Source organism: Primulina tabacum, chromosome 9, assembly GCF_025594145.1.
Source record: "Primulina tabacum isolate GXHZ01 chromosome 9, ASM2559414v2, whole genome shotgun sequence".
Taxonomy (NCBI): domain Eukaryota; kingdom Viridiplantae; phylum Streptophyta; class Magnoliopsida; order Lamiales; family Gesneriaceae; genus Primulina; species Primulina tabacum.
In genome coordinates this window covers 2,119,021-2,263,199 of record NC_134558.1, presented here as the reverse complement: position 1 = coordinate 2,263,199, position 144,179 = coordinate 2,119,021, and the positions used below count along the sequence as shown (strand labels likewise).

The following is a 144,179-nucleotide window of genomic DNA, read 5'->3' as shown; positions in this document are numbered from 1 at the left end:
ATTTATATTACTGTTTCTGTTTAAAATGATTTTGAAAACTGGGAGTTATTTCCGCCTCCGCTTACTGAATGACAACCATATCACTCACCCACCAAACCCATCTCAGATAAGAACGAGGGAGAATTGTTAGAAGAAGAAGAGCAGCATCAGTTTTTGGGCTAATGAAGAAGGTTGTTGTTTTTCACTTATGTTTCTGCTGTATCTGTTAAGATATTGTTATGTCTGGTTTTACATTTCGCTGTAAAATATTAGTATTTGAGTTTGTATCAGACAATGAATTATTTAGTATTATGAATAAAAAGACTAGTTTCTGAATTTTGTATTTCTGAGGCTTGTTGTTTTCGAATGTAAATTTGAGAGCAATGCCGGTGTCGACTAACCCCGTCCCTGGGGCGCGTGACATTTTTTTAGCCCGTTCAAATTGGTTTGAAATACGTACATGAACCTCGAGAAATCGCAGCAAACACTATGTTATTCTTTTTAATGCTAGCTGCTTAAACTGCTCGAGGCCACACAACCAAGTTCTCAATTAATATGGTTGACCATGTATTAATGTATATATATATTTCATGTGCCGATACTGCTTTTGAATATTGAAGATCGAGCTAGCTACGTTATGTACTTAAGTAGGACTAAAATTTAAATATATAAAAGCTGATTTATTTAATTTTATGAAACAAAATTTAAATAGTTAGAATTTAGTTATATATTCATTTTGAAAATTAAAATAAAAAATTATTATTTCATTTCTCAATCTGTGTAATTTATTAACCTGTACAACATTCCACGCAAATAAATAAATATACTACAAAAAAACCATGTTGGAGTTGAATACATTAAAATAAAGATTAATGAAAAAGTGGGCATGGGTTTTAATTAGAACAAAGAAAGTACTCTTCTAAATAAGTTATACTACAAAAATTTGTCATTTGTCAAAATATTCAACGTAAAAAAATAAAGTTATGTCATGGCCATGCAGCCTCATTTCTTATCAGCTTCAACACCTGATTGCATCATTTTCCTTGAAAATCTTTCGTTTTCGGGTAACGGTTGCGGCGGAGTTGTGCGGCTGCCGATGAAGTGCCGCTCATCGATCGCAGAGAGCTTGCATGGGGGGCCGCCGGTGTCCGGAATCCACGTGCAGCCATTCGGAGACGGAGGGTTTACGACTAGAAGGCCGCGGAGCTGCACCGATGGAGCCCGCCATAGTTCTTCTTCTCCGCCGAGAATTCGAGCAGCGTCGGTCGGTTTCGTGATTATCAGGAGGAAATTTACTGCTAATAAGGCGGTTAAGATCAAATTCTGAGCAGTTTTCTTCATGATGAATGATGATTTCGCAATATTTTTGTGATTGAATATCAAGAAATCTGAAAAGAAAAATCGAAAATTGGATATGATTTGAATGCAGAAGATGGAGGGATGGTGTGTATTGATATATACTGCCGCTGCATGAAATTACTTATTACATGGTAATGTGTGACTTTGAATTTTGGCATATAATATAAAATTTGACTCGACTTGAATTGGTCGTGAGGTGAGAATATAAGGTTTGATTTAATTTTAAAATTGCTTGAAAAATAGAAACAATTAACAATATATACATAAATACTACAAAAACTACTTACAAAATTAAAATTGAAATTGATATTATTATTATAAAATAATTATTGTATTTTTAAATTTTTATTGTTGGAAAGAACTGATTAATCAAGTTAAATTTTAAAATAAATTGAATAGTTAGTAAATTATAATAATATATAAAGGCGAATTAATTCATATATACTCTGAATAACTTATTAAGCATAATTCCTTGTGATTTATATTATTTTTGGGTGTATAAAATTACCATTATCAAAATACAAAACATAATTCATTACCTTTAAAACAACAAAAAAACAAATATTAAAAACATCAAGAATTAAATATAATTTATTTAAAAAATTAAGTAATAACACAAAAACTACGTACCCAATCAAATTGAATAAGAATAAAATTTTATTTAAAAATATATTCATTTTACATAATATTATTAAATAAAAAAATATAATTTATATGCACGCCATACGTTAATAAAATACAATTTTTTAAAAAAAACAGTTTGGTATAACTTATTAATTACATATATATCTTGTTCATTTTTACATAATCAATTATTGTTTTTAACGAAAAAAATATACCAAGATTGAGTTTTACAATTAATAAATGATATTATGATCTAATTTTCAAATCAAGATCGATTGTGCCTCATGATTTTAAGGGTGACTTTGAATTTATGAAACACGTACAAAGGCCTATGCAAGAGAATTATAAATTGACTTCATTTTTTGTCAATTTATTGTTTAAATTACTTTGTCCCTATTCTATTTAGTTTCATGTTTTGGGAAAACAAATTAAAATATTATAAAATTAGGAAATAAGAAAATTCAACAAACCCAACTATATATGTAAGTTATACGTACAATTTAAAATTTATATATAATATACACTAAATAAAAAAACAAAATAAATAGTGATTTTGAGCAAGTTATTATCAAATATGTTATGATACTTAAGTTTCATATCTTTTAATCAAAATAGTTTACAATTAATGTGTGATACCTTTGTCTCATATCTTAAAAATTAAAAATTAAAAATGAGTTTATAATGGGTCTACAATGAACTTCTATAGTGACTTGTGTTAATCATTTTTCTAAAAGCAAAGACGAATACGAAGTTGTTGCTATAAGGGCCCATTGTGCATTCACGCAGGCGCGGGCTCGGGGAGTGACAGAATGGTATCAGAGCCGGTCACCAGCAAGGAACACTGGGAAATAAGTGCTATGCGGGGCAAAGTGCTACGTGCATGAGAGCCACCTCTTGAACCTGCGGGGCAAAAGTGCTACATGACGGGAGCCACCTCTTGAACATGTAGGAGCTACCTCTAAATTATCGGTGCTGGTGGATCGAGTGGTTAGGCCGCGACGAGAACGTCGCATTCTGAAATAGGGGTGATTGTAATATCCTTGTCCCACATCTTAAAAATTAAATATTTAAAATGAGTTTATAATGGGTTTACAATTAACTTTTATAGCAACTTGAGTTAATCATTTTCGTAAAAACGAGGACGAATACGAAGTAATTGCTATAGAGACACATTGTGCAGTCATGCAGACGCGGGCCCGGACACGGGACGTGACATAATGACTACTCCTTAGATAACTTGTCTAACCATTTACATCGAGGGAAATCAAATACAAACTAAGTAGTTGCTATAGTTCGTACGACTTTAGATCATAACGAGTAAATTTGATTATACGTGTATGATACAACAATCATTTTCTTTCTCGTTACTCAAACCTAAAATTAATTAATTTTTAGTCCATTATGCTTTAATTTTGTACTTGTTTCTACGACACGTTTGGGTTGAACAGCTGCAACAAATTAAATACTAGTACATTTACATTTGACTGGACCATATATAACAGATACAAATTTCTCGCCCAAGAAATGACCACGTCACATACATTTTTTACTTAATTAATTAATTAATAATAATTAAAAAAATGACTGAAATATATTCGGAATAGTGCTTTTACTGCTTAGCAAAAACTTATGTGACACGGTATCACGGGTCGTATTTTGTGAGACGGATCTCTTATTTGGTCATCCATGAAAAAAATATTATTTTTTATGCTAAAAATATTACTTTTGTTGTAAATATTGGTAGAGCTGACCCGTCTCACAGATAAAGATTTCTTGAGACCGTTTCACAAGACTTAGTCATACTGCTTTATCACATATTGTGAATCTATACGGTATTGTTTTACTAGAATTGTTAACATTAAGACTTTGGACTTAATCAATTAATATATGAATTATTGATAACTTACATTAATTGATTTTGAGTACAATCTTTTTTTTAAGAAAAATTAATAACAATAATTTAACCATTTTAGCAAGCAAAATTGCTAAGTAGTATTTGAATCATTCAAGAAATAGCAAAGTATACTAACAAGCAACTACTCCATCACAGAGTCGATGGTGCGTTAAGACTGCATCGGGTCGCCGGAAGGACGGGTGGTTCGACCATAGCTCGTGTTGATCACAACCGACGTGATCAGCTGCATTTGTAGGGCTATGGCTGCAACTTGAGCATGAGTCATATTTATCTTATTCGTGTGTTTTTCATTATATACTTAAAATCATATTATATATCTTATTCGACAAATGAAATGAACTACCATTGAGGCTATATTGTCGTTACAGGTTTCTTGAGAAATCTTGATCTTAATTTTGAGCAATCTAATGAGCCATAGAATGGATTCTGAATAATAACAAATGGCCAGGGTATTCACTGATCAAGCTCTAATTGTAGACAGTCCTTCGAGCTCCGCTCGACTATACTTGTATCGACTATCTACACATAATGGTAAGTAAGATCAAAGAAGGAACTAGTTCACACCTGGATATGTGCCCCATATGGACCACTACAAGGCATTCTTCATTTTTAAGAACTTGAAGGCCATGGCATGGTGGATTCCAATCCAATGATTGAATTTTGCCTGAGTTGCCCTCATCGGGAAGTTGTGTTACAAGAATTATAGTTCGAGATCTAGACTGAATTCTCATTACAGGATAAGCAATTCCCCTAATCTTCTTTCTGATGGTAAGATGTAAGAATGTGTCACATTTTTAATGTTGTGATTGCTTGAAATGAGCTTCTCCATGTTGGAAGAACTCGAGTAAACCAGCAAAATTGTGCAAATACAGAAACATCAGATTCACTAGTACATTTGATAAGCAAATTACTGAGCACATAAACATTGAAATTTAACAATACATAAGCTCAAGGATAAGAGTTGTTCCACTGTCAAGAATATAACTCAGCTAAATAAATTTCAAATACTGGGAATTTCCATAGATCTTATCCATGATCTTTAGGTTTCTGGCAGAAGCCCTTTCTGCTCCAAACCATTCCCCTACAATTTAAAAGGCGGCTTATTCAGTCCTAGCATGCAGTTGGATGGAGATATTCTTCAATGTTACTGGCCATTCATCTCCGCATCAATCATTCAAAAAAGGTCGTCCGAGAGGCTGTTCGAAGCTCTGATGATCGATTGGCATACTCCTGAACCAATGCTCCAAAGAGCGAAGGCCTTTCAAGCAAGTGAGACGGCTTGTCGAATTCTTTCACCCTTCCTGTTTGATAGTGAAGAAAGAATCATACTTCAGATGTACATTGAACAGTTGCATTCATTTTAATGTGTCAGATTTGTCAAGTTATTTAACGAAGGCAGGAAAATAGACAAGGAACTCACCTGCATCTATTACCAGGACCCTGTCACAGTCCATTACTGTCGGTATTCTGTGTGCAATGCTGATGATGGTGCAGGATATGAAGTCCTCCCGGATTATTTTCTGAATCACTCCATCTGTATATGAATCAACTGATGCAGTTGCTTCGTCCATGAACAGAAGCCGGTTTCTTTTTAGCATCACCCTTCCTAAGCAAAGAAGCTGCTTTTGCCCCACGCTCCAGTTTTCACCATTTTCGACAACTGCAAAACACAGACGAATAGTTAAGCTAATGCTTGACTACCATTCCAAAGAGCCAAGAATTCCATTGTCCATTTGTCCTGCTGTGAAAAATAAATGGTAAAGCATGTAGATGGTATAAATTACCAACTGAATCAAGTTTCTCTGGCTTTTCAGCAACCACATCCTTGAGTTGACACCGCTCTAAGCTCTTCAAAACCAGTCCACGGACCACATAATAAGCATCCAACAAGCAAAAGAAAACAGAGGTAAGAAGAAGAGCGCAACCCTTTATTTTCCCTTTTTAAAAACAGTTGAATTACAGTTCATAACATTTCAGACTGAAGAATTTGGCATCATTTTAACTAGCATTAAGAAACAACCTTACTTAAGCAATCCACATATTACCTTCCATATTTCATCATCCGAATACAACCCAGTGGGGTCGATGTTTCTTCTCACAGTTCCTTCAAAAAGAACAGGCTCTTGTGGTATGATGCCGAATCGAAACCTAAGATCATGAAGCCCCAATGCTGAAATGTCAATGTCATCAATAATTATTCTTCCACCCGATGGCTCCACCAATCTGAATAAAACCTGGATCAGCGTTGATTTCCCACAGCCTGTACGGCCAACAACACCTATCTTCTCACCTCCTCTAATGCCTAGTGTAATTCCTTTAAGAACTAACGGAGTATCTGGGCGATATCTGACCTGTTTATCAACAATTGTAACCAAAAACATGTTAGATACATCTAGTTTGATGAGTTCATGTTTGTTCCAATTTCTTGTGGCATGCTGAAATGTCGACAGAGATCATAAATAGTATAAAAATAAGTCATCAGTTTTTTCACCTGCAAGTTTTTCAGCTCGATATTGCCAAGGAACGGCCAATTCGGTGGAAGGAAAATGTCATTTTTCTTCCATTCTGCTTCCGACGGTATGACTGTAAACTGTTTTATCCTCTCAACTGAAACCATCTTGTTTTCCAGAAAGCAACTCAAGTACACAGCCCAATAGAGCACAGAATTAAGCGATAACCCATACGAAAGGGATAAACCGACATTGCCTGCAAAATCATGTCATTGAATAATGCGTCAACATATCTCCTTTTTTTGACTTTCCAAGCATGATTAGTTATCTGACATCATGCTGCATTGTCATGAAATTTGAGGTATGCAACATACCTGGATCAATTATATTGCTAGGTAAAATTATCATAAACAGCACAGACACGCAGAGAATGAAACATCCGATAAGTTCTAAACGAAATCCCAGCCACTCATTGGATCCATTATTGTGGAAGTCCATGCGCAGATTTGAATCTACGCGATTGATATTATCCTGAATTAATCTTTCCTGCTTACTGAAACAACGAATAGTCATCACTCCTGAAATACTCTCTGAGAAATCATGAATGACAGGAGCCTTTGTTATAGAGTCCAGTCGAGTCAATTCCCGAGAAGTAGAAAGGTAATACCCCTGGAAACGAAAGCCCATCAGAGAAAAGTTCACTCGTATGCAAATGAATTGAGATTATAAAATGTGATTGGATGAGCTTGAACAAATAAGAAGATGAAGAACAATTTCGAGCATAGGGATAAAAACTTACCATGTACCATATATTTAGCCAAGCAAGTGGAAACAAAAGGATTGTAGTTGGCCAAGCATATTGACAAGTTATGATGATGATAGTAAGAAGTGAAGTATACCCCGAAACCGCAAGACTTAGAAAGAAAGGGATTATAATATCGACGTTGGTCTGATCAGTTGAAGCCTGCACGTATGGAAAACCATTTAGGGATCATATTTTGATACAAAAATCTTTAGATATTTAAAATTTTTACAATGAAAATCTGTCACATGAAGATCTACCCGAGTTAGAATTCGTCCAGAAGGTGTAGTATCAAAGAACGACATTGGAGCATGCAAGATGCTGTGAAGAATTTGTTTGAAGAAATTTTGAGCAGTCTTTAAACCCATTACTGCAAACAAAGTTCCTCTTATCGCAACCAGTATAAAGGAAAGGGAAGCTATTCCCGCATATATTTCAATGAACAGAATAGGGTCGAACGATGCTGAACGTTTTTCTGAAGTTTCATATGCCAACCAGTAGTCATTTGACATTAAAGCTCCTTGCCATGCAAGATTAAAGACCAATGCAGCAACCACTCCTATCCATCCAAAAGACTCGGTGCAATATAACTTATAAACCTGCAAACTTATTTTCCCAGTTGCTCGCTCTTCGTCCTTGACAAGTCTTGAACTTCCCCCATTCAACTCAGACCTTTCTTGAGAATTAGCTTCACCATTTTCTTCTCCAAACTTAGACGATCTATGACTAGATAATTTTAGGGAAGCTATGTTCTCTGAGGTTGTCTCCACCTCTACAAGTTCCATTGATGCCTCATGGGCTGTTACTAAAGCTTTGAAATCCATGCCCATTTTCAGGAGGTCATTGTATTTTCCAGATTGAACAATCATCCCGTCTCTCATGACCTGGATTGAAGATGCCACCGTTCAGTACCCTTTATGTCCAATTTAAAGCTCGAAAATTGATGCCATTAAGATTTCGGAAATCAAAGGGTTTCATACATACCAAAATTTGATCAACATTATTCAAGAAGTCCACCTGGTGGGTGATAAGTATAATGGTCTTACCTCTGAGGGTTCCTCTCACACATTCCTGCGAAAGAACAATCAAATGTTTCGATTCCTTGTCATAAAAAACACATTTCGATACATCATTCATTTGTGAAAGAAATTCCCAAAATATAGAAGAACAATAATCTGAAAATTGCATGACATTAAAAAATATGTGAATGAGTATAGTTGATTCTTCTTGATAAGATAAGAAATCTGCACCTTGAATATGTCTGATCCAGTGTGAGCATCAACAGCACTAAACACATCATCAAGTAAATAAATATCACAATCCTGATACACAGCTCTTGCAAGTTGAATTCGTTGTTTCTGGCCACCACTTAAATTGATACCACGTTCTCCGATTTCAGTTTGGTCGCCAAACTCCATCATTTCCAAGTCTTTCTCCAAGCAGCACACCCTGATAGTTTCCTTGTATCTCTTTCCATTCATAGGTAAGCCAAATAATATGTTTTTTTGTACTGTCCCACTTTGGATCCATGACATTTGGGCGACATAGGCTGTGGAACCACATACTCTGATCTGTGATGCAGAAAAACCAGTTAGAGTTCATAAGAGTCTGATACATTCGATGAAATTGAGGTATAAGTTGAAAAATAGGATCCTCAAAAGATTGAAAATGGCATCCACTAAACATAACATTTGAACATTGCACCTTTCCTGATAGTTTGTTCATCTCGCCAAGAATTGCCGCCAGAAGGGAAGACTTCCCTGATCCCACAGTACCAACAATTGCAGCAAGCTCCCCTTTTTTTATCTCAAAATTTAAGTTCTTAACTATCTCTTTCTCACTGTTATCGTCCCAATTAAACGACCCGTTTTCGACCTCCACAGCAATCTCTCCTCGACAATCTTGAACCTTCTCAACTGATTTATCGTCCAACTCCTTGCTGGTCAAGAACTTATCCAGTCGTTCAAAAGAGATTATTGCCTGTGAAATGGCAATCATCGATTGCGGGAAAGACCTCATCGGCTCTTGCAACATCTTTAAGAGCGAGGTTGTTGTAAAGACTGTGCCTACAGTAAGTGGAACCCCGGAAAGAATAGAACATCCAAATGCAATTGTGCCAAGAAAAGCCGGCGCACTCCATAGCACGATGCTATTGGCAGTTAAGCAATACATAAATTTCGACAGCCATTCATATTCTTTTTCACGAAATGACTGGATTTTCTTGTCAAAGTATTCTTCCCATGCCTGGAACTTTATCACTCTCATGTAGTTGAGTACCTCATTTGTTGCCTTCATTCTCGAATCACGGTGCATCATAATATTAAATTGGAATTTATTGTTTTTTCGGGTACCATACAACACAAACATGATTAATAAGGCAATTCCACCTAGTACGGCAAATGTTGAGGCGCCCAAGTACTGATAAATGATAACTAAGGCCACGATGATTTGCAATGACATAAGCCACAAGTTGTTTAGGTGCAACATCATATCCGAGAGCTGTTGAGCATCCACCACCACGTAGTTAACGATTTGTCCAACTCCATGATCTTGTCTAGCTGAGCCCGAAAGTCTCAACCCCTTCTCGTATAAAGCAGTAATAAGCGTGGATCGAATAAGCATCCCCAGTTTTTGAGTATTGAAGTTGAACTGGTGTGAGCTCAAAACTTCCACAAATTTCGCGATCAATAGAATCAATACAAGGTAGTATCCATAGGGAGAACTTCTATCTCCAGATGTAAAATCAACAAACTGCTGTATAAGTGTTGGCCCAACATACATTACACCGAGCCTTAAGATTGCAAGAAATGAAACGGAGGCGATTTGTTTCCAAAAGCATCTCACCAGTGTTTTCACAACAGGATGCTTCGAGTTCTCTTCAGGCTTAGGCCAATTTTGTTTGAAATGCTCGGCTAATGCGTCAGCTCGGTGCTCTGGTGAAAGTGCTGGCACATCATCTATCTCGAGGGCTGATTTGTAACCTTTCTTCAGGAGGGGATTCAACCAAATCCAAAAGGCTTTTGACACAATAGAGGCCGAAGCGTACCCAGTCACATGAGATTTGTTCAAAAGGGGTTCGTCTGGTTTGCTATCTGAATCCATAATTGGTTCACAGTCCCTAAGCACTCCAATCCCAGTGGACCCTTTAGTTCCAGCAACAAGAAGAACAACTGGCAAAGAAAAACAATATCATTAAATTTTGAAAAAAAAATAATAATCTTTTTATTGAAAAAAAGATCAAATGTGCGAGGCCTGAAGTAAAGAACAAAGCTACAACAAGAAATTCTACAATCCATTATATTCGAATTAGTGTCAGGCCAGTGAGTGAGTAAGAGCTAGAGATTCTTCTCATGAACAATCAGTACAGCAATTGAAACAACCAGTATAAACCAACAACTATATATCTCCCATTGAAGTTCGGAATTTTTACCACAAAGGCAATAGTGAGTGAAATAGTTGAAGATCAAGAAGCTGCTTTTGGACTGCAAACACAAACATGACAACCAAGAACAACATGTCCCCAGGAGATAAAAACGTGTCCTTTGTGGTAAGCATGAAAGAAAAATGAACCTTAGACAGTGAACAACAGAAAGAAAGTGAAATAATCTGATGCCTGAACCGCAGAACCGGAATAAGAAAGTGTGATAAGCCAATACAAAGATGTCATTTTTGCTCAAAACTTCAAAATCAAGAGAAGAAATGAAGTGGGATTTTCCTCTTTGAACCTGCTTTGGAACACCAGTCTATATCCCCCAGATTTTGGAGAAAGAAACACCAGCTCGTTCACCGCCGCAAATAGTTGCCGCCCCAGAAAAAAGTTGGGCCTAATTAATTCCGGCGACAGATTGCAGAATCTCTGAAACGAAATGAATATATTAGTTAAAAATTTGTTCCATTAAAACGATCAAAGAAACCATATCAATAAAACCACTGTCGTCTGATAGAAAACGAAATCAAGATCAGTAAAGGCGACACCTTCTCGATAAACTTAAAGGTGGAATAAATGCATGACGTCAAAATTCAACCCACTGAAGCAAAAAAATTCATTGAATTAATACAAAAACAGAGAGTAATGAAGAAGATGAACATGGAGGAGGACCACTTCCACATGGAAAACAATAGATTCAGGTGGAAGATGAAGGAGTAGAAACACGAGTAAGCGCTAGTAGTAAGAAGCAGAACTCTAGCATGGCGTCTATGGAGTTCACGACGATTTATAGACAATATTAAAGGGAAAAAAAAAAACAATTTTATGAACATCGTCAACAAATTATTATTCTAGTAAAACGTGTTGTTCACCATGATTTATTGTTTTTATTTTTTTAAAAAATAAAAACTATTCTACAACATTGTTAACAAATTATTCTTTTTATTTGTGTACCTTGATTTATTGATAATACTATTTTAAAAGGAAAAAAAATACCATTTTTATTGTACTTTTATATTAAGAATAGACAATTTGGAGAATGGATTCGAAGTGTAATTATTTTTAACCTTAAAATATTTTTTTATAGCAGATATAAGTTGACTTGATCCATATTGTGAATGAAAAATAATATTTTTAGCAAAAAATATAATATTTTTTTACAGATTGAATCGGGTCAAATAGAATATCAATCTAATAAAATTAACTCATGATACGATCTCATAAATTTTTTTATTGCATAAAACCACCACATTTAAGTGAAGTTACATAAATATTAAATACCTTCTTTCATGGCTTCAAATCCATGAAAAAAAAAAAAAAAAAAGGCTTACCCATGGCCCATCCCACCCGATGTTGTATAATTTTTTTTTAGTAATATAAAATTTTATTCAGAAATTGACAATCATATTAGAAGAAAATTATAATTAAAAACATCATATCATTATTTTAGGAAAATATAGAAAATAATATTCTATATCACACCCCAAATAATCTATATGACACCCGCATTTCTTATTGATTATATTTTAGACATACAAAAAATAATAAATGGGACGATTTTTTTTTTTACATCATAAAAAATGATCGTACAAAGTTTTACGTGCAGATCGCTTGTGAGACGGTCTCACGAATCTTTATCTGTGAGACAGGTCAACCCTACCGATATTCACAATAAAAAGTAATACTTTTAGCATAAAAAGTAATATTTTTAACATAAAAAGTAATATTTTTTCATGCATGACCCAAATAAGATATTCGTCTCACAAAATACGACCCGTTAGACTGTCTCACACAAGTTTTTGTCAAGTTTTAGATCGATATTTAACATATTTTCATTCAAGATTACTGGGTACATTAAAAAATATAATAAAATTTCCCTTTATGAATTCAATATTTTGAATATCAGTAAATATATAAATTAATAGCAAGAATGGCTTAATTTATTTAAAATATTTTTAAAAATAAAAATCCTATATCCTCCATTTCACCCACCTTAGAAATTATATTATAATATTGAAAATATATAAATTTGTGAAAAATATTATATTAAATGGTTTTAATTCAATGCATGCATGTCTTGTCCTCTAGTTGATCCATCGGCGAGAAATTACTTATAATAATTTTGTTGGAACTCTAAATTAAGACGTCGAATAGTTCCGAGGACCATATTAATTGTGTAAAATAAGTCGGCCATAAAATCGTATTTTTTACTATGAATTTTGTTGAAAATGTGAAAAATATTTGTGTTAAAAATTATAATGTTGAATGTCGAAAATTAAGTAAAATTAGGGGTTGAATATTGAAAATTAGTGTGTGATGATGTATGTAATGATTAATTTATTTTTTGGATTATTTGTAAAGAAATTCTATAAATAGGCTCACCATTTTTTAAGAAATTCAAAATTGAGTTGAGAAAAAAAATATTATAAAGTGTGTAGTTTGATAATTTTGAGAGTTTGAGATTTTTACCATAAATTTTTACTTTTTCACAACACGTTATCAGCACGAAGCTCTAAAAGTCATCCATATTTTCCAAGCTCCAAAACAGAAGAAAAAAGTACCACCATGAAAAACTTGACAAAGCTCGAATTCATTGCTCTTGATATTACGGGGAAAAATTATATGTCATGGACCCTTGATGTAGAAATGCATCTTGAGTCATTGGGTCCAAGCGAGACCATTGAAGAAAATGGTATATCTTCATCACAAGAAAAAGCAAAAGCTATAATATTTTTGCGTCGACATCTTGATGAAGGTTTAAAATGTGAATATCTCATCGAAAAAGATCTCATGGCTCTGTGGAAAGGATTAAAAGAAAGATTTGAACATATAAGGGAAGTTATACTTCCGACCGCCCGTGATGAATGAAATATGTTAAGATTCCAAGATTTTAAGAAAGTCAGTTATTACAATTCAGCGATGTATCGAATAATCTCGCAACTAAAATTTTGTGGACATGAGGTTACAGAATCGGAAATGCTTGAAAAAACATTTTTCACGTTTCACGCATCAAATATAACTCTACAACAACAATATAGAGTGCGTGGATTTGCGAGATATTTTGAACTCATCACCTGTCTTCTTGTGGCGGAAAAGAACAACGAGCTGCTAATGAGAAATCATCAGTCACGACCCACTGGATCAACAGCATTTCTAGAAGTAAATGCTGTAAGTAAAAATGAATTTAAACCTGGAAACCAAAATCAAATTCAAAGACAAGGTTTTGGTCGAGGTCAAGGTCGTGGACGTGGAATTGGTTGTGGTCGTGGTCGAGGCCTTGGTTTTGAAAACAATCGAGATAGTTATTTTTATAACTCATCTCAAAAGGACGTCACGAACCACCCACTGAAAAGGCATCATGAGAACATGAGTGTTAATGAAAATCACTCGAAAAGATTTGAAAGTTCTTGTTTCAGATGCGGCACTCCAGGACATTGGTCTCGTATTTGTCGAGCCCCCGAGCACCTTTGCAAGCTCTATAAAGAATCGATAAAGGGGAAAGAAAAAGAGACCAACTTCACAGAACGCAGTAACCGTTTGAGTTATTCAACTTATTTGGATGCTGCTGATTTTCTGAATGATTTCTCTGGAAATGATCAATATGTTGGTGGGATAGAAATGAAAAATATTGATGCTGCAGATTTTCTCAATGATTTCTCAAAAAATGATCAATATATTGGTGGAATATAAATGTACAATAATTTATTTTTCATGTATTCATATGATAATGTTTTACAATTATGATATGTGTTATATTTACATATGTATTGTCAGTAATTTTTTTTCATTGCATATTTTTGAAGTTCAAATATGGAAAATGCCATGAACAAAGCTAAACAAGGAACTAATCCATGGAAGTTTGCATACCTGATAGTGGTACAACGCACACTATTCTTCGAGATAAAAGATATTTCTTGGAACTAAAACCAACAAAAACAATGGTGAATACAATATCAGGTGATGTAGACTTGATTAAAGGATGCGGTAAAGCACAATTTTTGTTACCTAATGGTACAAAATTTTTGATCAATGATGCTTTGTATTCACCACAATCGAAAAAAATTTGTTGAGTTTTAATGATATATATTCTCATGGGTATGATACATAAAAAATGAATGAAGGGAATGAAAAATATATGTGTCTTACCACATATAAATCAGGAAAGAAATATGTGCTTGAAAAACTACCAATGCTCCCTACTGGATTGCATTATACACATATAAGTCTCATTGAATCAAACATGGTAGTTGATAATTTTCAATATTAACCAATTGGCATGATCGATTAGGACATCCTGGTTCAACAATGATGCGAAAAATTATAAAAAATACACATGGTCATCCGCTGAAAGACCAGAAGATCTTTCAGAATAATACGTTTCAATGTAAAGCATGTTCTCTTGGAAAACTTATTATAAGATCATCACCAGCCAACATACAAACTGAATCACCAATGTTTCTTGAACGTATTCAGGGTGATATTTAGTGGACCAATCCATCCACCATGTGGACCATTCAGATACTTTATGGTATTAATTAATGCCTCCAGCAGATGGTCACATGTATGTTTATTGTCAACTCGAAATGTTGCATTTGCAAGATTACTTGCTCAAATAATAAAATTGAGGAATCAATTTCCCGATTATACAATCAAGAAAATTAGACTTGATAATGCTGGTGAATTTACTTCCCAGACTTTCAATGATTATTGTATGTCTATCGGAATCATTGTTGAGCATCATGTTTCTCATGTACATACGCAGAATGGATTGGCTGAATCATTGATTAAACGTCTGCAAATGATTGCTAGACCAATGATTATGAAAACAAAGCTCCCTATTTCTATATGGTGACATGCAATTTTACATACTGCTTCATTAATTCGCATCAGACCAAGTGCATATCATAAATACTCCCCACTGCAGCTTGCATTTGGTAAAGAACCAGACATTTCTCATCTGAGAATTTTTAGATGTATGGTGTATGTGCCTATTGCACCACCGCAACGAAAGAAATTGGGACCTCAAAGAAAGGTTGGAATTTATATCGGTTATGATAGTCCATCAATCATTCGATATCTTGAACATCAGACAGGCGACATGTTCACAGCACGTTTTGCTGATTGTCATTTTAATGAGGAAATCTTCCCAATGTTAGGGGGAGAACAAAAACATACCGAAAAGAAAATTACATGGTATGTATCATCATTGTTACATCTGGATCCAAGAACAAAACAATGTGAAAAAGATGTACAGAAAATTGTGCACATGCAAAGAATAGCAAATCAAATACCAGATGCATTTGCATACACAATAGGGGTAACTAAATCATATATACATGCTGCAAATGCCCCTGCTTGAATTGAAATTCCGAAAAAACAAATTGAAGATACTCATGATGTCATTAAACGCCTGAAGCATGGAAGGCCAGTCGGTTCCAAGGATAAAAATCCTCGAAAAAGAAAATTCATAGAGAAACACGATGATCACAAAATAGATAATGATGTTCCTGAAGAAACATATGATGATCACAAAATAGATGTCATGAAGAAACACATGATAATGAAAATGTTATGTCAGAACCACAAACTGACGAGAATCATGAAATCTCTATCAATTATATTAATACTGGAAAAATATGGAACCGAAAAGATATAGAAGAAATTGATGATATATTTTCTTATAATGTGGCAATCGACATCATAAATGATAATGAAGATCATGAACCAAAATCTTTTGGTGAATGTAAAAATCGGTATGATTGGATAAAATGGAAAGATGCCATCTAGGTTGAATTAGATTCGCTAAATAAATGTAATGTTTTTGGACCTATAGTCCTTACACCTGAAGGTGTAAAACCTGTTGGATACAAATAGGTTTTTATTCGAAAGCGAAATGAGAAAAATGAAAAGTAAGATATAAAGCTCGACTTGTTGCACAAGGTTTTTCTCAAAGACCTGGAATTGATTATGAAGAAACGTATTCTCCCGTGATGGATGCAATTACGTTTCGGTATTTGATTAGCTTGGCGGTATCTGAAAATTTAGAAATGCGTCTTATGGATGTTGTTACAGTTTACTTATATGGATCACTTGATAGTAATATATATATGAAAATCCCTGAAGAATTTAAGATGCCTGAAGCACAAAGTTCAAAACCCAGAGAATTTTATTCTTTGAAATTACAAAGATCATTATATAGGTTAAAGCAATCCGGCCGAATGTGGTATAATCGGCTAAGTGATCACTTGATGAAAAAAGGATATGTAAATAATTCAATATGCCCTTGTGTTTTCATTAAGAAAACAACATTCAGATGCATAATTATTGCTGTATATGTTGATGATTTAAACATTATTGGAACAAATAAGGAAATTCAAGAAGTTGTGTCATACTTGAAGGAAGAATTTGAAATGAAGGATCTTGAAAAAACAAAGTATTGTCTGGGTTTACAAATTGAACAAAAAGAGTGTGGAATATTTGTTCACCAGAAAAATTATACAGAAAAGATCCTTAAACGTTTTAATATGGATAAATCAAATCCTTTAAGTACTCCAATGGTTGTTAGATCATTAAACATAGAAAAGGATCCATTCCTTCCATGTGAAGATGATGAAGATATTCTTGGTCCAGAAGTACCATATCTAAGTGCTATCGGTGCCCTTATGTATCTTACAAATTTTACAAGGCCTGATATATCTTTTGTCGTAAATTTATTGGCAAGATTTAGCACATATCCAACAAAGAGACACTGGAACGGAATTAAACATATATTCCTTTATTTACGAGGAACAACAGACTTGGGACTTTTGTATTCAAAAGATGCTAATCCATGTATAATTGGTTATGCCGATGCTGGATACTTATCTGATCCACAGAAGGCGCGTTCCCAAACTGGATATGTATTTACTCGTGGAGGCACTGCAATTTCTTGGCGTTCACAGAAACAAACGCTCGTAACAACTTCATCATATCATGCCGAGATTATTACACTACATGAAACAAGCCTGTGAATGTGTGTGGTTAAAATCAATGACCCAATATATCCAAATCTCATGTGGATTATCATTCGACGAGAAGCCTGTGATATTATATGAAGATAATGTTGCATGTGTTGCTCAAATGAAAGAAGGATACATAAAAAGCCACAGAACTAAACATATTCCTCCTAAGTTCTTCGCATTCACCAAGGAGCTTGAGAAGAATAAATATATTGATGTTCGTCACATTCAATCAAGTAAAAACTCATCAGATCTCTTCACAAAGGCACTTCCTACGACAATATTCAGAAATCACATATATAATATTGGGATGCGCACTCTACGAAATTTGTGAAGAATTGTTCGTGTCAACATGAGGGGGAGTTTACGTGACTGCACTCTTTTTTCCTTACTATGGTTTTTATCCCAATGGTTTTTCCTAGTAAGATTTTTAACGAAGCAGTATAAAAACACGCAATGAAGACAATCATTGTATTATGATCATCATCATAAGGGGAGTGTTGAAAATGTGAAAAATATTTGTGTTAAAAATTATAATGTTGAATGTTGAAAATTAGGTAAAATTAGGTGTTGAATATTGAAAATTAGTGTGTGATGATGTATGTAATGATTAATTTATTTTTTGGATTATTTGTAAAAAAATTCTATAAATAGGCTCACCATTTGTGAAGAAATTCACAATTGAGTTAAGAGAAAAAATATTATAAAGTGTGTAGTTTGATAATTTTGAGAGTTTGAGAATTTTACTTTTTACCATAAATTTTTACTTTTTCACAACAAATTTATCATTTTTGTATTATTTTATTTTTTAAGAATATATTTATATAATATAAAATTTAATTTGTTTAGTATAAATGTGTACAAGTGTTGTACTCTAAAAACCAAAGTCTTTTAATGATACCTTCTGGAAACAGAAGAATGGGAGACGTAATCTTCGAACTTCCATAAACGACCATTGTCTACTGCCTACTGTTTTATCATTTCTCGCCCTTAAACCATCAGATCGTTTTCGCACTATATTGTGGTCTGCTGGTTATACAGTTGAACAAGATTTGCTCTAATCTCTAACAGGATACTAGCACCCCTTTGCAAAAACGACCGTCAAAGGAATAGAGTTTATTCACCCCCATCTAAACTCCATATCGATCCCCAACAAGTGGTATCAGAGCAGATTTTTCGTGTTCTCTATTTACAACAGATATGACACACTTCAACAAGGTTCCTATGTTCTCTAAAGAAGACTTTGATGATTGGAAAGATCCGGATGCAAGCTCATCTTGCAGCCCAAGACGATGACATGTGGTATGTCATCACAAATGGTCCTTTGATAATATTAAAATCTAACACTGCTGTTGCTATTACTGAGGGAGCGCCTCAAATGGTTGAAAAGCACAGAAGTGAATGGACTGGCGAAGATAAGAAGAAAGCCAATCTTGATAATGTTGCGAAGGATATTCTTTACAAAACCCTCGACAAACATACCTTCAGCAAGATCAAAATGTGTTCTACTGCTAAAGAGATTTGGGAGAATCTCATCCAAATCTGTGAAAGAAATGAGCAGACGAAGGAGAATAAACTATCTGTAGCAATGCAGAAATTCGAGAATCTCAAAATGAAAGCTGGAGAAACTCTGAATGAGTTTTATGAATGGTTCAGTAGCCTGGTTAATGAACTAGCAGCTCTTGGGAAAGAGTATGGCAACAGAGAAATAGCACTCAAGGTGATGAGAGCTTTACTCAGGGAATGGGACGTTAAAACAATGGCTATGAGAGTCTCTGAAGATCTAAACAAGTTGGAGCTACATGACTTGTTCGCTGACTTAAAAGCCTATGAGTTCGAACTGGAAGTAAGAAGCGGAGAAGAGCCCTCAACAAATCTACCAACCAAGGCTCTTGCTGCTACTGCTGCTACTACTTCTACTGTTGCTGCTACTGTAGTTGTTCCACAAGTAGTACCTGCTACCATCATTGAGAGCACCTCTGAAAAGACTGCTGAAAAGATCAGCAATTATGCTCTGTCTCTCTTTGTGAAGAAATTCTCCAGATTCATGAAAAAGAATCACTGAGCTTACCAAAGCCTTAATCGGAACTTCAAGAAGGATTCACCACATGGTGACATGGCGTGCTTTAACTGTGGAAAGATCGGTCACTTTATTGCTGATTGTCCAAAGCCCAAGAAGGATGACCAGAAGAAAAAGGAATACAAGAGGAATGACAAGAAATTCAGAAGAAACCGCAAAGCAATGATTGATGAGGAAAGTAAATCTAAATGAGCGGACTCTAGCTCTGAGTCTTCTGATTCAGAAAGTCATTCCAGCGAAAGTGATGCAGAAGAGATCAAATGTTTCATATTGAACCAACCTCGACATCTGGAGAGGTACTTGACTTTGACTCTGACTAATTTACACGAACTGATTTAATTAAAGCACTGCATGACATGGTGGAAAAGTACTCGAGAATTTCTCAGTCATTCGAGGAAGTTAATACTGAAAATCAAAACTTAAAGAATCAAGTCAGCAAGTTCACTTGTTTGCAAGAGAATAGCTGCAATGATTTAAAAGTTAAGATGAGTAAGTTAAGAACTGAGAATGACATGGTTAATGCAGATTACCAGACGATGAAGTCTGAGAATCAGAAGTTATCTATTCTGGTAAATGCAAGGAACAAGTCTTCTGTTTCTTTGGAGAAGATGCAAGAATTGCAGAAGCAATCCGGTGACAGGAGTGGTCTCGGATTCAGCAATAATGAAAGCACTTCTGAAACTAGTACTAAGCCAGACCTGGATAAAGGCAAAGAAAAATTCATTCACTTTGTTAAATCCAGTGTGATATATGAACATGAAGTAACAATTTTTCGAGTTGAAAGAACTGTAAATCAGACGAACAGAAGGAAGCATTATGGTCTGGGTTATGTTGAACATAAGAAAAGAGTTCACCAGAGTTCTGGATCCAACAGAGGATTCAACTCAGGAGGACAACTTCCTATGAAGGTTAAAAACTACCAGCACTATAATTCTAGACCTGTTCAGAAGAGATACAGACCAGACAACAAAAACAGAAGGGAAGAACAACATTCTAAGATGCATTCTATTAGAAATAGCAGACCTTCTGTTGCACACACCGCTTTGGATACCCGAAGTACAAGGTCACCTAGAATTGTACAAATGTGGGTTCCTAAAGTACTGATAAGGATTGGAACCAAATAGATTGGGTACCAGATACTAAAATTTGTGTTTGCAGGAACATGAGAGGAAAGCCAAAATCAGCAGCTCCACATGGTATCTGGACAGTTGATGTTCCAGACACATGACTAGACAAAAAAATCTACTATCAGAAGTAATGAGTTGTACTGGACCAAAGATAACATTTGGGGATAACTCAAAAGGTAAAACCGTGGGTAAGGGTAATATTATCAATGGTAACATTACTATCAATGATGTACTATTAGTTGAAAATCTTTGCTACAACTTGATTATCATTAGTCAACTGTGTGATAATGGTTATTCTGTGGCTTTTTAGAAGCACGCATGCACAGGTTAAAAATGCTGATGAGTCTACTGTATTAACTGGAAAAAGAGAAGGCAATACTTACAAATTTTCTTGGAATATAGATCCTATTAATGTTCCTACGTGTTTAGTTGCTTCTCTTAGTGATAAACATTGGCTATGGCACAAGAGATTGAATCACCTAAATTTCAAGTCAATCAATAATCTCAAGAAGCAGAACATAGTTGATGGTTTGCCTGATATTAACTTTGTTAAGAATCATGTTTGTTCTGCATGTCAACTTGGCAAGCACGTGAGATCTAGCTTCAAGAACAAAGGCAGTAAATCAACTTCAAGGTGTTTGGAATTATTGCATATGGACTTGTTTGGTCCAATCCCTATCATGAGCTTAGGGGGAATAAAATATACACTTTTTGTTGTTGATGACTTTTCCAGATTTACTCGGGTGATATTTCTTGCTGGAAAAGATCAAACTAGTAGTCTCCTGATCAAGCTTCTGAAAAAGATTCAAAATGAAAAATCAGTTTCTGTCATTAAAATCAAAAGTGATCGGGGTACTGAGTTTACTAACATGATTCTTGAGTTATATTTGGATGAACAGGGCATTCACCATGAATATTCAGCTGCTAGAACGCCTCAACAGAATGGAGTGGCTGAGAGGAGAAACAGAACTCTTAAAGAAGCTGCTAGAACAATGCTAGCAGATGCAGACATCTCTCAACGCTTCTAGGCAGAAGCAATCAACACAGCTTGCTACACACAAAACAGAACCATGATCAACAAAAGGCACAATCAGACTCCATATGAGATATGGAAAGGGAAGCCTAACGTATCTTATTTTCATGTATTTGGTTGCAGATATTTTGTGCACAACAATGGTAAAATTTATTTATCTGAATTTGTTTCAAAATCAGATGCTGGACTATTTCTTGGTTATTAAGCAGTAAGCAAAGCTTTTAGAATTTTCAACAATAGAACTCTTAATGTTGAAGAATCTATTCATGTTGTCTTTGATGAAGATAGCAGTTCTCCTGGAACTTCTATCGTGTCAAATCTAAGTAACAGGTTAGACAGGATTCATCTGGAACTGGATAGTGAAGATGATGCAGAACATAGTGTTAAAGATGCTCAAAATCCAGAACCAGACATTCCGCTGGTAGAACCAATTGTTCAAACACAGGATTTACCAGAACCAGAAGTGAACATTCCAGAACCTACTACTGCTTTGGCTGAGCCTGATTCGAATCCATCAAACCAGGAAGAAATTTCTTTAAACCATTTTGTCTGTAGGAAATCCCATTCTCCATCTTTGGTTATTGGTAATCCTGCAGCTCCATTAAGAACCAGAAGGCAAATGATTAATGAATATATGCATGATGACTTATCTCTCAGGATGAACCAAAGAAAATTGGAGAAGCTATTCTGGATCCCAGTTGGATCGAAGCTATGCAAGAAGAGCTGAATCAATTTAAGAGAAATGAAGTTTGGTTTCTTGTACCCAGACCATATCATCAAGCCGTTATTGGAACCTGATGGTTATTTAGAAACAAACTAAATGAAGAAGGCACTGTGGTCAGAAATAAAGCAAGACTGGTAGCTCAAGGTTTCAGACAAGAAGAAGGAATAGACTATGATGAAACATATGCACCAGTAACAAGGCTTGAAGCAATCAGAATATTTTTAGCCTTTGCTGCTTTAAAAAGTATCAAAGTTTATCAGATGGACGTGAAAAGCGCATTTCTAAATGGTCTACTGCAAGAAGAGATCTAAGTTGAACAACCTCCAGGTTTTATCGACCATTTCTTACCTCATCATGTATTTAAATTACACAAAGCCCTGTATGGTTTAAAATAGGCACCTAGAGCATGGTATGACACTCTATCACAATTTCTTGTCAACCATAATTTTACAATCGGCACGATAGATAAGACTCTATTTACCCTAGTTAAGAATAAGCACATTTTGTTAGTACAAATTTATGTTGATGAAATTATTTTTGGGTCAACTAGCTCCAAATTATGTGCAAAGTTTGCTAAATTGATGCATGATCAGTTTGAAATGAGCATGATGGGAGAATTAGCATTCTTCCTAGGACTGCAGATCAAGCAAATTGACACTGAAATTTTCATAAATCAAGCTAAGTACACCAAGGAGCTACTGAAAAAGTTTGGCATGGAAGCATGCTCTGCTACTTCCACTAAACTTGATAAGGATGATGGTGGAATTCCAGTAGAGGTAACTCAGTATCGTGGTCTTATTGGTTCTCTGTTATATCTTACTGCCAGTAGACCTGATATTATGTTTGCTGTTTGCATTTGTGCAAGATTTCAATCTAACCTTAAGCAGTCACATTATATTGCTGTTAAACGTATTCTGAAGTACTTAAAGGGAACTCAAAATGTCGACTTATGGTATCCTAATGATTCATCTTTTAATCTTATTGGATATTCAGATGCTGATTATGCAGGTTGCAAACTAGACAGAAAAAGCACTAGTGGTTTTTGTCAATTTCTTGGTGATAGGCTGATCTTCCTGGTTTAGTAAAAAACAGACTTCCATAGCTACGTCCACTGCAGAAGCATAATACCTCGCTGCTGGAAGCTGCTGTTCTCAAATATTGTGGATGCAACAACAGCTTAAAGATTATGGAGCTCATGCTTCTGAATCACCCATATTCTATGACAATACCAGTGCTACAGCAATCACATAAAATCCAGTACTTCATTCCAAAACAAAGCACATAGATATCAAACACCACTTCATTAGAGATCATGTGAAGAAGAAGGACATTCGTCTGGAATACGTTTCTACTGATCAATAAGCAGCAGACATCTTTACAAAGCCTCTGCCTGAGAATAAGTTTTCTTATTTTCGAAATGTTCTTGGTTTAATTGATTTAACTTGAATATATTGTTGTTATCAGTCTGTTAAACACTTGTCAGTTATTTGTTTCTCATTTAATGTTAATAAGTTCATATGAAAAGGAAACAATTTGTGGTAACTACTGTTATTTTATTAAGAATGGAATCGACGCCTTACAACTTGATTCAAAGTTCTTTCTACAGCATATTGCCACATTCCAAACCAGTTGTTTAAATCATGACTTCTGATATTCCGTAAGTTTTCAGAATTGATGAAAAGGTCAAGCCACTCCCACTCTCTTGATAGCAGCAAATGGTTCAGGACATCATCTTTAACCAGATCGGATATGGGATCAACTCGAGCAAGCCTCTTGAATCTTCTTGCAAGTGACCTCTGTTTAGCAGAAGCAGGAAAATCTCCAGTATTGACTGTCTGGAGGTCATGAACAATAGTCCAAATGGACACAACCTCGTCAAAAATGAAGTCTTCTGCACCTTGTTTTAATTCTTGCAGAAGTTGAGGTGTCCATGAAGGATGAGGGACGTGAGTGCTGGCTTTCACAATCCATTGGAATACAATTCTATTGTCATTAAGCAGAAGTCTTCTGTCTTTTATAGATAAGATTTGAGGAAGACGAGGAGTCATCGAGCATTAAATTATCTCAGACTAAGTTCTTCTCACTCTTTCTTCTGTTTATTTCTTGTTACTTGTTTATTCGCTTATTTGCATTAAGTTAAAGTAGTAGATAAACTCAAAAATATGACAAAATGAAATATTTCATTCATAAAACCAGATGCTTTACATTGTTCTATATATTACATTGTGTTGATATCAGCAGTTTGAAGTACTGCAAAGTACTTCAGCAGGAACCTAACTAAGCTCTGCTGGAATCCCCTCTTTTCACGTGTTCATGGTTTGTGAAAGGGATGATTCCGCAGCTTAGTCCTTTTAACAAAAACGAACAATCTAACTGATTATTCATATTACATGCCAAGGAATTTCTTCCAAGACTTCATAACTTGAAAAAAGATGTCTTCTGACATCATATTACGAGAAGCTAGAAATGGTCCTTGGAACTCCTCTGCTGAATCAGTCCCTGGAGAAGCCTCTGAGAGCATACTTGCATCATCCATTTGTGTTTTGTTATTATTTGAGTACTTATTTTAACTTGTGAGATTGCAGGTATTTATATAGAGTCTTGGAGAAGCTAAAGAGACGTCCCTACCGGTGACATCTTGCACGAATATCAAGAGTCATCTATCACTCTCTCTGATATCGTATCTTTTGCATTTATTACTTGCATTAATTGAGGGGGAATATCTATTTATTCTGTCTTTTCCTTTTCCGTGCTTTATCAGAAGCAGAAAACGGTTTGTCTTTTCGATAAAACAGCGTGTCTACTTGTTTTTATTCAGATGCTGCAAATATTTCAGCACTTCATAACTTCCAGTAGATATTATCATAAGACGACAAACTTTCTTCTGATTTTTTAGTAACCGCTTTGGACAGCTGGCCTTTTATTTTTACTTTTCAAAATTTTGGCGTATCTGACACTCTCTGCTTAACTTTTCAAATTCAACCGTAAACATATTGACATGTGTCCTTATGTTTCACTGACAGATGTACATGTTTGAATATTAACCGCCTCTTTCATCTCATTTCACTTTTACGCTTTCAGACTTTTGATCTCTAGCTACTGTTTTCTCTTGCTTTCATCTCTTCTATAGATTCTACTTTATTTTCATCCTGATTGCAGATATGGTCGGAGCATATGCACTGAACGCTTATCAAGTTAACTTCGCATCAGTCTTAACAATCAACGACGAAAATCTCGTAAAGATGTTTCAAGCTCTTGAGAAAACTGGCCCTAAGAAAATTCTTGGAGGCACCTGCTGTTATTTACAAAACCGCTCTCCTGGATTTCTATGTGAAAGCTAAGGTTGTCAATGGGAAAATCGTTTATTCCCAAGAGATGTATCTATTACAATTGATGTTGCTCTTCTGGGATCAACCTTCTTCCTCCCATGCTCAGGGACTTCAGATTTTTCTAATACATCTAAGGAGGAGATGTCAGCTGCCCTCGTTACGTACTTAGCTTCTGGAGAGGTACTCTCTCCTTCCTGTTTCAAGAAGCAACTCAAGATGGAGTACCAGATGCTTGCTGATATTGCTGCTAAAGCACTATTGGTCAAAGCCGGTACTTTTGACAAGCTGACCAAGGAGAAAGTCCAAGTGATGCTGGCCATCACCTCTGAATTCAAAGTGGATTGGAGTTCTTTCTTGTTTCGAATCATGAAGGATATGGTGGTAAGGAAGAGTTCTGGGTTTGCTGTGCAAATCAAAAGATGCTGGTTTTCTTTTTACTACTGATCAGGACGTTTCTTACGTCACTATGGCTGATGCTGACAATGTGCTCGTCTTGAGGCCAAAGCCATCTGTTACTGAGTTCATTGCCTTGAAGAAGGAAGTGGGAGATGCTCAAACTGAGGCTCAAGGACCTTAGAAGAAGATAAAGAGAAAAAGAGTGATTATCTCCACTGATTCTGACAAAACAGTATCTGAGGAGTCTGCTGCTCCTACCAAGGCATCTCTACCAGCAACTCCTAGCAAGAAGAAAGCTCGCACTGTTGTTCGCATCCAGAAAACAGTTGCCATCACTGATTTAGACACTTGTCCCCTTGAGACAAGTGTTTCCAGAAGCCACATCTTATTTGCCAGAATCAGTCCCTGCCTCTAGACCAGCAGCTACTTCTACTGCAACCACTTTCTCTACTGCTCCGTTCTTCAGACCGACTTCTGGAGTTGTCATTCGAGAATCCTCCGCTGGGTCTTCTACATTTAGATCAGTGTTGCCTATATCATCCTCTGATAAAGGCAAAGGAAAACTTACTGAAGAATCACAATCTCTTGGCACCAAATCATCTGTTTTCACTGGTGTTGATCTTCACATAAAATAAATTGAGAGAACTGCCAATGAAGGCATGAAGTTCTTCGAAGAATGGCATGGCATAAGGTTCGGGTTTTTCATTCTCTCTCATATTTCAGGACAAAAGGTACCTTTGGAAGAATAGTTAAGTATGAGGAAAAAGTTTTTGAACTTGCCAAATCTAGAGATTTTCTCTGCTGAACATCGAGTGGCAATGGAAGCTATTTTGAATGATCCATCTATATCCATTCCAGCCACTGAACAAATGGAAGCCTTGGAAGCTGCAGAACCACAAGGAATTGCAGCACCTGAATCATCTACTGCTGCTGCAGGAACCTCTTCCGAACAATTCATTGCAATTGCTACTGCTCCTACAGAACTTGTCCCTTCTACTGCACTGATTGTCCATTCTGAAGAATCCCCAACTCGTATTGCTCACGTTGCTCATCTTGCTGAAATCAAGCAATGTTTTCTGGCCAAAAGCCCGTCTCCAGAAGAAGAGCAATTCAATCTTGAGTTTGAGATTGATACACAAAGGCGATCTATTGATAGAATTTCCGAAATCATCAAGCAGTTATCCTTTGATCGTGCTGGTGATATAATGCCCGATAATTTTGTTATTGTAATCTGAAATGATTATTGATAATTGATGTGAATTTAGATGGAACGGATCAGACCGAGAAAGGAAAAATAAGATTGAATTATGTGCGAGGACTGAGCCCCTCGCGCAAATGCGCGACCAAGACCCGCGCATATGCGCGAGTATGGCAGAGAACCTCGCGCATATGCACCGGAAAGAGACACGCATATGCGCGAGCTGAAGATAAGAGAAATGCCGAGACCTACTGGTCTCGCGCATATGCGCCGAGGAAGGTCGCGCATATGCACGAGACGTGCAGCAAGAATATGAAGCCACTTGCCCCTTTACCATGCAAATATATATATATCAATCCTTATAATTCAGACTTTCAATAGCAAAAAGAAACGAGAAAGGTCAGGAGATTTCAAGTTTCCTTCGAAGGCTAGAATTCTGATTTTACAAAATCCGTCCGTCCGATTTTCAATCCAACTTCGGTACCGTGTTTCTATCGACGAGAGCTTCAACTGGACGTAAGTTTTATTATGTTTTGATATGACTTAAAAATATGATATGGAAGAAATCTTGATATGACTGATATTATGTGTTTATAAGATTGTGGTTATTGTATAATCGAAATCAGATCAAAGAACGGATATCATATGGAATTGTTATCATTTTCAGATTGAATTTGATTGCGATTATACAGATTTGATATCAGATTGTGTTGTTGATTGATTATGAGTTGAGATTGGTATCTGTTGATATCTGTATTGCTGTGTATATTGAGATTGTGCAGTTATGCCGTTGAAACAGAATTTGATTTAGTTCTGATTATATCCAGTATTGATTGAGTTATATATTGATATTGTACTCCTCGATATTGTCATTTCCAGATTGAGTATTGACAGATTCGAATTCAAGACTTTGACTTCGTCAGATTGACAAGAGAAAGGTATAAATCAATGTCGAACCGGGAAGATACGACTCGAGTTAGATCGAACTTGAGTTTCCCAAAACCACATACTATACTTTATTGCATTGATATTTTCAATTCATGAGATTGATATGCTTAGTCTTTTGATTTATAGCAAAGCATGTATTGAGTCATGGGCGGATGTGCCTAGTCATTGGCGGAGGTGCCAAGTTTTTGGCGGATGTGCCAAGACACTGGATGTTGGTTTATATCGATGTTTGCTTAGGAACGGATCGGCATCTATCGCTGAGATTCGGTATATTGTGCCAATGTCCAGGAACTGGGATCCCTAGATTAGAGATGAGCCGAGTCTGAGATGACGAATCCAGAGTTTATTTACAGCTTTATATCGATTCATGTCTTTCAGATTATGATACATGTGATTGATATCTGTTCCATGCTTTTATATCTGTTTATATGATTGCATGTATACATTATTTATACTGGGATGTATTTCTCACCGGAGTTATCCGGTTGTTGTTGTATTTGTATGTGTGCATGACAATAGGTGGGACAGGAGCAGGGTCACGAAGAGGATGAGAGATTCAAGATTAGCGTGGAGATCCGGACTTAGAATAGATGGATTTTCAGTACTTGATGTAGTGACTGAACATTAGTTTAAATAAATGTACTTTGTACAGGACTTGTAACTTACTGTTGATATTTATATCAGACTGATTTCATTATGTTCCGCACTTATGTATTTGAAAAAAAAAATTAGATCCAGATTATTAATTGATCCTAATGATGATTAAGAAATCGAATTAGGTTCGGGTTCCCACAGGTGAGGTCAGCGCCACCGACTTTTTTCGCAAATGCATAATGGATTATGTTCTTAAAACGACAGAATCATTTTCAAAGCTTGAAGTAGGATCTGATCTCTTCCGGAAAAATGTCTTGACCAGTCATACTAACCTCGTGCTCGGTCAAACTGATGTTCTTCGTACTATCTCTGCTCATGACTCGTCTCTTCAATCCATCTCAACTCAACTTGCGGCTACTGACTCCAAAATCGAAACTATCAACGACAAGATTGAGTCACAATCTCAATCAATTCAAGCTCTGAATGAAATGTTTCGAATCAAACGCCAATTCTGGAGATACTGCAAAATGGCCTTATTATTCTTACTGAACGAGTGGATTTCTTACTTACTCGAGTTCAAGGGTTTGATGCCAAAAAGGGGGAAACAGAAGATAGACCAGAAGCAGAAGGAAGAATAACAGAAGGAGGACATCACGCAGAATCATCCTTAAGAAACCTAGATCCTCGGGATGAGGATACCGTGTTCCGAGATATTGGAACATATGATATAAAACTTCTTAACGCTTTTTTGAACTATGATTTACTGTTTATTTTCTTACCAATTGCTTTTTAAGGCTATCTACTTTTATATTCGTAAGTACTAACTTCTAGGTTTTGGCATCACCGCAAAGGAGGAAATTGATAGGCTTAATTTAATTGTGGTGATGATAGTTAAAACCAGTAGATCGCGTGAATAATAACCTGAAGATAGTTTAAAGCAGTACTTATTATAAAACCAGTAGCTCCCCTATCGGTTTTACAAAAGCAGTACTCTTCGAGTACCTATCCGCTTAGACAAACAGAAGCAGAACTTGACTTTTACTGAATCAGAACCAATTGATCTTATATTAAATGTTACCGTTACTTTATCAAGTACGAGTATTAAATGCTTCATTAATGCTGAACAAAGTTATTTAATACGTCTTACCTATTTTGGTATAAAACAAGACTGATTGTTTCAAAGCCTTTTTGCAGGAACTCTTTTAGGCAATAAAGGTGATTTTATCAGAAGTCAAAGAAGCCGTTTTTATTTATAGACATTGAATTCAAGACTTCTATAAATACACGAGATCAACGACGTTTACAAGTGACCAAAAACTACGAGCTTATTCTCTAACATACGAACGTCGATTTGAGCACTCAGACTTTCTTATCATCTTTAAAGCTCAACATACAGAAAAGCAGCACACGCTTCACTTAAGTTATCTGATCTTTTGAGATCATATTGTGCTGAATGTTTCTTATTCTCTCTACAATCATTATCGCGTTATTACATATTTTGAGAAGAGTTTGTATACTGAAAAAGAGTCTTTTCCAGGACCTTGTTGTATCATTTTTTATTGTGTTGAGAAACTAAGAGTTTCAGTAGGCGAAGGATAAGTCCTACTGAAGTGGGTGTGTACAAATGTTGTACTGTAAAAACCAAAGTCTTTTAGTGATAGCTTCTGGAAACAGAAGAAGGGGAGACGTAAAAGATTTCATCTTCGAACTTCCATAAACAACCATTGTCTACTGCCTACTGTTTTATCATTTCTCACCCTTAAACCATCATATCGTTTCCGCACTATATTGTGGTCTACTGGTTATACACTTGAACAAGATTTGCTATAATCTCTAACAGGATTCTAGCACTCCTTTGCAAAAACGACTGTCAAAGGAATAGAGTTTATTCACCTCCCCCTCTAAAATCCATATCGATCCCCAACACGTAATCTATACCATAATATATTATTATAAATAAAATTAATATTTCATTCCGAAGTATAAAATTACTCCAATTTCATTTAATAAAAACTATCGTTAAAAATCTATTTTAGCAAATTTTATTCACACTAGCCGATAATTTCCTTATTTCATAAAGTTTATTATTTGATTGAGTGATTACGTTGCCATCTGTTTTATTATATAGAAAAATAAGTTTTTATAAATCGGAAATATATCATAATCAGAAACATTTTAAACATAAGAGCGTGCGTAAAAAAAAACTTTTCTAAATTTGATGCTTCGATTTTATTTTATTGTAAGTTTGTCTAAATTATATTTCTATAATAAATATTACAATACTATTGTATTTATGTCGATGAAATATTCCATCAGCGGATGCAAGGAGGATTGTCCTAGATTGCGTGTTGCCAAAAATCGATGGCCAGATTAAGGCAACTTTATGTGGGCCTTTCTCAGCTCTTGAAGTCCGGAAGACACTTTTTGACATGCACCCAGACAAAGCCCCAGGCCCAAATGGAATGTCGGTCTTCTTCTTTCAAAAATTTTGGGATGTGATAGAAGGCGAGGTAACGGCATCTGTCCTTAATGTTCTAAACGAAGGGGGTTGCATTGAGGATTGGAATGATACTATTGTTACACTTATTCCGAAAATAAAACCCTTTGACTTTGAAAGATTTCCGGCCTATCAGTCTTTGTAATGTCTGCTACAAAATAATTTCCAGAGCTTTGACAAATAGACTCAGTCCTATTCTTCAACAGACCGTGAATGAGTTCCAAAGTGCGTTCATACCAGGACGCCTCATCTCTGATAACATTATTCTGAGTTTCGAGGCTTTGCACTGGATCAAAAATCGTAAAAAAGGGCAGAAAGGTATGGAGCGTTAAAGCTTGACATGAGTAAAGCTTATGATCGAGTTGAATGGTGCTTTCTTGAAGAAATGATGATTCGGCTGGGATTTGCTCCTGCTTGGGTTGAGAAGAAGATTATGCAGTGTGTGTCCTCTGTTAGATATTCTTTCTCTTTAAACGGAGAACTGGTTGGGAATATTTCTCCTAGTAGAGGGTTGAGACAAGGAGACCCGCTATCTCCTTACCTTTTTGTCTTATGTGCTCACGGCCTGTCCTCGGCTCTCATATCTCTAGAAAACCGTCGACTCTTATCTGAGGTGCGGATTGCTTCATCTTGCCCGCCTATCTCCCATTTGTTTTTTGCTGATGATAGACTTATGTTCTTCAGGGCGACATTGGAGGACTGCATGGTGGTTCGTAATTGTCTTGAGTTATATGAAAGGGCCTCGGGTCAACTTATCAATTTTGAGAAATCATCATTGTCATTCAGTCCTAACACTAATGAGCAGGTTTGTGATCAAATAAAATCTGCTCTTGCTATTCCAGTAGTGCAGGGACATAATGTGTATTTAGGCCTTCCTGTCGCCTCATGTAGAAGCAAAAAGATACAATTTCGTTATTTGGTTGCAAGGGTTGTGCATAGAATTCAAGGATGGGGAAATAAGTTCTTTTATGTAGGAGGCAAGGAAACCCTGATTAAATCTGTTCTTCAGGCCATCCCCACATATGCTATGTCATGTTTTCGAATCCCGAAATCCATTTGCGAGGAGATTGAGCGAGAATGTGCTAACTTCTGGTGGGGTAAGGAGGAAAGGAGGAGGCGCATGCACTGGAAAAATGGAAAGATCTTTACAAGACGAAGTGCCAGGGCGGGTTGGGCTTTAGACATCTTGAGACATTCAACAGAGCATTGATGGCTAAGCAGGTTTGGCGCATTTTTACTAAGCCAGGTTCTTTGGTTGCACGAGTCTTGAAAGCAAGGTATTTTCGTCACCAAGATATTATGAATGCCTCCCTTGGAAGTAATCCTTCTTACATTTGGAGATCGATATTATGGAATAGGCCACTTCTGGAAAAGGGGTTGTTTTTGGAGAGCGCTGGATTCCAGGGACACGAGATTGTGTGTCCCCTCCTCCTGAGTCTAAACATTTTGCTACAGTTAGTACCCTCCTCGATGGGAAGTCTTGGAATGAACCTCTCATTCACAATCTTTTCCCTCCCCAACTTGTCAAGGACATTTTGGCTATCCCCCTCTCCCAATCTCAAAAGGAAGATTTCCGATTTTGGGCATACGATCCGAAGGGTAAATATTCAGTTCGTGACGGTTATAAAGTGGCGATTGGATTCTTTGATTCTCCTCCCTCATGCTCGGGTAATCATTCCATTGAATGGTGGCGATTTATTTGGTCTCTTAGTATTCCTCCGAAGGTTTGTATTTTTTGGTGGCGGGTTATGCATAACATTATTCCGACGGAGCAGAATTTAAGGGCACATCATGTCCCTGTTCTTGGAGAGTGTCCATTATGTCGACAACTTTGTGATTCTACTGTCCATGCTCTCTTCACTTGCACGATTATTAAGCGCTGCTGGAAAGGAACGTATTATTGGCCGATTCTAAAGGTATCATGTCATCTGGATGTAATAGATATTTCCCTTTGGATGAAAGAAAAGCTGAGTTTTCATGAATTTGAGACATTTGTGATGCGTGCTTGGGCGATTTGGAGTGAGCGACTTCGGATCACTCACAACCACAGAGATTGTCATTCTGATATCAATATAGAGTGGTGTGAGAGTCTTCTTCAAGACTTCCAGGAAGCTCGTCGAGCTTTGAGGATTTCTCTTGCCCGTAACCCAGTGCGTGCTCCGACAGCCTGGATGGCCCCGCCTATGCACTCTTTCCGGATGGATGTGGACGCATGTTATAATGAGCACACTCATAGATATTCAATTGGCGGTGTAATCCGTAATCATGAGGGACAACCGGTACTAGTTTTTGGAAACAAAATTGAGAAGCCCTCATCTGTCTTGTATGCTGAGCTTTTCGCTATATTAAAAGGGCTCAACATGTCCAGTACACATAATCTCCGGCTTCGTCATATCTCATCGGACTCTCTTCTCGCAGTGCAAGCAGTCTTGGGAGAAGAAGAGAACCTCAGCTATGTCGGGGCCCTAGCAATAGATATCAGACGAATTCTGGCTCTTCAGGGAAGCCCCTCTCTTAGTCATGTTTGGCGTTCTGCGGATTGTGTTGCTCACGCCATTGCCTCTTTTGCTTCTTCGTCTCATTCCCCTTTTGTTTGGGATTGTGATTCTTATCATTTTTGGTTGATTAATCTTGTAATTAAAGACATTTTCAGTTTTCAATAAATTACAAGAGTTCTCACCGTAAAAAAAAAAGTAATAATTGAGCTTGCGTAATGTCGGTGCCTCGTGCTATCAAAATAGCTGCTGGAATTAACGTGATCTAACAATGTTGTACATAGAGATTAAGACAGTGTTTGTAAGTAATTTTGCAAAACTTTGAAAATAAAAATTCATAATTGTTTTTTTAAGTGTTTGTAAACATTACTCAAGTTAGTCCAAAGTTTAAAAAGTTAGTCGTTTATTATAGCAAAACGAGGTAATATACATACATACATGCATACATATACATACATATACATAATATTTGAAAAACTAGTTAAGAGCGATAACTATGATTAGGGAGTCGAGATTTTCAAGAGAACACAAAAAAATATTTGTTTCGTATTTAAAATTATTAAATTTGAGTCAAACTCCAATTTTTTTCGAAGTCAAACTCGAATCTTTATTATTTTATTTGATAGTTCGCAAATTGCATTCCATGCGAGCTTTATTTATTCCAAATATTTATTTTCAGCAAAAATGCGAGTAACTTACAATCATATTCGAAAATTTCACGCCTATCTCAAACTCAAGCAATTTTTTTAACTATTCGAGCTCCAATATATATTGAATAATCAAACTTTTTGCCTCTTTTCCAAAATTGTAGTCTGCGACAACGATGTGAATCGAAAATTTTAAATTGTATGGGGCAACATGCACAAGCATCATTTTGATTTCTTTCATAGTATGGACAATTATTGTGTCCCAAAAATCTATATCGTAATAATTGCACTCTTTGGAATAAGTGATATGAGCTTTGATACCAATTGTTAGGATCAAATGTTTATCATCTTACTTCCAAAAACTATATTTTTTGATAATAATATAATGCAAATCTTTTAATCTGTATAATAATATAAAAATATCATGTTTTGATTAAAGATCATTATTGCACCATGACATATCTAATTTGAACCATAAAATTTTTATTTTATTCGATTTGGTTCATTCATACCCTTAATTAATTATGAAAATGAAAGAAAACGGAAATGTGTAATGTTTAGTTATAAATTTTTAAGAAACACGATAATGGAACTACATTAAACATGTTAATAATTTGTATAAATAATGTGTTTAAAATTTGAAAATTAGATGATACAAAATTGACTCGTGAAACAGACCTTACCAAATACAAAACTTATATTACAGAAGAATAATTTTCTTTGGCAGCTTTCGGTCACTTAAATGTAGTACGTAGAAAGGTTGTGACTTAAGTACGAGAGAAAATCATATACAACATTTCTTCGACATTCTCTGTTACATCAATAATTAATGGTTATCGCATATCAAAATTCAACTTATTTTTTAACTTCGTTGTAATTATAAATTTGTCACATCAATAAAAAATTTACACTTCACAATATTTCGTGGGGGAACATTCAACTGATTTTTTAACTTCATCATAATTATAAATTAATAATTTCTTCCTAAGTTAATCGTTCAATAATTTTGTGAAAAAAAATTTGACGAGAATTTTAAATATAATTGAGAAAATATTATTTTCATGAAAGATTGATTTAATTCAGTGATCTTATGTATAATCATGTAAAATTTTAGAATAAAATCATGTTGTAATAAAGTTTATTGATTATTCGAAGTATTCTCTTTTTACCATAAAATGTATTTTAACATATTTTTCAATCATATTAATTTCGACATATTAAAGAATATTTTTAGTACTATCAAATGATGTTTACTATCTACATCAGACTTGGTTGGGAAAAAATATCGAATTTTCGATATACTGAGATTGTCGTACCGAAAAAATAACGAATATTCGGTATACGGAAGATTTTTATACGGTAACAATACCAAATTTTTTGGTACGATAACGATATGCAATTTGAAAATTTCGGTATATATCGGAATACCGAAAAAATATATAAAATTTTTAAAATATATAATATTTTAAAACAATAAATTTATAAAATTTTAAAAATATAAGGTTTTTTCTGTATAAAACAGTATATATTGATATCATACCGAAATTTTCGGTGTACCGTACAATTTCGGTATATTCGGTATATTAGTGATACGTACAGAAAATTTCGGTACGGTATCGATATGAAATTTCTCATACCGTAACTTTCGATATGGTATACGGTATATAATTTTTGATATGAGATGATACGGTATGATATACCATCTCTGTATCAGACAATATAAATTTTTAGAAATAGAAAATATAGCCAATAAATCGAAACCAAACCCCATCACTTTTGTTTTGGTATGGACCAAAAAGTACAAGGTATCATCGCTTTCATCGACTTCCCGAATTAGAACAACGTTGCACATTTCCATTTTCATTCAATTTCTTGGATTGCCTGTAAAATGAATGGTGGATATAATTACTGTGTCTCTCATATCATGAGAAAGTTGATTCTAATTCAAAAAAATTATATTAATTTAACGTTAAAAGTATTTAAAAAATTAAAATTATTGGCTCAAAATAAATTATCTAGATAGATCGATATTTACACATTAAACTAATTGTACACCCAATAACATGTGAATAAACTAAAGGTTCACTTAGAAAGATGGAATTGATAATGACACTATTATTGGGTGAATTTGAAATCCATTCTAATTTACATGAATATTATATAAAACACGTGAGAAGTGAATTTTAATTTTATGGTTTTACTTCTCTGAAGAACAAAAATTCATTTGAAATACATCGATTTAGATACAATTTAGAGTAGATATCTTCTGAGACGGTCTCACGAATCTTTATCTGTGAGACGTGTCAACTCTACCGATATTCACAATAAAAAGTAATACTCTTAGCATAAAAAAGTAATACTTTTTCATGAATGACCCAAATAAATTATCTGTCTCACAAAATACGATACGTGAGACCGTCTCACACAAATTTTTATTACAATTTAAGGAATAATTGTTTGTTGCTTAGTATTTATTTAACAATTGACTTGCTTTATAAAACAACAGGAAATTCACAAAACGTCTTTCCCAAATTATCATCATAAAAAGTTCGCCAAAAGTACACACATTTCACATATGGAGTAAAGATTGATATACAAAGAAATTACTTGTGAATTATCAAACGGTAAATTTCCCAAAAATACATCTGTCAATGTTTTCATTAAAATTCAGTACCTAGCCATAATTTTCTAGAAATCAGTACTGACAATTCTATACATTTAGTTTTAACTACCCATTAAGCAAACTTTACACTTTTACCCTTTATTATTTAAATAAATATATTATTTTATCCACCAAAATTATATCATTTTTCTCCATTTAAAATATAATTTTATCAAAATATTGTTTCTCAATTATCATGGAATAAAAGTAAATACTTATTTTGATATACAAAGTACCTATTATGGGGTTTTAGATACTTGATTTTGCTATTTGAATACTCCAAATATATAAGAAAATACTATATTTTCGAGCATTCACCGTAAATTCAGTCATTGTTGGTATTTTCATTAAAATTCCTTAGGATGACTTATTCATGTCATTTTATTTTTTATAAAAAACATAGGTCATCACTCATCATGAAATAAGATTAAGTATTTATTTTGACCAACAAAATACCTATTTTGAAGTTCCAAATGCTTGATTTTACTCTTTGAATACTTCAAATGTGTAAGAAAATACTGGATCTTCGAGCTATCACAATAAATTCAATAAAGTTGGTATTTTAATTGAAAATGCATTAAGATGACTTATTCATGTCATCTAATTTTTGAAAAAACACAGTTTCTCACTCATTGTTGAATTAGAAAAATTACTTATTTTGATCAATAAAATATCTATTTCCGGGTTCCAAATATTTGATTTGGCTATTTGAATACTTCAAATGTGTAAGAAAATACTTAAGTTTCAAGTAATATTAAGTGACTTTTGATTGTGTCATTTGTGAAGTTAAAATGTGATACTTAAATTGGTACAAAGAGTATCTAATTAGAGTATATAAATACATTATTTTACCCCGTAAATACTCATATCCAATTATTTGAGGATGCCAAAATATAATTTGAAATTAATATTAAGTGACACCGATGATGATATTCGTGAAACAAAAATGTGATACCTAAATTAATACAAATAATACATAATTCGAGTTCACAAACACTTGATTTTACCTTTTAAATACCCAAATTCGATTGAGTATGTCAAAATATATAATTTGAAGATAATATTGAATATTTTTTTATGATGAGATTTGTGAATAAAAAACGTGCTACCTAAAATTGGTACAAATAGTACTTATTTTGATTTCACATATACTTGATTTTACCATTTTAAGACTCAATTTTGATTATTTCGGGATATAAAAAAATATAGTTAGTAATATTGAGTGACTTTTGATGTGTCATTTGTGAAGTTAAAATGTGATATCTAAATTAGTACAAAAAATATTTAATTCGAGTCTACCAATACTTTATTTTACTTCCTAAATGAGAAGTATTTTAATTTGAGTTTGCAAATACTTGATTTCGTAAATGAGATACTCACAATATGTATTAAAATACTGGATATTCGAATAAGCAACGTAAGTTCATCAAGTGTTGGTATTTTTATGGAAGATATATTTGGATGACATATTCATCTCATTTAATAATTAAAAAAAACAAATTCTCAACTAAGCATGAAAATTTTAAAGTACTTAGTTTTACTTGAGAAGTACCTAACTTGAGTTTGCAAATACTTGATTTCGTAAATGAGATACTCACAATATGTATTAAAATACTATATATTCGAATAGGCAACGTAAGTTTACCAAGTATTGATATTTCCATGGAATAAGCATTTGGATGACATATTCATATCATTTAATATTTTTTCTGTAAAAAAAAAAAAAACAAATTCCCAACTAAGCATAAAAATTTTAAAGTATTTGTTTTTATTTGAGAAGTACCTAATTTGAGATTGCAAATATTTAATTTGGTACATGAGATACTCATAATATGTAATAGAATACTGGATATTCGAATATGCAACGTAAGCTCACGGAGTGTTTATCTTTCCTTGGAATATGCATTTGGATGACATATTCATCTCATTTAAAGAAAAAAAATACTAATAAATATAATGAATAATTACCAATAAGTATTATGTCAAATAAGTATAATTGTCAAATAAGTCATTCAATGAATATCAAAAAGTATTGTCAATTAATATTTATGAGTATTTTATAAATCATTGATCCAAAAATCGATAGATATGCTTAAAGTGCAAACTTCAAGCTCATTTACGAACTATGTTCATAATGCATCTCTCAATTAGTCGATGATGAATAATGAACTATGCTTATTTATTTAAATGATATGAATAAGTATACTAATGAATTTTCCATGGAAATATTGCATATTCGAATATCCAGTATTTTAATGCATATTATGAGTATCTCATTTACGAAATCAAGTATTTACAAACTCAAATTAGGTACTTCTCAAGTAAAACTAAGTACTTTAAAATTTTCATGCTTATTTGAGAATTTTTTTACCAAAAAAATATTAAATAAGATGAATATGTAATCCATGATTAGTGATCGAGCAAAACTTTCATTGTAAAATTCTTAGTAAAAATTAATAATATTCAAGCTCGAAATAATCGCAAGTGCACGATGTCAAGTAATAATATAGTCATTCACTTTCAATAATCGCAAGTGCTTGATGTCAAAATGTTCCATGCTTAGTGATTGAGCAAAACTTTCATTGTCTAAGGACTGTATTTCTCAATTATTATTCTCAGTTATTCAATTTTTAGCAGCGATACTTCAGATGATTGTTTACTACTACGATTATTAAATAAAAACTCAATGAAATGGTTCAAGGATTAAATGATGAAATAAATAAGCTAGAATGATTGATTAAAGTTCAATGAGAAATGAATTTGTTGAGAATCTCGGTTCACCTACCCCTCGCTAATCTACTTAATTCGTTCGACAATGATCTATGCTTTCGACGAGATTTCATATCCAACTGAACACGCCCTCTCAAGCTATGCCAAACTAATTCAACTCAGTGACGTAATTAAATCTCTTTAATTATTTATCAATGGTGAATTGCATGTCGTTTTATTAAATCTCATAGCTTTCGACCTACTGAATTATGACTATCGACGTGTATCTGACTTCACATTTCTCTGTAAATTGTAAATCCACGGATTATGCTACTCGTTCCTATCACGGACTATTCTCTCGAAGAACATTGTCCGGAAATCTTCAAATCTTCGCTCTAAGCCTTTTTTTCTCCTTCAAAGCTTTGTGGCTGTTGAAATGTCCTTGAACATGTCATCCAAATACATCTTGGATGGAAACGCGAGCACTTGATAAACTTACGTTACATATTCGAATATCGAGTATTTTAATACTCATTTTGAGTATCTCATTTACCAAATCAAATATTTTAAAACTGAAATTAGATATTTCGCAAATAAAACTAAGTACTTGAAAAAGTTCAATACTTAGTTGCGAATTTGTTTTTTTTAACAATTAAAAAAACTATTAAATGAAATGAACATGTCATCCAAATGTATCTTGGATGGAAATGCGAACACTTGGTGAACTTACATTGCATATTCGAATATCCAGTATTTTAAGACTCATTCTGAGTATCTCATTTACCCAATCAAGTATATTAAAATTGAAATTAAGTATTTCGCAAGTAAACTAAGTATTTGAAAAAGTTCAATACTTAGTTACGAATTTGTTTTTTTAACAATAAAAAAAATAATTAAATGAAATGAACATGTCATCCAAATGCATCTTGGATAGAAATGTGAGCACTTGGTGAACTTACGTTGCATATTCGAATATCCAGTATTTTAATACCCATTCTGAGTATCTCATTTACCAAATCAAAAATTTTAAAATTGAAATTAAGTATTTCGCAAGTAAAACTAAGTACTTGAAAAAGTTCAATGATTAGTTACAAATTTGTTTTTTTAAACAATAAAAAAATAATTAAATGAAATGAACATGTCATCCAAATGCATCTTGGATGGAAATGTGAGCATTTGGTGAACTTACGATGCATATTCTAATATCCAGTATTTTAATACTCATTCTGAGTATTTCATTTACCAAATCAAGTATTTTAAAATTGAAATTAGGTATTTCGCATGTAAAACTAAGTACTTCAAAAGGTTCGATGCTTAGTTGCGAATTTGTTTTTTTTAAACAATAAAAAAATAATTAAATGAAATGAACATGTCATCCAAATATATCTTGGATGAAAATGCGTGCACTTGGTGAACTTACGTTGCAAATTCGAATATCCAGTATTTTAATACTCATTCTGAGTATCTCATTTACCAAATCAAGTATTTTAAAATTGAAATTAGGTATTTCGCAATTAAAACTAAGTATTTGAAAAAGTTAAATGCTTAGTTCCAAATTTGTTTTTCTTTTAAAAATGAAAAAATATTTAAATGAAATGTACATGTCATCTAAATGCATCTTGGTTAGAAATAGCGAGCACTTGGTGAACTTACATTGCCTACTAGAATATCCAGTATTTTATTAATTTTTATGAGTATCTCAATTATCAAATGAAGTATTTAAAATTGAAATTAGTTATTTCGTAAATATAAGTAAGTACTTCAAAATGTTCAATGCTTAGTTGCGAATTTTTTTTAAAAAATAATTAAATGAAATGAACATGTCATCCAAATGCATCTTGGATGGAAATGTGAGCATTTGGTGAACTTACGATGCATATTCTAATATCCAGTATTTTAATACCCATTCTGAGTATCTCATTTACCAAATCAAGTATTTTAAAATTGAAATTAGGTATTTCGCAAGTAAAACTAAATACTTGAAAAAGTTCAATGCTTAGTTGCGAATTTGTTTTTTTAACAATAAAAAAATAATTAAATGAAATGAAAATGTCATCCAAATGGATCTTGGATGGAAATGCGAGCATTTGGTGAACTTGCGTTGCATATTCGATTATTCAGTATTTTAATACACATTCTGAGTATTTTATTTACTAAATCAAGCATTTTAAAATTGAAATTAAGTATTTCGCAATTAAAACTAAGTATTTCAAAAAGTTCAATTAGTTGCGAATTTGTTTTTTTTAAAATTTAAATTCAATTTACATGTCATCCAAATGCATTGGGAATGATGAATGGAAAGAGAAGATGACCAATAAAATATGTATTTATATCATTTTTTATTAATTAAAAGGGTAAAAAGGTAAAAATGCATAAAACATGTATTAAAAACTAAATTGATCTTTTGTCAGGTATTAAAATACAAAAAAAAACTCCTGGGTACTGAATCTTAAATAAATCATAGACAGATATATTTTTCTCCAAATTGCCCATTATCAAATTATTATTATGACGATTTAATTAAATATCGTATGAACATGTACGGAACTATAAATTTCGTAAGAGTTTGTTAGAAAATACATAAAATATGTAGAGATTATTAACAGGAAATATTTGATATTTATATTATATATAAACTTTGAGACTCTTAAAAAGTGTTTGGAGGAGTTTTTACTTATTTTGAAGCGATTCTTTTAGATATTATAAAGAAGTGGGTGTAAAGTAAAAGTTTGGAATGTTTGAAAAAAAATTTCAAAATAAATAAACAATAAAGTTTGAGTATTTAGAGAAAAATTATTTTCAAACTTTTTTTTTTTACAGCTGAAATCTTGTAATTTATTAAGAAGAAGATAGGTCCATAATTACAAGTTTAATCAACCACAAAGGAAAAGATCCATGCTCCCAAACAAAATGAGAGGATGATGAAAAAGCAAAAGCAGCAACCGAGTGAGCCGTCCTGGTTAGCCGATCTCCTGACATGAAAAAGATGAGGGCTCTCGAGTGCCTCCATAAGTATGCTAATATCCGTAGCAATAGAACCCACATAACTAAGATCCTCTTCTGTCCTTGTGACTGCTTGCATTGCAAGAATAGAGTCCGAGGTAATTTGATGAATCTGAATGTTGTGCTGCCTAGCGACTTTCAAGCCAAAATCTCGTACCGTATATATACCTTTCTGGTCATATTTCCAAAAATCTCGTATCCTTTCTACTTGTCAGAGTGATGGGAATAGAAGTGATTTTATGAGCAATAAGTGGAAGAAATTCTTTTGGATCAGAGGCATGTTCCATCTACCATCCACCATGAGAGACTTCACTTTAGAAAATGAGGCATAGTGTGGAATCGGTGCTAGGCAGGTTCTAGGACCCGGAAGCCAAATATCCTCAAACGTATTAATACGAGCCCCATCTCCCACCTTCCAACACAAACCTTCAGCAAGTAAAGGCCTGCTCCACATCAACGCTCTCCAGATGGAAGAAGGATTGCTGCCCATATCGGCTTCCATAATATCCTGATGGCGAAAATACCGGCCTTTCAAGACTCTGGCAACCAAAGATTCAGGTTCCGAGATAATGCGCCAAATCTGTTTAGCTAGTAAGGCCTGATTGAAAGTCTCCAGCTGTCTGAACCCCAAACCACCCATGCATTTCGGCTTACACAAGGCTGGCCATGATTTCCAGTGCATTCTCTTTTTCCCTGCGTCTACTCCCCACCAAAAATTAGAGAATTCACGCTCTATTTCTTCACACACCGATTTGGGAATACGAAAACATGACATAGCAAAAGTGGGGATGGACTGGAGCACCGATTTGATCAATGTTTCCTTACCCCCTACCGAAAAAGTTTTGCTTCCCCATCCTTGAATTCTCTTCGCTACTCTCTCCACTAGGTATCTGAATTGCAGTTTCTTACTTCGCAAAGAGACGGCCGGGAGGCCCAAATACACTGAATGGGCGTGAACCACTGGGATAGCTAACACAGACTTAATATTCTCAGCCAGTTGCTCATTTGTATTCGGGTTGAAGGAGAGGGAGGACTTTTCGAAATTAATAAGCTGTCATGAAGCCTTCGCATATGATAACAGACAATTGTGCACCGCCAAACAGTTCGCCATTGTAGCTCTGAAGAACATGAGACTGTCATCAGCAAAGAACATATGAGTAATAGATGGGCAGGAAGAAGCTAGCTGAACCCCAGAAATCAGACGTTGTTGTTCAAGTGAGACGAGAGCAGATGATAATCCGCGAGCGCATAAGACAAATAAGTAGGGAGAAAGAGGGTCTCCCTGTCTCAGTCCTCTACTCGGAACGACGTTCCCAACCAGATCACCATTCAGCGAGAAAGAGTACCTAACGGTTCTGACACATCGCATAACCTTCTCCAACCAACATCATGAGAATCCAAGTCTGATCATAATGTATTCAAGAAAAGACCACTCAACTCTGTCATAAGCCTTACTCATATCAAGTTTTAAAGTAGCATAGCCTTTTTGTCCCTGTTTTCTGTTTCTAATCAAGTGCAGAGTTTCAAAACTCAGTATAATATTGTCAGAGATCAGTCTGCCTGGGATAAAAGCACTCTGAAACTCATTCACAGTATGTTTGAGAATGGGACGCAATCTATTCGTGAGAGCGCGAGCAACAATTTTATAGCAGACGTTGCACAAACTGATAGGCCGATAGTCCTTCATAGTCATTGGAGACTGTTACCTTAGGTATCAAAGTAACAGTAGTGGCATTCCAGTCCTCAAGAGGGGCCTCTCCATTCAAAATATTTAAACACTCCATCGTGACCTCCTCCCCAATCACTTCCCAGAACTTCTGAAAAAAGAACACCGACATACCATCCGGCCCTTGCGCTTTATCTGGATGCATATCAAACAGAGCCTTCCTAACTTCGTCTCCCGTAAAAGGGGCACAAAGAACAGAGTTTAACCGATCATCAATCATAGGGCAAACTTGATTCAGTATCTGTAGTCTGTCTTCCTCCGAAGGGTTACTAGAGGAATACAAGTCGGAGAAATAATTTTGAACGATCTCCGCCATACTCCCAGTGTCAGTGCACCAATCCCCGTGAGAAGAGACAATCCCTCTAATATGGTTCTTAGCTCGACGTGCTGACGCACACGCGTGGAGATATTTGGAGTTTCTGTCACCATGTGCAAGCCAATTCACCCGACTGCGCTGCTTCAAGTATAACTCTTCCTTAGTTGTTAGCATCTCCACCTCTCGTTCCAACTGCCCAATTCGATTCCCAGCTAATGCTCATTGGTCATGGGTCCGTAAAGCATTCAGTTGCCTGCGTTTGTTTCTGATCTGTAATGGTAAATTTCGAAACTTGTCCCCTGACCAAGTCCTGAGGAGCTCCAAACACTTGGCCAGCCTATTTGGGAGTGACAAGGAAGTATTCTGCTTATTCCATCCCCTCTTAGTAACATCGGAACAGTCTGCTTCTATTGCCCAATGTGGTTCGAATCTCATACAGACAGAGGTCCGAACTAGCAAGTGTTGCGGTCCTCCTAGCTCAATAAATATCGGTCGGTGATCTGAGTGACAAAAATCCAGATTATGCACCCTCGCAGCAGGGTATAGAATTCTCCACTCAAAAGTAGCCATATATCTGTCAATCCTTTCAAAGATAACACTAGGCGAAGCACGACGGTTGACCCAAGTAAAGAATTCCCCCTCAGCATGAAGATCTTGGAGGTTGGAAGCATCGAGCACATCACGGAATGCCCTAGTTTGCCCCAGGGGACGTGGGTTACCCCCAAGCTTTTCTGAGTCAAAACAAATTTCATTAAAGTCACCTCCCACAGTCCACGGTAACATGCTCAAGTCATGCATGCAACTCAGACGACGCAGGAGCGTCCAAGAGATATGTCTATTATTCACCTCTGGGTTGCCGTAAAAGCCTGTAAATCTCCATCTCTTGTCCCCATGCTGCACTATACTATCAATATGCCCAGAAGAATAGGAGAACACTGTGACATCCAAAGGCTCCTTCCACAACAGAATCAATCCACCACTTCTGCCCTCACAATTAACTACAAATAATCCTAGAGAAACCCAGAGCAACTTTCCAATGCTTACAATTAAAGTCCCTTAATTTTGTTTCACAAAGAAATATGAGGGACGGGTTCTTTTCAGCGATAAGCCGCTGCGATTCCCGAAATGCCCGTTGGTTCCCAAGCCCCCGTGCATCCACACCAAACAACTCATTGGATTTGGCGAGACTGCGTTGCCAGAAGTTGTAAATTTGTTGTTCCAGAAATCATCGATTTTCGTGCTCGTTTTGAACCCTCAACTGAATCTACTTGTGTATAGGGATGTAAATGAACCAAACGGTTTGCGAGCTATTCGAAGCTCGACTCGATAAAAAGCTCGTTTGGGTTTGTTTGTTAATCATATCAAACCAAGCCCAAGCTCGATTTTGAGCTCGAAAATTTAATCAAACCAAGCTCAAGCCTAAGGATATTCGGCTCGTGAGCTCGCAAACATGTTCGATAATAGGCTCACGAGCTCGAGCTCGAGCTCGGCTCGATTAGGTGGCTCGTACTCGAGCTCGAGCTTGGCTCGTTTAGGTGGCTCGCAAACATGATTTTGGAATGTTCAATAATATACTTATTTTTTTTTTGCTCTTATTTGTGTCGTTTTGGTTATTTATGAATGAATTTACATTTTTATGTCTGATTTAAAATTAGTTTATAGATATATTTAATTTTTAACAAGCTCGATTCTAACTCAAACTCGAGCTCCATTCTATGCTTATCGAGCTCGAAAACGAGACAAGCTCAAGACAGGCTTGTTAAACATGTTAAACGAGCTATTAATGAATCAAGCTCGAGTCTGGCTTGATTAACATGCTAAACGAGCTTTTAACGAGCCGAGCTCGAGCCTGGCTTGATTAACATGCTAAACGAGATTTTAACGAGCCGAGCTCGAGCTTTTAACGAGCTCAATAATTTCAATACAAACCAAGCTCGAGTTTGATAATAGAAGCTCGAATCAAGCTCGAGCTCGAGCCTCAAACAATTTTAAACAAATCAAGCTCAAGCCTGATACTGTTTGGTTTGGTTTGGATCGTTTACATCCCTATTTGTGTATGCATGGCACGTTTTCCTTTGTCCTTGTGGGGAGGACTCTCAGTATTATCGGTGCTGAATCTTGATTTGTCTCTAGCCAATCGTTTCCACTGTTCAAACTTAATTTTTAGTAAAATGTTAACAATATCCTTAATTTATATAACATCTATATTTTTCAATTATCTAAATTTAGATACAGATACCATCAATAATGTATTTATATAATTATTACCATATTTTGAAAATTTTTTGTACCAAAATTAATTTATCTTGTTATAATGTGAATACTTGAACATTTGTATAAGATTCAAAAAAATATGATAAAATTTGCACAAATATACAAAATATGTAAAAAAAATACTAAAAAATGAAAATTTAAAAATTACAAAATATTTTAAAAAATAAATTTTGTAACGAAACATGAATTGAATTTTATGAAATACATTCCAAAATCTTAAAAACTCATATATAAATAAAATTTTAATTTTAAAAAAATCTCCAAAAATAAAAATTGTGGAATATCATAAGTTTTCTGTTTTTTAAGGATACTAATATCAAATCATAATTTTAAATCATTAACAAAATAACATAAGTAAAATAATGTATCACAATTTTACTTATAGCTTTTGGCTAAAAATTACAGTAATTGATGCAGAAGCGGATATTCAAAAACACTCCAAAGCAGTTATACCAAGTTAGAATCCATGAAGTGCTTCCTATAAACTCTTTCAAACACTCTTTTAGTAGTTAGAACAAGTTTCCACTATTCATGTATTCAGGTACTCGACCGTTCTACCAAAGAAAAAGAGCAACACACTATCGATGTTCAAAATATGGGTAAACGTTTGCAAGCTATTTAGTCTTTGTTGGAACTTTTCAAGTTCGCAATCTTAATTTTGATGTAACAAAACTTGTTATTTTGTGTTGTTAATGTTTTACTTAGCGTGCAAAAGCTAGGATCAGTTACGAGCTGTTTACATCGCAAAATGAAAACTCAACTGATCGTACAAACTGAATCAAGCGAACTGATACGTCAAATGAGTAGTTCAGCTGATTGTCCAGTTGATAGGTGATTTAGCAGGAGAACCTCAGAAGCCCGGCCAGCCGAATGAGTGTTCAACTGATGAAGAAACCCAGCTGATCAGTTCAACTGAATGAGAATGAAATCAGTTCAACTGACGAGTCAAATGATTTCACCGGTCCAACTGAAGATCGGTTCAGCTGACTAGTTCGGAGCATCAGTTAAGAATCTTTCAGTTGTATATGAAGACAAACTCATTCAGTGGATTTCAGCTATACACAAAGGTACAAAGCAATTGTCCAGTCAAAGGATAATAATGAACATTGCTTAAGAGTATTAAAGACAAACGTTTCAGAAGGGCAGTCGAAAAGTCGAAACACAGAACCCAAGGAACGAATTCAAGATGCAACAGATACAATAATTGAGTCTCACTGCATGATCAGTTTCCCGCCTATATATAGAGAAGATCAGTGAAGACGACAAATGTGTGAGAACAAAATAGAACCAGAGAGAGTGTGGAAAAAGAAAGGACACGCTTATTTACATGTCAGCTTTCAAGAAGCATACAGCCTAGAGGGAACTATTCTCAGTCATATCAGCTTAGTTTAGAAGCTTACTTCCCTCGGTGTGTGAGAACACCTTTCTGGTGTAGTCATTGTTCATTTCTCACACACGAATACTCACCACCACTCAAATACAGTCTTGCACAAAGACGTTAAACTTGTGTATGTAGTCTTTCTCACATAGAAGTTAAAGAAGTGTTGGCTGGAAGGTGCTGCCTTCAGTCTAGAATAGGAGTTCAGTTAGGTAGTAGATAAGTCCTAAGCTGGGTGGATTTGTACAAGTAGTTGTATAAATCAAAGTCTTCTAGTGGATCCTACCCGATGTGGTAGAAGGGGTGACTTAGGAGCAGTTGAAGTGTCCGAACATCCATAAACATATCTTGTGTATTTAACTGATTAACTATTGTTTTCAAACTGACTTGATTAGTTAGGGCATCTGTCAGTTCAGTTCTTGCTATAATTGAACTGATATATGCAACAACTGATCCCCTGCTTTTCAGTTATTCAGTTTACATAAGTTAAAATATTTTCTAATTTAACAGTCTTCTTCACGAAGGATTACTTTTAGTTTCTTCCGCTTGGTTTTAACCAAACTCGATTTAATCCATCGGTGTTAACATTCTTAGAACACGAGCTATTGCAGCTCATTGGAAAATATTGTCTTTGAAATGCCTTCAAAGGCACCAGCATACGATCCTTCAATCTCTCTACCGGTAAAGCTACTCAATCTGTCATTCAAATCAATCGCTCAAAGATGATACTTAAGGTATATACAGTCGTTGCTATAACCGAAGGTGCTCCACATATGGTGGAAAAACACTGGTTGGAATGGACTCCAGATGACAAAAAGAAGATCAATCTGGATAATGTGAACAAATATATCATTTATAAAACTTTATATAAAAATATTTAGCAAAATAAAAATTTGTTTTACAGCTAAAGAAATATGAAAGAAGCTAATTCAACTATGCGAGGACAATGATCAAACCAAGGAAAATAAGCTAAATGTTGTCATCCAAAAATTTGACGATGTTAAGATGAAACCTGGGAAAACTCTAAATGAGTTTGATGAATGGTTCAGTGGTATCATTATTGAGCTTACATCTCTCGGAAAGGAATATTCTAACCGATAAATTGTCTTGAAGGTTATGAGAGCATTGTCCAAAGAATGAGATGTAAATACAACGACCATGAGAGAAGCTAAGGATTTGAACCAACTGTAATTATATGATTTATTTGCTGATCTCGAGGCCTGTGAGTTTGAGCTTGTGATTCGAACTGAAGAAAAAACATCCATTTCCCAACCAACCAATGCTTTGACTGCTATCGCTATTACTCTTCCAATCGAAGAGATCGCAAGTAAGAAGTTGGTTGAACAATTAAACAACGAAGCTATTATTTATTCGTTAAAAATTTAGTGAATTCATGAGTAAAAATCAATCTAAATTTACCAAATTATATTATAAAAAGGACCATACATAAGATGGTCAAACATGTTTTAATTATAGCAAGAAGAGCCATTTTATTGCGGAATGCAATAGACCTAAGAAGGATGGAAAAAAACCGTTCGAGAAAAGACGGTCGAAGGATGAAATAAATCTTTCAAGAAAGTTTTTTGTTGCTGAGGAAAACAAGAGTAAATGGGTAGATTAGGAGAATGAGTCCTCTGAATACAACACCAGTTCAAGCGAAATAATGATGAACCGGTCTAATGCTTAATGGCTTACTCAGAAACAGAAGAGGTAATGATGTATTTGACTTTGGCTTTAGTGAATTTACATGTGAAGATCTTGTCACTACACTACATGAAATGACTAATTAGTACATGAAATTTGTCGCAATCATTCGAGGAAGTGAAATAAGAAAAAGTAAGCCTGAGAGAGAAGTAAAGCGAATCTAGTTGCTTGCAACGAAGGATCTTGACAGTCATGAGGTGAAACTAACTCTGTCAGCCACTAAGAATGATAATATGTGTAGAATGTTCAAAGCCACTTTGAATGAAAATCAAAAGTTGATAAAAGTAATCAACATTTGGAACCAATATTTCTCTAAGTAAGATGCGAAAATATAAAAAATGTTGGTGATAGAACCGGCTTTGGTTTTGGCATTAATGATTACAACTCTTCTGAAACAAGTACTCAATCGCATCTGGACAAAGACAAGTCTAAAGTAATAAAATTTGTTCGGTCCAGTACGATATACGAACATGATAAACCTAAAATCCGAGCAGACCAAAAGGTATCCTATGAGAACAAAACTGAGCATAAAGGACTGTGATACGTTGAACCTCCAAACTTTAAGTCTAAGAATACTTGTCCAAAGCTAAGACAAACTGGGGATGGATAGAGAAACTGGTCATATTTCAACCAGTCTTGGAACAAGCCATCGCAACCTAGACAAAGTGTTCAAAAGCGGAAACCAAGACAGCTTTTGAAACCAAGACAGTACTTCAATTCCAGAACAGTTCAAAAAAGATACTTAATGGATAACAAAGATAAAAAGCCCAAACAACATATTTCTAGAACACTGCATAGCACCACATACACTTTTACTCGACTGCTAGAATTTCTGGATACACATATGGGTAATCCTTTAGGGTGATTCGAGTGTAGGTTCTGAAAGTATTAATCCAATATGGACCCAAATAGAGATGGGTGCCAAAATCTTTTTGTTTGTTGACACATACTATAGACAAAAACGATCGAGGAGAAATTACATTTGGTGACAATTCTAAAGGTAAAACTATGGGTAAACGTAAGATTATCTATGGTAAAGTCATCATTAAAAATTTTTGCTATAATTTAATTAACATTAGCTAGTTACGTGATAATGGTTACAATGTTGGATTTCACTGACACACTTGCACTGTGAAATCTAGTCATGATATCATTTGTTAATCGGATTAAGAGAACAAAAAACTTACAAAATAAATTGGAAAGATAATCAACTTCTCTCTCCTACATGTTTCGTTGCTCATAATGATGACAAACATTGGTTGTGACACAAGCGACTGAATTATCTAAACTTCAAATCTATTGTCAATCTAAGTAACTAAGGCTTTGTGACTGGCCTGCCCAAATGCACTATTACTAAAAGTAAGAGTTGAACTGCATGTCAGCTAAGCAAACAAAAGAGATATATTTTTAAAAGCAAAGAGTGTAACTCCTCTACCAAATGCTTGGATTTACTTCACATAGACTTATTTGAGCCAATATCGTAAAGAACATATGGGGAATGAGGTACACCTTAGTGATAGTGGATGATTGCTCCCGATACATTTGGGTAATCTTTCTACCGTTCAAAGATCAACCACTTTAAATTCTACCAAAGTCTTAAAACAGTTGCAATATTATGTGATAGATAGGATAAGAAGTGACAGAGGTACTGAATTTAAAAACAAAAATCTTGGATCCTATCTAGATGATCAGGGAATCAAGCATGAGTTCTCAATCGCCTAGTCTCTTCAACAAAACGGTGTTGCAGAGAGAAGAAATCAGACTTTAAAGAAACGGCTAGAACAATAACTGCTAATTCAAATGTTTCTCTAAGATTTTGGTTAGAAACAGTCAATACAGATTGTTAGACTCAAAACAAATATATGATATTAAAAAACATAACAAGACTCCATATGAGATCTAAAATGACATAAAACCAGACATTTCATATTTCAAGATATTTGGCTGAAAATGTTTTTTTTCACAATAATGGTAAAACTCACGTAACTGCTTTCGATGCTAAAGCTGATGAATGATTATTTATTGGTTACTCATCGGTCAGTAAAGCTTATAAAGTCTTTAACAAGTCTCTGACCGTTGAAGAAACTGTTCATATTTTCTTTGATGAATCTATTGTATATGTATCTCAGGAGCTAGTAATTAATAAGATAAGTCAAATATTAGATAACATCAGTATAATCTGTGAAAATGACAGTGAGATCAAGCTAAGGAGGCACAATGAAGAAAATGTTGAAACCGGTATAGTAATTTTTGAAGACAACTCTACCGGACCAAATCAAGGGGTTGAGGAACCGATCGTGGAGAATGATTCAACAAGTAAAGATGAAGAGTAAGTCATTGAAAAAGAAGATCAACTTCAAACGAGTCCACAACATCTTGGACCAAGCTACCAACGGAATAAAAATCATCCACCAAATTTAGTCATCGGTAATCCTTCTGCTCCTCTTAGAATTAGGAAGCAAATGATTTATGAGTTATTGCATGTAGCTTTCATCTCCCAGACTGAACCCAAAAGATAGATGAAGCTCTAGGAAATGCTAACTAGATATAAGTCATGCGCGAAAAACTCAACCAGTTCGAGCATAACAGAATTTGTCATCTATTTCCTCGACCAAACAAGCAATTGGAACTAGATGGATGTTTAGAAACAAACTGGATGAAAATGAAATGGTTGTGAGAAACAAAGCCTATTTTGTAGCTCAAGCGTACCGACAAGAGGGATGTATTGACTTTGAAGAGTCATTCGCACATGTTTCAAGATTTGAAACCATAAGAATATTTCTTACATACGCCGCTTTCAAAGATTTCAAAGTTTATCAAATGGATCTAATATCAACATTTCTAAAGGGTATCCTGAAAGAAGAAGTTTATGTTGAAAAACCACCAAGTTTTATCAATCTTGCTTATCATTGTTATTTTTAAATTCGAAAAGCCTTCTATGAACTTAAGCAAGAGGCTAGAGCTCGTTATGGTACTCTCCTTATATTTTTAATTGATCACAATTTTGTGATAGGAATGCTCGACAAGACTTTGTTCAAATTTATCAAGGGAGATCATATTTTGTTAGTTCAAATTTATGCTGATGATATTATTTTTGAGTCAACTAACCATAAACTTTGTGAGAAATTCTCTAAGCTTGTGAAAGAAAAGTTTGAGAAGAGCATGATGGGAGAGCTTACTTTCTTCCTTGAACTATAAGTCAAACAGTTTGACAAATGCATATTTATTAATCAATCCAAGTATATCAAAGAGCTCATTAAGAAATTTGGGATGGACAACTGTTCGGTTGCATTTACTCCCATGAGCATATCAATCAAGTTAGACAAAGATGAGGGGAATTCCGGTTGAGGTAACCATGTATCGTGGTCTTATAGGTTCATTGTTATATCGAACTGCTAGTCGACCGGATATAATGTTTGCAGTTTTTGTGTGCTAGATTTCAAGTTGTCCCTAAGCAGTCTCATTACACTGCCACTAAAAGAATTATTAAGTATCTTAAAAGAACTATTAATGTGGGTTTTTGGTATCCCAAAGACTCAAGTTTAACCTTGTTGGATATTTAAATTCAGACTATGCAGGTTGCAAGATTGACATGAAAAGTACTAGTGGATCATGTCAATTTCTTGGAGACAGATTGATCTCCTGGTTCAGTAAGAAGAAGACATCCACATCTACTTCAACTGTTGGAGTAGAATATCTAGCAGCCGGAAGCTGTTGTGCACAAATCCTATGGATTCAACAGTAACTCAGAGACTATGAGTTGTGGTAGAATGAAGCTCTTATCTTATCTGATAATATAAGTGCAATTGTTATTACACATAATCCAGTGACACATTCTAGAATAAAACATATTGATATCAGAAATCACTTCATAAAGGATCATGTCATGGAAAAAGAAATTTGACAAGAATACATCTCGGCCGATCAACAAGCAGCCAACATTCTCCCCAAACCACTACCGGACGGTAAGTTTTTTTATTTGATAAACATTCTTGGCTTAATTGATTTATTTTAATACATGTATTTAGGGGAATAACTATTTTATTTTCATTACATAATAATGAAGCAAAAAGTTTTCGAGTTTGATATAACAATTATCCAACTAGTACAAAAGTTGTCAATCAAAACGGTTGAGTAATCTTTGGAAAGTTGTGATTATCCAACTGCTGACATTTAATGACTTCATTATTATATTTAATCCGATTTAAGAGACAAAATTGTTGACATTTCAAAATATTTACCGATAATGATATTTATTCATTGAGCGCGTAATCATTTCGGTGCCTCTTCAAATTATTTTCAAATCTTGAAATTTCAATCCACAAGATAATTGACACGTGTCCCATTAAATCATATAAATAAGTAATCTTTAAACATATAGAAATTTTATTTCCATCTGCCTTAAAATTTATGTGCTTTCAAGTTGTCATTACTCTCAAAATCTCCTGCATTTTTCACTTGTTCTTCGAAGGTTTCTTTCACAGATTCAAGATGTCTATCCTAAAGATCTATGTAGCAATTGATTTTAAAGACGTTATCTCCATTAAGAATGAAGTCATTTCCTCTGTTCTTGAGATGCTCGAGGCTTCGGGTCATTAGGAAGTTTCTCTTTTGCGGATCCATATTCAGTCTGGCTAGTGCAAAACAATTCTTTCTTCATGTAAGAATGGAGCACGATAGCATTCATCTGCACCATCGATGTCAGCAAATGTATCATTTCAATGAATTCTTTATGAAATCACTCGAAATACCCTCAACCGATTTGGGTAACGTATTAGATATCCTTGGCGAAAACTCTGAAATCTGGAGCGTTGGTTTCTCTGATTACAATTCAAGCAGAGAAGCATAGTCTGAAAATTAAATTCAGATTCCTGGAAAATATTGTGGCTAAAGCACTTTTTGTCAAAGCAGAGGCCAGCGACAAGATTAATCTCGAGAAATTTCAATACATGGCGTTGATTTCATCGAAGATTGACGTCAATTGATCAAATATAATGTATAGATCTCGGTGTGAAATGGTCAAAGGAAAAGGCCAATCGGAAGGATTCGGGATGCAAATATGTTACATACGCCAATCCATCAATCGAAATATTTCCGATCCTGAAAGGGCTATTCACTTAAACATGATCGAGTTTCAATCTTCCAAAAGATCGTACAATGAAGCATTAGTCACTTTATCAGGTCAAATTATGCAAAGTGAGCAAAGGATTAATGTTGCGTGTTTTCTTGAATGCTCGCAAGCGCATTATTTAATGGCCAAGAATACTTAATTATTTTATTCCCTCTTTCCCAAGTGACGAATAACTGTATCAATCAAATTTCGATTCAATTATTCCTAATAAAATCTAAGTTTAATTGACAAATGCAAACGATGTTCTTACCTAAGCCTCGCTAAAGTTATACGCCTTACGAACGATATAAACATTCAACGATGTGTTTCTAATTATCTATAATCATAGTCCTCTCCCGAGTTATAGAATTAATTAAACAACACACAATTTATGGCCAGTAAATTGCAGCGAAATGAATACAGAGAAACACAATTCAACGAGAAGGAATTCAATCAAATAAACCACTGCGTCAATTCATCGTATCAACAAAGTTACGTCATTCTCTAGACTAGAAAATTAGTTCATGACGAATTCTAAATAAAAGCAAAACATGTTTGAATATTTAGACATCGACACAATAGAAAATAAAGACGAAAGAATCAGATAACAAATCGGAAGTGGCGTCTCTGTCTCCAGATTCGTCGTTCTTCGTCTTTGATCTTGTTCCCTCGCATCTTTCCTCTTGAGAACGGCTGCATCGTATGTTTCTTCGCCTAGCACAGATGAATTTCTCGTATCGTTCTTTCCCAAGGCGGCCGATCCCCTTAACCTAAGATTCACGTCAATTTATATTTTTTTTGGACGCCGTGCGCACGGTTGCGCAAGAAGTGGAACGGCTGCGCGCACCATTTTGCCGTATGTCTTGTTGCTGCGTGCGCGAGTTGTGGTGCGGCCGCGCGCGCCTCTCGGGTTTTCTGTTGCTTCCTGTGCGCGCGCGATTGCGCGTGAAGTGGCGCGGCCGCGCACGCACCTCTGTCCGTGGGTGTGCTCTCGGCTGTGCACTACTCTGTTTTCTTAGTCCACTTGGTATCGTGCCCACTATTTTCTCCATTCCTGAAATGACAACAAAAACAAACCAAAAACGCATAATTCTGTTCGAAACAAGCATAATTCAAAATGGATTATAATATAAATTAAGTGCGAATCTTGCACTTATCAAACCCCCAAACTTGAACTTTTGCTCGTCCCGAGCAAAATAAAATAAAAGCAAATATTCAAAAAAAAAAATTAACGCTAACGACTATAGTCATGGATAGCAAAAAGTGATATTGGCCTCCGACGAGCAAAATTAAATAAAATCAAATATTCAAAAAAAAATTAACGCTAACGACTATAGTCATGGATAGAAAAAAGTGATATTGGCCTCCGACGTATCTAATTTCATGTAATTCACGATTTCCCAAGAGTCACGTGCGTGTGTGATATGTCAATGTTTATTTACCCAATCGAATGCTCAAATAGAGTTGTCATACCCATTCGTCTTACAAACTCAAGAAATCATCAGTTCAGTGTCGCTCACACTTCATCAAAATATAAATTTGCATTCACATATCACATAGGACTTTATCGGTGATTATTTGGCTCGAAAGATAGTTAACATAAGTACGCCCCAGATGAAATCACACAATGAGATGCTTATAAGCAAGTGATTAAAGTCTATATTTGATAACAATGTTTTTCAGGTATCCATAGGCTTGACTTGAACAACTTTTCTCCACTAGTATATTGGATAAATGTGACAAGGTTAATAAGTCTTGTAGGCTTGTAATGTTAGGCTACGGCTCATGGCTACAATAAAGGTATGGAGATCAAGAATTGAGAGAAATAATTGAATTTTCATAATTCTCATCCTCATTTCATTCACCATCACTTTATTGTTTTCTTACCGATCATATCCTTCATCTCCCATATTTTCCTTTCTTTTACATCACTTTTGATTCATCTTTTTTTTTTCTTTTCAACTCCTTTTAGCACATTTAACTTTTTTTTTCTTTTCAAGGAGTATTTGAATCATTATAACACCCATGAACTTATTTATCTCAAAATTAGGTAGGACAATAAGTGTATAAGCTTCATTAGGTAGTCGTTGTGGGATGTAGAATAGATACAAGTGGGGGCTAATTGTATGTTATTGACATACACCACTTGATTTTTAGTAGGCTCAAAATGGGATATTAGGGATATTTCATGTTCATTTGGTAGGCTCAAAAGCTCAAAACGGCTCCAAAGATCGCCTAAATCATTCCTATGCCACATATTATCCGTATTTCGCCTCAAAAAGTGTTCAAGCAAGTTCTAGATTTCCGTCAATCCATTAGTCAACTCATATAATCTAATCACATGCATTTGTTCAACCAAAAATGATATACGAAGTAGGTACAAAAGAATTTTTAAGCATCTCAATTAACTCGAAGCTCAAAGGGCTATAATTGACAGTAAACAAAGAACATAGGCCCAAAGATATTGTGAAAAAATTGCCTAGATCATTTCTATGTTTGCAAAAGTGTCAATCAATGTCATGCAAGAATTACCAAGAATCAGATCTCCATTGTCTATTTAGCATCACAGGCATGCAACTTGTCTATAAGCAACGATAATATCAACAAACACGACAGTGCAAAATAATTGTGACTCCTAAGTTATCATGAACACATATATACTTTAGGACTGCAATTCCATTTTCATCATCGGTCACACATTTTACTTATCCATGACTCTTCCTAACAAATCTAGCATGAAAAAAATAAATAAAAAGCTAAAGAAGAACAAAAAATCAATTTAACTACTGAGTAATAAATAATAATAATAATAATAATTTTATCAAACAAGCAAATTCACCTCCCCAAACTTAAAGTATGCATTGTCCTCAATATATAGAAATAAAGAACACGACAACACATACCTCGCGCACGAGTGTCAGAACTCGGGGCTCGAGTCATCGTTCGTAGCATCTTCATCATCATTGTCCATGGGCTGCGGCGGTGATAGATCTGGTGTGGGTACTGTGGTGGCCAGGCTGGATGTGGTGGAAAGGGGGCATCCTCGGGTCCAGTAGGTGGGAAACGCTGGGTGAGTAGCGATGTGAAATCCATCATAAATGACATGAAAGTATTAGTGGTGTGTCGGTGTTCTGCCAAGTCTTGCTCCATCCTGAATACCCTGTCTCGCAGGCTGACTCGAGGGATCGACGGTGGCGGCGGCGGCTGGCGTTCTCTGGCCCTCTGATTGTAAGCTGCCCTAACAGCTTGTCTTTCCAACTCGCCTTCAAAGCGCAAGCGGTTTGGAGTATATACCGTGATTGGTCCCTTGGCTTTCAAAACTGGTTCATCCGAGCCCCATTGCACACCGGCATGAAGACATAGTGCAGTGATAGTATGTGGACAATGGAGGCTGACGGTCATAAGTCCCGTACCAGCAAGCATGATAAAACTGTTAATGAGCTTCCCAAGATCCACAATCTTCCCAGTCATTATGGCGTAAATCAACGCCACTTTATCCTTTGTAATTTCTGTTTGATGTGATGAGGGCATGATTCGTGATAGGATGAAAGATGCCCAACTGCGTGTGTCACGGCGTAAGTCAGATTTCTTCAGAGTGACTGGGGAGCCTTGATTCAAGCGCCACTCTGCACCCTCGATGCATAAGTTCCTGATAATCGCATCTATATCCACAGTGCCAGTAATCAAAGCAGTATACTCGTCATTTTCAAAACTCGGCAGATTAGAGATAGCAATAATGGTTGCCGAATCGAAATAGACCAGTTGCCCTCGTACCAAAACTCCGTAGTCCTCATGTTTAACTCTCAGATTAGCATAAAATTCCCGGACTATAGATATAACTGCATCTGGCGATGACTGGGCTATATCTACCCACTGTGGGGCCCCGGGTCCGACATCTAATTCTGATAATTATAAATGTAACAAACCAAACGATTTAGTAAAATATATAATTTGTTGTTTACAAATCCACATAAACATCTTCAAAATAATTTAAAGGTCTCAAATTTTGAATATAAGTTTCAACATGCCAAAATAAAATAGTGCCCAAATTAATCCAAAAATCATCAAATAGCTCCTAAGACCCGAGAATCCCACTCTAACTCGTATCTCCTCGCCTGGAGCTGGACTATGGCATCCCAAGCCTCGCCTCACCTACCGTCAAGCACATGAAAACAAGAGGTAGTCGACGTGCCGGTGAGTATAAACTCAGTATGATACAATCAATAACATATGAGAATTAAATTTTCATATAGTTCATATAAATTTATAAAGATGCAATATAATGCAATGTATGATCAGAAGCTGTGGGCTGTCAATAAATCTCAAGATCAAGTGAATCATCTGGTCATAGGGTACCCAAGGAAAGAGAATCCCCCAGCAACATCCACCGACTCATCCGCTCGGGGTGGGTTGCTGTGTTCTACAATCCCCAGGACTATGGTACGCCTATAGAGAGTATTCAGGCCATAGCAGTGACCTCCGCATACACTATGCCAACTCAACTATAGCCCCATACGTCCAACAAATCAATAAGTCAAGGCGACCTCCGCCATATCAAATCTGAATAGAAAAGTGGCTCAATATGCAATGCAATGATGCATTTCAATCCCATCAAGTCAATATCATAATAAGCTCATCTCAAAAGATCAATCATCAACAAATCACAAGTAATTCATCAAGCCATCGAATTTTCAATTTAAAATAAAAATGATACTTTTACCTCGTATGTTACCGACCGTAACATACCTTTCAAATATTATCAACAAAAGATCAAAATATATGGTTGAGAAGTCTTGAATCTCTGAATTCTACTATAATTCAAGAACTTTGATCATCTATCAAAACAGAGTAGTTTCTGTTCAAAATTCATAATTAATTCAATACTACTTCAAATCAAGATCCGCAAATTAGATATTCAAGAAAACTCAAATCCCAACAATTGTGTAAAGAATGAATCCGTATCATTTCTTAACCGTAATATGCCATAAAAACATTCATTGAATCATTTTATCAAACACGTGGCGTGCGTGCTAAAGAGTTAGCTCCTTTACTTTGCCCCTGGCTTCAATTCCATTTATTTTCAAAATATCAATACATACATTATCAAATCACAAATAACAATAATAATTCCATCAATCATTATATTAACAACTTTACCTCAACACTCAAACCAAACAACCCATTGTTTTCCCTTCAATCACTAAACCAAGGAAATAAGCTTTCTTACCTTGCTTATAAACTCTTGAGGAGAAGAACTTCTAATCTCCAAAAAAATATTAAGGCTTCAATCAAAGATTAATGTCTTGGAAGAAATTGGATTGAAGGAGAATGAAGAACCCTAGCTCTAAACCGATGGAGAGAAATGAGGATGAGAAGAAATGATACAAAAATCATTCCCCAATCTAATATATACCATCCAAACCTCAAAACACGTTTTTGATTATGTTGCTGGGCGCCATCGCGCGGGATCTGGCGCAGTGGCGCGCCATATTCTGCCAAAAACGCATTTTTAACTTCAGAATTTGCAAAAGTGGTCAACAAGAAAGTTGTAGCTCTATGTCTTGGCTTGCATCTCCAATTGACGTCATGTCATTTGGAGGTCTGAGTAAAAAGTTATGCTCAATCTCCCAACATGTGTCAGTGCAGGAACGACGATACACACGACACACTTCGGGCCACTTTTGTCTCGTCTTCCCTAATGATTTGACCAAAACTCAAAATAAGAAAGTTATAGCCTTATGTCTTATCTTTCTAATGAAAGTAGCCTCACATCAATTGGATCAATATACAAAACATTATGCTAAAAACCACAACTACTGTCACATTTTTCATACCGTTTCTGCACTTCCATTACCTATTTAGCTCAAATTCAACCTTTGATTCTACCCATCCATTATCTATTCCATTCTATAATATTCATTACCATTCATAACGTAAAGTCATAAACCATCACAACTACTGCCACAATTTTATTTTTTTTTCAAAATTCGGGCATTACAATCCCCCCCCTCTAAAAATAGATTTCGTCCTCGAAATCAATAATCTCTTTCAAGTCTAACGTGTAATGATCAATACTGAAAATAAAATCGAGAATAGAATCGTACTTCATTTGAATAACTCTGGATATTTATGTCTCGTTTTATCTTCAAATTCCCAAGTTGCCTCTTCGACACCATGTCTGTTCCACTGTACTTTAATCAACGGTATCAATTTATTTCTGAGTTGCTTATCTTTTTTATCTAGAATTTGAATCGGTCTCTCAATGTAGCTCAAATTCTGATCTAACTCAACTTCATCGTGTGGAAGTACATGAGAAGGATCTGGATGATATTTCCTCAACATAGACACATGAAAAATATTATGAACACCTAATAATGCAGGCAAAAGAGCTAATCTATAAGCCAAATCACCAACACGTTCCAAAATCTCATATGGACCTACAAATCTCGGTGATAATTTTCCTTTCTTTCCAAATCTAACTGTACCACGGAAAGAAGATATTTTCAGAAAAACTCTGTCACCTTTCTCAAAAATCAATGGTCGTCTCCTGATGTTCGCATACTTAGCCTGCCTATCCTGAGCAGCTCGCATACGACTCTGAATCAATTTCACCTTCTCTGTCATATCTCTTATCATATCAGGTCCTACAATTGGTGCTTCAGATAAATCATCCCAATACAAAGGAGATCGACACTTCCTGTCATATAGTAGGAACGAGAAGAGGAAGCCACATCTTTCGATCTTTTACGCGGTGGCATGATTTTTCAATGTTTATCCCAAACTCTCAATCAACAAATACGCACCAACAATTGCTTGAATGCTGAAAATAAACCCAAATTATAATAAAGTAAAGGAAACAGAACCTTGAGCGAAGAAAATAACTTGAAGGTGACACTTGGCCGGTGGCGGTAGTAGCGGCAGCGGCGGCGATTGTATGTAGGTGGTTGGAGAGGATGAGTTGTGGTTGTGTTATGTAGGAGATGAATGAAGATGAAGATGGTGCCGGAGATGGTGGTGTTGGTGGAGTGATAGAAGGAAGATTTGAGGGGTGATAAGGAATTTGTGGAGGAGAGGAGAATGGAGCAGTGGATTTGTGAGAAGGAGAGGAGTTTTTTTTGTGTGAAAATTGTGAGATAGGGTTTTTAAATAGGGGCTGTACGCGGCGCGCGTGGTCGCGCGAGAAGTGGCGCGGCCACGCGCAAGGTTCTGTTGGTCTTAAATAATTTAGGGCGCGCGGTTGGGGGTGAAGTGGCGCGGAAGCGCGTGATATTCTGTCCCCCACTCTATGATTTAGCGCGCGTGGATGCGCGTAATGTGGCGCTATAGCGCGCGCTCCTCTGGTCTATCCTCTGGATCTGAGCGCGCTGCTGCGCGTGATCTCGCGCTGTGGCGCGCATGCGTCTGTTCCCCCTTTTTTTTAGTGTAAAAAACACACATGCAAAAATTAAAGCAAGTCAAATCACTACGCGAAATGAATAATTAAAATCAACAAATAAAATATAAAAATAAACAAAATGATTGCGAAAAATAATCGTGGGTTGCCTCCCACGCAGCGCTTGTTTTAACTGTCATCAGCCCGACTATACCAATCATGTTCTTGGTGGGTCGTATGATATCTTGGAAGCCTTGAGTTCTACGTTTTGACCATCAACCTCCATGGTCAGTTTTCCTTGTCTCAAATCCATGACGGCTCCAGCAGTAGCCAAAAATGGTCGTCCTAAAATAACACAAACATTCTGACTGTTCCCCATGTCAAGCACCACAAAATCTGCTAGAAGCCTTATTTTATCAATCTTAAGTTCAACATCTTCCACAATACCCAGCGGTGTCCTGACCGATTTATCTGCCATCTGCAAGCTTAGTCATGTGGGCTTTATCTTGCTCAATCCAAGTCTCTCGTAAAGAGAACTTGGCATTATATTGACGCTCGCTCCTGAATCACATTTAGCTTTTTCCCCAAATTTACCCTCTATTTCACATGGTACTACAAATTCTCCGGGGTCTTGTAGCTTCTGAGGAAGATTTACTTACTTCCTCTCATTATCTCTTCCAGTAAATGCCACCTCTTCCTGCTCTGCAGACTGAATATTAGAATGTAGGGTCTTGAGATCTTCAAGACCTTTTTTCTTGTATAATTTAGCTTGTAATTCGTGGGGATCCGGACGCTAATTCATTTCTTAATCATCTTTGGGAATAATTGAATCAATTAAGATAAACAGGGTCTAAATTTTTATTTTTTATTTTTTAAAATACAAGTGCGGAAACATAATGAAATCAATCTGATATACATATCAGAAGTAAAAGTACATGTCTTGTACTAAATACATTCCTGTCAAACTAGGGTTCAGCTACTATATATCAAGTGTTGAATCCTAATCTACTTCTGGGTCGGATCTAAACGCTAACTGTAATCTCTCATCACCCTGATCCTGTCCCACCTGTTGTCATGCACACATACAAACACAACAACAGCCGGATAACTCCGGTGAGAATATAATCCCAGTATAAACAATGTATACATGCAATCATATAACAGATATAAAAGCATGAAACAGATATCAATAACATGTATCAAATCTAAAAGACTTGAATCGATATAAATCTGTAAATCAATTAGTGACTCATCATCTCAGACTCAACTCATCTCTAATCTAGGGATCCCGGTTCCTGATTATTACAATATACCAAATCTCCGCAATAGAAGTCGATCTGCTCCTACGAAACATCGATATAAATCAAACATCCAGTGTCTTGGCATATCCGCCAATAACTAGGCATCTCCGCCCATGACTCATTATACGCTTTGCTATAATTCAATAGACTAAGCATATCAATCTCGTAAATTGTAAATATCAATGCAATAAAGTAAAGTATGTGGTTTTTGGGAAACTCAAGTCAAATCAAACTCGAGTCGTATCTTCCGGGTTCAACATTGGTTTATACCTTTTTTTTGTCGGTTTCTGGTTCTGATCTGTCTTCGAAGCCTTCGATATATCACTCTGTAAGGGCATTCCCAATAGGTACAATATCAATATACAATCTCAATCAATACTGGATATAATCAGAACTCAATCTAATTCTGTTTCAACGGCATCACGGCATAATCTCAATATACCCATCAATACAATATCAATCAGATATCAATTCCCACAACTCATAACCAATAACAATACAAATCTGATATCAACTCTCAATCAAATCCATTCTGAAAATCATAACAATTTCATATGGTATCTGTTTCTCAATCCGGTTTCGATTATACGATGTTTGCTATGTCAAGAACACCATATGTGAATCATGTCCGATTCCTTCACTATCATATTTTCAAATCATAACAAAGCATAGTAAAACTTACGTCCTTGTGAAGACTGTGTCGATAGGAGCACAGTACTGAAGTCGGATTGAAATTCTGGCGGTTGGATTGTACAAATTCACAATAATAGTCTTCGAATAAAACTTGCAATTCTCCTATGGCTCCTTCTCGTTTTCTTGCTGAGATATGAAGGAAATGAAAGGTAAATATATTAAGTGTGCATGCCAAGGACCAGGTGGGTCACTATTCTTGCTGCACATCTCGCGCATATGCACGACCCTTCTCGGCGCATATGCGCGAGACATTCTGTCTCGGCGCGTAACCTCACGGCAGCTCGCGCATATGCGCGCCCTTGCCCGGCGCATATGCGCGAGGTTCTCTGCCATACTCGCGCATATGCGCGGGTCCTGTCGCGCATATGCGCGAGGTTCTCTGCCTACCTCGCGCATAAGCGCCCGGCTGGGTCGCGCATAAGCGCCCGGCTGGGTCGCGCATATGCGCGAGGGCTCATCCTCGCACATATTTCCAATCTTCTTTCCGGCTTCTCCGGTCCGATCCATTCCGTCTATAATCACCTCAATTATCAGTAAATCATTTCAGATTACAATAACAAAATTCTCGGCCATTACATTTCTCCCCCCTAAGATCCGATTTCGTCCCCGAAATCACAGGCAATGAAATCAGATATCAAATCACATACAATAAGGAATGGGGAATAGAAGCTAATTAAGAAGACTCACATCAGTGAAATAACTATGGGAATTTCTGTCTCATGTCCAATTCAGTCTCCCAGGTAGCTTCTTCAATGCCATGACGACTCCACTGAACTTTCACAAGCGGAATAGTCTTCGTTCTGAGTTGCTTTTCTTTACGATCGAGAATCTGGATCGGCTTCTCGAAATAACTCAGTGTCTCGTCAAGTTCGGCCTCGTCTGGCTGAATAATATGTGAAGCATCAGAAATATACTTCCGCAATAATGATACATGAAAGACATCATGTATTCAGATAAAGAAGGCGGTAATGCGAGTCGATAGGCACGATCTCCTATCTTCTCGAGAATCTCATACGGCCCAATATAACGTGGAGACAACTTCCTTTTCTTGCCAAATCTGACAACTCCTCTGAAAGGTGATATTTTCAAGAATACTCGGTCTCCTGCCTCAAATACCAACGGTCTACGTCGAACATTGACATATTTGGCCTGTCTGTCTTGAGCTGCCTTCATCCTCTTCTGAATCTGCTTTACTTTTTCTGTCATATCTCTGATCATATCAGGTCCAATCTCAGGTACCTCAGAGATATCATCCCAATACAGAGGGGATCTGAATTTCTTACCGTACAATGTTTCAAATGGATCCATCTCTATACTCGTGTGATAGCTGTTGTTGTACGAGAACTCACAAAGTGGCAAAGATTCTTGCCAACTAGTGCCAAAATCCAGCACTACAGCTCTTAGCATATCTTCCAATGTCTGGATAGTCCGTTCTGACTATCCGTCGGTCTGTGGATGATATGCGATACTCAGATGTAACTTTGTACCTAGAGCTTGCTGCAAACTGTGCCAAAAGTGTGAAGTAAACCGAGGATCATGGTCTGAAACAATCGACTTCGGCACTCCATGCAATCTGACCACCTCTCTGACATAAATCTCTACAATCTGGTCATGTCTGTTTGTCATCTTATACAGAATAAAACATGTGGATTTGGTCAATCTTTCAATCACGACCCAAATCGCATCACAACCTCTGGAGGAATGCGGTAACTTAGTCACGAAGTCAATGGAAATGTGATCCCATTTCCACTCTGGAATAGACAAACTCTGTAACAGTCCTCTGGGTTTCTTTCTTTCGGCTTTCACCTGTTGGCAATTCAGACACTTGGATACAAATTCAGCAATATCTGCTTTCATCTGTTTCCACCAAAACTGTCTTTTCAAATCATTGTACATCTTTCTGCTACAAGGATGAATACTGAATTGACTGCTATGCGCTTCTGACAACATCTGTCGTTTCAAATCTGAAACATCTGGCACAACAAGACGATTATTCACATATAACACATTGTCACGAACCTGATATTTGGATCGATGTCCTGCTCTGACCATTGCTATCGAGTTCTGAACGTTCTGATCAACTTTCTGAGCCGCTTTAATTCTCAAAATCAGCTCTGGTTCGACTTGGACATCATATAATCTCAACGGTTTACAATCTGTCTCAAATACTAATCCAGACAAAAAGCAATCTTCAATCAAATTTGAAACACCAATCGTCGATAAGGATAAAGAACATACCTTACGACTCAGTGCATCAGCTGCTGCATTGGACTTTCTCGGATAGTACTTGATCTCGCAATCAAAATCTTTCAATAAATCAGGCCATCTTCGTTACCTCATATTCAGCTCTGACTGTGAAAACAGATATTTTAAACTTTTATGATCAGAATAAATCTCAAACTTTTCACCATATAAGTAATGTCGTCATATCTTCAATGCAAATACAATGGCTGCCAATTCAAGATCATGAATTTGGTAGCGAGTCTCATGTGGCTTCAACTGTCTTGAGGCATAGGCAATGACATGTCCTCGCTGCATCAAAACACAACCCAATCCTCTGTGAAGCATCACAATAAATGATAAAGTCACCAGTACCTGATGGAATAGTCAAGATCGGAGAACTGGTCAATCTCTTCTTCAATTCAAGAAAACTGGACTCACAGTCTTCTGACCATACAAACGGAGCATTCTTCTGAGTCAGCTGAGTAATCGGCTTAGCAATACTCGAGAAATCTTTAATAAATCGACGGTAGTAGCCTGCTAAACCCATAAAACTGCGTATTTCTGGCACAGATGTCGGTCTCGGCCAACTGATCACGGCCTCAACTTTGCTAGGAACAACAGAAATCCCGTTCCCAGATATGATATGCCCCAGAAATACAACATGTCTCAACCAAAACTCACATTTCGATAGTTTAGCATATAGTTTCTCAGCCCTCAGAATTCTCAATACAGTTCTCAAATGCTCAACATGATCAATCATATTTTCGAATAAATCAGAATATCATCAATGAATATAATCACAAAATCATCAAGATATTTATGAAACACACGGTTCATTAGACCCATAAATAAAGCTGGAGCATTGGTTAAACCAAACGGCATGACAATAAACTCATAATAGCCATACCTGGTTCTGAAAGCTGTTTTCGAGATATCAGAATCTCTGACTCTCAGCTGATGATATCTATATCTCAGATCGATCTTGGAATAAACCGAAGAACCCTGCAACTGATCAAATAAATCATCTATACGAGGCAAAGGGTATTTGTTCTTTACCGTAGCCTTGTTCAGTTGCCGGTAGTCAATACAGAGTCTCATAGAACCGTCCTTCTTTCTCATAAACAGAACTGGAACACCCCAAGGAGAAACACTCGGTCTGATGTACCCCTTGGCCAGTAAATCTTCTAACTGCTCTTTCAACTCTTTCAACTCAATCGGTGCCATTCTGTACGGAGCTCTAGAAATCGGAACTGTACCTGGTACCAATTCAATGCTGAATTCTATCTCTCGAATCGGAGGCAAACCCGGAATCTCATCTGGGAAGACATTAGCGAACTCACATACCACTAGCAAATCAGCCAATGATGGGCTCGATTTCAGTACGTCAACTGAATACACAAGGAAACCCTCTGCTCCTTTCTGTAATAATCGAGTCATAGACATAGCAGATATCAAAGGAGTTCTTGATCTAGAACCCTTACCGTAAAATTTTCATTCTTCAGTCTCAATCTAGAACCCTTACCGTAAAATTTTCATTTTTCAGCCATCTCAGGTCTGAATCTCACAATATTATGGAAACAATCAACGGTAGCTTTGTACTTGTTCAGCATATCAATACCGATAATACAATAAAAATCAGATAACCCAAGTACGATACAATCTAACTCAATCTCGTGACCGTCATACTGTAGTACACAATGTTTAACAGAATTCACTGAAATCAAACATGTCCCCAACGGAGAAGAGACAGATACTACAGATGATAATGACTCAACAGGCAATGCATGACTCAATGCAAATCGTTCAGATATAAATGTATGAGAAGCACCCGTATCTATCAATACATAAGCAGGGTAACCACATAAAGAATAGTTACCTGCAACAACCTCATCTGGTGCTTCCTGGGCCTGTTCCTTTGTCAAAGAAAATACTCTGGCTTGCTGTCTAGGAGGCTGGCTAACTGTCTGGCTTCATCCTGGCCTCTGTTGTGATGGAGTAGTAGTCGGTGGTGGCTGGAAAGAATGAACAGCTGACGATCGTCTATCAGTCTGCGCCACTGATCCAGCTGATTCTGCTCCCTTGGGATCCCTGGGAACCTCTCTGTGGACATACTCTAGCAAAATGTCCCTGCTGTTTGCAAATACGGCAACTACCAATCACTCCCTGGCATTGCTCGGTCGGATGTCTCCCTCCGCAAGTTCTGCAATAAGCCTCGGTATAACTCTGGCTCTGTCGGGAACCGCTGGAGCTAGAAGAACTGCTGCCAGACTTCTTAAACTGTCTTCCTCTGGCTTTCAGATAATCTTTCTTCCCACTGCGGCTGCCACTCTAAAATCTGGGAGGGGGTTGCTGGGGTCTCGGTGCTGGAGGAACATGCGAAGCTCCTTTCTGTCTCATCAGACCCGCTTCTGCTCCTTTTGCTCTGTTCAGGGCATCAGCAAAGTTATTCGGTCGCCCTGTGTTCACCAATGTAAAAATCTCAGGATTCAGCCCATTAATGAACTGATCAGCAACAGCTTCGTCATTCTCAGCCACATGTGGAGCAAAACGCAACAAGGTAGAGAACTTGGCCACATACTCTTCAATGTTCAACTGACCATGTCTCAAATTTTCAAACTCTGCACCCTTTTCTTTTCTGTATGACACTGGGAAGAATCTTTGATAAAATTCAGTTTTAAAGACATTCCAAGTGATATTTGTACCTCGATGCTCCAATGCTCTCCTTGTCGTGATCCACCAGTTCTTTGCAACATCATGCAACTGGTGCCCAATCAATCGGACTCGGCGCTCATCTGTGTAATCCAAGGAATCAAACAGCATCTCAATATCATCTAACCAACACTCACAATCAACTATGTTCCTTTCAGAGTTGGCGGTTTGAATGACTGAAATCTCTTCAGTAGCGTTTCCATCGGAGTTGCTGTCACATCCATCGGATTAGCTGAAGTACTACCCTGTTCCGGGACTCTTCGGGGAGGCATATCTAATTATCAAAAGGGTTAGCAACTAAATACAACCAACATGTTTCAGTCCTCCTCTGATCATCTTACTGCTGATCAAGAATCGGTTCTGATTCATTATCAATAACACAGATTTCCAATCAAATCAGATAATCAGATAAACATGCCTTTCAAAGCAGTAAAACATGATAGCAATCAAAAGCAAGGAAGAAAACTCGTTCTACCCCGCTCACTATCTTCTATCTCAGTCTAAGGTAACCTACTGCTCGAATACCACCTGTTGTGGGGACCCGGATGCTAATTCATTTCTTAATCATCTTTAGGAATAATTGAATCAATTAAGATAAACAGGGTCTAAATTTTTATTTTTTTTAAATACAAGTGCGGAAACATAATGAAATCAATCTGATATACATATCAAAAGTGAAAGTACATGTCTTGTACTAAATACATTCCTGTCAAACTAGGGTTCAACTACTATATATCAATTGTTGAATCCTAATCTACTTCTGGGCCGGATCTCCATGCTAATTGTAATCTCTCATCCTCTTCTTGACCCTGATCCTGTCCCACATGTTGTCATGCACACATACAAACACAACAACAGCCGGATAACTCCGGTGAGAATATAATCCCAGTATAAACAATGTATACATGCAATCATATAACAGATATAAAAGCATGAAACAGATATCAATAACATGTATCAAATCTAAAAGACATGAATCGATATAAATCTGTAAATCAATTAGTGACTCGTCATCTCAGACTCAACTCATCTCTAATCTAGGGACCCGGTTCCTGGATATTACAATATACCGAATCTCCGCAATAGAAGTCGATCTGCTCCTACGCAACATCGATATAAATCAAACATCCAGTGTCTTGGCATATCCGCCAAAGACTTGGCATATCCGCCAATAATTAGGCATCTCCGCCCATGACTCAATACACGCTTTGCTATAATTCAATAGACTAAGCATATCAATCTCATAAATTGCAAATATCAATGCAATAAAGTAAAGTATGTGGTTTTTGGGAAACACAAGTCAAATCAAACTCGAGTCGTATCTTCCCGGTTCAACATTGGTTTATATCTTTCTTTTGTCGGTTTCTGGTTCTGATCTGTCTTCGAAGCCTTCGATATATCATTCTGTAAGGGCATTCCCAATAGGTACAATATCAATATACAATCTCAATCAATACTGGATATAATCAGAACTCAATCTAATTCTGTTTCAACGGCATCACGGCATAATCTCAATATACCCATCAATACAATATCAATCAGATATCAATTCCTACAACTCATAACCAATAACAATACAAATCTGATATCAACTCTCAATCAAATCCATTCTGAAAATCATAACAATTTCATATGGTATCTGTTTCTCAATCCGGTTTCGATTATACGATGTTTGCTATGTCAAGAACACCATATATGAATCATGTCCGGTTCCTTCACTATCATATTTTCAAATCATAACAAAACGTAGTAAAACTTACGTCCTTGTGAAGCCTGTGTCTATAGGAGCACAGTACTGAAGTCGGATTGAAATTCTGGCGGTTGGATTGTACAAATTCACAATAATAGTCTTCGAATAAAACTTGCAATTCTCTTATGGCTCGTTCTCGTTTTCTTGCTGAGATATGAAGGAAATGAAAGGTAAATATATTAAGTGTGCATGCCAAGGACCAAGTGGCTCACTATTCTTGCTGCACGTCTCGCGCATATGCACGACCCTCCTCGGCGCGTAACCTCACGGCAGCTCGCGCATATGCGCGCCCTCGCCCGGCGCATATGCGCGAGGTTCTCTGCCTACCTCGCGCATATGCGTCCGGCTGGGTCGCGCATATGCGCGAGGGCTCATCCTCGCACATATTTCCAATCTTTTTTCCGGCTTCTCCGGTCCGATCCATTCCGTCTATAATCACCTCAATTATCAGTAAATCATTTCAGATTTACGATAACAAAATTCTCGGGCATTACATAATTGTAAAAATCTCAGGAGATAGGGAAGCAAAGAAATATCAATACATTGATCAAAATCATAACTCATACCTTTCTTACCTCGGTTTCCTTTGCTTGGAGTCGGCTTATCTTCCTGGCTGGGTGTGCGATCAATTTTTTTTTCTTCTCCTTCTATCATCCCAATCTCCTCATGATGTATAAAGATAGCATTCACTTCCCTCAAATTTGGGTCTGCAGTCTTTTTTATTGCGCCTGTTGGTTGAGACGTGAGTTGCTTCGTTATCTGCACCACTTGAGATTCGAGGATTTTCAAGGAAGCACCAATATTTGCCATGTGTGTCTCTAGGTTGTCAAGCCTAGACTCAGTCCTAGCCATCCTCTTGCCAGATTCAGAAACAAATGTCCCAACTAAATCTTCAAATGATGGCTTCCCTTCCCCATTTGATGTATTAAACCCCGGTGGAGGATTCAACACATTCTTATTGTTTGCATAAGAAAAATTTTCATGGTTTCTCAACCCAGGATGTTAAGTATTAGGGGGAGGGTTACCTCGATATCCTCCAGAGCCTCCAAAGTTCTTGTTGTTGATGTATTGCACTTCTTCAGGAATTTGCGAATCTTCAACAACAAACGATGCTCCCTCGGTGTTTGATGTACTCACTTTATTCATAGTCGCTATCTGTGTAGTTAATGCTGATACTTGTGCAGTGAGTGATAAGATAGGATCCACAGCATAAACTCCAGCTATCCTCGGTACTCCTGACCTCTCAGACGGCCATTGGTAGCTATTAATAGTCATCTGCTCAAGCAAGTCATAGGCTTGAGTAGGAGATTTGGCGAAGATTGTGCCACATGCCGCTGCATCCACTGTTGTACGCGTCTGACCATTCAATTCATTATAGAAAAGCTCGATTTGTACCCAGTCTTCAAAACCATGATTTGGGCACCTCCTCAACAACTCCTTATACCTTTCCCACGCCTCATAGAGTTGCTCAAAATCATTCTGCCTGAAGGTACTTATCTCAATCTTCAACTGTGCAGACTTTGCAGGGGGGAAATATTTAGACAGAAACTTTGTTGCTAGCTCTTGCCACGTTGTGATGCTCCCCAGCGGAAGTGATTGGAGCCATCCTCTTGCTTGGTCCCTGGGAGAAAATGGAAACAAACGCAATCTAATAATATCATCAGGAACATTATTAATTTTTACCGTATATGTGATTTCCAAGAAGGTTCTCAGGTGAACGTGAGGATCTGAAGTAGCAGTTCAAGCGAACTGGTTTTGTTGAACCATATAGATCAGGGCAGGCTTCAGCTCGAAATTGTTGGCATTTATGGTCCCCCAAGCAATGCCAGAATAATGTGCATTCATTACTGGTCTGAAGTGATCTCTGATCGGTATAGCCTCAGGCGGCATATGTCTGTCATTCTCTCTGTTCTCAGCCATGGCTAGAATTTCTTCCCTACTCGCTTTTCTTAGCCTCCGTGCAGTTCTTTCGATTTCTGGATCAAAGATAAGCAAGTCAGGGCTTTGCGATCTTCGCATGTACTGTCACACAGAAAAAAATGAATGACTCAATCGATATAAAGTAAAAATAAAATAAAGCTCTAAATTAAAATCTAGACTAATTGGTAACAATACTGATATAAATTTAAATTTTGACACTCCTCGGCAACGGCGCCAAAAACTTGTTGTGTGTTTTCTTGAATGCTCGCAAGCGCACGATGTCAAGTTATAGTAAAATGTAATTTTGAGTGAAAGTGTCAATCCCACGAGGAGTGTATATAAAAATATATATCAATGCTTGTAATTAAAATAGACAAGACTTTATCTAGAAAAATCAATAACCAGATTGGTTTGCTTAATCGAATTAATTGAAAACAAAGGATTAATCTAATCACTGAATTGAGAAATAACAATGAGAGAAAATATCTAGATAAATGATTTCTCCAAGTTTCCACGACAATTATTCCCAGTTAAATTTATATTCCTGAATTCCAATTATTTAATGGCCAAGAACACTTAATTATTTTATTCCCCCTTTCCCAAGTGACGAATAACTGTATCAATCAAACTTCGATTCAATTATTACTAATAAAATCTAAGTTTAATTGATAAATGCAAACTGATGTTCTTACCTAAGCCTCGCTAAAATTATACGCCTTCCAAACGATATAAATATTCAACGATGTGTTTCTAATGATCTATAATCCTAGTCCTCTCCCGAGTTATAGAATTAATTAAACAACACACAATTTATGGCCAGTAAATTGCAGTGAAATGAATACAGAGAAACACAATTCAACGAGTAGGAATTCAATCAAATAAACCACTGCGTCAATTCATCGTATCAACAAAGTTACGTCATTCTCTAGACTAGAAAATTAGTTCATGATGAATTCTAAATAAAAGCAAAACATGTTTGAATATTTAGACATCGACACAATAGAAAATAAAGACGAAAGAATCAGATAACAAATCGGAAGTGGCGTCTCTGTCCCCAGATTCGTCGTTCTTCGTCTTTGATCTTGTTCCCTCGCGTCTTTCCTCTCGAGAACGACTGCGTCGTATGTTTCTTCGCCTAGCATGGATGAATTTCTCGTATCGTTCTTTCCCAAGGCGGCCGATCCCCTTAACCTAAGATTCACGTCAATTTATATTTTTTTTTGGACGCCGTGCGCGCGGTTGCGCAAGAAGTGGCGCGGCTGCGCGCACCATTCTGCCGTATGGCTTGTTGCTGCGTGCGCGCGGTTGCGCGAGTTGTGGTGCGGCCGCGCGCTCCTCTCGGGTTTTCTGTTGCTTCTGTGCGCGCGCAGTTGCGCGTGAAGTGGTGCGGCCGCGCGTGCACCTCTGTCTGTGGGTGCGCTCTCGGCTGCGCACTACTCTGTTTTCATAGTCCACTTGGTTTCGTGCCCACTATTTTCTCCATTCCTGAAATGACAACAAAAACAAACCAAAAACGCATAATTCTGTTCGAAACAAGCATAATTCAAAATGGATTCTAATATAAATTAAGTGCAAATCTTGCACTTATCAATTAACGCTCACATTGACGTCTTCAAGCTACCGTCGGTACCCAAATCCAAGAAATTCTTGATTTTGTACAAAAGGTTGATGCCAAAAGAGGGAAGATAACTTAATAATAGAGGTAGAGGCCAAACAAAGGCTAGAAGATGGCAGAAAAATGGGCAGAAAATAAAGTGGCAGAAGAAGAGAGAAAGAAAATGAAGCTTTTCTAAGAAAAGCAGAGGGTTGGGTAGTGGTAGTTCTTGGTTCAGAAGGGAACACAAGATTTAAATTTTTGCTCTTAGATGTAGAAAATGAAGCTTTTCTAAGAAAAATAGAGGGTTGGGTAGTGGTAGTTCTTGGTTCAGAAGAGAACACAAGATTTAAATTTTTGCTCTTAGATGTATATTCATTTTCTCTATAAAAATTAATTTTTGGCATAACAATATTTCTGGGACTTAGGCTTTCTCATCACCGAAAAGGGAGAAATTGCAAATCTCTTAGAAAAAGTTATCACTATTTGTGTATTCAGGTACTTGATCGTTCTGTCAAATACAAAGAGCAACACACTACCGGTGTTCAAAAGATGGGTAAAAGGCCATTAGCTATTTAATCTCTCTACCGGTAAAGCTACTCAACTAGTTGCACTAGACTAATTTGTCATTAGACTGGACCGCTCATAGATATACTAAAGTAACACTCGACTGGATAGAGTTAATGGTATTTTTGAAAGTCGACAGATCGGTCGACAACTTAAATTACTCCATCAGTCCGTCGTCTGACAGCTTTTGCACAAAGATGTCTTTTAAAAGTACAAAAGCATGAAAACATTAAAGAGTATTTAATGGAAGTCGCAACACATAACAATGATGTGTCTATATTATAAGTTTATTGTACAAAGAGTTGTTAAACAAAAAAAAAAAATCCAATGCTATATATAAAGAATGCAAGTAAGAACTCCATACACATATATACATTCAAAACAATAAATTCAAATAGAATGCTTGCATACTTAAAAATTTCTGAGTACAATTATCATATATCATATAATGCTCATCAGCTCATTTTTCAAGATATTCTCATATTTACAAGTATCATTCAGAGTTTGAAAACAACTACTCAACCATTTTTTTGTCAAAAACAGTTTGAGTAGTTGCAAACATCTTGAATCTTAGGATTCATTCTTTGTTATATATGTGGTGTTTTGGTTGTTTGAGTTAAAGTCTTAACCATCGTAAAAATAACTAGAAGTTTTAATTTAGGCAGTTGATAAGATCTAAAATTGAAGTAGATTGTTACAAAACATTTGTAAAATCAAAGTCTTTTAGTAAATTCCTTCATAAGTGGAAGAAAGATAAACATATAAAGATTTTGTCTTCAACTTCCATATATTTTGTATGATTTACTCCGTCGCATTTACTCATCTTGTTGGCTATCTATATTTAAATATACGATAATCAAAGGAATCATCATACCATTCTTCCCCACTATTTTTTTTGTCCGACCGTTTCCTTATAATTGAGAAAAACAAGTCTTATATAGCTAACATTATCAAGACCGCTAGAAAATTTTAAAAAATGTTTATTCACCATTTTAAACACTACCAATCTTAACAATAAAAACATGAGATGCTCATTAACCCATTGAAATTTTACAAAATAGCTTTGTAAACTTAAAAAATAATATTTTTTCATTTAATAAAAATATACTATAGCAAATTTTTGTAACTTGCTTATAACTATCATATCTCATTCATTTTTCAAAAGTCACACATAATATTATACGATTTATAAATATATTTTATATGCTCCATTTTATAATTAAAAAAACCATAAATTATCTCAACAATAATTACAACAATAACAATATAATCACGAATAATATTGTATAAAATCAAATAAACTCCAAAAATAATTAAATTTCTATTGAGATTATAAAATTTTTAGAAGAACATTTTGGGGAAAAATGCATGAATGATAAATAATAGATTCTTTTATGATACTATATAATATAATGTTATAAAATATAGAATGATATAATTTTACCAAAGAGACTTAAAAATCACAAGAACAAGTTCAATGATGTGACGATGTTGATGTGATGAAGTCGATAACTTCATTTCATGCTGATGTCAGCGACGATAACTTCATCTCATGATTATGCAAGTCCGAGATGAATATTATAGAGATGGTGATGAAATATTAATATTTTAATTTTGAAATATTAATTTTTTATTTCATTAAATATATGAGTATTTAAACACAAAATGCATATAATTGAAAATTTTTTAAAATTACACATAATTAAAATTTAAAGCTTACACATAATTTTTAAAACATAATTAATAAAATAACAGAAATAAATATGTAAATACACATAATTAAGAGGCTATGATGATTTTAATTTTTTTTAATATTTTTAAAATCTTTTTATTTTTTTTAAATGTTTTATTATTAATTTTATTTTTTTAGACATTTTTATTATTAATTTTAATAACTTAAAATCAGATTTTTTTTTTTTAAAAAAAAGGTTGCAGGTTCCGCGCGGTGAAGCCCGCCTGCATTATCGCACATTCAGGGGTCGATAAATTAAATGGGCCTCTAAGGCCCAATTGTATGATATTCCCTACCGCTTTTCAAGTAAACCTATTTTCTTTGGGGTTTTAAAGGCGCTGTGCATTCTCCGAGACGCTTACTCTGCCTCTACGACCAGCTAGGGTTTTGGTTTCACGCTGTTTCTCTACTCTACGAATCAAAATCGAAGATGAGGTATTTTTTTCTGGTTTCGCGTTATCTTACTTCCGATGAATTGTGGGAAAGTGGATGCTCAATGAGGCTGATTTGGGAAATAAAATTGAGTTTTGTATTGGATTATTAGCTTTTTTTAGAAATTTTGATTCATTGATCGAAACTAATCGGAGGTGTATGAGCGTGAGTTAACGAGTAATAGTTACAATTTGTATAAATTTTAGTGTTTGTTACTGGCGCTGTAGGAATTTGCTGCCTGCTGGTGATGTGTTTTGTGTACGAGCCTTGCCATGTGTAGAATCTGCATATACTTTGTTCTAGATATATTAAATTTATATTAACGGACGGGAACTGATTGCAGCATCAGGATTGGTCTAGTTTAAAGAAACTCAAGAAGATCTAAAAATACAATCAGTTTATCACAACAAATGAACACGAGCATATTTATTTATGAATTTTTTATAACTATTTTCTAGCTCCAGAATAGTTGTTGAATATTGAAGTGGTTTTGAGGTTGTTTCACGCAATCATATAAAATTGGCTAGCAGTCTAAAAGACTCTAATACATGTATCTTGTAGCCGACATCCCGAAGTTAAGTGGGCTGAAAGGGAGGACAAGGTCTATCTGACAGTGCAGTTGGCGGATGCTAAAAATCCAAAGGTCAACCTTGACCCAGAAGGGGTTTTTACTTTTTCCGCATCTGCTGGGACTGACGATAATCTCTATGAACTCAAACTTGATCTTCTTGACAAAGTTAATGTAGAGGTGAGATAATATTTGCTCTTTGTATGTCGAGCTCCTGATGGAACATATATGAATCAGTTCCACTTTTAACTGTTTGCACTGATTGTATGTTGTATATTTTTTATGCATTTGAAGTATTTCTCTTGTATTGTTCATATTTACTATTGTTCTTGGCTTGCGAGCACTAAGACAAGAAAGAAGAACTCTTGTCCTTTGTCTGCAGTTGAATGCATTTTAATCATTTTTAGTCAAGCACTCGGTTGTTCGAGTCGTAATCTATGGTTTCTTAACAAAATATATGTACGTCATTTCCATGGAAATACCAGCAAATTGGCATGATACAACTTCTAGAATTTTTTGTGAGATTCAAAACGTTCAGGAAACAATATGTTAACAGATAGGGCTATAAATTGAACACACTCATTAAAGTCTCAAATGTGTAGCTTCATTTGTTTCTGTTTCTTGATAAATAAATCTCACCAAGGCTTAAGCTTTTTTAATATTCCTCATCTGTTCCATTTTTCAGGAGAGCAAAATAAACATCGGGGTGAGAAGTATTTTCTGCGTTATAGAAAAAACAGAGGCAAAATGGTGGAATAAATTATTGCGTGGAGGTGAGAAGACGCCTCACTATGTGAAAGTAGATTGGGATAAATGGGTCGATGAAGATGATGATAGTGGTACGTTTCACGTTTTTTCGTATATTTTATTCATTTTTGACAACTTTCACTAGAGATTATTCAGACTAATGATTGATTAGGTGGGCCTGCGGATTTGGACATGGGTGGTATGGATTTCTCGGTAAGCTTTTCCCTTTTTTTTTCTCCTGATTCTGGGTATTTGCTGTTACAGTTGCATTTAACAATTCCTTTTCCTTAACATGTTATGCAGAAATTTGGAGACATGGGCGGCATGGGCGGCTTAGGAGGCATGGGAGGCATGGGCGGCTTAGGAGGCATGGGTGGCATGGGCGGCATGGGTGGCTTAGGAGGCATGGGTGGCTTAGGAGGCATGGGTGGCATGGGTGGCCTGGGAGACATGAGTGGCCTTGGAGATGATCCCATTGGAGATGACTGTGAGGACAGCGATGACGAAGGTACTTTTGCATTTTCACTTGGTTCTATGCCTGAAAAAAGTGTTATGAAGTTCTTTTGCACCCTATTAAATTGGTTAGCCTTTGATTTGTAAATAGATTCATCGCGGTGATACACGTGCCTGGTTTTTTTTTTTGTCCGCACGCACAAGGCAGACGTTAACTGTATCTAGAACGAGAATGTTGGTGAAGAAGAAGATAAAATTACTCTTATCATTTTTCTGAATCACAAAGGATTTGGCTGCGAGTTCGCTTGACCGTTTAAAAATGTTACAGAGAGGGCTGTTTTCCAGCGGTGATGTTAAATTCGAGAGCACCATACCACAGGGCTCAATGGTTTTTGGAAACAGTAGTGTAGCTTCAAAATTTATGCACCTTTTGTCTTTGTTTTCTGTTTTTCCGGTTTTATAAACGCATGCACCCAAGATTCATTTGACAACTATGGGTCTATAATAGTTGGATTTATGTGCTCCAAGTGTAATAAATCTATTGTTATCATCCAATTTCTTGGCAGAGCAAATCAAGATGCCAGAAGGAAAGGCTCATGACAAGACAGAGGGAGAAACAACCAAAGACAGCTGAATGTTTGCCAGTCTAATGTCTGTAACGTAGAGGGCCTATGCCATTTGCTGGAGTTACTCTTTGGTGACAAAAGCGTGCTTTATATGGCGTAAAGTCTCTCTTTACTTGATTTATTTATGCACCCTGACACTACATGTTTGTGCTTTGTACCATCTTGGCAGAACTATATTTATCCAATCATGGTGTTAAAATTTCAGCTAACTCAAGTTCATCCCCGAGTTCATATGGATTTGAAAATACCGAAGCAATTGTCGATTCAAGAAACCGATTCTAATGAAAATGCATAAAAACAGATTTACATGGCTTGTAGTGCGAGCAAGAATGCAAGTGAATGAATCTCATTCCCTAGCGAGTGAAATCATTGCATCCTTGTGCTCCGTCTATGAGGGGACCTATTTTAACTAGTTGAAACGCAAAGGTGGCGGAGTTGTCCTTGATAGGTTTTCATCTGTTAAATTATCTGCACTTTACGAAACCAATTCAACAAGTGATCGATCCTATCGGCATTTCCCCATCCCTAGTCGGATAATGCTTGCTGTGTTGCGAAAAAATTGCATTTTTCGGACCATGCTTTTAGACGTGGCAATTGAAATAGTGTTGTAACGTCAGAGACTTTCGAGGATTTGATAAATTTCAATAAATTGATAATTATTAATAAATAAATAAAATTATATAGTTTTAAAAAGGAGTTGTACATAAATAATTTGCATACGTATTAATCTACTTAATTTTTAAAATATTTATAATGAAATAAATAAAAATACTTCAAAATAAAAACAATTTAAATAAATAAATTTTATCTCCTACAAATAAAAATTTAAAAATTGAACACTACTAAATATAATGTGTGTTTCTAAAATATTATAACTTAAATAAATAAGTAAATAAAACAATATATAATATAAAAATCCAAAAAATATTGATTAATTCATATTTGTCTATTAATTATAAAATTAAGGGAGAATATGTGTCACTAATTTAATGGAAATAAGTGTCACCAAGCTAGGACAATATTTGTCAAACTATGGTCAAATAAGTTTGACATGCATTAGTAATTGGTGACTTAGCTAGGTGTCAAGAAACGAGCCTTACATTTGTTGGGAAATAATGACTCATCCACTCAACTTCTTTGCCATAAATAGGTCTAATTCCAAGCATATTATCAGATTAAATTGATCAAATTGGTGAGTTTTAGGAAAAAAAAAAATAGTGATAAGAAAATATGAGAAAATAACAAACCGTCTCCAAAAATTCCGAAAAATTTACATAACTCCTATTTTACCCAGAAATCAAAGTGTGTAAGTGTGGTATAACAAAATCATCCATCCAATTAACCCAGAAAATCAAGATTCATGAAGAACAATTATGGAAAAATTCCAAAAAAATTGTTCTCAGATAACTACTTATAATTTTAATTACTCTCTTTTCTTGGATATTTTCACTTCTTGAAAATCTGGGCGAAATCCATAATGAATTTCAAAATGTTTTAAATACAATAGTTGTAGAGAATGCCAAAATGAAACCACCATCAAATTTCAGCCCGCACGTGGTGGCCGGAGCTTTTCCACACGCCAATACAATGGCACATGAGTTTCCCGTGCCAATTTGTTTGTCGGGATTTCGACGGCCGATCGTTTCTAGGTTCCCGGCCATTTTGGATAGTTCCATGATCTTACGACATTGTTTTAATTGTTATGAATTTTTAATGTTTTAACCAAAACTACATAGTACAAATTTTGTACATCTTCTTTTAAAAGTTCGAACACTTACTGCATATCCTAATCAGTGTAAAATCACTCAAATTATATTTATGGGACGTTATCTTAGATTAGGATTGAAACTGAGACGAAAATGTAATCTATCAATGTGAAGTTTACTATTGATTTCTTTAATTATGAAACTTTTCGCATTCAACCTGGAATTTATCGTAAAGTTTCATAGCAACTGATTTATACGTATATATAACACCATATCGTGTATCTCTTATTTTATTGGTTATATTGTACTTCATATTGAATTTCTGGATTTATTGATGTTTAATTGGTTATCTATCAACTATTACTAATTAAATGACTGAATGAATGAATGACTAGAGTAATGGACAACGATGCTAGTCCAGAGAACCATAAGGATTCGACCCGAAAATGTGAGTCCGGTGAACAACAAGTTTAAATCTAGGTATATGGTTAATTTGAACAACGTGACTTAGGTCCAGAATTGTGAGTTCATCTTAGCTCGTAAATGATCGATTTTAAAGAATCTTATTTGAACGTGTGGGAAAAGTGTTACATCAAATATTGGTGAGAGCCACCTATTTAACACACGATATTCACTTCAAAGTCCTGAACAATCACTGCATTTCAATTGGCAAAATATTTCTATAACGATACATTACTACTGATATATGTCATCTCCATTTTGGATTACTGCAATATTACAGTTTGACTTGTTATAAATATGTAAACTCAATTTTATTCTCTCGATAACTTTCCAAAGACTTAACATATATTTTCTTTCTATTTATTATAAATTCCAGATATAGGATTTCAGGATTTCAAATAGGATGAAAATTGAGAAAATTGAAATGTCGGATTAGCAAGACCATAAACTTTCACTTGTATTTTATTCGAGTTCGTTGGGTTATAAGTCGTAAAGTCAAGGATTGTACACGCTTCTACTACTATAAGTAAGATCTAATAACGATATTATGATTCGAGGGTCCATAGGTGGTATTAGAACCCCTCAGGTTTATCTTGGAATAATTGTGGATGATATAATAAAATCTATAAGATATTATTTTTTGGGATTTTATGGATATGACTTATAGGAAAAACCTCTGGTATTTACCGTTAGTGTCTATATCTTTCAGATAATGAATAAGATAAATGACAGCCTTACTTTTACCCCAAAATTAAATATTGCGTGATCAACAAGTTTTGATTTAAGGTGAATATCAAACATCAAAAAGTGTTGGTACTACTGTATGAAATCCCTTCTAAATTGATATTTGATTTGTATCCCATAAGAACTCTTGAAAGATTCCTTAAGTTCCACCCAATTTTTATAGAAGATTTTCCATAACTTGTTGATCTCGCTTAATAGATTTATTTTACTAGATTTATTGTCACCCCAAGTTTTATGACACCCATAATGTACAACAAGATGAAGAATGACTGATCAAAATTGAAAGAATTTTCTATGTCCTTAACTACTCGGATGAAGAGAAGGTGAATCTTTTGGTATATCAATTCGAAGAAGAAGCAGACAACTGGTGGAGAGTTGCTGATCTCAAGTGGAAGAAAAACAAGGCTCCCAACTCATGGACTAAATGTATCCGAGATTTTGAGGGAAAATACATCATTCGAGTAATAGTCACACATGAGAATTCCAATTCATGGAATTAGTTCAATGTTCTTTAACCATAGCGCAATACGAAGCATAATTTCATCGTTTGATTTACTATACTCCTCATTACTCAGAAGTTGAGGCAAGAAATACAAAGGAATTTTTCCTATGCCTCAATTTTGATATTCGTTGGGCAACCTTATCTGTCGAAGCCTCATATTATAGTTATGTTGTCAATCAAGCACTACGATGTTGGGATATCGTATTCTCGCACTCAAAACGCAGCGGAAGTTTAAAAATTCTGTTCTTGGGCGTCGTGCGTTTAAAAACATTAATAGGGTGTTTAGAATTATACCTTTGCGTTCTAAACGCTTGGACTCCAAACGGAACGGCTCTTCTCCTTTGATCGCCTAATTAGGTCCACGATCGAAGACTTTGTTCCTTGCTTGGATTGCACTAGAAATCACAAGCGATTTCTGCGTTGAGACTGTAGCCTCCGAATTTTCAAAATCGGGAGTTGAAGCGGTGCGGCATGGAAGCAACAAAGGTAGGTCGAAATAGTTTTTTTCAAATCTTGTGTTGGCCGAGACCCTTTTTCAAAGTGGGCAATTAATTGATTCATAATCAACTATTATCACAGCTAATCAAATCATTAATCCCAAACTAATTTTTGACTTGATTTTCTTATTTTTTCAATCATGGCCGTGACTTCCACTTGGGGGAATGGAGAGAATTTTCCTTTTTGTTTTGTGTGCCAAAATTTTTCATCATCCAACAATGAGTCCTAATGGTGTATTTATAGAGTGAGACTCCTAATCTAATTAAGAGTCCATCTCCCACAAGGAATCTAATAATTTCATTATATTTAAACTCCCACATAATTATTACATAATGTATTTATTAATCTTTAATAATACATGATATAATAATAATATCATATACACATTTTATATCACAATATAAAATATATACATGTATATGTATATTAAATTAAATAATCATTATTTAATTTATGAACTAACTCCTTAGTTAATTTAATTCTAGACTCCTCTAAAATATTCATGGGAATTTGTGCATGTTAGTAGTCACCACTACTAGCACAATTATTTAATTAGTAAATTCTCAATTCACTAAATAAATAATTTCGAACTCATTATAACCCCGATCGACGATCCGAGAGCGCCGATGTGTCAAGGATACAAATCTTGTTCATATAATGAATATCGAAAATTTCGAATATCAAAATTTTCATTTGCCAAATTTAGAACTTACCATATATGACAGTTACCATATTTGGCAACTGTCAGTTTTAGTAAACTCCTTCACAAAACAGGTATTTTCACTCTCCTTCCTCATTTAGCAATCATCCTAACTTCCACTTCTTCCATCCTATAGAATCAGCTCATAACTCCTTTATAATCTTCCTGTTTGATCTCCATCAAACTATAGTCGTCAAATTCCAACTCCTTGAAATTTGACTATCTCAACGGGAACACAGAATCCGATACTTGTGTGACCCTCAATGGTTCAGGGATACAGCTAGTCGTGGGTTCACATCTCCATGTGATTCAGAATAATATTTATTCTTATTCGGGCTTACCCTAGTTAGCCCCATTCTTTTCATCAACTCTTTGATCAAGAATGTCAGAACTCATTTTCGATTGCACCCATCAGATCATGGTAAGAGCGTCTAGTAGCATCGCCCCATGATCCCCTAGGTATCACTGATAGTGCCTACAAGAAGCTTTAGTCATAGTTAGCGTACAATACGGTCCCTTCAACACATATATCTCGATCAAATATGCAACCATTGGTATATCGAGAGTTGCATATGAATTCGATAATGATGTGATTTATCTTTGAGTACTAATAGTGGCATGGTATGTGCAACTAGGAAAACACATTTCCCTAAAGCACGTTTCTTGCTCTAGCCAGAGACTCCTTGCACTATTAACTCATCATATCACATAGGATATCTTCACCCGTAGGCGAACGGTGAATTCCCGACTACAATGCATTTGGCTCCTACGTATTTCGAAACTACACCCAACCTCGCCACCTGATGACCCTTCGATGGAGTCGGTAAACGAATCAAAGTGCATGCTAGTACGTATAGCCTCTACATTGTCCCGGGTCAAAGGACTAATGGTGTACAACCATAACTGCGGACTATTCCACTCGATAAGTGAGAACCACTTGAACAGTCCGAGGGAGGGTTGTTCAGTGCATCATCTTATGATCACCCATCTGCGTGAATGGACATCTCCATGTCCTTGCTAATGAAACATGGTGTTTACACCACAAATGCTAGTCTCGAGCTCGAGCGACCTTTATCCTCGTTTTAGGTGGCTGAATCGACTAGGAACCTGTTTAGAATATACGCTATGCTTCCTAATCAGTTTCATGATCTTACGTTGCGACGCAGATCTCATGGTACCTATTGTATATTCAAGGACTTTATCTATGCAGCTTGCATGGGTATACAGATAAAGTATAATGCCATAATCGAATAAAATCGTAAAATATTATTAAAATAAAGATTGTTTTACATTAGAGTCAATGAAGCTCGAGCCACAAGTTGGCTTGCCGGACACCTACTCTAACAATCTCCCACTTGCCCTATAGCCAACTGCCCATAGATCTTAGACCCATTCCTTCGCGATGCTTCTCAAACAATGGTCCTGGCAGGGGCTTCGTTAGTGGATCAACAATGTTATCTGCGGAGGCGACTCTCTCTATCGATATGTCTCCTCTTCCCACAATCTCCTGAATTATGTGAAACTTCCTCAGTATATGTTTGGATCGCTGATGAGACCTTGGTGCCGTTGCGCTTCGCTTGCGCAACGGCACCGGTGTTGTCACAGTAGACCGGGACTGGATCAACTGTTTGAGGAATGACACCCAACTCTTGGACGAAATTGCTCATCCAAACACCCTCCTTTGCTGTAGTCAGTGCAGCTATGTATTCGGCCTCAGTGGTTGAATCCGCTATGGTGTCTTGCTTGGAACTCTTCCAAGAGACAGCACCACCATTGAGCTTGAATACAAATCCAGAGGTCAATTTTGAATCATCCACATCTGATTGGAAGCTAGAATCAGTGTAGTCTTCCAATTTTAGTTCTCCACTCCCGTAAACCAAGAACAAATTCTTAGTTATTCTCAAGTACTTAAGAATGTCTTTCACTGCTTTCCAATGCAGTGGACCGGGATTCGACTGATATCGGCTTGCAACACTCAGTGCATATGCAATATCAAGTAGAGTATATATCATACCATACATAATACTGCCTATGGCAGACGCATATAGAATGCGGCACATGGTTTCTATCTCTTCATCAGTCTTAGGGCACATAGACTTGGATAGATTCACACCATGAGACATTAGGAGATATCCTCTCTTGGACTCCTCCATAGAGAAACTCCTCAGTATTGTATCAATATATGTAGATTGGGTGAGCCCTAGCATCCGCTTTGATCTATTCCCTATAGATCTGTATTCCTAATACATATGATGCTTCACCCATATCCTTCATGGAGAACTTACCAGCTAACCATACTTTAGTCGTTTGCAACATCCCTACATCATTCTCAATGAGTAGTATGTCATCAACATAAAGTACTAGGAATGTCACTGCACTCCCACTAACCTATTTTGTATACACAAGGTTCCTCAGGATTTTTGATAAAATCAAACTTTTTGATAGTGTTGTCAAATCTGAGGTTCCAGCTCTTCGATGCCTCTTTGAATCAATTAATGGATCTTTGAAGTTTGCATACTTTATGCTCACTTCCCACTGATATGAATCCTTCAGGTTGAGACATATAAATCTCTTCCTTAATATCCCCATTAAAGAACTGCTGTTTTCACATCCATCTGCCATATTTCATAGTCATAGCATGCTAATATGGCTTGCAGTACCCTAATGGACTTGAACATCGCGAATAGAGAAAAGGTCTCCTCATAGACAACACCTTATCTTTGAATATATCCTTTTACTACCAGTCTAGCTTTGAAGGTCACCACCTTCCCATTCGCTCCAAGTTTCCTTTTGCAAATCCATTTGCATCCTATGGGAACAATTCCCTAAGGTGGATCTACTAAGGACCACACTTGGTTCGAATACATGGAGTCCATCTCGGACTGCATGGCTTTAAGTCATCTAGACGAATCGGCATCGGACAATGCTTTCTTGAAATTTCTTGGATCACATCCAGGAATGGGCTCACCTTGGCCCTCTTCAAGAAGCAGGCTCAACCTATTAGGCGACCTTGAGATCCTTTCGGATCTTCTAAAGCTTGTGTTTCTTTGATTGGATGTTGGGGTGTGGGTTCTACTAGTTGTGTAGTAGGAAATTCTCGAATCTCATCGAGTTCTATCATCCTGTCTTTTCTATCCAATAGAAACTCCTCCTCTAAGAAGATGGCATTCCTTGAAACAAACGCATTTGTTTCACTAGGATAATAGAAGTAATATCCAACAGAGTTCTTTGGATATTCCACAAAATAGCACAAATTGGCTCTACTATCCAATTTGTCTCCCACTGCCTGATTCACGTATATTATTGGATAAGAATATTTGGGCTGCTTTCCCATCTATATCTCATATGAATTTTTATCAACTGCCTTTGTATGGACTTGATTCAACAACATTGCTTTGTTTCAAGCGCATATCTCCAAAGGGATGGCGGCAACTCAGTGAATCTCATCATAGATCGGACCATGTCCATCAATGTCCGATTACGACGTTCTGATACACCACTCAACTGGGGTGTGGCAGGACGGAGTCCACTGTGAGAGAATCCTATTCTCGTTAAGGTAGTCTTGAAACTCGGTACTCAAACATTCTTCACCTCGATCTAATCGTAGTGTTTTAATACTCTTTCCTAATTGTTTCTCTACTGTTGCTCTAAATTCTTCGAACTTTTCAAAGGATTCAGACTTGTATTTCATTAAATACACATACTCAAAACTCGAATGGTCATCGATAAAGTGATGAAGTAGAAATGGTCAAATCTCTGGCTAACACTCAGTGAAATAAATAAAAATACTTTCAAATAATAATAATTTAAATAATTAATTTTATTCTCCTACAAATAAAAGTTAATAATTGAACACTACAAAATATAAAATATTCTTTTAAAATAATATAACTTACATAAATAAATATATATATAATATAAAAACATTAAATAAATTTAATAAAATATTAATTAATTCAAATTTGTCTATTAATAAATTAATGGAAAATAAGTGTCACTACTTTAATGGAAATATGTGCAACCAAGTTACACCAACATTTGCTAAATTATGTTCAAATAAACTTGACATATGTTAATAATTGGTGACATAGCTATGTGTCGAGAAATGAGCCTTACACTTGCTGAGAATATAATGACTCACTCACTTCACTTATTTGCTATAAATAAGTCTCATTTCAAATATATTATCAAATTAAATTGATCAAAATTGATGAGTTTTAGAGAAAAAAAATATTGAGGATAAAAAATAGTGAAAAATGTGGTGGAAACACGAAAAAATAGCAAACCATCTCCAAAAAATTTGAAAATTTCACATAAGACTCCTCTTATACCCATAAATCAAATTATATAGGTGATGTAACAAAATAATCCATCGAAAATTAATTCAATCTCGAAGTAATGCTTTTTCTCAGATAAAACATTCTCGAGATTGAATTAATTTTTATTCTTGAACGATTTTGTTAGGATCGAGAAATAGTTTAGAGGGGGGAGGGCGAATAAAATCTTTAAAATATTTGTTTTTTGAAATCGGTTTTCAATTGTTTTTATGCGATTGAAAGTTTTTCTTGAATGGTTAGAAATATGAACCACTTGAAAAGTGCGGAGAACGGTTCACAATTTCTAAGCTTCAACTGGTTGACTGGCTTGTTAACAAGAAATGGTTCGAAAAGAAAGTGCACGCGAAAAGTAAAGACACATGATTTTTATGGATCTTCGATGATAAAAACTCCTACGTCACCCCTTCTTCCTCTTTAGGAAGGATTACACTAAAAGATTTTGGATTTACAAACTTATTGCAGCAGCCCACTCTAATCAAGACTTATCACACTGTCAGTTTTGGAACCCTTAGTGATCACTTTAAACTTCTGGATTTTAAGAAACATCGGTTCATTAGACAACACAATCAATTAAATAACCAAAAGGTTACTGATAAAAGAAAACTGTATATTTTGAGTAGTACAAAATTGATCATTGAATGATCAGATATCTTTCTGCTGAGTGCGTGCTTCATGAGCGATGAAGTATATGAACTTTAAGAGTGCTCAGATCTTTCAGTACGCAAGCTTCAGTAGTATTTCAATCGCGTGGTTGAAAAGCTTAAAGAGATCGAGCTTGTATCTGTATTCTTCAGCTATTCTTTTATAAGCTATGATTCCAACGGTCAGAAAAGATGAATAACGTAAACCTATATAGCTAGAATGATGTGTCACTATCAGCTGCAACTTTATTAAATGTTCTTCAGCAAACATTTAATGTTCTCTTTGCTTGTGTAGCTTTGAATCCCGTTCATTGAAGAGTTGCTGTTGAGCATCCCTTTGTGGTGACTGTTATCTTCATCAGAACTTGAAAAATATATAAGCAATATTTCTATTATGAGATAGTGACATTAATGCAGATCTTTATCGGGACTCATGCAGGATATAGTTGACTTATAGCTGTGTAAAACCATTGAATATCCTGAGTCGGTCAGAGAAAGTCTTTCATTAAGTGAGCAATAAATAACTCTTTAATGAAGCGGTCGAAATCTGTCTTGGAACATCCGATTGGAATTCTTCTAGCAGTTGACGCTCTTCTGCTCTCTGATGGTTGAAGAGTAGGCGGTTGAAATGATTTCTGTAATACAAGGAAGATTGCAGTTGTTTCCTAAAACAGTTAAGTACTGTTTTGATTTTGTCGATCACCAAAATTTTAGGGTAATAATAATTTCTTAACATATTGTCACTTCAGTTTTTAAATAAATTGTGTTCAAAATATTTTTTAGTTTACAAATGTGTCAGTCGACCATTCTCACAGTCGTCAGAAAAATTGTTTTGGATGGCTGAACTAAGCCAATCCATCATGAATTTCAAAATGTTTTCAATACAAAATTTGTAGTGAAGACCAAAACAAAGCCACCATAAAATTTTGACCGCGCATAGTGGTTAAAGCTTCTCCACGCGTCAGCACGGTGTTGTGTGAGTTTCACACGCCACTCCATCTTCTGGATTTCAACGACTCCGATCATTTCTGCATTACCAGACATTTTGGAAAGTTTCATGATTTTACGACTTGTATTTTAATTATTATGAATTTTTAAAATTTTAACCAAAACTACCCGATATAATTTTTGTAAAAAAAATATCTTTAAGATTCCAACACTTCTACTTGTCATATCCAGTGTCAAATCACTTACATTATATTTATTGAAAATTATCTAAGATTGAAATTGAAATCGAAACAAAAAGTTAGATATTAAGACAAGGTTTACTACTAATTTCTTCAATTATGACCTTTTGACATTCAACCTTAATTTATCGTAAAATTTCATAGCTATCGATTTATTGATATATATTGCATCATATCATGTATTTATCATTTTATTGGTCATATTGTATTTCTGGATTTATTAATTTTTGACTGGTTATCGATAGACTATGAATGACTGAATAAACGAATGAATGAATGAATGACTGCAGCAATGAATAATGGTCTATATACTGAATTCCTAGTCCACTGGACAACGCGGTTTCAACCCGGAAATATGAATCCAATGAACAACATGTTTAAGACCTAGTATATGGTTCATCAGAATGTGACTTCAATTCGGAAATGTAGTTTATATTGGCTCGTAAATGATCGATTATACGGAATCTTATTTGAATAAGTGGGGAAAAGTGCTACACCGAATGTTGGTGGGAGTCACCTCTTTAGTTCACGATATTCACTTTACAGTCCTGAACTCTCACTGAATTTCATTTGGCAAGATATTTCTATAACGATATGTTACTACTGATACATATAATCTCATATTGAATTATTGCAATGAGATATTACTGTTTGACTTGTTATAAATATAAAAACTCAATTTTATTCTCTCACTAAGTATCCAAAGACTTAATTTCTAATTTTCTTCTATTTATTGTTAATTCCAAATACATGATTTCATGACTTCAAATAGTATAAAAATTGAGAAAATGGAAATGTCGGCTTAGCAAGACCGCAAACTTACGCATGTATTTTATTCGAGATTAGAGTGATAGAATTTGGTTTATAAGTTGTAAAATCAAGAATTGTACACGCTTCTGCTACTCAAGTAAGATATAATGATGATATTATGTTTTGAGGTCCATGGTATCAATAAAGCTGAACATATGATACCTTTTAGAAACACAAGAAGCCTATACAAAAGTACGTGATTTTAAGCACAACACAATGTTGAAAATCTAAGCAAATTACATACAAAAAAATCTCATTATAACCAAATTATTTAGAGAAATCTTTCAATTATATATGACCACTGTGTTGAAAGTAGATTATTTGAAATGTAAGACGATAAATTCAATTTCAACTGTTTTTTGTTGTGTTTATTTCCTTGATTAGTGAAGGGGTCAGATTAACAATACTTATCACAAGTTTAATTCAAAATAGCTTGTTTTATCTATCCTCATGACAAATGACCCAAAAAAAAATAACAATTTTCATGAAACCTATAAAAAAAAATGGTAGATTAATCGACCTATCTATAATATAAAAAAATTATTTTATATGTAAAAATATATAATTTTTTATGAATCGTTCGTTCGCAAAATTGATCTACAAGACTATCTGATAAAAATTTTTACGTTGTAAATGCTGTTAACAAAATATAATTCACGTTCTTCATAATGACTTTAATCGCCATTTTGATTAAGAAAACCAAATAAATGAATTTTAAATAATAGACCTGTAAAAGAATTAATCCATTTTTCAATTATAATAATATTTATAAATTTTAAATAATAGACCTGTAAAAGAATTAATTCATTTTTCAATCATAATAATATTTTCAAATCAACTATTCGAAACCATTATTATTCATAATTGTCCAAAGGTAACAGTGCAGTCGATCAATTATGATAATCTTAATCAAAACAAACATTACATTTCTGTCTAGGAATTGGTTGGCATCTTGATTAGAGAGCCTCAACATCCAAACAAAACATGGCCTTGGATTTCTTAGGTTCGAGGTGTGTCTACACGCACATAAAATATGTAGGCATTACAATTCTTTTGGGAACGAAGGCTCTTGGCTGAGAATCAAAAATGAAAAAAATAAAGATTCCCACTGATCAAATTTCAAGTTTCTGATATCGATAAAACCATATACTTACAGGCGACGACTATGCAGATAAACTAACAGAACACCACAAAGGATGGTACCTATGAAGAAAGAGACTCGAAGGCCGGAGCTTCGTCAATTAGTCTATTTACAGTTCTTAGGTCAACCAAGTGTCGCATTGTTGGTCTTCCATGCGGACAATTCCAAGGAGACCTGAGGTCTGCCAAATGTCTTAATATCTGTAATGATCAGACAAAACGAAATCAAAATCGCCTTCCAATGATTCCAACTCTTCATTGTTCAAAGTTCACAGATCAAAAAATGGGTTTAAGAGGGCAAAAGATCAAAGATTGATTTTCGTTATAACTCAGATACATCAGCATTCTTAAGTACCTTCTGCATCTCACTCCTTCCAAGAGAATCTCCAATCATAACAGATGATCTGCACGCACGTGACGCTAGCATTGCACGTACTTTAGGTGGACAAACTGAATCAGCAGAGTTTTCTCTATAACTGCCAATCATGGAGTATTCTCCATGATTATCGGATAGAATTGATATAAGCTCCTTGACATCTGTGAAACTACCAAAGTACAGGTTATCTGGTTTTAACAGAATTAACCACCATGCTTGCTGCTCTCTGCATGCAAAAATGAATTTTGGTGAAATTATAAATTTACACGGCAGACTTTATTATATTACCTGCAACCCCAAAAGTTATGTTTTTACTGAAAGGAACTGCTTTTAGTTTAAAGCGGTTTCCTGGAGGTGCGTGCATGTCCTCCTCCAATAAAAAACCATTTTTCCTGAAAGTCAAGCATAACAAAACACACATCAATTTTTACTAAGTTGGAAGAAACTGTATCCAGCAAGAAAGTAAAGTTATCAGGAAAATAAATCATGAATGTGGGATGTGATTGTTACTGGTTCACACGAAATGAATAAAGCCAAAACACATCTGTGTCATTATGTTATGTTTTTTTGAAAAAAAAAATCATCAATAGCTCAAAAAGAAATATTCTATGATCCAAACCACATAAACAATAATAATTATATCCATCATAATTCATAAGAATACAAAAAAAGGGTTAACATTGATTAGAGATCAACACCGATGACAAACAATATTAAACGAATATAGAAAATTTCTGTTATGCACAAAGCCCTGGGTCAATTGCATAGCTGTCAAAAGCGCTCGCCTCAGTCGCTTTAGCGCAAATCAACTCGAGGCGAACTCCAAAGCACAGCAGGTCTGTGAAGCAATCACTTTTGTCCACTTCACTTTGTTGCGCAAGGTGCTTAGTTGTGCGCTTCATAGAAGCCGCACATGCCTTCTTTTTAAGGTTTGAAAGTGCGATTTTAAGCAAAAAATGTTAAGCCCCTAAAAGCGGCCCGTCTGCTGTGTTCCCACTTCCCCACCTCTCCTCTTTGCTGCCCAAAATTGGTAAATCCCTAATCTTATGAATTTCTGTAAAAAAAATTAACTGTTTTGTTTTTTTTATTATTATTATTTTAATAGGTAATTGTTATTGATTTTTGAGTTGTTTACAATGTCAAATACAATAATTCTATCAAATCGAAAGGATATTACTTAAAATTATGCCACACTTTCGGATCCTAAAAAACCGATTATTATATGTTGTTTTTGTGGTAAAAAAACAAATGGTGTGATTCATCGACACAAACTACATTTAATAGGGGGTAACAGATATGCGAAAGCATGTCCGAAATGTCCATAGCATGTTAAAGAATAAATTAAAGAGTTCATGCAAAAAAAAGCGAGTATTAATGAAACACATAGCATTTTTTGGTCATCAGCGCTTTTGACAACTATGGTCAATTGTCAATGAGGTTGGTTAATGAACCACAAACTCAAGCTAAAGGCAAAAATTATGCAATAGCCACATGTTAATAGCATTCAGATGCAGAAGAGTACAAAAGTTGCAGAACGAAAGAGTGAGAGGATTCTCTAATAAAACTTGCACCTGAAAGTATCCATGTGCATGGAGACGACGATCTCTTCCTCTGGAGATAACTCCATGTGCAATGGCCTGAATAAAAGATAATCGTACTAGAAAAAATAATAACACATTTTCTTTCTACTACCAGGGTTAGAGAGTCTTATACATAGATAGACTGATGCCTGCTACCAAGCCAAATGTCTTACCGAAGTAAAGGTTGCTGGTTCAATATGGTTGTTAGTGACAAACGTTCATAATTGTATTTCTCATCTGCAGCATGCTGATGAAAAATTTCTTAAGCACAGAATATGATTGTTTTGAGAAAAGAATTAAACATGCAAGAAGTAAACCATACGATAAACACATTTATTTTTCATCCTTCCATGCCGAAAAGAGGCATATCACCTGGTCTACAATAAAGAGGTCCTGATCCAACTTGCCAATAATGAATCCAAGGTTAAATTGTCCAATGATCTGCATGAAAGAAAAGGATGAGCAAGTGATGGAAGAACAAAAGTTTTCATAATATGTGGCATAACATAATCATGAAGTAAAGCTAGCGTGCTGTGATAATTGACTTTGCCTTGTAACAAGTAGCTTTGACATACTTTGCCCATGTTACTTTGTGTTACTTTGTAAAATTTATCAAATTCTTTCACACAGAATGTCCCTATCAAATTGGATCCCTACAATTTTGTTGTTTTTCCCAATTACATTACGCTCCCCTGATGGGACAACAATTGTTTTTCCAGTTAGACAGTGGTAAAAAGGTCGTACACTGCATTTTTAGTAATACACACACACCAAACTAAACGAAAAAACCCTACTTGTGCAGTTACTCATGAAATAAACTCTCGTTAATGTCTTCAAGACCCTAGCCAAAAAAAAAAAAATAGTTTCGAGACCAGTCCCTAAACTACTGTGAAGTAGTAGGTAACTTCGGAAGAATAAATGGAATTTACACAAGCATCAGAGGGGCTACAGCATTGAACAAGTTTTTTTACAAAAACCTTATAAAAAACAGGGCATTAGAACCTTCATATGATTAAAGTCTTCTTTCTTAAATAGTCTATCCAACTCCCTGGTAGCAGCAGCTAGAGCCTTAGCCTTCCCCTCCTCATTTGCAAATTGTGAAAGATCCAATGTTGCTGCAGCAAAACCCCTGTACATAACAAAGTTACCGATCCTCAAATAATATAAGTACTAAAATTTCTTTCATTTCTTTTAACAGGATTGACTTGCTAGGTACCCTTTCAAATTCATTCTTCCAGATGAATGGTTTAAGGACCGCAGTCTTGACAGCCTTTGTTTACTCCTTGACATCAAATCTTTAACACTAAATTGCAAGGTAAAACCAATGTTTATACCAGAAGAAACCATTGGGGAGTCTTTACCCAAAGAATGTGATGGCAGGTCAACATATGTAGGTTGTGAATTAGTGCTTTTCAAAGCACCAGGAACACAGGCATCTGATGACGCTCTCTCTTCAATTATTTGCTTCCGGTAAGTCAATTGCCTAGACGAAAAATTCCATGTGATTTAGGTATATATATGTGTGCATGTGTGTCCGATAAATTTAGAAGGATATATTTACCCTAGCAACAAACAACCAAATGCAGGGGCCTTTATCAGTGGCATACACAAAAATCTATACCTCTCTTGTTCCGCTTTGCTCTTTGTTTGATGAACATAATGAAACATTCGTCTCTGCATCAACAAAGAAACTACTGATTCTCGGAGTTTTTGCTGGTTGAGGTTCACTGCATGTATTATTTTTATAATCATCATACTTTGTGGAATTGACTGGAGATCTCGGTGATGAAGAATGATTCACTGAGCTATTGTCCCTGAATCTATCAAGAGGTCCACTTCTAAGAAGCGGAACTTCAGACAATGCAGTACCCATGTTTTCTAGTTTTCTCTTATTTACTGTAACAAAATTACTGAGTGATTTCTGGAAGATGTTCGACTGCCGAAGTGAATTATCAGTGCCACCTTTAACGATCGGCCTTGACTGGAGGGGAGCATCCATAAGTTGGCTTTTCCTGCCCCCGTGAACTTTGAGCACAAATTGTTTTTTCATTGAATGAACATCAGCACCGAGCTCCTCAGCAGAAGAATCTCTACGGTCCCCTTTAACTGTTGTGAAAGCCGCGCTGTCATTTGTGCATTGTTTGTCATGATTTTCCTCTCGAACCACGTTATCTTCTGGAAACAATTGCTTTATGGGCATCTCAATGCACTCACGTAGAGAATCAACCTTGGAGCCAAGATTCTCCTCATTAAGTTTCTCTACTGTGTTAACTGTATAAGTAACTTGATTTGATGAATAAATCTTCTCCAGAGTCTCCCTTAAGGACTGCAAAATTCTGCTTTCATTGGAGAAATATATTTTCCTTTTATCTGGCGTCACATTCACGTCATATGCCTTAGTTGGAATGGAAAAATCCAAGATTGCAACAGGATATTGTCGGGAATTTGCACCTCTATACAACTCATTCACAAGCTTGCCAACTTTGGGCACGTCAACTGGACGACCATTAGCAAAAAAGAATTGACGATCTCCTATGTGACGTCCGCTTCCATATCCAGACTTTGAAACAAATCCTTCAACCATACAATCATCTGTAATGCTAACTCTCACAGGTTCTAAACAAGAAAAGGTGCTCATACCAAACACAGTGATGATATTGTCTTTAAGGGATCCACCTCCCTGTGTTTGCAGCACTACAGACCTAGCATTTTTACCAGTTGTGCTGGTGCAAATTAATCTTACTCCTTTGGCAACAAGCGCATAGGCCTAAAAATCAACACAATCCATGAGAAGGTTTGTTAGGGAAAGTGGGAACATGCTTTCCTGATAAAGCCACAAAATATGAATTGAATATTGTCATATCATTCCAAAAAAGAGTCAAGAGTGTCTTAATTATTGAAATTGCAAGTTCAACAGTTCTCTTTATGGAAGATTAAAACAAAAGTTAAATCAACTATATATGTTACAAAACTATATTCAGTTTTGCCAATGATTCCTCTTGTTCATGAAGAAAATGTGCACGGGTTTTATCGGCCAAAGTAAAATTTGGAAAGTTTGGAATACAGAATTCATCGGCAAAAGTGAACTCCAAATGATTTGGTCTTTCTGAAATGAAACATTCAATACAGAAGAAACAAATAATGTATGGCGACCTTGAACTCCCTCTCATCCTAAACTCAACATTTTATCACGTCTTTAGCTACTACTGCGAGGCAAATCAATAGGTGAAAGAACTCCAAAACACAACAAACCAAAAAGTATTCGAAATCAGAAACTCACATTCAATAAACCAATCAACTTTCCATATTCTTTACGAATATTTCGCTGGAATTCTTTGCTCCTGACTGGTAAACATGAAAACAATTTCTTGATAGTGACAGTAGTTCCGACTTGACGAGCAGTCTTCTTCTCAGGTGGTCAGAAGACCTGATCTATTGTAAGTCAAGTGTGTCGCAACGACCTCACTACTAGAACGTGTCTCTATAGTCAAGTCCCCCAACGCGCACAGCGAACTCAAAGCCTCCCCTCGAAACCCAAAAGTAGTCAGAGACTCAAGGTCTTGAAAACCATTTAGCTTTGACGTATGATGCTTCAAAGCCAAGACCTATATAACAAAATCGAGAAACTCGATATCAATCATTCAGATATAATTATATGCCAGCAAGAGCTATTTTTTCAATACAAACACAAGAGAGGAAGCACGAATACTTGACACACATACTCAAATGGCAATGTTGCAAAACAAGTAAGGAAGCTCGCGAACAACCCGAAGAATCGAATCACACTTCAAGTAAAATCAGATGAAATGAATTAAGGATGATTGGTAGGAAAAATATACCCTGAAATTCTTGGGAGAAATGCCGGAGCCATTGTCAATGACTTGGAAAGACTCCAGACCGTACTCCTTCAGAGCGACCTCGATACTCGTAGCACCAGCATCGAGGCTGTTTTCGACGAGCTCCTTCACCGCAGAAGAGAGGTCCAAAATCACCTGGCCCGCGCAGATTCGGTGAACAACGCCTTTGTTGAGCGGCCTGATGGACGGAGGCTCGGATGATTCAGGACCTCCAACTTCCATCGGTATTATCGTAATAATTATACACAAACAGAGGCGAGTATATTTCCGGCACAACCATTCATGGAGCTCGGGAACAGGCGAAAACCTAGGCAGTGCCGCGGTGACTCTTGAATTTTAGACGCAGAGACTGATGGAGTGAGATTTATCGGAGGTAGAGTCGCACAAACACATTCTTTATATACATTCAAGTCTCGCAGTTGTTCGACAAGGTGTCGTGGTGTAGTTGGTTATCACGTCAGTCTAACACACTGAAGGTCTCCGGTTCGAGTCCGGGCGACGCCATTATATTTTTTGGCTGTTTCCCTCAAATTTTTAGGAGAGCCGATTATAATATAATCTTATCCAATCGAATCCAATCCCTAAAAAGTTCAAACGTAGTGGAGTCGTCGTTAGCTCTAATCTCTTCGAATTTTGGTGTCAAACTATAGTCTACCTACGACAACCTGAGATAATAACATAAAAATAAAGAATAATAAAACTCCTAAAAATATTAGGGCAAAAACCACGGACAAGATTAGAAGAATTTCACTATAATATTTTACGGTGTACAACCATTCACTGTGTTTCCAAAGAGAAAACACACTATTTTAATACAACAGAACAAACATCTCACATATATTATAGAACTGAGCACTCAAATGCTATAAGATGAGAGAAACTCGATGAAAGTATGATTTCAGAATGAGGGAAATAGACATCCCCGTAGGTGTGAAACTGCAGTGTAGAAAATTTCATTCCATTTGCAAATTTTCAAAACGTGTCTTCCATCTTTTTATGTTTTCAAAAAATACGTGCTCATTAATTGCACCTCCATTATTACCGACATTTCTCTCACTTGGAGATTTGATTGAGAATCAAAAACATTTTCACACATCATTTCAATCTTGTCATCATCTGCTGCTTAAGTTTCTCTTAGGTCACTTGAAGATCTACACCACTCAAACTTATCAGTGTTCACTGGCTTGATCAAAAAATCATCTATGTTATCTTTGTATGGATCTTCTGTATATCCACACTTCCTTCTTCTACTACTTCTCGTATAAAGTGAAATTGTACTCCAATGTGTTTAGTCCTAGAATGAAAGGATGGATTCTTTGCAATGTGCAAGGCACTTTGACTATCACAAAACAAAGGAATATTATTTTGTTTGTGCCTGATCTCCTCCAATAACATTTTAATCCATATTGCTTCCTTGCAAGCTTGAGTAGCTGTCATGTATTCTGCCTCCGTTGTAGATAATGCCACAACTGTTTGCAGTTTTGAAACCCAACTTACTGTTCCCCTGCAAGTGTAAACACATAATCAGTAGTAGATCTTCTCTTATCAGGATCACCTGCATAATCTGAATCGACATAGCCCCTGAATGAAAAATCTGATCCTCCATAACATAATACAGCATTTGAGGCACCCTTTGTAACGCTCCAGATTCGACGACTGTCCTCACTGTACCAAGACGAGTCTATCCAGCGTGCTTATGTCCTCACTCACACGTACCCTAGGAAACTTCCCAGGGAATCACTCATCCCAAAATTGTTCCAAGTCAAGCACGCTTAACTTTGGAGTTCTTATGTGATGAGCGACCGAAAAGAGGATGCACCTTCTTGATATGAGTAGTACATATCAAATCTTTTAAGCCATCTTCAACTGCACAGTTCCATACCTGAACTGTTTCAGAATCCCTCTCCTTCCGGTATAAGATCGATTCATTCATGTTCCTTCTGCCTAGAGGCCTGCCAGGAGCCGCTCATTGTCCGTGCAACCTCATAGAGCCGGTGATCACCCCCCGCCCTCTTCGGTCCAGTTGGTATTAGAGCCGACCTCTCCGAGTACGGTGTGGTTCGGCGACGAACTAAGCGGAATCTGGTGGACATGTGAGGCCCGGGGCCGAAGAGGGCGGGGGGTGATCGCCGGTTCCATGAGATTGCACGGACAATGAGCGGATCCTGGCAGACTTCTAGGCAGAGGGAACATGGATGAACCGATCTTACACCGGAAGGAGAGGGATTCCGAAACTGTTTAGGTATAGTACTGTGCGGTTGAAGAGGGCTTAAAAGATTTGATATTTACTACTCATATCAAGAAGGTGCATCTTCTTTTCTGTAGCTCATCACATAAGAACTCCAAAATTAAGCGTGCTTGACTTGGGGCAATTTTGGGATGGGTGACCCCCTGTGAAGTTTCCTAGAGTGCATGTGAGTGAGGACATAAACACGCTGGAAAGACTTGGTACATTGAGGACAGTCGTCGAATCTGAGGCGTTACACCTTTAATGTATCTAAGGATCCTCTTAACCGTGCTCCAATACTCTCGTCCAGGATTCGTCATATATCGACTAACTGCTCCCACTGATTGAGCAATGTCCGGTCTTGTATAGATCATGGCAAACATCGAACTTCCCACTGTTAATGCGCATATGATACTCGAGACATCTCCATCTTTTCTGCTTCACTGCTAAGACACATCTCGGAGGATAACTTGAAGTTAACAGGAAGAGTGTCGAGATTGGCTTACTATCTTGCATGTTCAAAGCGTTGCAAGACTTTCTTCAAATAATTTTTCTGTGAAAACCAAATATTTATGTTATTTCTGTCTAGGTGAACTTGCATCCCTAAAATTTTGTTTGCTGGTCTCAAGTCTTTCATATCAAATCCCTAGCCAACCGTGCCTTCAATCCTTTGACTTGATATTTGTGGAGGTCTGCTATCAACATGTCGTGCACATACAACAGCAAAATGATATAATCATCACCAGACATCTTGAAATATGTACAAGGGCCTGCACTCAGTCTGTTGTATCCAAGACTCGTGATATAGGAATCAAATCTCTTGTACCAACACCTCGGCACCTGTTTGAGACCGTATAGAGATTTTTTCAACCTGCAAACCAAGTTCTCTTTTCTTTTTTCCGCAAAATCTTCTGGCTGGAGCATATAGATTTCTTCTTCAAGATCTCCATGACGCAGTTTTCACATCTAGCTATTCTAGATGTAGGTCAAATACCACAACAATGCCAACACTACTCTGATTGTTGTAAGCCGAACCACAGGAGAAAATATCTCATTGAAGTCAATACCTTCTTTCTGAGCATACTCTTTTACCAAAAATCCAGCACGATACCGCTCCACTTGGTTATTTCCATCACGCTTGATATTATAGAGCCATCTGTTACCAATGGCTTTCCTTCCTCGTGGTAGTGTAACAAGATCTCAAGTTTTATTCTTGTCTAATGCCTTCTACTCTTCTTGCAATGTTATTGTAAGGTCCAGGAATTTAATTCACGTAACCTGACTGCATGCAATCTAGAATTTTATTTTAAATTATGTGTGTAATTATTTTATGCATAATTCATGCATGATAAGATCTAATTCATGAAATTTTCATAAGTTAATGCATTAGGGTTTCTAGGTGCATTTTACGCCCGAACGAGAAACGGAGACCGGAGAATTTTTCAGGAAAATTATGTTTATTACATGATTAATTTTTATTAATTAAAATAAGGTGTTTTTAAGAATATTTTCAAAAATGGGATTTTATTGGGTATTTTTACCTGCAAGATTTTTATTTTTGACGATACGTGAATTTTATCGAATCGGATGACTTTTTAAGGGTTCGGCTAATATTTTCAAAATCTTTCCAACACGAAATATTTATTGGGAGTGCGTTTGGATATAATGGGTCCACTTTTGGACTTATTGGGCTTATTTATTAGCCGCCCACTCCCTCCACTCACAAGCTTCCTCATGATTTGCTGCTGCAACATTCGGTGAAGCCATTTTCCTCCTCAAGCAAAGATCTTATTCCTTCGGTTGTTGGTTCCTCGATCGTTCTTCCTTAAGCAACATCAGGCACGCGTTGTATCTTCGTTTTTGCATCACTCACGTGTATATTACTGATGTTTATGTGTACATGCATGAAATCTCTCGATCTGGAAATGAACATGAAGTGCCATCAATTTTACATGGGTTTCCTTTCATTCTTTATTTCGGTTGCTCACGAGTTCTGAGTTTTCTTGAAAGTGGCCGCTGTGCTCGGTTGTTTAGGGGTTACTCGTGGTGTATAAGTACTGCTTTGGGGTCTAGGGTGGCTGCTGATCGCACCAAAGGAAGGACCGAGAGTAGCGTGCCATGGGGAGGCTCATTCTTGGTAGATCGAGGGCCAAGGGGAGGAGCTGGCGGTACCAGGGTGAGTCCAGGCTATGGATCTACTCATGATGGGTCCGAACCACTTCCTGAGAGAGCCCTAGCACTGCTGGGGTGAACCCATGAGTGAGACAATGGAATCGAACGCAAGAGGAGGAGGTGGAGTCACTTTTGGTGTCTAGAGGGGGGGCTGTTAGTGTAGGCTGCATGGGGCTGAGTTCTTGGTGTTGGTAGGCTCCTTGGGGTATGGGCTAGGTCCACCATAGGCTGGTTAGGGGCTGGAGCCATCGGCTTGGGTGTAAGAGTGGTGATTGTGTGCTAGTGTTTCAGTTGGAGGTGAGGGGAGCTGCTGGATTTTCCAGCAGCTGTACAAGGGAATTCGAATGTTTTAAAAAGCTGGGTTTTGGGTTCTTTAGAGCCTTTTTAAGTGTTTTTTAAGACATGGCTAAGTTTGGTAAAAATTTGATTAAGTTTCGGGTCGATTCGGGTTAAAATCGGGACCCCGGTCCAAGTTTTAAAACGAATCGGTTAAGTTTGATATTTGGATCGGGTTTACGTCGAGGAATACTTTGAAAAAAAATGTTTTGTGACATTTTAAAGAGTTTGGTAAGCTTCGGGTCAATTTTAGAGGTCCAGGGGTGAAACGATAATTTTTAGGTTTCCAGGGGCAAAATTATCATTTTGCATCCGGGATAAGATTTTGGTCATGGCAGCGCCTTGAGCACAAATATGTGATATTTTAAATGTTTATGCATTATTTTTACGATTTTTACGCAATTATGATAAATACGTTGCATGCTTGGTTTAAAGGAAAAGTTACGTAAATACATGTTTTTTTATTAAGTGATGAAAATGACGATATTTTTGAAGGATGAGAATTGGTTGTGACTGACGATGTATATGTATACGATGACATGAGATATGATGAGCTGAGGCCCGGGCTCAGTGGGCGGATAATGTTGTCGCTGATGTCCCCTGCCGCCGGGTACCACGGTTTTATAGGTGGATCCATCGATAGAGCTGATACGAAAGTCACAACTAATTAACTGAATTCAATTAAAAGAAAATCTTTAAGTTTATGCTGATTTGATGAGCTGTTTTGACACGTACATGATGATATGAGATGATACGATTTGACATGATATGATTTCCCACGATACGTTTACGTTACGTTTTCTTTGTTCATGAAAGATATGTTGATTATGATATTTTTCACTGTTGTGTTCTACGTATATATATTTGTTATTTATGGTACATGTGTGTTAGTCTTTAGACTCACTAGGCGTGTGTGATGCAGGTGAGTTCGATGTCGAGGACACTAGAGGTGCTGGACTCTGAGTCAGTGGACCTGGTGGGCGACACGAGCCGAGGACCTATGATTTTTCCGCACTATTATGATTCCATGTTTTGAGAGGATACAAGTATTTTTATATTGGTTTATCTTACTGTTGGATGTAGGATTTTTCCTCCTGTTTTATCCCGTTATATTTTTATTAGTAAATGCTCATGTTAATTTTTAAATGATGTTTTAACGTATGATTGCATGCATGCGATTTATTTAAATGTTTATTTCCTAACTAGAGCGTTTTAAAAAATATATATTTCCGTATTTTAAACAAGTAGACGTAACAGTTATCATCCACAAGAATACATCCGAGCTTTGAGTAGCCTCGTAGAAACTCGATGGCTCACCATCCTCTGATAATAGACAATATGCAATATTGCTTTCAGTGACATAATCTTAAAGCCAACCTGATGGTCTTCTGTCTCGAGTTGACTGCCTCACATTGAAAACCTCATACTAAACATGTTCTTGTTATTCGTGCTCTGGTACTGCTTCACAAGAAATTTGACCTTCGTCCGTCTTATTTTCCACCTGAAATATAATAGTTTCTGAATTCAATATGCCCTTGTCTCCCTTTATTTTATCTTCCTCGAAGATAACATCTCTGTTGATGACAAGCTTGTGGACAGTAGGATCCCACAAGAGAAACCCCTTCACTCCATCAGCATAACCCAAGAAGATACATTTTCTGGATTTCGAATCCAACTTCGATCTTTCTTGCTCATTGTACAGAACATATATATGACTACCAAATATATGCAAATAGGATAATATGTCCGGCTTCCCGGTCCACATCTCCATCGTAGTCTTCAGATCAATCACTACTGAATGAGAACGATTGATAATATAACAAGCTGTTTTGACTGCTTCTTCTCAAAATGACTTGTCTAGACCCACAATCCTCAACATAGCTCTTGTTCTCTCCAACAAGGTCTTGTTCATCTGCTCCATCACTCCATTATGTTGAAGTGTGTAAGCCGTCGTGAATTGTATTTTGACAACCTCATGTTGACAATATGTATCAAATTCATCACTGATATATTCTCCTCCATTGTAAGTCCTCAAACACTTGATTTTCTTTTCAGAATCAAGTTCAACCGGCGCTTTGAAATCTTTGAAAATCTGGAGAGCATCTGATTTCTTTTTGATTGGATAAACCCAACATCTCTGTGGGGACCCGAACGCTAATCATCTTCTTAATCGTTCTTTGGAAATAATTGGATCAATTAATCAAACTGGGTCTAATTTTTTTTAATTGGGCCCTATATAAACAAGTGTACAAATCTATACAACAAGTTATATTACATTTTATTTAAATACACGATCAGTGCAATATCTACATCATGATCTAAAGTACAAAATCTGTTCAAAGTACAATCATAAACAAACTAGTGTCATCTCAGTCACATAACCAGTGATAAACTACTAGTTCTACATCTAAGTCCGGAATCACCACTTTAATTATCATCTCTCATTCTCTTGTTGACTCTGATCCAGTCCCACCTGTTGTCATGCACACATACAAACACAACAACAATCAGATAACTCTGGTGAGAATAGAATTCTCAGTATAAACAATGTATACATGCAATGTATAAAATCATAAACATTTATTAAAAGCATGAATCATAATCTGAAACATAAATCGATACAAACATGTAACATAATCGATACAAGTCTGTAAATCAAGCTCTAACTCTTATTCTTTGACTCGACTCAATCTGGCCTAGTCTAGGGATCTCGGTTGAATAAGAACGCAACAACTCACCTACTCTTCTCAGCTAGATGGTGGTACATTCTTATTCCCAGATTTTGGTACACTATATTGAACATCTGCAATAGAAGCTGATCTGCATTCTAAGGAACATCGATATAAACCAAACGTCCAATGACCTGGCACCTCTGCCAATAACTCTGTCACGACTTGGCACATCTGCCAAAGACTCTCTATCTCAAATCAATCGTCTAATCCATGCTTTCTATAAATCAGTAGAACAAGCATATATAAATGCAATGAATTCAAATATCTGAAAACAATAACAAATAAGTATGTGGTTTTGGGGAAACTCAAGTTCTATCTCACTCGAGTCAGTCTCCCGGTTCAACATTGATTTATACCTTTCTTTTTGTAGTCTCGGTCTGAAGAAATAGAAGTTCTGAATTCAAGGCAGTCAATACAATGTCCTGTAGTAGCTGTCGACGAGAGAATCACAGAATTGTGTTTGGATCAAAATTCTGACGGTTAGATCTTGTGAAATCAGAATTCTAGTCTTCGAAAGAATTTTGCAAAGTCTCTGTAGCTATTCTCGTTTTTCCTTTTCTCTCAAGTTGCTGAATGAAAGATTTTAACATATATATTTGCATGGTGAAGACAAGTGTCCTCAAATCCCATAATTGCACTTTAGCCCCTGAAATCTTCACTATTTGCAGTTTGGTCCTCACAACTCTTTTTTTTTAATCCAATTTCAATCCTATGGAATTGTAAACCCATGGAATATAACTCAACATTCCAAAATTCATATACTAAATAATCTCGGATTAAAATGATAAAATCTCGGGCCTTACAATTCTCCCCCTCTGAGACATGATTTCGTCCTCGAAATCGCAGGCAATTAAATCACATAAGATAAGAAGACATAACAGAAGCTAAAATAAAAGACTCACATCAGTAAAATAACTCTGGGAATTCCTGTCTCATATCTGATTCAGTCTCCCAGGTAGCTTCCTAAATGCCATGACGACTCCACTGGACTTTCACAAGCAGAATAGTCTTCGTTCTGAGTTGTTTTTCTTTATGATCAAGAATCTGAATAGGTTTCTCAACATAACTCAGACTTTCATCAAGTTCGGCCTCGTCTGGCTGAATACTATGAGAATTATCAGGGAGATATTTCCGTAGCATAGATACATGAAAGACATCATGTATTACAGATAGAGAAGGCGGAAGAGCAAGTCGATAAGCACGAGTACCAATCTTCTCCAGAATCTCATAAGGACCAATGTAACGAGGAAACAACATCCCTCGTTTGCCAAATCTGATAACGCCTCTGAAAGGAGAAATCTTCAAAAATACTCTATCTCCTTGCTCAAACTCTAGAGGTCGGCGTCGAATATTCGCATATTTGACATGTCTGTCCTGAGCTGTCTTCATTCTCTTCTGAATCAGCTTCACTTTCTCAGTCATATCTCTAATCATATCGGGTCCAAACTCAGGTACCTCAGAGATATCATCCCAATAGAGAGGGGATCTGCACTTCTTGCCATACAACGCTTCAAACGGTGCCATCTCTATACTCGTCTGATAGCTGTTGTTATAAGAAAACTCACAAAGTGGCAAAGAATCTTGCCAACTAGTGCCCAAAATCTAGCACTACAGCTCTAAGCATATCCTCCAATGTCTGGATAGTCCTCTCTGACTGACCGTCTGTCTGAGGATGATATGCAGTACTCAAATGCAAGGTAGTACCCTGAGCTTGCTGCAAACTGTGCCAAAAGTTTGAAGTAAATCGAGGATCACGATCTGATACAATCGACTTCGGCACACCATTCAATCTGACCACTTCTCTTACATAAATCTCTGCCATCTGGTCATATCTGTACGGAATAAAACATGCTAATTTGGTCAATCTGTCAATAAAGACCCAAATCGCATCACAACCTCGGGAGGATCGCGGTAACTGCATCACAAAATCCATGGAAATGTGATCTCATTTCCATTCTGGAATCGATAAGCTATGCAGTAGACCTCCTGGTTTCTTTCTCTCTGCTTTCACCTATTGGCAATTCAAACATTTAGATACAAAATCTGTGACATCTGATTTCATCTGTTTCCACCAAAACTGTCTTTTCAAATCATTATACATTTTTCTGCCACCAGGATGAATGCTAAATCGACTGTTGTGCGCTTCTGTCAATATCTGCTGTCTCAACTCTGAAACATCCGACACAACAATACGATTATTCACATATAGTACATCATCACGAACCTGATATTCTGATTGATGACCTGATCTGACTATCAACATCGAGTTCTGAACATTCTGATCCACTTTCTTTGCTTCTTTGATTCTAACAATCAGTTCTGGCTCAGCTTGAATAGCATACAATCTCAAAGATTGACAATCTGTCTCAAATACTAATCCAAAAAGACAACAATCTTCAATCAAATTTGAAACACCAATAGTCGATAAGGATAAAGAACATACCTTTCGACGCAGTGCATCAGCTGCTGCATTCGACTTTCCCGGATAATATTTGATTTCACAATCGAAATCATTCAACAAATCAAGCCATCTTCGTCGCCTCATATTCAATTCAGACTGTGAAAACAGATATTTCAAGCTTTTATGATCAGAATATATCTCAAACTTCTCACCGTACAGATAGTGTCGCCATATCTTCAATGCAAACACGATAGCAGCCAATTCCAGATCATGAATCGGGTATCGAGTCTTATGTGGCTTCAACTGTCTCGAAGCATATGCAATAACATGTCCTCGCTGCATCAAAACACAACCCAATCGTCTGTGAGAAGCATCACAATACACAACGAAATCACCAGTACCTGAAGAAATAGTCAACACTGGAGCACTGGTCAATCTCTTCTTCAGCTCTAGAAAACTGGATTCACAAGCCTCTGACCAAACAAATGGTGTATTCTTTTGGGTTAGCTGGGTAATCGGCTTTGCAATACTAGAAAAATCTCTAATAAATCGTCGACAGTAGCCCGCTAAACCCATAAAGCTGCGTATCTCTGGCACAGATGTCAGTCTCAGGCCAACTAATCACAGTCTCAACTTTACTGAGATCAACAGAAATACAATCTCCAGCTATGATATGTCCCAAAAATACGACCTGTCTCAACCAAAACTCGCATTTCGACAGCTTTGCATATAGTTTCTTAGCTCTCAACATTTTCAATACAGTTCTCAAATGCTCAGCATGATCAATCATATTCTTTGAATATATCAGAATATCATCAATGAAAATAATCACAAACTCATCAAGATATTTCTGAAACACACGGTTCATCAATCCCATAAAAACAGCTGGAGCATTTGTTAGACCAAATGGCATGACAATAAACTCATAGTGTCCATACCTGGTTCTGAAAGCTGTCTTCAAGATATCAGAGTCTCTGACTCTCAGCTGCTGATATCCAGATCTCAGATCGATCTTGGAATATACAGAAGAACCCTGCAACTGATCAAACAAATCATCAATGCGAGGCAAGGGATATTTGTTCTTTACCGTAGCCTTGTTCAGTTGCCGGTAGTCAATGCAAAGTCTCATTGAACCGTCTTTCTTTCTCACAAACAGTACTGGAGCACCCCAAGGAGAAACACTCGGTCTAACGTAACCCTTTGCCAGTAAATCTTCCAACTGATCTTTCAACTCTTTCAATTCTATCGGTGCCATTCTGTATGGATCTCTAGAAATCGGAACGGTACCTAGTACCATTCGATGCTAAAGTCTATCTCTCTGACTGGAGGCAAGCCCAGAATCTCATCTGGGAAGACGTCAGCAAACTCACATACCACTGGCAAATCTGCCAATGCTGGGCTCGATTTCAATACGTCTACTAAATACACAATGAATCCCTCTGCTCCTTTCTGTAACAATCGAGTCATAGATAACGCAGATATCAAAGGAATTCTAGCTCTAGAACCTTACCGTGGAATTTCCACTCATCAGCCATGTCAGGTCTGAATCTCACAATCTTATGGAAACAATCAACGGTAGCTCTGTACTTGGTTAGCATATCAATACCGATAATGCAATCAAAATCAGACAACCCAAGTACAATACAATCTAACTCAATCTCATGCTCATCATACCGCAGTATACAAGATCTAACAGATGTCACTGATATAAGACCTCTCCCTAAAGGTGAAGAGACAGATACTACAGTAGATAATGACTCAACAGGCAAGGAATTCATCAATGCAAATCGCTCAGATGTGAATATATGAGATGCACCAGTATCTATCAATACATAAGCAGGATAACCACAAAGTGAACAGTTACCTGCAACAACATCATCAGGTGCGTTCTGGGCCTGTTCTTCAGTCAAAGCAAAAACTCTGGCCTGCTGTCTAGGAGGCTGGCTAACAGTCTGGCTTCCTCCAGGCCTCGGCTGTGACTGGGTAGATGGTGCTGGCTGGAAAGAGTGAACAACAGATGGTTGTCTACCAGTCTGAGCTTCTGATCCAGATGATTCTGCACCCTGTGATCTCTGAGAATCTCTTTGTGGACAGACTCTGGCAAAATGTCCTGGCTGTTTACAAATATTGCAAACACCAAACACTCATCGGCATTGCTCTGTGGGATGTCTCCCTCCACAAGCCCTGCAATAAACTCCTGAATAACTCTGGCTCTGGGCAGTCTGTCGTGAGCCGCTAGAACTGGATGAACTGCTTCCAGATCTCTTAAACTGTTTCTCTCTGGCTTTCAGCTGATCTCTCTTTCCACTGCTGCTATTGCCACTCTCAAATCTGGGAGGGGGTTGCTGGAATGGTGTTGAGGATGGTTGGTGTGGTCTCGGTGCCGATGTACCATACGAAGCTTCTTTCTGTCTAATCAGACCGGCTTCGGCTCCCTTTGCTCTATTCAAAGCATCAGCAAAGTTATTCGGTCGCCCGGTGTTCACCAATGTAAAGATCTCAGTATTCAGGCCATTAATGAACTGATCAGCAACGGCTTCATCATTCTCGGCAACATGTGGAGCAAATCGCAGCAAAGTAGAGAACTTGGCCACATACTCTTCAATATTCAGCTGACCCTGTCTCAGATTTGCAAACTCTGCACCCTTATCCTTTCTGTACGACACTAGAAAGAATCTTTGATAGAACTCGGTCTTAAAAATATTCCAAGTAATAGTCGTACCTCAATGCTCCAAAGCCCTCTTTGTCGTGATCCACCAATTTTTCGCAACATCATGCAATTGGTGCCCAATCAGTCTGACTCGGCGCTCATCAGTGTAATCCAATGAATCAAACAGCATTTCTATATCATCTAACCAACTCTCACAGTCAACAGAAGTCTATGTTCCTTTCAGGGTTGGCGGTTTAAACGACTGAAACCTCTTCAGTAACGTTTCCATAGGTGTTGCTGTGACATCCATCGGATTAGCAGAAGTACTGCCCTGTTCTGGGATTCTTCGGGGAGGCATATCTGATTATCAAAAGGGTTAGCAATTACATGTGATGAATCTGTTTCAGTCCTCTTCTGATTATCTTACCTCTGATCAAGAATCGGTTCTGATTCATTCTCAATCAATACATATTACCAATCAAATCAGATAAATCAAGTAACATGTATTTCAAAGCAGTAAAACATAATGCCATGCTAGCATGTAAAAGCAGGAAAGAAAACTCAATCTACCCCGCTCACTCTATTCTATCTCAATCTAAAGGATCTATTGCTCTGATACCACCTGTTGTGGGGACCCGAACGCTAATCATCTTCTTAATCGTTCTTTGGGAATAATTGGATCAATTAAATAAACTGGGTCTAATTTTTTTTTTTTTAATTGGGCCCTGTATAAACAAGTGTACAAATCTATACAACAAGTTATATTCCATTTTATTTAAATACACGATCAGTGCAATATCTACATCATGATCTAAAGTACAAAATCTGTTCAAAGTACAATCATAAACAAACTAGTGTCATCTCAGTCACATAACCAGTGATAAACTACTAGTTCTACGTCTAAGTCCGGAATCACCACTTTAATTATCATCTCTCATTCTCTTCTTGACTCTGATCCAGTCCCACCTGTTGTCATGCACACATACAAACACAACAACAATCAGATAACTCTGGTGAGAATAGAATTCTCAGTATAAACAATGTATACATGCAATGTATAAAATCATAAACATTTATTAAAAGCATGAATCATAATCTGAAACATAAATCGATACAAACATGTAACATAATCGATACAAGTCTGTAAATCAAGCTCTAACTCTTATTCTTTGACTCGACTCAATCTGGCCTAGTCTAGGGATCTCGGTTGAATAAGAACGCAACAACTCACCTACTCTTCTCAGCTAGATGGTGGTACGTTCTTATTCCCAGATTTTGGTACACTATATTGAAAATCTGCAATAGAAGCTGATCTGCATTCTAAGGAACATCGATATAAACCAAACGTCTAGTGACCTGGCACCTCTGCCAATAACTCTGTCACGACTTGGCACATCTGCCAAAGATTCTCTATCTCAAATCAATCGTCTAATCCATGCTTTCTATAAATCAGTAGAACAAGCATATATAAATGCAATGAATTCAAATATCTGAAAACAATAGCAAATAAGTATGTGGTTTTGGAAAACTCAAGTTCTATCTCACTCGAGTCAGTCTCCCGGTTCAACATTGATTTATACCTTTCTTTTTGTAGTCTCGGTCTGAAGAAATAGAAGTTCTGAATTCAAGGCAGTCAATACAATGTCCTGTAGTAGCTGTCGACGAGAGAATCACAGAATTGTGTTTGGATCAAAATTCTGACGGTTAGATCTTGTGAAATCAGAATTCTAGTCTTCGAAAGAATTTTGCAAAGTCTCTGTAGCTATTCTCGTTTTTCCTTTTCTCTCAAGTTGCTGAATGAAAGATTTTAACATATATATTTGCATGGTGAAGACAAGTGTCCTCAAATCCCATAATTGCACTTTAGCCCCTGAAATCTTTACTATTTGCAGTTTGGTCCTCACAACTCTTTTTTTTTAATCCAATTTCAATCCTATGGAATTGTAAACCCATGGAATATAACTCAACATTCCAAAATTCTTAAATTAAATAATCTCCGATTAAAATGATAAAATCGCGGGCCTTACAATCTCCCAGAGAAATCATCAATGAACGAGACAAAGTATCTCGCTCCTCCCAGAGATACAACCGGTGCTTGACAAACATCCGAATGAATCAGCTCCAATATGCTTTTGCTCCTGGCAGTAGAAGTGTCTAACTTTAATCTGTGTTGTTTACTGGTGACATAAAGCTCACAAAAGGGTAGTGACACTTTTGTAAGTCCCGGCAGCAGCTTCCATTATGAGAGAATTTTCAACCCTAGTTCTGACATATGCCCGAGCTTTGTATGCCACATCACTGTTAATTCTTCTCCTGAATCAATTGATGCGATAACTAGTGCTGTCTTTTTGTGTATATCTCTCAAAAGTACATGCAGATTTGCAGCGACTTTTTTTGCCTTCATAACAACAACACACCTTTCACAATTTTTATGATCTCGTTCTCGATACGGGTTTTGCACCCGATGTCATCCAATTGCCCCAATGACAAAATATTTTTCTTCAGTCCTTTCACATGTCGTACCTCCTGTATGGTGCGAATGATGTCATCAAACATTTTTATTTTGATAGTACCGACCCCATCAATTTCCAAGGCATTATCATTTCTCATGAATACAAATCCTCCTGACACTGGTTCATAATGGTCAAACCATTATCTTCGAGACGTCATGTGCCACATTGCTCCTGAATCCATAATCCACGTGTCACAAAATTTGTGCATGCCTTCTGCAACTGTTGCAGCTTCGCTGAATAAAATTTATCAATGCCTGAAGTACTGCCACCATTTTCTTGAGAACTCTTATCGATACTCGTACATTCTTTCTTGAAGTGCAATTTACCGCCATATTTGAAGCATTAAATATTTTTCGTCTTACTTCTTGAATTTGATCTACCTCGTCTTTGGCTCCCACTGAAGTCATGGTCTATAAATCTTCCTCTTATCATCGGTAAAGCCTTTGTCTACTTCGATGTATCAAAATATCTTCCTTATTTTTGCGTCGGCTTCTTCTCCGATAAACGCAGTTAAGATATCGTCGAATTATAGAAAGCTCATAAGAATATTGTTGGTTATGTTGATGATAAGTTGGTCATATGAATCTGGTTTACTTTGAAATAGAAGCTCTGCACGTTCATTTTTCTCTATTTTATGCCTCATAGAAGTGAGCTGGGCAAATATAGTATTTAGTGTGTTAATATGGTCGATCATCGATGAAGATTCCACCATCCAAAGAGTATAAAGTCTTATCTTTAGGAAAATAATGTTGTGCAGTAACTTAATCTCATACATCTTTGTCAGAGTATCCCCGATAACTTTTGTTGTTTTTATCTAAGAGATACTTGACAGTACTTCATCTGCTATAGCCAAGTGTAAATTGGCAACAACATTATCATTAATCTCATTCCACTTTCCATCGTCAGTAATTTCCACCAATATATCTCCAATAGCCGCCAAGCAATTCTCATTTCTTAAAACTGCTTGTATCTTTATTTTTCATAGCAGAAAATTTCTTCCATTGAACTTTGTTATCTCGTACATGTCCTCCATTATGTCTACAACAATTTATTAGACTGGACAAAATAATCATGCCTTAATAAAAAAACCTCAAAAATATTTTTTGATGTGGAAGATCAGTCTAGGTTACAATGACAGAACATACTCAGAGTTGTAAGAAATTTTAAACAAAGGCTTTGATACCACTTGTTGGTCCCACGTGCGGAAACTTGAGATAATAATATGAAAATAAAGTATAAAAACTGGACACCGAGATTTACGTGGAAAACCTCTAAAAATATTAGGGTAAAAACCACGGGTAAGATGAAAAGAATTTTACTATAATATTTTATGGTGTACAACCACTCACTGTATTTCCAAAGAGAACACACACTCTCTTAATACAGGAGAACAAAAACCTCACAAATATTATAAAAATAAACACTCAAATGCTATAAGATGAAATAAAACTTGATGAATGGATGATTTCAGAATGAGGGAAGAGAGCTCTATTTATATAGCTCCCTGTAGGTGTGAAACCGCGTATAAAAAATTTCCTTCCATTTGCAAATTTTCAAAACGCATCTTCCATTTTTTATGTTTTCAACAAATACGTGCTCATTAATTGTACCTCCATTAGTTGCACAACAATGAAATTTAATTGTGTTATCTTCGAATGAAATTAGACATTTCTGAAATATATGCTAAACGTGTTATGTTACCCGACCAACTTCGGATTACATTAAACCAATTCCGAATTCTAAGGTAGTAGAATCGAACCAATCTTGTAGTTTTTTGGATTAGACCGGTTTTGGAATATTATCGGATGAGTCAAGTTTAGAAGCACAAGTCACAATTATTAGACAATGAATTACTCAAAAGAGTGAATTGTTTCATAATGAACATACAAACTAAATATTTTTGGAATGCAACAAAGAAGTGCACGAAACATAAAAAGTTGCGCATGAATTCTCAAGACTTCGTTTTAAGTCTTCAAAAGTTAGACATTTACAAAAGCTACAGAATACAGATTTTCCCAAAGGAAAAGAAAATGGTTGGCGATTAGATATACAAAGTCTTTCTCTACATAAAGTAGCTAAGTGATTGCTTCTTTCTTGATCCACCTTCTCCATACTGGTCGTTCCACTGTAGGAGCTCGTTCATGTTTTGTGAGTCACACGAAACGCTTGCACGTACCTGCATTTTGATGACAAAATACCAACATAGTTTTCAGTTCCTCGTACGGGTTTATGAGATACTACATTCTTGTTTAGAAGGACATGGATTTATTAATGATGACATCTAGTGAAGGTTGAACAACACCAATTGCATTTGGTAAGCAGTGTGTCCATAACGAGTAACTTTAGATGATGCCCCAACATTCCCTGGTTCCCGTGAATATACCTGATCATGTGCAACTTTAAAATCATCCATACTCAGAGGACGGATATCCGAGCTGCTACGCAATGCTGGCAATGGCCTGTTCTCTAATTGAGCCAACGCTTTCTCCTATATTATTTCATATCATTTTGACACATTAGATAGAACATGAAACCCAAATATTGGTATAGCCCTGAAAGCTTCATGAGGACAGAGCGCAAACCTTCTTCTCCTTCTCCAAAATTTCTCTAATGGGGCGATGTGCAGTCATTACACAGAGATTCTGGGAAAAAAAGTGAAAATTAAGGAAGTTGTTAAGTAATACATAGAATAGCAGTCGTTGATAAAATAGTAAGCTTAAATAAAAGTCCCGAAGTTCCGTGATATACAGTGGTGCGCCAACCTTTAAATCACTTCCCGAATACCCTTCTGTCATTTTAGCAACTGCTTCGATATCAAATTTTGGATCCAACTCTTCCTTGGCTAATATCACCTTCAAAATTTTTTCTCGGTTCCTAGAGTCTGGCAAGTTGACCATCAGCCTGTACAAGATGTAAACAAATTAGGTGAAAGTTGGTTTCCCTTTGCCTAAATACATCAAAACCTATTTCTTTATGGTTTGGTAAATCGCTAAAGAGATTTCAGTGGTCGAGCAGCAAAAGGACCTCCGAGGGAGCCTCCTAATTACAGCCTCGTCAAGATCGAAAGGTCTATTTGTGGCGGCAAGCACTAATACTCGTTCCTTGTCCTTTGTGCGTAGACCATCCCAGTTCACCATAAATTCGTTCTTCATCTTGCGCATTGCTTCGTGCTCTCCAGAATTTTCACGTCTGCCTAGCATGCTGTCAACCTATGGCAACATATACAAGTAAGAAGTACGAAAAAGCTGAGGAGAAAAATAAAATAAACATCGGTGAATTATACCAACCTCATCCACAAAAATAACGCTAGGGGAAATTTTGCTAGCTAACATGAAGACTGCTTTCACATATTTTTCTGCTTCACCAAACCACTATTGACAAAAGTAGAACATGTTGATCATCAAAACAAAAAAGAAAAACGGGCAAGAAAGATTACAACTCGAAGCACAAACAATAATGTACTTTTGACGTGATGCTTGACATCGATATGTTGATGAAGTTTGCACCAGCTTCAGTTGCAACAGCTTTTGCTAGCATTGTTTTACCAGTGCCAGGTGGTCCAAATAGCAATATTCCTTTGCATGGCTGCGAAAGCAATAGTTGAGGATTGACTAAACTTCTAAAGATGCACTATAAGTAAAATTCAATTACTTTTGTCAACTGTCCTTTGCTGAACAATTCTGGTCTTTGAAGTGGCAACATCACCAATTCCTTCAAAGTCTCTTTCACATTTTCTAACGCCCCGATGTCATCAAAAGTAACACCAATATCACCAGGTGGGATAACCTCACTGAGGATTCTCTTCTCAAATTCATTTTCAGTAACCACATCCTGAAAATAAAGCAGTCATTCACCTTCCCAGGTTGTATGAAACAATTGGAAACCATCAAGTTAATTATTTTATATATGTAAGTTAGAGGGGCAGCAATTTTCACCTTAAGAGATTTTTTCAAACTCTTGTTTTCATTTGGAAGACCCAGCAGAATGTTGAGCCCATAACTGATACTGCAATATAAAGCAAAAGAGCAAAATGAATAAGAGCCTAACCAAACCAGCTAGTCATTTTTCCTTTCTTACATCTCCAGTTATTCTGATTTTCAGTTTTGTAATTAAGTGTGAAACTCTTGTAAAAAAAAATCACCTCTCGCTTGAAATGACAAGTTTTGACTCTTTGAGAGAAACCTTAGAACAATGCATCAAGTGATAACATAGAGCCCAGCCAATTATTTTCTCAACACCTATCAACACCAAGTCAATAGTGTTAAAAGAAGATTCAAGTAGACGGTGTCTCTAATTTGAAGTTCTAAGTCGTGTGATATCAACTGACTTTCACTAGTCAAAGCTTGGTCTTTGATGATCAAAGTTTCCAAATCAGGGCATAGGAGACCAACTCGACTTATAACCTGAATTCATACAAGAAAATGAAAAAGAGACTCAACGTGTAATGTGAACATAGATAACGAGTTTAATCATAGCTTAAAATCATATGGTAAATAATTCGGTCATACAACATAAAACTGGAGAGAGAATTTACAATGTTTTATAATTAAAATTATCAATCCACATTTTACTAAAGAGTAGCGATATTACCACCAGCCAATTGTTGCGCTATAGATGACAAAATAGAATAACATAACATGCTAAAAAATTATAAAATTCACATCAAAGTGCAAGCATATCCCAGCAAATTGTTAATCAAACAAAATTTCAAAATTATAAACTAACGTCATGTTGCTCTATACAAAAAATAAACACATGGATCACTCCATGGGTTCTTGCCGCATTTTAGACTCTCGTGTAAATGAAGTAACGGGAGTACCCAAGAAAAAGGGGAAGTAGACAGAGGTGACTCACGGAGCGAATGCTAACAATATTTGACTGTGATTTCATTGTTTCAATGTCTCGATCCAACTGCATTTTCCAGTCCGATAGTACTGTTTCATCCTGTCAAAGTTTAACAACTTTCACAGCCTGCTTAGAATTTGAACGATAGACTTACATATTAAATAGAAACCAACATTTGATTACCTGAGGAATCTGTATGGTCACTTTGTTAGGGAAAAGACGGTTGAGTTGCTTCGCTGTTTTTGGAGTTTCTTTACTTCTATCGTTCAGTCTACCAAATTTATCCTTGAAAAATAAAATAAAATTTAAACTACATCAAGGACAACAACTCATTCAGTTTCATGTGTAATCTAGGATAAGTAAATCAGACGACGAAAACATGCATGGCCAAATATCATCTTCTCAACTTTGTATCTCTGATTGGTTGTTAAATAAACTTAAATACACATTTAAACAGAATGAAAGTAGACATTTTCTATTTGACTTACCGGAAAGGTAAAGTCGAGCAACGCAGTTTGGTTGCTTCCAAATTTTGTGAATAGCAATCCATCAGGATGGGACTGGAGCACATGGTAGTTTGTTTAATGTTAATTCTACGAGACGAATGGAAAATAAAAACGTTAAATAACACTTAACTTACATTCTCCTTTTTGTTTTCTGTCTGAGTATGAGAAGCTATTACCACAAGATTTTCCGGTAAATTTTCGAGTTTAGTTTTGAGCAATGCATAGGCTGCAGAACTTCCCACCACAGACTTTTCAATGTCTTTTACAAACAAAATTAACGGAGAACTTTTACTTTCCAGAGAAGCGACCTGTAAAATTTCAACAATTATTCGTATTTTTCCTTTCAACAGAGAAGTAGAGCCAAGAATAAGTTTTTTATAGAGTTGCAAAATAAAACTATAAGCAAAATGTTTACCTCGAAGAGTTCATTTATGGCAAACTTATCAAAATCCTCAATGGAGCTATCAAGGCATAATAGGTAGGCTGCATTGAAAAAACCCCCGACAAAAACAGGATTGATGATATGTTCAAGGGTATAAAATGAAAGATCAGAAACAAAAAGCAAACAAATACCGGCACAAAGATAACCGTGATCTTCTTCACAAAGGCCCCCAAGATTAGTACCATCTGGGATTGTTTTATCGAATCTAACCCCAATTTTTGAAGTACTTTCCTTAGAGGGAAGTACAACCTTGCCTCTGTAACCATAAATTGGACCCCTGCACAGAACATGTGTTATACCAGATGCACATAAGAACATAAGCGTGTCAATTAGTGCAATACCATAATCTGTTCAGGGCATCAAAAAAGTTGTGTAAGTATCAAACATCATACTCATCAAATTACTAAAGCTGCATTTTCTAAAAATCAAGATGTATGACAAGTGAAACACTGAGAAGAAACATTGAATAACCTCCACCTTTTCACCAGCACTCATCACAGACAGGTGCAACTGATAATGAGATCACCTGGAGGGTTTTAATGAAGAAAATTCCAGAACACGCACACACATTGCAGAAAATGAGAATTTTCAAGGAACTTCTAGAAATCAGAAAGCCAATGTCCATTGATATTTATGGCCAAATTTGTTAGTGAACATAACAAAAACTTAAAAATAGAGATGATATCACTTCAAATTTGTCACATTATGGCTTTGTTTTAGAATGTAGCTTATTTACCTCACTGAAGACCCTGACAGTAACGAACCCACATATTTCACCCGATCACCTGCAAACAAAATAAAGCAATTGATCAAACAGAATATGGTTCCCAACTCACACTTAACAAACCAACAATAAAGGCTTTGAACGAGATACCTTTCTTGAAAACATGGTTTTTCGATGAAGCCGTATATGCTGCTTGCTTAGGTGGAGTCTGGGAGCTTATGATAGAACCACCAGTATTATCTCTCTCTACACTTGATGCTGGTTTCTTTAGCCGTAGTGATGTCCGTCTAGCATATACACATGCTCTCTCAGGCTCTGAACTTTCCTTTATATAATCAGTCACCCCTGTAGTTGGTACCTGAATAAACTTTATTGTTGTAATGAATATAAAAAGAAAAATTTTACAACAAAATAAGACGAACTGCTTGATCAAGGAAACAGACAGATATACACACTTGCGAATAAGAATGGTGGAAGCTTACCCCAGGCAGTATAATGGAATCAACTACTAGGAGCTTCGCACCAAAATATTGAGCAAGTGCCTTAATCAAGGTTTGCTGATATATTTCAGAACCTGAAAGAAAATCAGACACAATCAAGAAGGAAAAGAAAATAACAATAATATAACAGAAAATGCAGGGCTATACCTGCAGGACCCGATAATAAAATTCTTGCACACGCTGTCGGAAGATCTGCAGCAAATTTTGCAAATTCGCTACACTTCAAATGTACGTATGTCGATCCAATGAGGGCATTCTTCGTGGCTTCACTGTCAAAAGTCATACAAATTGCTAAAACTCACACAACAAAGAAGGAAAAACCAAATATGGTAAAAGGAATAATGATAGTCTACGCCAAAGCAAAAGAAAAGGTTAAAAAACAGGGTGCACTAACCACACATTCAAATTACAGTAACAGTAAGTCAGAAATTTTCACGTTCAAACCTTTGAGTCAATAGATCGTTTCATATGTAGAATTAAACAATTCAAGTTACACATAGCCATAAATATTGAATATAAACTCATCTCAATCAAACAACTGGTCTCACTTAGACTTTATAAGCCATTTTTGAAGAAGAAAGCAAGGTTTATACAAATAGATGCATTTGTTCACATACTTCAACAGCCAGCATGTTAACAGAAGCCTCAGCCTTTCAATGAGTATTGAAGTTAATATCACATATTTAATATGCCTCTATAACTATAAATTTGATTGGTTCCATCGGTCAGGGGAAGTGCAGACAGAGATGAAGGAAGGTATAAAGATAACAAGACATTGACAAATAATTAGATTGATTTACCTTAGGTAATATGGAAAGTTTTCAAATGAAATGCCACAATTTTTGCAATCAAGTAGTCCTTGTTGTAAGCCATCTTTAAATGCTTGGCGCCTTGATGATACTGAAATAGGAGGGTCAGTACCCTTCTGTCGATCTACAAATTTCCTATGCTCATCGAGGATTTTAGATATGCTGCTACTTATGTCATACTTAGAAACTGTCGAACCAGCGAGAGCCTGCATAATTGGTCTAAAGTCATTGTTTTCAATATCAATCTCCCCACTCCGTGTGTCACGATTTAAACTTCCATTGACAACATCAGGAGATGGAACACTTTTCTTCTCACGAACTGATAGCAAAGGACCATATTCTCGGTCAGAGGTGTCCTTCATTACGGTATCCTCTAAACAGTCATCCTCCTTCATTACGGTATCCTCCAAACGATTCTCTGACACCCCACAAGGAAAAGGCAGTGTTGGCGATTCATAATCTTGTTGTACACCTTCGCTGTTATGTAATGGAGGAACAAGAGAAAGTTCTTCCCGAAAATTAGACAGTGATGCAAGTGTCGATGCAACAGCCACAGCAGAAGGATCTCCTGATCTTGCCTCGGTTTGTAATCCTTTTATTGGCTTGCCATGGGATTCTAGCATGCTTGCTGAAGGCAGCAGACTAATAGCAGAACTAGTGTCATTGGAAAGTTGCTGAAAAATCTGATACTAAGTCAAGGAAAACTGTTGCTGATACAAGTTGAGGAAGCAGTGACAGGTGTAAGGTTAAAAAAATACACAAAACATTCTATCTATTAAGAAATACTGCAACTCAGAAATTATATCTTGGCAAAAGGATACATAAGAATGCTCCCCAGTCGAGCTAAAAACCACCTCATCACCTCCATTGAGGTAAATGGTGGAATCCTTAGAATAATATTTTCCATTGACTTTGACAGAACCACTCTTTCCAGTAGTTTCAAGTAAAGTAAGTGATATCCCTCCCTAAGGATCAACAATAATTGATGTCACAATAGGCATCAAATCAATAAAAATCTGAACGGGGACAAATATTTTCAAATACAAAAACCCAGGGAAGCGGGTATTCAATGACCTGATGACAAAATTTGCACTTTTAAAAAATTAACACAAAATTGTTTTTTCAACTGAGGGATGACTGCCAAATCTTCCCATTGTCACACCCCTAAAGGTAACTACAAGAAAATAAATAAAATTTACCTCTGTCTCAATTTGTTTCAGACAACACAAGGATTTACTAACTTCTGCATCACGCACCCGCAAGTCAAATTGATTACCTTGGCCAACAGTGAAAGTAGGCCTCTGCATAACAACATGCGGATTCTGGATTGTATTTTGCAGTAAAGTGTCAGTATGAAATTTTATCAAAATAAAGAATGAGAAATATCATGAAATTGATTGAATAAGCATAAGCCTACCTGCGAGCACTGTGAAATAAGTTTTCCCCATGCAACTCCAGCATTATATTTCATTTGACTTTTCTTCCTCCCATTCTCTACCGGCACAATGGAATTTACTTTCTCCACATCAATCAAAGAATTACCTACATTTACAGCACACAATTCGCACTGAAAAATTCAATAATTCACCAAAAATAATCATAGAGTAAACTCAAGAATTAGCGAAAACTTCATGAAAGAACTCAATAATTTGCCAAAAAAAACATCAAGAACACCCAAGGATTTACATAAAAAAGTCATAAAAAACAGAACTAGAAAAAATGAATCCACATGCAGCATAAATATCACACCTAAGCAAAGAAACTAAAGTCTCACTTTCAACTACCACTTCCGGAGGTTTCTCCGCCCCCACAGCTTCTAATTTCTCTAGGCAGCCACCTTCGGCAAGCTCATCCGATCCACCATCATTTCTAGCAAATTCATTTCCCGCCGCCGCCGGACCCACCTCTTCCTCCGCAGACACCGAATCATTCTTAAATAAAGAAGACGCCTCTGACAACTGTGCGCACAAAAACCCAACAGAAATTAAAAACCACAGAAACCCGAAACTGGAAAAAAAAAAGCAAATTGAAAAAAATCAAACCTTGGGTCGTTTCCCGATAGGCAAAGAAGATGGTGGAGAAGAAAGTGAAAGATGGCGCTTAGAAGAAGAGCTCCGCCTCGTTTCCACCATTTTGCTGATCTAATCTTTAGAAAAACACCTAAAGATTTAATTTTTTCTGTGACAAAATAATCATAAACAAACTGTATATGTAGATACGAATGGTTTATATGTTTGGTTTGTGTGTGTGTGTGTGTGTGTCTACATATATATATATATATAATGATGATGAAATGGGATTCAGAAAGAGAAGTAGAAATAGAGAACAGCTATATATATATACATATATAATGATGATGAAATGGGATTCAGAAAGAGAGGAAGAAATAGAGAACAGCCGAGTGAGGAGAAGAAAAAGGTGAAATGATTTTGCAGGATACAATAGGTCGCCTATATATATATACACGCACTGACGCACACAAAGCTTTGACCTCTTGGTTTGAAGAGCTTTTTTAAAATTTTTTAAAAAAATCACTTTCGATGGCTTGAATTATATAATACATAAATTCCGTCAAAGTGAATAAATAATATAATATTTAGAAAATTAAAATCGGAAGTGAATAAAACTTTTTTAGGCTTAGTTTGGAAGTTGAGAGAAAAAATAATGGAAAGAGAAAAGGAAAAAAGAAATTGAGAATAAAATTTAAAAAAATTATTTTTCCTTCCATTTATACTCACATTTGGAAGGAAATTTGTTTCTTCTAAATCCATATTAAATTTTCCTTTCTTTTTCTTCTATTTGAATATCCCAAACGTCCAAAATTTTTAAATTTCCTTTCCCTTTTTTTGACTTCCAAATCTCAACTCCCAAACTAAATCTTAGATTTTTTTAAATATTCGACTTGGAGAGAGATTTGTCATGATTGAGTATCAAACTCGAGGTCAATGTATGATTTCAAAATGTTAGAAAAGAAACTATTTCACATATAATGTTGTCGGAACATGTTCTCATTAATGGAATTTGTTCTTTGTGCAGATTGAGTCGTGCTAATGCTAGCTACCGCATCTTCTTTTTGCCATGAAGTCGAAGTCCTCTGGAAGCAAACGGTCTTCAAAATCTTAAGCAAACTTCAAAGGGCTTCTTTTCTTGAATGTGGCCTAGCAGTTTTGCGCGAGGGGAGAGGTGGGGGGGAGGAATGGAAGCTTTTGCAATGATGACTTGGGCAATTTGGCATGAGGTACGTAAGAAAAAGCACGTTGATTCTGGTTGGAAGCAACCTATACGAATTGGGTGGGTTGTTCCATCACTGGAGATGTTCCAAGAAGCTTGTTTAAGGAGTGTTTCTTGTTTAAAGTCGATTCGATAGGGTAAAGAACCATTGCAGCAGGGGTGGAGCTGGGTTGGGCTATGCTTTATTTCAAACTATTGGGTTGGTACCAGATTTCTAGGATCTAAGTACTTAGCCTGGAGGTCTTGAGAACGAAACCTGGGGATGCACGTACTCTACTGCCAGGGGTAGAGAGTTCTGTGAGTAACTGTCACATGAGCTATCATGAGGGTTGTGATTGCAGGATCCAAAAAGGGCAGACCCATGGGCCTTACATACAAAGTATACTTCACCTGATATTCAGAAAGATGTCTTGAATATCATTTCCAACCAAGTGAGAGCCAAGATTCATAAAGACATTGGGGATGATAAATTATACATTTTAGTTGATGAAACGAGAGATGCATCAAACAAGGAGCAGATTGCTACTGTATTAATATTTGTGGTTACTGAAGGCTTTTTACGAGAGCGGTTCTTTGTCATTGTACACGTGACAGATACAACTGCTGCAACATTTAATAAAGAAATATCGAAATATCTGATGCACATGGTCATTATGACTTGCATATCTACAACATGCGTGGACAGGGATATGATGGTGCTAGCAATATGCGTTGTTCTTGGAATGGATTACAAGCTCTTTTCTTGAAAGATTGCTCGTGTGCATATTATGTGCATTGTTTTGTCCATCGACTTCAACTAGCATTAACTGCAGCTGCTGAAAAAGAGGTATCCATTTGGTTATTCTTTTCAAAATTGAATTCAATTTGTAATCTCATCAATGCATTTCCTAAACGGCACAGTGAGTTACATTCTGCTCAAAGAATTAAAGTTGCGCATTTGGTAGCTACTGGTGAAAGTGATACAGGTAGAGGATATAATCAATTTGGAAATTTATTACGACCTGGAAAGACTCGTTGGAGTTCTAATTTCGATCACTTTGTAGCATGATTGATATGTATAGCTCTGTGATTAACGTGTTAGAAAATATGGTGAATGATGGAGCTTCTAATTCCATTTGTGGTGGAGCTAGTGGTGCATTGATTGCGATGAAGTCCTTTGATTTCATATTCATATTACACTTGATGCATAAGATAATGGGTATAACAAATTTGCTTTATCGAGCATTGCAAGAGAAATCTCTAGATATTTTTAAGTGTAATGGATTATGTTTCAACGACTAAAACTTTGCTTTTCTTTGAGAGAAGAAGGATTTGATCTCCTACTTAGTCATGTGAAAGAAGTTTGTGTCAAGTATGACATTGAGATACCTCACATGGAAGCTCGTTATAAATCTGGTACATGTTGTTCTTGTCAACAAAATGATTCAATCACAGTTGAGCACCACTATCGATTTGATGTATTTACAGCTGCAATATAATTTCAAGTTGAAGTGCTTAATAATATATTCAAGGATGAGGCAGTTGAATTTCTTAAACTTAGTGTGCTTTGGAACCTAAAAAAACTTTAAGCTTCTTAATGTTGATCATATTATCGACTTGTTGAAAAATTATATTATCTTGATTTCGATTCACAATATTTGCATCACTTGAGAATGCAATTGGATCACTATAAACTTGATGTTGCTGGCCATGAAAGATTTCAGAATTTATCAACTATTTCTGGATTATGTCGAAGATTAATTGATACAAATAAGTCAAGAACCTACGATTTGATTAACATGTGATTTATACATTTTTATCTACGTTGTTTACTTATTTATCGAATCTGATATATTTATTTAATTGACATGTTGATTCGTTGTGTTTTAACTCTCCCCGTTTCTACAGCAACAACGAAACGAACATTTTCAGTAATGAAACTTACTAAAACAGCTCTTCGTAACAAGATGGAAGCAGAGTTTTTCGGAGATTCTATGGTAATCTACACTGAATGAGATTTGGTTGAAAAAATTGATAACTATTTAATAATTAATGGCTTTTATTCTAAGAAGAATCGAAGAGCACAACTTCAGTAGTATTTTAGTTCCATGTTTTTTAAGATATTAAATATTAAATACTATTGTTATATATTTTCATGAAGTCAATGTTGACATATTTTTTATTTTTAATATTTTAATTAATTATTTATTTTATTAAATACAGTATGAGACAGAGTCAGCCCCAAGTAATTTTGAATCCTGGCTCCGCCCCTGCAGTGCAGTGTTGGGGTCGTGGTTCTTGATTCTCAGGGGATCGTCTTAGGGGATAAAGTTGATTTGATTAGATATCCAAGCTCGGTGAAACGAGCAGAACTAGCGATGATTCAGCTTGGGATCGGGATTCGGTTGGAGTTCTAAACATGGAGATCAATGATCTTTTTGCTAATGTCATCTCCTTTAATCATATGCATATAACCGCAAATGTTGTAGCTCATCAATTAGTAAGTCATATTTTATCTACATTGTCAATGGTTGCAGAGTGTTCTATCTGCTTGGCTTTCTGACGATGAATATCAAGACTTGAGAATATCATGTTAATGCAAGTTTGTTATACAAAAAAATGTAAAAAGTCTTTTTGTTGTCAAGTTAGAGACCTATACTCGACAATGAACTAATTCATATCTATTTTTCTTTAGATTAAATTTCCATTTCTAATTTTTTTTTTCAATTTGATATAGTTTTAAAGATGTTTAAATTATTTGGTAATTGGATTATAATTTCGGATATCATAAACTGGAAACTCATTAAACAAAAAAAAAACACAAAGGCTTATTGTATAGTATGAACCAAGGAGGAAACTTTGTTACACTTTCGGAACACTAGGGTTTCCTCTTTGAAAATATGGTATTAATATTAAAAAAAATTGCATTAACACAATACTTTCCAAATAAACATTTTAGACATGATAATAATATATGATTTTTTAATACTCAAATATATATAACAAATTTTGACATTGATTACACGTTTTTCAGAAAAAAATTCGGTACACAACCTTTAAAATATAATATTTGAGTATTAAATATTTCAAATCTGACAGTAGTATATGATTTTGAGTGCCCAAACATGTATAAAAAAATTTGGTATGTACACATGTGTTTTTCGAATAAAAAATTATACAAAATATTACAAATGTGGTATTGATATATGACATTTCGGTATAAAATCTTTGATATCGAGTACTATTATATCATATTTGAGCACACAAACAAATATAGAAAGTATTGATATTAATATAGTTGTTTCAATTTTATACTCAAAATTTTATTTTTTGTACATGATCTAAAATAATTTATTCTGCAATATCATATATATGCTCCAATTTTCAATCATTTTTAGACACAATTTCATCCAGAAAAATAATTGTGAACCCAGAGAGTGGAGAAACATTATTTGTGTGAATCAGGGACTCGGAAAAAATTTTAGTCTAACAAATACCGAACATATATTTAACTATTTTGTTGGAGATTTATAAGCAAGTCTCTCATATAAATACCTGGTTTCAATGATGATATAGTTTCAATTAAATTTGGGCTTCACTGCCATTTGGCTCATGAAATATGCATTTGTAGTACTGTCAAATAGGCCGTCCTGACTGGGTTGGGCCGGCCTATAAAAACCCGTATGTTAGGATTGGTTAGGGTTTAGAGAGGTATGAATTAACTCTTCTAATATTTTTTTCTAAACTCTGTCAAATAGTTCGACCCGTCTTGATGGTATTAAATATCAAGACCAGATTTTCTCGACTTCTTAAGAAACGGTGAGGCCACAAATTGTAAAGAAACGGTCCGATGAATCTTATGACTTATTTATTCAATTAATGCAATTTAAACAAGATAAGTAAATGCAGGAAGGAAATAACACAAGTGATGTTTATAGATGTTCGTAGACTCAAGCTCCTACATCTTCCCTTCTTCCACTTATAGAAGGATTTTACTAGAAGACTTTGGTTTTACAAAATATAATAACTCGTTTCAACTTTAAAACTTATCAACTACCTAAATTAAAACTCTTAATAACTTATTACAACGGTTGAGATACACATTTTAACAACAAATATATAGATAAGATGATGAATCATTTGACTCAAATTGTCAATAAACTTCTCAAACGATCTTGGCAAGAAACAATCGAGTAGTTTGACAGAAACCCTTGAAGATCCTTGATGATCTGAATAATTATTCTTTGGAGCGAGGGCTGATGAGCAGCAAGTAAGTATCAAAGTGATAAGTACTTCGAAGTCTTTTTAAGAATGTAAGCTTGAATCGTCTATATGATATGCTCTTCCTATCATTTTCTATATATATATTATCTTATGTATTTTTTCATTAAATGTTCGACTGTAGCTCATTAAGTGGGCATTAACGCAAAGACATTTATGTCGTCGTCCTTTCTTACTTTATCGTATATTTATTTTAATGAGCAGATAGGCATACATCAAATGTGAGAAAAAACGGCCACTGACAACATAAAGTAACTAACTCTATTCGTAGACTTTTGTGGAAAGCTTCTGATTTTTTGACATCTTATTTGTTGGGTATTGTCAGTCTACCAATGTATCCGAAAGTACGTAATGTGAGGCCCGGGGCCGAAGAGGGCGGGGGGTGATCGCCGGTGCCATGAGGTTGCACGGACAATGAGCGGCTCCTGGCAGGCTTCTAGGTGGAGGGAACATGAATGAACCGATCCCACACCGGAATGAGAGGGATTCCGAGACTGTTCAATGTAATGGACTGTACAGTTGAAGAGGGCTTAAAAAATTGACATGTACTACTCATATCACGAAGGTGCATCTTCTTTTCGGTAGCTCATCATATAAGAACTCCAAAGTTAAGCGTGCTTGACTTGGGGAAATTTTGGGATGGGTGACCCCCTGGGAAGTTTTTTAGGGTGCGTGTGAGTGAGGACATAAGCACGCTGAAAAGACTCGTCTTGGTACAGTGAGGACAGTCGTCGAATCTGGGGCGTTACACGTAAGATCTTTGTAAGGTGTGCTGACTCAACTATTTATAGATATTCTTGGATACAATGAACGGTTGAATAGTTTTGCACATTAGTCTGACTCAACTATTTATAGATATTCTTGGATACAATGAACGGTTGAGTAGTTTTCCACATACTAATGTGCAAGAGGCGGTCGAACAGATTCTACCGAAGCGGTTGAGTGCCTGTAGTACAGTGCAAAAGGTAGTTTGATCTAACACAATAAATTGTTATTTGTTATCATCAAAACTAAAGGGTCTAACATCATCTATGGTGGGTTGGCCCGCGAGCCAGCCCAACTTCTGGCGAGTTAAGAATTTCTTAACCTAACCCGACCAAATAAGGGCTGTGGGTTAGGCGGCCTAGCGCGCTTGCCACCCAAAATGTTTATATATATATATAATTTTATAAATAAAAATTTAATAATAATAAAATTATAAATAATTGATTCCACATTTTAAATATTAGCCAAAACAATTAAGGGATATACTTCTAATTTTATAGTCTTGTATTCCTTTCTATTTTATTGCAATTTTTATGTGAGACAATCCATATTATCTTTCATGCTTGGAAAATAATAAGCATTATCCCAAATCGAAATTTTAGTGAAATAAAAGACATTGAAATTCTATAAAATGTGAAGTATATCCCCTAAATTCTCAAAATTTTCATCATCAACCATTTTTACAATCAAACCAATCAAGAACCGGTTGGACTAGTCTAGAATTGGTGAACCAATTAAAAATCGGTCTGACCGATTCACCCTTTAATTTTTAAAATTTTTATTTTTTTATTTTCTTTTAAAAAAATTATTTCTTATATTTAATTTAAAATTTAAAATTATATATATATGATTATTTAGATTTTGAACTTTATTAAAAATATTATTTTAGTAATATTAGAAGTTTTTTGATTTATTTATTTTTTATAAATATAGATATAAATATATTTCATAAAATATTTTTATTATTTTTATACATATTTAAGATATTTAAAATTTAAAATTTAAAATATATTATTTAATATATTATATTATTATTTTATATGATCGTCGATTCAATCGGTTCGACCAATTGAACCGTTTTTCATAGTAAATCGGTTCGACCACCGGTCCGTTTAAGATAACTGTTACAACAATTTTTATCCTAAAGTTTTGGTAATGGAAAAAATAACATCATCAAACTGTTTCAGAAACCAACAACTAATTTGATGTATTTCAGGTTTCCGACCGCTGAGACAAAAGTCCAACCACTCCAAGTATGCTCATCTTTCAAGCTGCAGGACATCTATATTCTGACTGCCAAACATTTATTTCAGTCTGTTACCTTTTACCACCACCAGAGAGAAGTGTGCAATTCAATAAATATAATGTAGTTCCAACCGTTTAGAAAACTACCAGTTTTAGTATGGAGTAAAAGTACATTACCAACTCTCGATGTCACAAAAAGTTTCATAATTTATCCAAGAAGTCAAACCACTTTTGTTGAGTTTAGAAACTTTAAAATCTTGATTTTGATGGTAACAAAATTTTTTTATTGTGTTTCTAACATATTTAATCATGTGTGAAGTTGTTAACTCAATATTACAATTGAACTCGAATTTAGTCAAACTGAAAAGCTGGCTAACTTCGGTATTTTGGTGATATCTCACAGTTCCTTAATCCAAATGACCAGCCGTCAAGACGACGGATCAGAAAACTCAATTTGGGACAAGTCGTATTTCATATCAGTTGGGCAAAATCGGAATCCATCTATGCTAAACTGAAGCAGTTCAGTGGACCTATTGAGCTGATATGTAGCAATCAGTTGAAATGAATTTAGCCAAACTGAATTTCTGGTGAGATTCAAAATTTCGATGATATCTCTCAGCTGGATTATTCAAAAGACAATCCGCCAACTTAGTGGGTTAGAAAACTCAATTTGAGACAAGTCGTATTTCACATCAGTTGGGCAAAATAAGAATCCATCTATTCTAAACTGAAGCAGTTCAGTGGACCAGTTGCACTGATATGCAGCAATTAGTTGAGCTTGAGCAGCTGTGGTATTTTGGATATATATCTCAGCTCAGTTATTGGAATGAAATGCTTCAGTATGCATTGGAAAGATAAGACGATGACAAATCATTTTCACAAGTAAAAGTCTGTATCAGAGTTTAAGATACTGATAAATGATGATGAATCTACTGGTTCTGCACAAACTGAAATCAGCAAGGCTGATTTCAGCACACCAACTGAATCCCAAACCATCTGACCAGTTAGACATCGACCATTTTTACGCTGACACGTTAGAAATTGTCCACATGATCAGTTCGTGGTACTTGCCACGTCATCAGTTTGTGGGCCACATTATATCAGTTCAGAAACAGTCCAGAGAGCTCTTTAACAGTCATATTTTTGTGTCTAACAGTTATATCATTGTCGGGGCCTATGAATAAAACATCTTAAAGATCAACAAAGGCTTTTTGAAGGAGACTCAAAGCATGGGCAGTTAGCATGAAGAAATCTGATATTTGAGAGTACAAGCCCTTGTGTGATGATATATTTGAGATGTATATTGTAAGGATAAATTCCTCATACACAATCACTCACACATATACGAGAGAGTTGAACTTCAAAGATTAGATGAGTGGGTCTTCACACAAAGACGTAAAACAATGTGTACGTATTCTTTGTATACTATATATTAAACAATATGCTGATTGTGAGGTGTTGCCTGCAATCTTGAGTGCTGGGAGTTCTAGTTGGGTGCTGCCTTTCTGGATCGGGTTTGTACAAAGAGTTGTATGAATCAAAGTCTTCTAGTAAATCATTCTCAAACTGAAATATTTAGTATTCAAATATCATATATTAATACCAGATTTTTAAGGTTTTGTACCAAATTTTCATCTAAAAAACATGTCATTAACATCAATTTTTTTTATAAATGTTTAGGTACTCAAAAATCATATATTATTATCATATCTAAAGCATTTAGTTATGAAAAATCATACATTTGTTCCAAAATTTTCAATGTTTTGTACCAAATTTTATCCTAAAAATACATGTGGGCTCAAGAAATGCAGAAAATCTTTTTGCATTAGTCAGGAAGTGCAGAAAAAAAATCATTCTAACAGAAACTGAACATAAATTTTAATATTGTGATGTGAATCTGATACCTACCTCTGTGGCGCCCGGTTTAGGAATTCATAATTATTCCCTTACTAAGTGCCACATTTTTTTTCTTTCTTTATTGAACTTATATTTTTATTTTTATCATTATTATTATTAGAAGGATATTGTAGATAAAAATTTAAATATAATTTAAAGATTGTCTACAAATATTTACATTCTTACTTCAAATATGTACAATTATTTTACAGCGGAAGTTTAACATTCATATGTACAATTATGTTATAGCGAAATTTTAACATTCATTTATAAACAGATTATCCCAACTTTCAAATGCTCTTATTTCAGCTTCAGTTATTTTCCTCTTGTTCCAATTCGTGGGTTCCTGTGTCTGGAAATTACAATAGACGAAAAGAAACAGAGGGTTAAGTCTTTGAGAACATAGTGAGTTTAAATTAGTATATGGCTTTTAAATAACACTTCATCATAATTATGCATGAAATAATAGGCATAACAATTTAGATATTACGAATGATATGCAATGAAATAATAGATAAATGAAAATTCCATAAATTAACATTGATGGCTCTAATTGAGCACTTTTTACGAGCCGGGTGAACAATTCTCCGGACCGAAATATTCGGTGCGCGTTGTTCAGATGAACCATATACCCGGGACTTTTGACCCGTTGTTCATTGGACTCATTTCCGGGCCGAAGCCACGTTGTCCAGTGGACTCAATTTTCGGACGGAAATCCGTTGTCCATGACTCCATTCATTAATGGTGTATCAATCCATTCATAAATATGCAAGAAAATATATCAATAATTAAAATGAATTGTATATGATATCTGAACATTAAATAAATGCTATTGAAATTTCCAGGCCAAATGCCAAAGGTTTTAATAGAAAAATGAATAGTAACTTTCTCACATGTTAACTTACAGTTTAAGCTTGATTAATAATACGAGTTGCTGGAGCAAGTCCTAAAAATATATTATGAATGATATTTATATGTTAGAGTTTTTAACTAACTAGCTGATTATTTCCAGATTATTATTATTATTATTATTTTTTTGTTCAAAATTTAACCCGGTTGCTTTTACTTAAGTTTCCAAAATTCATATTAATTAGAAGGTATATCCAAACATTACGAAAGTTGGCCAAAAAGTCGGAAATATCATCAGGAACGTTCGGCCACCGGAATATCTCCGATCTGGCGGCGCGTGTGGTACACGCGCCGACGGTGCCGGCGCGTGAGTGGCCTTCCGACGGTCACGCGCGGCCGGTTTTTTTCCATCATATGTAACTTTTGAAGATCTTTAATTCTTCCGTTGAAATTTTTGTCAAATTCCTAACCGATCAACACCGGAATTAAATATCGCCGTATGGTTAACTAAGGTACTCCGGCATTCCGAAAATGTTAGTTCCGGCAATATTTTGGGACGACGGCCGGTATGTACCTCATCTATGCAACAAGAGGTACAACTTTTATATTCAAACCGACCTCTAGTTTGGTGTGTAGCTATAAGAAAAATGAGCGAAAAGTACCTAGCTTGAATACGGGATACCGTTGCCGTTTTGCGGAATGTCTTTGTTTGATTTTCTGGTTTTTGAGCGATCTTTTTACGTCACCTCCAGTGCTATATTGCTTTACGATATGAGGTGAGTAGTTGGTGATTTATTGGGATTTTTCGGAAAGGGGTATAGCTTTTTCTCTCTATTTTTTCTTCCTCTCCTCTTCCTTCTTCCTTCTCTCTCGGTTTCTTTCTTCGTTCTCTCGGTTGTTTGGTTAGTTGTGGAATGAAAAGTGTTCAGTATTTATAGCGAAATTCCGAGCTTATCCTTAATAATTTATTATTATTATTTATTTATTAAATGAAAAAATGTTATGTTTATCCAAACTTAATATTATCATATTCGTGTATCTAATTATTAAACCTAATTATCTTATATTGAATTTAATAATTATTGTAATTAATTACTTAACATATATGTTGAGTTTAATTATATTATTTTATTACATTTTATTATATTTTGGGTATTTGATTTTGGAATGGGAACCTTATAGTGCTTGATGAATTTTTAAGTGTATTGTGATGTATTTTAATGTATTTCTAGATATTTTGGACAAATAAAATTTGTACCGAAAAATAATGTGATAAATTTTTAAAAGTGAAAATAATAATATTTATACTAATAAAAATGCATTTATGCACCTTTGTTTTTTGGGTGTCACAATATCCCCTCCTTTTAAAAATCTGGTCCCCAGATTTAAGAGTTATTGGAATAAATGAGAATATTGACATCTCATATCTTTCTCTGTTTCCCACGTTGCTTCTTCAATGTTGTGGTTTTTCCATAAGACTTTTATCTACTGAATTGGTCGACCACGAAGTTCCTTTATTCTTTGGTCCAAAATCTTCACAGATTGTTCTTCAAATGTTAGATTTTCTTCCAGATCTATCTGTTGGTGGTCAACTAATTGGGCTGAGTCTACTTTGCATTTCCTTAATTGTGATACGTGGAATACGTTATGTATACCAGATATATTTTCAGGTAGAGATAGACGATAAGCCACTGTGCCTATTCGTTCTATTACTTCAAAAGGTCCAACAAATCGAGGATGCAACTTTCCTTTCTTTCCAGTACGATTGATTCCTTTTCTTGGTGATACTTTTAGTAATACAAAATCTCCGACTTCAAATTCCAAATCTTTCCGCCTTTTATCTGCATAAATCTTCTGTCGACTTTGAGCTGTTTGTATTCGTTGCCTGATAAGATGTATTTTGTCGATAGCTTCTTGTATAATGTCAGGCCTGATTGCTCGTTCTTGTCCATTCTTTGTGCCTCTCCATTCATCCATATCCCAGTTAAGAGGAGAGCGACATTTTCTTCCATATAATGCTTCATATGGCGCCATTTTTATTGAGGATTGATAACTATTGTTGTATGAAATTCAACTAGAGGCAAATGTTTTCCCCAGTTTGCCCCAGAATCCAGCACACATGCGCGAAGCATGTCTTCCAATATTTGAATGGTTCGTTCAGACTGACCATCGGTTTGCGGATGTGCTGCTGTGCTAAAATTTAATTTGGTACTAAGGCATTCCTGAAGTTTTTTCCATAATCTTGACGTAAACTTCGGATCTCTATCAGATACTATGGTAGTGGGGATACCATGTAACCGTATAATTTCCTTCTGATAAAGTTCAGCCAGTTTTTCCACCCCATATTTGTGACTTATGGGTATGAAATGTGCTGACTTGGTCAAACGATCAACGATTACCCATATGCTATTAAAACCTCCTAGGAGCTGGGGTAATCCGGTCACAAAGTCCATAGTTATTTGATCTCATTTCCATTCTGGTATAGGAAGTGGTTGCAAAAGACCTGCTGGTCTTTGATGTTCAGCCTTTATCATTTGGCAAGATAGGCATTGTGAAATGAAATCTGCAATATTTCGTTTCATTCCTTTCCACCAGAAGTGTTTTTTAATCTCTTGGTACATCTTAGATCCTCCTGGATGAATGCTTATCCGAGACTGATGTGATTTTTTCATTATTTCCTTTTTCATTGAGCTAGGCACACAAATACGGTCATGATAGCATAGTATTCCTTGTGAATTGGTGACGAAATTGGTATCAGTACGGAGTTTTGAAACTTCTTGGTCCAAATCTTGATTTTGCTTAATTCTGGCATGAAATTCAGGTTCAATTCTCAATCCAGCCAAGTGCCCACGAGAATGGATGTGTACCCATTCTCTTTCTTCTTTCATTCCCAAACAAGCCATGCTAATCTTTCTGCTTAAAGCATCAGCCACTACATTAGCTTTACCTGATTGATAAAGAATGGAACAATCGTAATCTTCCAAAATTCAATCCATCTTCTTTGCCTCATGTTCAGCTCTTTTTGAGTAAATAAATACTTCAGGCTTTTGTGGTCTGTATAAATATCAAAAGTGGAACCGTACAAGTAGTGTCTCCATTTTGCTAATGCAAACACTATTGCTCCTAATTCCAGATCATGAGTGGGATAATTTAACTCGTGATTCTTTAATTTTCTAGATGCATATGCAATAACTTTATCGTTTTGCATTAATACACATCCAAAGCCTTCTTTTGAGGCATCCGTGTAAACCACAAATCCTTCTGTCCTTTCTGGTAAAGCTAATACAAGTGCACTGGTAAGCATTTCTTTTAATTTGCAAAAACTTTTCTCACACTCATCATTCCATAAGAAAGGGTTGTCTTTGCGAGTTAGCTGTGTCAGGGGAACATCAATTTTCGCAAAATCTTTAATGAATCTTCGGTAGTATCCTGCTAAACCGAGAAAACTTCTAATTTCTGTGATGTTGATTGGTTGTTTCCAACGAGATATGACTTATATTTTTGCAGGATCTACTTCCAGTCCTTTCTTAGAGATAAAGTGGCCAAGAAATGTCACTTTTTCTAGCCAAAATTTTCACTTACTGAATTTGGCATACAATTGATGCTCTTTCAAAGTTTTGAGAATCAATCGTAGATGTTGAGCATGTTCCTCATGACTCTTGAAAATATCAAAATGTCATCTATGAATATGACAACGAATTTGTCCAAGAATGGTTGAAATATTCGATGCATTATATCCATGAAAGCTGCAGGAGCGTTGGTTAATCCGAATGGCATTACCACAAACTCATAGTGTCCATAACGGGTATTAAAAGCCGTTTTGGAGATGTCATCCTCCTTAATCCTCAATTGGTAATATCCTTGTCGCAAATCAAGTTTTGAATATACTTGAGATCCTTGTAAAACATCAAACAATTCTTCGATATGGGGGAGAGGATATTTGTTTTTGATGGTAACGTTGTTAAGTTCTCGATAATCAATGCACATCCTTAGAGTTCCATCTTTCTTTTTGACAAATAATACAGGAGCACCCCATGGCGAGGTACTAGGTCGGACGTATTTCTTGTCCATGAGCTCTTGTAATTGAAGTTTCAATTCTTTTAATTCTGAAGGTGCCATTCGGTATGGAGTTTTAGATCTGGGTTGTGCTCTAGGTATTAGATCAATGGAAAATTATACGTCTCTCTGAGGAGGTAAAGTATTGACCTCTTCAGGAAAAACCTCTGGAAATTCTTGTACAACTGAGATTTCTGAGATCTTGATTTGATCTTTTGGCTTATTTATCAAATAAGCTAGAAATCCTTGTCCGTTGTCTTTCAGTATAGCTCTAGCTTCTGCGGTTGATACTATTCCCATGGTATGGTTAGCTTTGGAAATGATGGGATGAGAAGTTTGAAGATAAACTTCTTTTGTGTAGCAATTGAGTTGGGCTTGATGTCTATATAACCAGTCCATTCCAAGAATAATATCATAGTTTTTGATATGTAATTCAATCAAATCTGCTAGATATTCTTTTTCTTGGAAGTTTAAGGGACAGTTTCTGTAAATGATGTCAGTAATCATCGTTGTCCCTAAAGGTGAGCAAATTTCGAAGTTATATGGTAGCTGCTCAAATAACAGTGGTAATTTACGTACAAAAACTTTTGAGATAAAAGAATGAGTAGCTTCTGGATCAAATAAAGTTTTTGCAGAACTGGATAATATGGTAACAGTACCTTCTACAACTGCAGTGGGGTCAACTTCCTCTTCTTTGTCTCGTAAGAGGGCATAGGCTCGAGCAGGTATCTTTGGCTTTGTTGTGGGTTGAGTCTTCTGCGTTCTTTTTGGACAATCTTGAATACGGTGTTGCTCACTTCCGCAAATAAGACATTTCCCACCTTTTCTCCAGCACTTTTCTTCTTCATGATTTGGTAATCCACAATATCCACACTTTTTATTGTTGTTTTTTGGAACTTTTCCTTTGACAGCTTCTCCTTGCCTGACTGGTTGTGTTCTCTTTTCAAATTTTCTTTTCCGGTTGTTATCTTCAAAAAGGTTGGGCTTCCTAATTTTCTTTTCTTCTTCCTCTTTTTTAAGAAGTGTCTTGATGTCTTCTTCCACTCGTAAAGCTTGATTAACAGCAGAGACATAACTGGTAACTTCTGTGGACAGTGTTGCCCAACGAATATCGAGCTTTAATCCTTGAACAATTTTTTTTCTTTTTCTTACCTCATCTTCCATGTAATGTGGTGCATAATGTATAAGACGGTGGAATTCTGCCTCATATTGAGCTACGGTCATGTCACCTTGGACTAAATCCATAAATTCACGTTCTCGGGTATTTAATATAACTTGAGTTATATATTTACCTTCGAACTCTTGCAGAAAATTTTCCCACGTTTTTGGGGTGTGGTTCTTTGTCCATTTATGTTCCACTGTACGCCACCAGTTATGAGCTGCTTCTTCAAATAAGTAAGTGGAAAAATTTACCTTTTGTTCTTCAGAATAATTAAGAATATAGAATATTTTGTTGATTTTGCTTAGCCAAGATTCTGCTTGATACGCATCTGGTTTGCCTTCAAATTTTGGCGGCTTGAATCTCAAAAATCTCTCAAGAGCTCGATCATTTGCCTCAATGTGATGTTCTTGAGCTTGATCATGAAGTCGTGGTTGATTTTGTTGACAAAACTGCACAAATTGATGCATTATTTCAAACATATTTTGTATGTTTTGTTCTTAGGGGGGATCGTGTTGAGCGTTTCTGGAATTTCCACCAGTTGCTGAGTTGTGGTCATCTTGAGGGGGAATGTCTTGTCCGATTCTGGCTTGAGTACTCTTTTGTGAAGACGTCATTCTAAACACATAAATATAAAATATGAACATATCTTGCAATGAATGTACATAGTTATGTCAGAGGGTAAACAGTCAGTTTTATTTATAAACAAGACATGTTTCAAATATTTACAATACCCAAGCAAAATACAATCAAAACAAGCAAACTGGGTCATCATGCCTACAAAAAATGATGACCATGATAATCATCAAGGTTATGGGCCCACTAGACTCTGTCATCCTGAAAAGAGATATTTCAATTATGAGGAAAACATAAAAATTAATGTATGACATTATAATAAACCTTAAGCTTCTGTCTCTAGACTCTAGGCTCTAAGAAACCTAGGTTCTAAGAAACCTAGGCTCTGATACCACCTCTGTGGCGCCCGGTTTAGGAATTCATAATTATTCCCTTACTAAGTGCCACATTTTTTTTCTTTCTTTATTGAACTTATATTTTTATTTTTATCATTATTATTATTAGAAGGATATTGTAGATAAAAATTTAAATATAATTTAAAGATTATCTACAAATATTTACATTCTTATTTCAAATATGTACAATTATTTTACAGCGGAAGTTTAACATTCATATGTACAATTATGTTATAGCGAAATTTTAACATTCATTTATAAACAGATTATCCCAACTTTCAAATGCTCTTATTTCAGCTTCAATTATTTTCCTCTTGTTCCAATTCGTGGGTTCCTGTGTCTGGAAATTACAATAGACGAAAAGAAACAGAGGGTTAAGTCTTTGAGAACATAGTGAGTTTAAATTAGTATATGGCTTTTAAATAACACTTCATCATAATTATGCATGAAATAATAGGCATAACAATTTAGATATTATGAATGATATGCAATGAAATAATAGATAAATGAAAATTCCATAAATTAACATTGATGGCTCTAATTGAGCACTTTTTACGAGCCGAGTGAACCATTCTCCGGACCGAAATATTCGGTGCGAGTTGTTCAGATGAACCATATACCCGGGACTTTTGACCCGTTGTTCATTGGACTCATTTTCCGGGCCGAAGCCACGTTGTCCAGTGGACTCAATTTTCGGACGGAAATCCGTTGTCCATGACTCCATTCATTAATGGTGTATCAATCCATTCATAAATATGCAAGAAAATATATCAATAATTAAAATGAATTGTATATGTTATTTGAACATTAAATAAATGCTATTGAAATTTCCAGGCCAAATGCCAAAGGTTTTAATAGAAGAATGAATAGTAACTTCCTCACATGTTAACTTACAGTTTAGGCTTGATTAATAATCCGAGTTGCTGGAGCAACAACTAATTTGATGTATTTCAGGTTTCCGACCTGCTGAGTCAAAAGTCCAACCACTCCAAGTACGCTCATCTTTCAAGCTGCAGGACATCTATATTCTGACTGCCAAACATTTATTTCAGTCTGTTACTTTTTACCACCACCAGAGAGAAGTGTGCAATTCAATAAATATAATGTAGTTCCAACCGTTTAGAAAACTACCAGTTTTAGTATGGAGTAAAAGTACATTACCAAGTCTCGATGTCAATAAAAGTTTCCTAATTTATCCAAGAAGTCAAACCACTTTTGTTGAGTTTAGAAACTCTAAAATCTTGATTTTGATGGTAACAAAATTTTTTTATTGTGTTTCTAACATATTTAATCATGTGTGAAGTTGTTAACTCAATATTACAATTGAACTCGAATTTAGTCAAACTGAAAAGATGGCTAACTTCGGTATTTTAGTGATATCTCACAGTTCCTTAATCCAAATGACCAGCCGTCAAGACGACGGATCAGAAAACTCAATTTGGGACAAGTCGTATTTCATATCAGTTGGGCAAAATCGGAATCCATCTATGCTAAACTGAAGCAGTTCAGTGGACCTATTGAGCTGATATGTAGCAATCAGTTGAAATGAATTTAGCCAAACTGAATTTCTGGTGAGATTCAAAATTTCGATGATATCTCTCAGCTGGATTATTCAAAAGACAATCCGCCAACTTAACGGGTTAGAAAACTCAATTTGAGACAAGTCGTATTTCACATCAGTTGGGCAAAATAAGAATCCATCTATTCTAAACTGAAGCAGTTCAGTGGACCAGTTGCACTGATATGCAGCAATTAGTTGAGCTTGAGCAGCTGTGGTATTTTGGATATATCTCTCAGCTCAGTTATTGGAATGAAATGCTTCAGTATGCATTGGAAAGATAAGACGATGACAAATCATTTTCACAAGTAAAAGTCTGTATCAGAGTTTAAGATACTGATAAATGATGATGAATCTACTGGTTCTGCACAAACTGAAATCAGCAAGGCTGATTTCAGCACACCAACTGAATCCCAAACCATCTGACCAGTTAGACATCGACCAGTTTTACGCTGACACGTTAGAAATTGTCCACATGATCAGTTCGTGGTACTTGCCACGTCATCAGTTTGTGGGCCACATTATATCAATTCAGAAACAGTCCAGAGAGCTCTTTAACGGTCATATTTTTGTGTCTAACACTTATATCATTGTCGGGGCCTATGAATAAAACATCTTGAAGATCAACAAAGGCTTTTTGAAGGAGACTCAAAGCATGGGCAGTTAGCATGAAGAAATCTGATATTTGAGAGTACAAGCCCTTGTGTGATGATATATTTGAGATGTATATTGTAAGGATAAATTCCTCATACACAATCACTCACACATATACGAGAGAGTTGAACTTCAAAGATTAGATGAGTGGGTCTTCACACAAAGACGTAAAACAATGTGTACGTATTCTTTGTATACTATATATTAAACAATATGCTGATTGTGAGGTGTTGCCTGCAATCTTGAGTGCTGGGAGTTCTAGTTGGGTGCTGCCTTTCTGGATCGGGTTTGTACAAAGAGTTGTATGAATCAAAGTCTTCTAGTAAATCATTCTCAAACTGAAATATTTAGTATTCAAATATCATATATTAATACCAGATTTTTAAGGTTTTGTACCAAATTTTCATCTAAAAAACATGTCATTAACATCAATTTTTTTATAAATATTTAGGTACTCAAAAATCATATATTATTATCATATCTAAAGCATTTAGTTATGAAAAATCATACATTTGTTCCAAAATTTTCAATGTTTTGTACCAAATTTTATCCTAAAAATACATGTGGGCTCAAGAAATGCAGAAAATCTTTTTGCATTAGTCAGGAAGTGCAGAAAAAAAATCATTCTAACAGAAACTGAACATAAATTTTAATATTGTGATGTGAATCTGATACCTACCTCTGTGGCGTCCGGTTTAGGAATTCATAATTATTCCCTTACTAAGTGCCACATTTTTTTTCTTTCTTTATTGAACTTATATTTTTATTTTTATCATTATTATTATTAGAAGGATATTGTAGATAAAAATTTAAATATAATTTAAAGATTATCTACAAATATTTACATTCTTATTTCAAATATGTACAATTATTTTACAGCGGAAGTTTAACATTCATATGTACAATTATGTTATAGCGAAATTTTAACATTCATTTATAAACAGATTATCCCAACTTTCAAATGCTCTTATTTCAGCTTCAGTTATTTTCCTCTTGTTCCAATTCGTGGGTTCCTGTGTCTGGAAATTACAATAGACGAAAAGAAACAGAGGGTTAAGTCTTTGAGAACATAGTGAGTTTAAATTAGTATATGGCTTTTAAATAACACTTCATCATAATTATGCATGAAATAATAGGCATAACAATTTAGATATTATGAATGATATGCAATGAAATAATAGATAAATGAAAATTCATAAATTAACATTGATGGCTCTAATTGAGCACTTTTTACGAGCCGGGTGAACAATTCTCCGGACCGAAATATTCGGTGCGAGTTGTTCAGATGAACCATATACCCGGGACTTTTGACCCGTTGTTCATTGGACTCATTTTCCGGGCCGAAGCCACGTTGTCCAGTGGACTCAATTTTCGGACGGAAATCCGTTGTCCATGACTCCATTCATTAATGGTGTATCAATCCATTCATAAATATGCAAAAAAATATATCAATAATTAAAATGAATTGTATATGATATTTGAACATTAAATAAATGCTATTGAAATTTTCAGGCCAAATGCCAAAGGTTTTAATAGAAGAATGAATAGTAACTTTCTCACCTGTTAACTTACAGTTTAGGCTTGATTAATAATCCGAGTTGCTGGAGCAAGTCCTAAAAATATATTATGAATGATATTTATATGTTAGAGTTTTTAAGTAACTAGCTGATTATTTCCAGATTATTATTATTATTATTTTTTTTTTTGTTCAAAATTTAAACCGGTTGCTTTTACTTAAGTTTTCAAAATTCATATTAATTAGAAGGTATACCAAACATTACGAAAATTGGCCAAAAAGTCGGAAATATCATCAGGAACGTTCCGCCACCGGAATATCTCCGATCCTGCGGCGCGTGTGGTACACGCGCCGACGGTGCCGGCGCGTGAGTGGCCTTCCGACGGTCACGCGCAGCTGGTTTTTTTCCAGCCTATGTAACTTTTGAAGAT

The 144,179-nt window shown here is 36.0% G+C and overlaps 5 protein-coding genes, 1 non-coding gene and 1 pseudogene across 8 annotated transcripts; 3 read left to right on the top strand and 4 right to left on the bottom strand.

Annotated features, from left to right (window-relative positions):
• Nucleotides 1-4,732: 4,732 nt before the first annotated feature.
• Nucleotides 4,733-10,322, bottom strand: LOC142556695 (ABC transporter C family member 14-like; annotated as a pseudogene).
• A 22,367-nt stretch (nt 10,323-32,689) lies between these two features.
• Nucleotides 32,690-34,143, top strand: LOC142556843 (uncharacterized). The gene is made up of 2 exons (XM_075668348.1): nt 32,690-32,701; nt 32,839-34,143. The coding sequence occupies exons 1-2, from the start codon at nt 32,690-32,692 to the stop codon at nt 34,141-34,143; spliced, it is 1,317 nt and encodes a 438-aa protein (XP_075524463.1).
• Nucleotides 34,144-77,642: 43,499 nt separating this feature from the next.
• LOC142556618 (uncharacterized protein OsI_027940-like) lies at nt 77,643-80,400 on the top strand. The gene is made up of 6 exons (XM_075668094.1): nt 77,643-77,800; nt 78,359-78,545; nt 79,051-79,204; nt 79,285-79,325; nt 79,416-79,620; nt 80,132-80,400. Exons 1-6 carry the CDS (start codon nt 77,796-77,798, stop codon nt 80,197-80,199), a joined length of 660 nt encoding a protein of 219 aa, XP_075524209.1. The 5' UTR covers nt 77,643-77,795; the 3' UTR covers nt 80,200-80,400.
• A 12,452-nt stretch (nt 80,401-92,852) lies between these two features.
• Nucleotides 92,853-99,084, bottom strand: LOC142556616 (DNA mismatch repair protein PMS1). The gene is given in 12 exon segments (XM_075668092.1): nt 92,853-93,119; nt 93,274-93,455; nt 93,583-93,686; nt 94,866-94,931; nt 95,048-95,121; nt 95,247-95,315; nt 95,877-96,003; nt 96,091-96,338; nt 96,496-97,641; nt 98,155-98,286; nt 98,288-98,479; nt 98,714-99,084. Coding segments are annotated over 12 exon segments (2,718 nt in total). The 5' UTR covers nt 98,954-99,084; the 3' UTR covers nt 92,853-92,981.
• A 77-nt stretch (nt 99,085-99,161) lies between these two features.
• TRNAV-AAC (transfer RNA valine (anticodon AAC)) lies at nt 99,162-99,235 on the top strand. Its single transcript has one exon. It is a non-coding gene; the product is annotated as a tRNA-Val (tRNA).
• Nucleotides 99,236-115,706: 16,471 nt separating this feature from the next.
• LOC142556611 (uncharacterized) lies at nt 115,707-123,998 on the bottom strand. 3 transcript variants are annotated; one of them, XM_075668085.1, is made up of 27 exons: nt 123,631-123,998; nt 123,363-123,546; nt 123,006-123,130; nt 122,788-122,910; nt 122,410-122,553; nt 121,580-122,271; nt 120,927-121,048; nt 120,762-120,853; nt 120,430-120,637; nt 120,292-120,340; nt 119,687-119,832; nt 119,529-119,596; nt 119,248-119,421; nt 119,096-119,167; nt 118,791-118,892; nt 118,617-118,706; nt 118,090-118,165; nt 117,904-118,000; nt 117,698-117,767; nt 117,414-117,593; nt 117,225-117,347; nt 117,050-117,133; nt 116,787-116,971; nt 116,525-116,663; nt 116,345-116,404; nt 116,146-116,250; nt 115,707-115,938 (listed from the first exon to the last, which is right to left on the bottom strand). In XM_075668085.1, exons 1-27 carry the CDS (start codon nt 123,718-123,720, stop codon nt 115,825-115,827), a joined length of 3,714 nt encoding a protein of 1,237 aa, XP_075524200.1. In that variant the 5' UTR covers nt 123,721-123,998; the 3' UTR covers nt 115,707-115,824. The 3 variants fall into 3 exon arrangements, with proteins under 3 accessions (XP_075524200.1, XP_075524202.1, XP_075524201.1); XM_075668087.1 differs by lacking the exon at nt 123,631-123,998 and having other exon boundaries at nt 123,338-123,530; XM_075668086.1 differs by lacking the exons at nt 117,904-118,000; nt 118,090-118,165 and having other exon boundaries at nt 118,642-118,706.
• Nucleotides 123,999-138,007: 14,009 nt separating this feature from the next.
• On the bottom strand, nt 138,008-139,519 carry LOC142556842 (uncharacterized). The gene has a single exon (XM_075668347.1). It carries the CDS (start codon nt 139,517-139,519, stop codon nt 138,008-138,010), a length of 1,512 nt encoding a protein of 503 aa, XP_075524462.1.
• Between the last annotated feature and the right edge of the window lie 4,660 nt (nt 139,520-144,179).

Coding starts and splice junctions, on each gene's coding strand:
- LOC142556618 (XM_075668094.1), top strand. Junction 79,326..79,415: donor TGGGTGGTATGGATTTCTCG/GTAAGCTTTTCC, acceptor CATGTTATGCAG/AAATTTGGAGACATGGGCGG. Junction 79,621..80,131: donor TGAGGACAGCGATGACGAAG/GTACTTTTGCAT, acceptor ATTTCTTGGCAG/AGCAAATCAAGATGCCAGAA.
- LOC142556611 (XM_075668085.1), bottom strand. CDS start 123,720: ATGGTGGAAACGAGGCGGAGCTCTTCTTCTAAGCGCCATCTTTCACTT. Junction 119,422..119,528: donor CCATAAATGAACTCTTCGAG/GTAAACATTTTG, acceptor GAAATTTTACAG/GTCGCTTCTCTGGAAAGTAA. Junction 118,166..118,616: donor ATATTGTTAGCATTCGCTCC/GTGAGTCACCTC, acceptor GTATGAATTCAG/GTTATAAGTCGAGTTGGTCT.
- LOC142556842 (XM_075668347.1), bottom strand. CDS start 139,519: ATGCATCAATTTGTGCAGTTTTGTCAACAAAATCAACCACGACTTCAT.